General features: G+C 43.2%; 5 protein-coding genes across 8 annotated transcripts; 3 read left to right on the top strand and 2 right to left on the bottom strand.

The window, feature by feature from the left end:
* Window positions 1–26,242: 26,242 nt before the first annotated feature.
* On the top strand, window positions 26,243–41,592 carry Cdc23 (cell division cycle 23). Of its 2 annotated transcripts, XM_051202416.1 has the most exons (17): window positions 26,243–26,425; window positions 26,510–26,582; window positions 30,265–30,402; window positions 32,967–33,009; window positions 33,450–33,555; window positions 33,663–33,795; window positions 35,809–35,986; window positions 36,065–36,162; window positions 36,289–36,370; window positions 37,492–37,645; window positions 37,767–37,886; window positions 38,324–38,399; window positions 38,747–38,808; window positions 39,711–39,789; window positions 39,866–39,985; window positions 40,213–40,294; window positions 40,495–41,592. In XM_051202416.1, exons 1-17 carry the CDS (start codon window positions 26,265–26,267, stop codon window positions 40,650–40,652), a joined length of 1,863 nt encoding a protein of 620 aa, XP_051058373.1. In that variant the 5' UTR covers window positions 26,243–26,264; the 3' UTR covers window positions 40,653–41,592. The 2 variants fall into 2 exon arrangements, with proteins under 2 accessions (XP_051058373.1, XP_051058374.1); XM_051202417.1 differs by having other exon boundaries at window positions 40,213–40,637.
* Window positions 41,593–41,618: 26 nt separating this feature from the next.
* Window positions 41,619–52,009, bottom strand: Kif20a (kinesin family member 20A). The gene is made up of 19 exons (XM_051202415.1): window positions 51,707–52,009; window positions 51,111–51,292; window positions 48,882–48,971; window positions 48,671–48,790; window positions 47,843–47,981; window positions 47,557–47,744; window positions 47,346–47,472; window positions 46,941–47,135; window positions 46,736–46,847; window positions 46,565–46,633; window positions 46,237–46,380; window positions 45,769–45,934; window positions 45,495–45,659; window positions 45,043–45,182; window positions 43,865–43,967; window positions 43,223–43,418; window positions 42,932–43,023; window positions 42,503–42,640; window positions 41,619–42,077 (listed from the first exon to the last, which is right to left on the bottom strand). The coding sequence occupies exons 2-19, from the start codon at window positions 51,270–51,272 to the stop codon at window positions 41,763–41,765; spliced, it is 2,661 nt and encodes an 886-aa protein (XP_051058372.1). The 5' UTR covers window positions 51,273–51,292; window positions 51,707–52,009; the 3' UTR covers window positions 41,619–41,762.
* A 102-nt stretch (window positions 52,010–52,111) lies between these two features.
* On the top strand, window positions 52,112–99,989 carry Brd8 (bromodomain containing 8). Of its 2 annotated transcripts, XM_051202425.1 has the most exons (26): window positions 52,112–52,236; window positions 53,230–53,326; window positions 58,446–58,515; window positions 59,618–59,667; window positions 59,851–59,973; window positions 61,348–61,428; window positions 61,524–61,600; window positions 63,315–63,451; window positions 63,913–64,131; window positions 64,520–64,664; window positions 65,936–66,145; window positions 66,530–66,810; window positions 67,120–67,572; window positions 67,841–67,934; window positions 68,132–68,178; window positions 68,942–69,156; window positions 69,539–69,631; window positions 69,794–69,862; window positions 70,247–70,424; window positions 71,436–71,540; window positions 71,967–72,011; window positions 77,579–77,866; window positions 81,664–81,821; window positions 89,996–90,064; window positions 99,108–99,285; window positions 99,760–99,989. In XM_051202425.1, the coding sequence occupies exons 1-26, from the start codon at window positions 52,218–52,220 to the stop codon at window positions 99,808–99,810; spliced, it is 3,552 nt and encodes a 1,183-aa protein (XP_051058382.1). In that variant the 5' UTR covers window positions 52,112–52,217; the 3' UTR covers window positions 99,811–99,989. The 2 variants fall into 2 exon arrangements, with proteins under 2 accessions (XP_051058382.1, XP_051058381.1); XM_051202424.1 differs by lacking the exons at window positions 77,579–77,866; window positions 81,664–81,821; window positions 89,996–90,064; window positions 99,108–99,285; window positions 99,760–99,989 and adding an exon at window positions 74,076–74,457 and having other exon boundaries at window positions 52,133–52,236; window positions 61,536–61,600.
* A 1,206-nt stretch (window positions 99,990–101,195) lies between these two features.
* Nme5 (NME/NM23 family member 5) lies at window positions 101,196–123,632 on the top strand. Of its 2 annotated transcripts, none has more exons than XM_051202367.1 (6): window positions 101,196–101,668; window positions 107,020–107,225; window positions 108,803–108,903; window positions 110,621–110,739; window positions 114,184–114,287; window positions 123,613–123,632. In XM_051202367.1, the coding sequence occupies exons 1-5, from the start codon at window positions 101,540–101,542 to the stop codon at window positions 114,265–114,267; spliced, it is 639 nt and encodes a 212-aa protein (XP_051058324.1). In that variant the 5' UTR covers window positions 101,196–101,539; the 3' UTR covers window positions 114,268–114,287; window positions 123,613–123,632. The 2 variants fall into 2 exon arrangements, with proteins under 2 accessions (XP_051058324.1, XP_051058325.1); XM_051202368.1 differs by lacking the exon at window positions 123,613–123,632 and adding an exon at window positions 116,719–116,764.
* A 9,844-nt stretch (window positions 123,633–133,476) lies between these two features.
* Window positions 133,477–138,717, bottom strand: Wnt8a (Wnt family member 8A). The gene is made up of 6 exons (XM_051202321.1): window positions 138,638–138,717; window positions 138,517–138,550; window positions 138,074–138,212; window positions 136,247–136,372; window positions 135,524–135,666; window positions 133,477–134,040 (listed from the first exon to the last, which is right to left on the bottom strand). The coding sequence occupies exons 1-6, from the start codon at window positions 138,715–138,717 to the stop codon at window positions 133,477–133,479; spliced, it is 1,086 nt and encodes a 361-aa protein (XP_051058278.1).
* Window positions 138,718–139,499: the final 782 nt, after the last annotated feature.

Raw genomic sequence — 139,499 nt, 5'->3', positions numbered from 1 at the left:
CATATGCATGTCTGGTGCCCACTGAGGTTGAAGAGAGCATCAGATTCTCTGGAACTAGAGTTTCAAGAAGTTGTAAGCTACTATGTGAAGGAACCAAACCCCAGTCCTCGAAGAGCAGATGGTCCAGTGGATAAAGGCACTTCCCAGCAAGGCTGATGACCTGAATTTGATCCCTGGGACCCACATGGTAGAATTTGAGAACCAGCTCCTGTAAGTTATCCTTTGATTTGAATGGACATGGGTTCCTACACACACACACACACACACACACCACTGCCAGAGTAGTGGGTGGAAAGGCAAGCCTCTCCCTGCATATTCTTGTATCCTCATAGCCTGCCCAGCCCAGGAAATGCTCAGCCAGGCTGCTTCCCTGCAAACTCCAGTGGGGCCCAGGGTCTACCCACCTTCTTTCTTTTTCTCCTCCCAGGGAGACTTCTGAGCAGTCAAGGCCTCTCCATTGCTCTGGCTCCATTATCCTGGGCCTGAGGGTGTGAATGGTACAGTCATTCCTTGCTAAGTGCTTGAATTAGACTAATAGGTCATCTGTGCTTTTCTCTGAAGAAGGTCCAAATTCCTGGTAAACAACCAGATACTCTCCCAGCCCACAGCCCCGAGCCCAGATCAGGTGGAGGCACAGTGGCTAGGCTCTTAATGGTGTCATGGCTAGCTGGGTGGTTAATGGCATTAGACTTGTTTCTGTGAAGCCTAATGTGAAGGGCTTCTGGTAGCAGTGAAAAATGCTGAATGACAATCTTGCGACAGCAGACTTTTGTGCTTATTTATTTGTTTGTTTTGTTTTGAGACAGGGTCTCACTATGTAGCTCTGGCTGGTCTTGAACTTAAAGAGATCCTCGGCCTCTGGAGTGCCAGGTTAAAGGTATATGCCATCATTCCAGGCTTCCATCTTATTTTTTGAGATAGGACCTAGAGCTCACTGATTCACCAAGACTACCTAGGCAGCAAGTTTCAGGGATCCTCCTGTCTCCAATCACCGATGGCTAGAAGGTGCCGTGCCTAACGTTTTTAATGCGAACACTGGAAATCTGAACCTAGGTCCTTATCTTGTGCAGTGAGTACTGCACCAGTCCATCCATCTCCCCAGCACCCCAACTTGGCTGTTTTAAAGGTTGGAAATTATTATAATACCTTACATAGTGCTTCATACAGGATGAGCGCTGGGTAAATGCCAGCCATTGTGACTGTTGCTTCTGAGAGAGACCTCTGTGGACACCATGGCTTCTGTTCTAGGCCCTGGAACTGTACTAAGATGCTGCTGTTGACCCTTCCACTCATTTTGTCTAGATTCTATGCAGAACTGACTTAGGACATCTTTTCAAGAGCTGAGAGCTCCAGGATGGAAACCAGAATGCTAAGTCTGCAGCTCAGATCCCAAGTAACAGGAATGTTTGAATTACTTAGTACAAAGGGGTGTAACCATTATGTAGTGCAGTCCCAGAAAGTTCAAAGAGGGCTTAGGGAGGCCGGACAGTGAGTCAGGAGCCAGGGGCATCCTCCACTGTTTACCGCTTTCTGCATACTAATCTCTTCAGGAGGAAATCTGGGTTCATGGTCAAGATTGTTTTTTTTCTACACAAGGGTACTACTAGGCACAGGAAACAGAGATTACTGCCAGCAAGCTTGCTAGATTTCTGGTGTTGGATGTTGAAGAGTAGGGCAGAGTGAATGAATGTATTCCTACAAATTGGCAGCTTAAGTTGTGGTGAGATCCTGTCTCAAACAAGAATAAAAGCAAACACAAACCCTGTGTTTGTTAGTTTGATTTGTAAGCCTCCAGATACTTTCTTTGCCTGAGGAGCCCTTGGTTTTCTTCTCCCTATCACACTTGATAGGTAGTCCTACCGTTCAGTCCTTAGTCCATGTTCTCAACATAGCTGTTTCTCCCTGGAGGAAGGTTTTCACATCTGGAGTCTAAGGGATTAGTTACAATAAAATTCTGCCTTCAGATGCTGAAACGGTCAAGGCCTTATCTGAATCCTGTGGATGGGGATGGGAGTGGAAGAAAAACAGAAACAAGGATAATGGCTAACATTTATTGTGAGTTTAATGTTCATAAGGCACCATGCTAATGGCCTAATGAGCATTATCTCATTTAATTTTCATAATTATCCTATTTTATTTTCTCAATTTTACAAGAGGTTCAGTGCAGCCAAACAACTTACCCCAGGCTCCTGACCTGACAAGTGACTGATCTAGCAATCAAGGCTCAGCCGGCTTGACTCCTCACTGATGTCCAGCATCGGGCTGAGACCCACAGCCTAAATTACAAGAAATGATAGGATCTGGACAGCGGGTCAGACAGAGGGGGCTTTTCTGCAGGCTGCGGGGACGGCTTCCTGGAAGGACCAGGCTTGAACAATGAGCAGGATTTGTTTTGCAGCAACGAGGAAAGAGCAGCCCAGAGATCAGAGGGACGAATGCAGGGACTGGAAAGGTCAAAGTGTTGAGAGGATGATGAATGGTTGGCTGTGACTGGGGTTCTGAGAGCAAGCTCTTCCTGTTACTTCTCTCCCCGAGGAAAGACACTGCATGGCAAGGCGGCTAGTACACAAGCTAGGCCTTGTGGAGGGGGCAGGGGTCTTGGAGAGCTGGAATGCAGAAGTCAGGTCCGGCATGCTTGGCATCACTGGTCATGCGGAGAGCCATGACCCTTCACTCTTTCAGTGACATCCTACAGCATGTCCTTGGCATGTCGGCGTGAAAGGATGAAATGAGCCTGTGTTTGGTCTAGGTCAGTGCCGACAATGAGGAGCACAGCCCCCTTGGAAGGATGTCTATAAACAAACTGGAGCCTCCGCTGACCCAAAGTGAGAGGTTTTCCCCAAGACCCTGGGCTGCCTATACTTTTGTTGGGTTTGTATCTTCTTCTGCTAAGTACCTGCTATGGGCTGGGTAAGGCAGCAGTAGGATGGCCAAGAGATAAGGCAAGTTTTAGGGTGGAGACAGACAGACAAAGAGTAGTGAGAGGCATTATTCTTTGTGAGTGCAGTAAGTGTCAAACACTGCACTAGCTTTACCTGTGTGGCCTTTTAAAACCGAGCTGCCTCGTGGCTTGTTTCTTCTTAGTATCCATCTCATATCCCTATCAATTTTGAAAGGAAATTTTAATATTAATTGCATACTCTTTGAACTATAGGGGCAGAAAAACTTAAATTCTGGGACTGGAGAGATTGGCTCAGGAGTTAAGAGCACTTGCTGTTCGAGTGGAGGACCTGGATTTGGTGCCTAGAAACCACATGTTGGCTCACAATCAACCACCCTGTAACTCCAATGGTCTCTTTTGGCCTCTAGGAGCACCAGACATATGCTGTACATACATACATTCATACCATATATACATGCAGGCAAAACACAAATACACATACAGTAAAATAGATGTTTATTTATTTAGGGCAGGTACTATTGTCTTGTTTTATTTTATTTTTGTTTTTTTCAAGGCAGGGTTTACAGACCAGGGAGCCCTTGAACTCAGAGATTCCTCTGCCTCTGTCTGCCAAGTGCATGCACCACTATGTCCAGCTTATGATTCCATTTCAAATCCATCACCATCTCTTATGCTTTTTTCTTGAAGAGGTTAGAGGGGTACATCAGTTCTGCTCTGTCACTGTCCACCTTATTCCTTTGAGACAGGATCTCTTGCTGCCTGGAGCTAGGCAGGCAGGCAGCAAATCCCCCCAATACTACTTTCTCTGCCTCCACAGTGCTAGGTTATAGATACAAACAACTGCGCTGGGCTTCAACAGATTATGTTACATTTATTTTTTTCATTTATATGATGTTTATGCATGTATGAAGGAGGCCAGGGGACAACTTGCAGGGGTTGGTACTTTCATTACAATTTTTGGGTCCTGGGAATAGAACTCAGCCTTGGTGGCAACGGCCTTCCACTGGTTTTATTTGTGTTGTTGTTGTGTTGTGTTGTTGGTGCTGGGATCCAAACTCAGGTCCTCAGGCTTGTGCCCCTCCCTGCTGGGCCAGTTCTCCAGCCTCCTTTATCCCATTTTACAGGGAAGAGAAACAGGTATCTGGAGGTTAACTCATGCCTGAGCCACAGCACTAACCCCTGGTAAGTAGATTGGAAACATGCTCTTTGCTTATTGGGAAAGTTCCTGTGCTGAAGACTCTCAGGCATGAGGAGGGTCAGGAATTCAACATGGTTCAATCATTGAGGCTTCACGAAGGAGGAAATCTGAAGGGCGCAGTGGCCTGAATGGAGGACTCAGTATTCCTCAGGAAGGGAGGCCTTAGGGACAGCATATCAATAGGCTATGAAGGGAGTAATTTCACCCCTCTCCCTCAAGGAGGGTGAGCCTGGCACTTAGGAGACTTATCTGTTTCCCAACTTTGCCCCAGGCAGGTTCTGTCTGTACCCTCTTAATACAAAAGGCCCCTTGTAAACCCCCCCCAAGAGGCCATCTGACTCAAGCTGGCTCCCCACTGTGGGGAGGAGAGCGAGATCTGTGGTGAAGGGGCTTGGAAACAATTCCCAAATGAAGTACTCAGTTGCTGAGAAATGACGCATTGACTGTCAGGGAGCACAGGCCTTCAGGCTTAAAGAACTCATAGTGGGAAGGGCACAGTGGAAAGTAGATCCCGCTTGATTTGGTTTTGAGACTCAGCAGCACTACTCAGCTGAGGGGATTCAGGCAAGTGGCTTAACCTGCTGCTCTTAAGTCTCCATCCAAAGAACAGTGGGCTTTTGCCAGGCAGTGACGGCTCACACCTTTAATCCCAGCACTCAGGAGGCAGGGGCAGGCAGATCTCTGTGAGTTTGAGGCCAGCATGGTCTACAAGAGCTAGTTCCAAGGCAGGCTCCAAAGCCACACAGAGAAAGCCTGTCTCAAAAAACAAAAACAAACAAAACCCAAAAATGGTGGGTCCTTTTGTGTGGTAGACGTATCAAAAAGGGATGTGTATACAGGCTGGTAGATATAGCAATTCTGACATTTACTTCAGGGTGGATGTTAAAGACTTGTCATATCCAGGTCTTTCCCTCAGGAAAGATTTCTAGACAGTGGAGGGAAGAGACAGACGGCAGATGAGCACGGAGGGTTTCTGGTCTTGCTGTCTCTTCACCATGCTACAGCAAATTCCACAAAACTCTTTATACCTGTGTCTCTACCGTCACGTGCCTTTTCAGCTAAGGGATACACTGGAAAGCTATTTCATCTTTTATTTTAAAGACGGATTCTTTTAGATTTGTTTTAAATCATGTGAACAACTGTTTTGCCTATTTGTATGTATGTGCACCACCTGTATGCCTACTGCCTGAGGTCAGAGCAGCATCAGATCCCCTGGAACTAGAGTTACAGATGGTTGTAAGCCACCAGTGGGTGCTGGGAACCCAACTCGATCCTCTGTAAGAGCAGCCAGTGCCCTGCACTATTGAGCCATTCCTCAAGCCCCAGAGAGTATTTTTAAAGTTTGAATTTTAGGACTGAAATGTCAGTACTTGGGAGGTTGAGGCAGGAAGATCAGAAGTTCAAGGCTAGCCCAGGCTACCTGGTACTACCTAAACACACACACACACACACACACACACACACACACACACACACACACGGGCTGACAGACAGGGAAATGGAAACAAAAATATCGATCATAAGGGATATAATATTTGGGACCCTTGTATTTGTGTTTGGCTAGAGAAGAAAATTTCCTGTGTTTTCTCTGCCACCCAAGGAATTCCAGAACATGACCATTCTGGATGTGCTGGCACAGGTCTGTGTTCCCAGCACTCCAGAGGCCGAGGCAGGGAATACAAAGGCCACCATGACAGACATATCTAGACGTCAACTATACAGGGTTTAGTTGAGACCTTGACTCAAAATAAAAAACCAGGGCCAGCCTGAGGGCAAACCGGGTAAAGGCACCTTCTGCCAAGGCTGATGCCTTTATCCTGGGAAACGCATGAGGTGGAAGGCAAGAACCGGCTCCTGCAAGTTATTCTCACTCCTCCGCACAGGCACAAAAACTAAATGATAAAAATTTATAATAAGGGCTGGCAAGATGGCTAAGCAGGTAAAGGCACTTACTGCTAAACTGAGCAACTGAGTTCAATTCCGGGGACCCACATTGGAAGGAGACAGCCTGTTCCAGCAAGTTGTCCTCTGACTTCCACACATGCTGTGGCACACCCACAGCCCATTCCCAATACAAAATAAATTGAAATTAAATAATTAAAAACAAAGGAAAGACTTGATTACATCAGAGAAATGAACACCCAGGAAAGGAAAAAACAAAACAAAACAAAAACCACGAGCTGGAGTTTCAACATTCACAGCATTGAGTGCTCAATCATCTGTCTGCTGTTCTGCCAAGCATGGAGTCTATAAAACCCTTACCATGGTGTTGAGGATTACCTAGGGGTACTGTACAAACTTGCTAGTCCAACCAGTTGGTGAAGGGGGCTGGGAGCCCAGCCTTCACAGTGGCTTGCTCCACATCCGTGGTTCCTGCGTTTTCCCTCCTCCTACCAGCCCCAATTTCCACTATGTGTCTCTAGAGTCATTATAATGAATCATAAGCTAAAGTATGTTAAGTGCTCTGCCCAGTGTTGGAACACAGTAAACAACAACACGAATAACCGCGATTGAGCTGCCACAAGGGTGGCCAAATCTTCAAACAATATCCCGTGTCCATCCATCCCGGGATGGAACCCGGGTCCAATTAGCGCAGCAACTACTCTAGGTCCCTTAACGAATCGCACTGCAGCGGCTTGCGGGAGGTGGGGGCGGAGGGGGGGGAGCGTGAGCTGCGGGCTACGAGCAGGAGGCCGCTAATGCAGTCGTCAGTTAATTAGAGGAGAAGGTTATGTCATTAACGGCGGGATCGATGCAAAGGGAATTAGGCTCTGGCAGCGCCACCGCTGCACACTCTGCGCGGGCCAATTCAACGAAAATTCGATATGCATTAGCGCGCAGGATCAGCCGCGGCCCAGGGCGAGGAACGCAGGCCTGGGACCTGTGGCTTGGACCTGACCCTGTGACCTGGTCCGACTCTGGGTCTTTCGGAGGCATGGTCCCTGCCAGCAGCACCTTTGCTGATCAGTGGTAAATCTTCCAGCATCCCTTGTGCTGCTCGCCAGCGCGCTCTGCTGGGATCCTCCCCAGGTCACAGGGAAGATGTTCTGACCTCCCTAGAGTAGACCAGGCCTGCCTCAACCTCCCTCACAGCACTTGGTTTTTTGTGGCAAGTATCAATGCCACACTCCATGATCACCTGTGTAACCTGTATGGCTTTCTTCACACCAGACTGTTAGCACAAGGAGAGCGAGGACTGCGTCTGTCTTGTTTTCCCACACAGTGCCTGGAATGCAGCAGGTAAATATTTGCAGAAAGAGTGAATTTCCTTAGCAATCAAAGAATTGAAAGGAAAATTAAGGCTGAAAGAAACGCATTGACTTTGTCAAGATTACCCTGCTCTCCCAGATGCCCAGCCTCTTTGCTGGAACAAATCTATTAATCTATCTGAATCTTGCCTTTCCCAACTAAGGAAAAAAAAATGAGCTATAGCTGCCTCTATGTCAGGTGCCAGGGATTATGCTAATGTTTTCTGTATATTTGTCAATGAATTAAAGTCGTTTTATAAGGCAGGAACTTGACACTAGTTTGTCCTCACGTCTGCTGCTCTCCTTTGGTCACCACCCAATCCTCTAAACCTGTCCCACTCCTGGCCAGGCTGCATTTGCCAGGCTCCCTTGCCAGTTAGCATCTCGCTGAGGTTGGCCATTGGGAGCAGCTGGCACAGGATGAGGATGTTAAAGTTTGGATCTGAACTGTCCCTCACAGGTCCACATTTTCTTTCTTGTGGCCCTGTTCCCTCCCTCTTTCCTTCCCCCCTTTCCTCCCTCCCTGCCTTCCTTCCGTCTTCTTTCTCATTTGTTAATTTGTTTTAATTTTATGTGTATGAATGTTTAATCTGCATATAGGTATGTTCACTGTGTGCATGACTGTTGAATCTCCTGGATCTGAACTGGTGGATGCTTGTGAGCCGCCAAGCGGGTTCTGGGAATAGAACCAGGTCCTCTCCAAGAACAGCAAGTGCTTTTGACCGCGGAGACATCTCTCCGGCCCTCAGACTCACATCATGAGTGTTAGGTCCCCAGCTGGTGGCCTATTTCAGGAGGCTCAGACCCTTTAGGAGATGAAACCAAGCTGGTCATAGTAGGCCTCTAGGAGTGGGGCTTCTGCTCCCGTCCAACTCTGTTCTCTGGTCTCCTCTCTCTGCTTCCTGGGCCTCCGTTTTGTGAACAGCTTTGCCACATGCTCTTGCTGCTGCTAAGTGAGATGCTCTGCCACGCCTTCCCCTCCATGACGCACTGCCACCCTCTGCCATGCCTTCCTCCCTTTAAGCTGATTCTGTCAGCTACTGTGGTCACCGCGATATCGGTGAACTGAAATAGAGGACAGAATACCCCCACCACTGCTGTTTCTGACCCTGCTTTTGATGTCTGCTTTGCTTTGCTTTCCCCATCCCATCAGCGATGACTTCTCCATCACCTAAGCTGCCACAGTGTTTGTTTGTTTGGTTGGTTGGTTTTGATTTTTCCCAGACAGGGCTTCTCTGAATTGCTTTTTGAGTCTGTACTGGAACTCGATCTGTGGACCAGGCTGGCCTCGAACTCACAGAGATCTGCCTGCTTCTGCCTCCAGAGTGCGAGGACTCAAGGCCGGTGCCACCAAAGCCCAGCAAGCTTCCACGGTGTTAATTCCCTTGTATTAAATACTCTGCTTGAAATATTTATTTAAAGTGAGGTCAGTTTCATGATTACTATTAGAGCCATTATTTGAATCCAGATCTTTCTAATCACAAACCCCACTTACTTAAAATGTCTCATAAAAGATGACAATGGGCAGAATAAAAGAAAGATAACTGCTTAACCATTCTACCCAGAGAGTTCATCCCAATAATCTCTGAGAGAAACCAGCTGTTGTTGAGACAAGGTTTGGTTATATAGACCTTACTGGCCTGGAACTCACTTTGTATAGACAAGGCTGGCCAGAGATCCATCTGCCTCTGCCTCCTGAATACTATAACTACAGTTGTGAGCCACCATGCCCAGCATAAGAGAGAAACTAGTTTTGAAGATAATGATGCACCCAGAGCACCTACTCAAAAGTGCTTACTGTGTTTTAAAAACTCTACTTTTGCCAGGCATTGGTGGCGCACACCTTTAATCCCAGCACTCTGGAGGCAGAGGCAGGTGGATCTCTGTGAGTTTGAGGCCAGCCTGGTCTACAGAGCTAGTTCCAGGACAGGCTCCAAAGCTACACAGAGAAACCCTGTCTCGAAAAACAAACAAAACAAACAAACAAAAAACCAACCCAACAAACAAAACTCTATTTTCATCTGGACGGTGGTGGCCCATGCCTTTAGTCCCAGCACTTGGAAGAAGGAGGCAGGCAGATCTCTGAATTTGAGGCCAGTCTGGTCTACAAAACAAGTTTTAGGATGGCCAAGGATACACAGAGAAACCCTGTCTTGAAAAACCAAAAAGAAACCCTGTCTCAAAAAAAATCAAAGCCAACCAAACAAACAAACCCTCTACTCTTTGGAGCTAAATATCATTTACTTTTATAAACACAGGTAATGATGGCATCTACCCTACCTGTTTGTGCTGGGTTTTGTTTGCTTGTTTGTTTGTTTTTGTCAACAACATAGGCTGGGGTTGTATGGGAAGAAAGAATTTCAATGGGGTAGGGCAAATGTCTCTAGCAAATTGTGTGTAGGCAAGTGTCTGGGGCATTTTCTTGATGGATGATTGATGTGGGAGGGGCCAGCGCACTGTGGGCAGTAGCACCTCAGGAGGTGGTCCTGGTTTATAGAAGAAAGGTGTCAGCCTGAGAGTAAGCCAGTGAGCAGCTTTCCTCACAGTTCCTGCCTGTTCCTGCTTGAGTTACTGCCTGACTTCTTCAGTGATGGACAGTGATAGGGAGATGTAAGCCAAATAAATCCTTTCATTCCCCCAACTTGGTTTTGTCCAGTGTTTTATTAGAGCATCAAAGAGCAAACTAGGACACTGTTAGAATTGTGACGAAGATGAATTTGTATATGCCAAGGGCCTACACCTGCCACTTGTTCAATGGGTGTCCTGTCCATCCTGCAGAGGGAAGACATCAACTATGTCTTTCATTCTCCAGTATTCTACTTATCACATGGTGGATTCATCTTGCCCACTGGAACTTGTAATCAGATGGCTGGCCTGGCAGCTACAATACACAGAAAATGTGTGCAGCGAACATTAGGTCTGACTGAATGCTCACAGATCAATTGGACCACCCCCTGAGACTTGGCTGGCAACCAACGAACGAGAGTGTGAGGTACTTTTGACACATGTATTCAGGGCCTGATTTGAGCTAAGATGTCTGTTCAGTGGTCCCGAGGGCAATTTTCTCCTGATTGAATTGCAACTTTCGATCTTAATGGAAAAGAAGCCAAGTGTAAACAGCAGTTTTCCTTAGAACCAGAAATCCTTGTTATGATTTTCGGTCTGAACTTGAGGAGTAACAACCCCTGTCATCTGTAAAGGGGCTTCAAGGATGGTAGTTTTCTGGGGATAGGGATGCAGGTTGAAGTGGAAATAAGGGAGAGAATCTTTCTTTCTTTTTTGTTTGTTGTTTTTTTTTTTTTTTTTGAGACTGAGTCGTACTGTGTAGCCTTGAACTTATTATGTAGACCATGCTGGCCTGGAGATCCACCTGCCTCTGCCTCTCAAGAGCTGAGATTGAAGGCATGTGCCCTCATCCCCAACTCCTTTTTAAAATTTCTATTTGTATTAAATGCAGGGTTTCACTATGTAGTCCTGGCTTGCCTGGAGCTCACAAAGATCTACCTGCCTCTGCCTCCCCAGTACTGAGATTTGTGCCACATGGCCAGAGAGAGAAACTTTCTAACTACTGAGCCTCCCAAAGCTTCCAGAGACCTGGGGTCCTGGGTAGTCTGTGAGGGTCAAGAACCTGTGTGGTATGGTGGGCAGCTACAGAGTACAGACCAGGCCTTCAGCCCCCACAGCCTAGAGCTCAATGAGGATCACGCAGTGTCTCCAGACCAGCCACTTAATCTGTGCCAGCCCTTACTACCTCACAGGTTGTGTGGGCTCCTATGAAACACCGACACAGATATATCCTGAGGAAGTAGGCACACTTTACAGATGTGTCTGAGGTTATGGTCTAAAGCCAATTTGGTAGCTGAAAACTGCTTTGTACCACAATGGCGTAAGCCTCCCGTCTCTAGAGTTCAAGAGCACAGATTTGCAGCAAACAGGCCAAGCTCCTGCGGCTTTCATTCTCGTTTTAGCCTGAAATTCCTCATTTGTAAGACAAGAATAATAGTGAAGGGGCTGGAGAGGTGGCTCACTGGTTAAAAGCACTGGCTGTTCTTTCAGAGGACCTGAATTGGGTGCCCAGCACCCGCAACTGCCAGTAACACCAGTTCCAGGGGATTTGACACCATCTTCTGACTTCCTTGGACACACACAGGGTACATACACTGATACACACTAAAAGTAAAAATCAAGCCAGGCGTTGGTGGTGCACACCTTCAGTCCCAGCATTCGGGAGACAGAGGCAGGCAGATCTCTGTGAATTCAAGTCCAGCCTGGTCTACAGAGCTAGTTCAGGACAGGCTCCAAAGCAATACAGAACAATACAGAGAAATCCTGTCTCAAAAAAAAAAAAAAAAAAAAAAAAAAAAAAAAAAAAAAAAAAAAGAAACCAAATTAATATTAGGCCTAGTGACATATATCTTTAATCCCATCTTCAGGAGGTAGAGGCAGTTGGATCTCAGAGTCCAAATTCAGCCAGGCTCTAAGACCTTGTCTTAGAGAAGATTATAATATGTACCTAGGAGGTTCTGTGGAGACTGCCAGATGCCAGGATGAGAGCTTAGGAAATTATTCGCTATTATTAAAACTGTTCGGAGTGGCCTGTCCCTGGATGGGTGCTATGTGCCTGTTGCCTCTTGGCATGAATGTAGTAGCCTTGAACCAGGGCAGTAGGGATCATCTGCAGAGACCCTCTCTAGATCAAGCTTATTGACATTCCTTTGGAATCCTGGTGCCAGTGCTTGGGAGACAGCAATAGAAGGTCAGAAACTCAAGGCTGTCCATATATAGCAAGTTCAAGGCCAGCTTGGGCTACATGAGACCCTGTCTGGAAAACTAACAAACTTCCCTTGAATGGACAGGAAGCTTGAGGGACTTCAGGAGAGCCTCACGAGTGTCACTCCTTCCCAGTTATGTGAGAGGTAAACAACTGACTAGGTTGGGTCTCTTTGGTGGTGTGGTTGTCCGTGGGTTTCCAAGGAAATCTGTGATGCAGCTTTTCATAGGCCGTCTATGGTGATGGTAGTGCTCGGCAGTGGTGTGGCTGCCCAGCAGACCCTCCTACCTTCCTTGTTGTATATCCACCTGTGAGTCATTCCTGCTCTTAGAAATGATTCCACCATGCTGGGGTGTGATAGGCTTGTTTCTTTATTTGCAAGTACTCTCTCAACTTGGAGTGAATAGATCTGTGCTTGTCTCCCCAGGAAAAGTCATCCAACAAGGAGGTAAGAATGGTCCTTTAAAAACGCATCACCAGCCAAGCGAGTGTTGGTGGTGCATGTCTTTAGTCCCAGCACTTGAGAGGCAGAGGCAGGTGGATCTCTGTGAGTTTGAAGCCAGCTTGGTCTACAGAGTGAGTTCTAGGACAGCTTCCAAAGCTACAGAGAAACCCTGTCTCAAAAAACAAAAACAAAAACTCATCACCAGAGCTGGTAGCAAACGCCTTTAATCCCAGCAAAAGGATGTCTGTGAGTCTGAGGCCAGCCTGGGCTACCCAGTGAGTTTTAAGCAGGCCTGGGTTTCAGAATGGGACCCTGCCTCAACAGTGGACAGTGGTGATCCAGATGCCCCATCAGGGTGGAGCACTCAGCAGCCACCTTTTCTCACACTCTGACCTGTTATATATAAGTCTCTGCATTAACTGCTGCCCACTGAGGACAGAAGTTTGTCTAGCCAGGGTTGTGTGCAGCTATCTAGTCTATGGGTATACACACTAATATTTAGCAGGAAGTCTGACAAGATGACAATCTAGCAAGACAACAGTAGTGAACACATCTTGCCCTCAAGACCTTTGACACTTCAACCATGGTCTTTGGAAATGGTTACAATCAGGACTAAATTCCCCTTCCTGCGGAACAGATCCCAAATCCAGTAAGAGAGTGGTTAGTTTCCCCATAAGCTTCTATTGTAGCAGCGGGCATATCTTGCCTGGCAGGTCAGTACTGGAGTAGTCAGGGTTCGCCACTAGATAATTAATACCACTGATGACCTTTTACCTTCAGTAGCTGCATCAAATCTCCCAATGCTGTGAAAGCAAGCCAGCATGGGAGACTGTCAGGTCAGTTCCTGTTTGATCTCTCTATGTTCCACTACCGAAGTGTGAGCTATCTTCAGCAAGCAATTCTGGGCAACCAAGAATAATGGTGATAGCCTGAGAATTTAATATTTGCTTCTTACAGGGAAAACTGATATTCAGAGAATTAGTTTATCTGTCGGTGCACAGTAGATGGCGATGGAACTGGCCCCAGGCTTCTCCAAACAAGCCTGGAGTCTGTATTCTTTGTTAACATGCCATTTTGCCTCCTGTTAGGGTTCAAGCCTAACACAAAGTTCATGAAATACTAGCTCCCTCCTCTTGACTGACTTGGTCTCTTGTGATAGACGTAAAAAGCCTTTGTTCATTCTGCTTGCATTTTCCAGCTCAAGATGAAAGACGACTAACTGGCTCAGTAAGTGTTAGCTATTATTAATATTGTATTATACGGGTTCTTTCTGGCAGCCAGGGAGGTGATTCCCCAGGCCATTGCTAACAATGAGTACTTAGAAGTGTTCTTAAACGAAGGAGGCCAATGGGTTGGGAGTCTGGAAAGTAAAGTTGACCTAGGAAAAACGGAAAAGGCAGAGTAGGGAGGCTGTGGAGGGACCAGTGGGGCAGAGAGCAGTTGGCAGGATGCCAGATTCCACTTTGCCTTTGGTGTGGCCACTCCTGGGGGTTGGGAGGTGGAGGGGGGTGCAGCCCCTCTACTCCTGATTGGTCAGATCACCTTGCTTTAGGCTTAATTTCTTCCCTTTCAGGGCAATGGGGAGATGGAAGCTCGTGGTTACATAGAGCCTCCTGGAATACTTCCAGAGGAGGGGGAAGCGCGAAAGCCCGAAAGCCAGGATTCAAGTCCTCAGTGACTGGCTGAGCACTATGCTTAGTTGGAGAGCTTCCAAATTAGCCAGCTGTAGGTCTACACCTCAGCACCCTCACGCTTGTAGCTGTGTGACTTTGGGCAGGTAATGCATGTGTCCTTTTCTGAATTCCTGTTTATTAGGATGGTAAGTAGAACCTCTTGTCCAGGTGTTTTTGTGAAGGTTTTGTAGGCTAATGTATTTAAAGGCTTATCATGGTGCCTAATAAATAGCCTTATTATTGTTCTTGTTATTATTAAGTGCTGTTAGAATTTGATGTCCTGTCTGCCTGAACGGATGAAGTCTCCAACCTCTTTCTTTCCCTCCTGACTCTCCAGGAGAATATGGCTCCAATACACTGAACAGCCCTACATACCTGGACTTCCCAGTGAGTTGGCCCTTCTGGTACCTCGGGGCAGACCCAGGACAATAACAACTGTCGCTTCATGATTCCAGAATGACCTGTTTGTCCCACATCCCAGCAAAGACTGATAAAGCTTTATCTGAGTCACATTCCATTATGGGATTAAATCAGACTTACTCTAGTTGCTACCGTAGGCTGGATTCCCAGCAGCAGTTATTGCCTTTGGCCCAATCTGAGGTCATCACACTTCTTTGTACCCAAGGGACCTGCTCAGCCTCAGGTGGTGGAGGAGAGGTCCTGGCAGCTACAGAGATTTCAATTAGCAAGCACTGCTTAAGCGTGGATACCTACAGACAGGCACATACTGGGCTTACTAGGAGACAAGAAAGGCACTAACCAGCTCTGGTCTGGCAAATGGCAGTTTGTATGGGGTGATCAGCAGAGTGGTAATGGGGCAAAGGAATAATTGTGGTTGACTGCAGGATAGTGGTTAAGTTTCTCCAAGATTCTATTTCTTAGACATTACAAGTTACTAAAAGGAGTTAATTCATATGTGATAATACTGATTTAAAGAGTGTTTGTTTGTTTTGTTTTTTTCTTGAAACAGGTTCTTAGGCAGCCCAGGCTGGCTTTAAACTTGTTACAATGACCTTAAATTTTGGATTCTCATACTTCCCAAGTGCTAGACTTACACACATGGTTTTTCTTGTTTGTTTGCTTGTTTTTGTTTTTTCGAGACAGGATCTCTCTGCAGCTTTGGAGACTGTCCTGGAACTCTCCTTGTAGACCAGATTGGCCTCGAACTCACAGAGATCTGCCTGCCTCTGCCTCCTGAGTACTGGGAGCCACCACCACCCAGTTTTTCCTGACTTTTAGTACTTTAATTGGCTGAGAAGAGAAACTTGATCAAGACCTCTAGATGTAACAAAAGCATTTGCCTTCAAGCCTGATGACCTGAGTTAATTCCCTGAAGTCCTACACATTGTCCTCTGACCTCTGTTGCATAGAAAGTATGTGGAGTTGTGAAAATGTAATAAAACAGTTTTCTTGCAGCTGGAGAGATGGCTCAGTGGTTAAAGGCACTTGCTGCTCTTACAGAGGACCTGGGTTTGATTCTTAGCATTTCCATGATGGCAAACAACTGCCTTAACTCCAGTTCCAGAAGCTATAACTTCCTCTTCTGGTCTCTGGGAGTAATACACACTCACGGTGCACAAACACACACACATGAGCAAAACACCCATACACATAATATACAAGTAAAAACAAAAAGTGAAAAACCTCCTTTGCTAAAAGTTACTTACTCCTCACTTAGGGCCACAAGGTAACTAAAAGTGGCCTGACATCTCTGCTGTTATTTTGTGTCTTTCTCTTTTACTTTGGATCCTCATTCTTGCTTAATGTACATAGGGAAGTTAACCACTCAGGGGGTGTCTGTCTACCTAACCAAGCTCATCCTCTTCTATGTTGAAGGTACAGAAATATGTCATTGTCCTACGCCTGAATTCCCTTAGATTCTATGAAGCCTGGAGGTATTGGGAAGCAAAAATTCCCTAGCTAAGGGTACCCTCCATGATATTCATTCTTCACCTCACAGCGGAAATAGTTTCCTCAGCAGCCATCTTGCCTCCTCAAGCTTTATAGCTTCTTCTGACTACCTTGCCAAGGTGGGACAAAGGTGAGGGAAGGTACACCTTGGCTAAGATTGTGTAATTATGCACCTACCACCCACCCTCCCCACACTCCCCCCTGGTTTTCTTTTATTTAAACCTAAAGCTCCTGTCAATATGCTGAAGGCAAATTTGGGGTCATAGGGTCCAGTTAAATTCCACTTTTCTGCTTTTGACCTGGTAGCCCCCTGGTCCAGATGAAGATGCTCCTGGCCATTCATGGACCAGCTGAAGATGATTGGACTTGAATGACTTTTCTCTCTGACTCCAGACAAAGAGCATTGTTTGGGTCTGAGCGCCTGACAGACTTGTACACTTGGAAATGTGAGGGCTCTGCTGCCTTATCAGGGAGCCCCACACCCACTAAGGCCATTATGTCTTTCAGCGACTGCTCGAAGTGTCCTTTGCTGTCTTCCTCAGGGAGCAGAAATCACTCAGTAGGAAACTGAAGTTCCCAGGGAAAAAAAAATGGCTTTTCCTGTGTTAAACACCCTGCAGGGCCGATTGAATGATTAGAACTTCTGTGATTGTGGCGACCTGGGATGTTATAGGTCCAGAGCCAATTTATCTTGGGCTATCTTTAACTTCCTTAATGGCCATTATTGTCCACTTGTGTGTGTGATCTTACATCCTTGTTACCAAGAGGTAAATCCTTTTGGAATGTACTAACAGACCACTAGTTTCCACCAACTCAAAGGCTAAGAATGTCATCAGATATCCCTTGAGGCTTATAGCAGATGTTTCTGCTTTGCTGTGATGGGAACACTCCCTGTTTCCCCCAGTATATGTATGTGTGTGTGTATTTAAAGTACCTTGATTTATGATTCTTTTCATTCTGCTACTATAAAAATGTCACAAACCAGACTGGGTGTAGTATAGGAGCACATACTTTTAATCCCAGCATTTCAGAAGGTAGAAGCAGGCAGATTTCTCTGAGTTTGTGGCTATCTCAGTCCACATACTGAATTCCTGGCCAACCAAGGCAACATGGTGAGACCTTGTCTTAAATAACAAAATAAAACAAAACAAACTCCCCAAACAACAAAGTCTTTATTAAACTGTCACCACACTGGCTCACAATATTGGGGGTAACCTAAATCTGTTTCCTAGCTATGGTCACTCATACATGGCTACTGAATAAACTGTGTCTTACTTCCTTTGAGAGCTGTTTTTGTGTGTGCAGCACAGAGGCTGTGGAGGCCGTGTGCTCCATCAGTATGCTCTGATGGCATGACTACTCCGTTGTATGGTTAAAGGGAAGGTTTTTATTGTAGCTATGAGAACAACCAGAGGCATCTGTAAGAGTGCAGAGTACAGAGAGAAAGAAATAGACTGGACATGCCTGTGAGAGGAGCAGGAACAGAACATGGGGTGGGGGGGGGAGGCAGAGAAAGATGGCAGGTAGGTGGAGGCAGGGAAGTATAGCCAAATTAGCAGGGTTGCAAGGAGAATGAGTGGCTGGGGAGAGAAGCTGTGAGCTGAGCAAGTTTAGGGAAGGCGAGGGGGTGAGAAGAGCTAGCATAGTCCTAACAAAGTACCGAGGGAGCCTGGAGGCCAGAGTGAGAGCTGATATGCTAATAGACACCACAGAGACACATTGTCCTTTATGCCGTGTGGAATTTTGGTAAATAGAGTTTCCTTTGGACCTGACACCGTTCAAGTTTTAAAGAGAAGCCTGAATGCCCTTGAAAATTCAAGCAAAATAAAACGAAATAGGGGCGGCCACAGGTTACTTGGAGTGGGTCCAAATAGGTGCTACAGCACTGACTAGGCCTTGAAGTCTGGTGGGTCTGGTTCAGGGCCTTTTAGGCTACACAGTGAGAAGTTCTCTGGGGGAAAGAAAAGCATGGCTGGAAATCTAGCTCTCTGGTAGAATGCATATCCAAGTATCTGAGTTTGAGCCTCATCTCAACAAAAATTATTTTTTTAAAAAACAGAATAAAACATAGAAACAATATACCATAAAGGTCTATCACACAAATGAATTAATAAAAACATTATGACCATCTCCTCATTTTGTTTAATTCTGTTCATTGAACTTGGGGTCTTGTACATGGTACACAGGAATTCTAGCTCTGTACTGTATTCCCTGTCCCTCTAATTTTGTAGTGCTTGTGATAGTTGTCAGTCTTTTGATGAACCATAGTTGTTGGGTTATTTTTTTTCTTTTTGAGATAGTCTCATATAGCCTACTCTCATCGTGACATATTTAAAAATGGCCTTAAAATTCTGATCCTCCTGACTCCAAATTATGGTTTCTTCCTTTCTTTGTTTGTTTCTTTCTTTCTTTTTTTTTCTGAGACAGAGTTTCTCTGTGTAACCCTGGCCATCCTGGAACTCTGTAGACAAGGCTGGCCTCTAACTTACAGATATGCTTGCCTCTGCCTCCTGAGTGCTGGGATTAAAGGCATGTGCCACCACCACCCAGACAAATTATAGTTTCTTATGACTGATTTCATTTTTTGAGACAGGGTCTCACTATGTAGCCCTGGCTATCCTGGAATTTGCTATATAGACTAGGCTGGTCTCGAACTCACAGAGTTCTGGGATCAAAGGCGTGTGCCACTATACCCGACCATCTATTTTATTATTGCAGATGTTTCCTTTTTTACTTAAAATAATACAAATGCTCCATTCTGTGGTAGGGGCTAGCAGTAGCAAGATAAACACGAATGTAAAACACCTAAAGGGAAAGGGTCTGGTTCATTCCTCCTTTGCTTTCTTTTAAAAATGAATTTCAAAACAATATTTCATGTGTATGTGTGCATGTGCTTGAATGTATATATGTGTACCACAAGCATGCCTGGTTTCTGAGGAGGCCAGAGGAGGTTTGGGAGTCTCTGAAATGAGAGTTACAGACGATTGGGAGTTGCCACATGGTTGCTGGGACCAGAACTCTGTTCTTCTGCAGAATGGACATTGCCTTTAACTACAGAGCTTTACTGGCTGCCTGGCCTGTCTGGCAGGAAGCTTGCTATGATTAAGCTCAGCTGGTTGCTTCTGCAAGGGAGTTCCTCCTGGATCATCTTCCTTAGACAGAGGAAAGAGCTGAGCCACAAGTGATGTCAGCTCAATCAATGCTCCCTCTTAAAGTTCTTAACAGTGACCTGGGAGGTGAGGCATCCTTAAGGGGAACCTTATTAATAGGAATGAGAGACACTGGGAAGTAGGGAAGGTACACAGGCTGGGAGCCCCATGAGCAGAACTGACAAGGAGGCATCCTATTACATGCTGGGGTTATTACCTTGGGGAGATGGAATTGGACAAGCCTGCCTTTCCATTATGCAAAGAAAGGGCTTTTCAAGGAAATTTCCATTTAAGTATGAGTTTAGACCAGTGAAGATGGGGCCATAATAGCTTTGATGGTCACCACAGCTATTAAAAATACATTTTTCCTGTGCTCAGGCTGCCTTGTCATCTTCTTATCATTTATCCCCAGAAGACAGTGACTTAACCCTGCATCTGGGAAGCAGGTTAATGTTGATCTCTATTTTCAACTTTTAAATTCTTCAACACACACAGTAGATAAAATTCATATGGTTGACACAGCTTATTGATGTCCCAGAATGTGATAAAACCTAAAGGTTGGGTTGGGGAAGGAGGTACATGGTGGTTAGAAAGTCAAGCCCTCTGTTCATAGTCATTGTTGGGCTCATATCTCTCCTCACACCATCTTGTGTTGCACAATCTCCATTTGAGTCCTTAGACATACAATCAGGATTTTTAGCTCAAGGCACTCAAGCTATTGGTTCTGCTGCCTGGATGCCCCCCATGCAACTAGGCTGACTACCTATTCTTCAGGTTTCTGTTGAACCCGATTTCAAGGAAGCCTTCTTGATATACTTCCCAGACCAAGCTAGGGCCTCAAGACTGTAATATATTGCTGCATAACAATCTGCTCCAACTGTGTCCTTGGAATTCTTCACTTTTAGACTGACACGGCCTTGCCTAGAGTCACTTTTGTGTTCCAGTCGGCTGTCCTGCTGCTTGCAGGCTGGTGGGCCTTGCAGAGCCTCAGCCAGAATGGCAGCGGAAGCAAGGACAGATAGATGTCTGGCCAAGCTAAGAAGCTAACCTGGTGCTTGCTTGTATCTGTGGGGCAGCAAGAGGGCAAAGGTCAGAGTTGAATGGTCTCTTATGGCCAAGGCTCACAAGTGACATCACTCCCTGCCAGTGTAGCCTTTTGGTTAGAGCAAGTCATAGAGTTAGAGGGGATTCAAAAGCACTGATACCAGGATTACAATTACATGTCACCACATCTGGCTTGTGCTGTTATTCAGGCATCTGTACTAACCTGTCCTTGAGGTTCTGACTGCCTATGTCCTCAGCTGCAGCCACTAAAAGCACCACCTGTTCACATTCACTACGTTCCCTTTTAAAAGAGACCCTGCCCACCTTCCATCTTCCTCTCTCTCCTTCTCTCTCTTCTCTTCTGCTGCTCCTGTCCCCAGAGGCCAGTCTCCCCTCTCCCTTTTCCCCATTCACTTCCCCCCAACAAACTCCTGCACCCAAGCTCTGTCGAATGGCACCTTTCTCTGGCACCCTGCTTTTTAAAATTACAACAGCTTGGTTTTGTTATTTTTGAGACAGGGTCTCACTCTGTATCCCAGGCTCATCTGGAACTCACTGTAGAACCCAGGCTAGCCCCCCAGTTCACATCCTGCTTCAGCTCCCCAAATCTTGGAAGTGTAGACAAGAGCCATCATACACAGCCTGTAACTATTATTACTACAGAGTTCTTTGTATAATTGTTTTTTTATTGACTTTCTCCCTCATGATACAAAAATGTCCAAAAATGTGGATTCATCTTGCTTTTTGATTTTTCCCAAGAGCTTGAGTAGGTAAGTAGCTATTGAATTTAATAGACCACACACACACACACACACACACACACACACACACACACCAAAGAATTAAGCAGTCCAAATGTCACAGATGGTGTCATTAAGAACTGACTTAGTGACACGGGAACTGACTGTCCTTTCTTCCTTTATGGAGTTTAGACTTAGTGAGATCTTTCCAGTAGCCAGCTCAGATGCCTTGGCCCACATGATTTACCTGCTAAAGCAGTTATAACCCAGCAGACTGAAGAGTAGGCGTGATGAAGGGAAGAGCTCCACCTGCCGGTCAGAGCCAGGACCACAGCAGGAGACAGCACTGGAGTTGTGCCCAGGATCTCAGAGGCCATCAACCTTGCGAATATGACACCAGAGGCAAACAGCTGAGGAATGTTTAGTGAAGCAATACGTGACTTGAAAAAGTCGGAACACCATGTGAAAAGCTTGGGAAGGACCTGGAGTGAGCTGCCATGTGGGTGCTGGGAACCAAACCTAGGTCCTTTAATGCAAGGACAAGTACTCCTAACTACTGACCATTTTCCAGGTCCAGTGTCTGTCTCCCCACCACTCTAGTCCCATTGCCTTTTTTTTCCTTTCTTTTCCTTCATTTGTTGTTTCTTCCACTTTGTTCCCTCTAAAGAGTTGGGTTTTTTGTTTGTTTGTTTGTTTTTTTTTTTTTTTTTTTTTACTAGCCGGAGTGTTGGTGGCACACACCTTTAGTCCCAGCACTTGGGAGGCAGAGGCAGGTTGATCTCTGTGAGTTTGAGGCCAGCCAGGTCTACAAAGCTAGTTCCAGGACATCCTCCAAAGCCACAGAGAGAACCAGAGAATACAGTTTTTTTTTTTTACTGTATTCTGTCATTTTATAGGCATAAGTTTAGAAAACATTTTTAATTCTTCATTTTCTTCATTTCCTTTCCCTTCCTCTTTTTTCTTTTTCTTTCTTTCTTTCTTTCTTTCTTTTTTTTTTTTTTTATTTAAGACAGGTTCTCCTTTTGAATTCCTGACTGACCTTGAACTCTGGTGGTACTACAGACTGGCCTCAACTCAGAGATCCACTGGCCTTTGCCTGTTGAGTCTGGGATTAAAGGTGTGCACCTCCAGCTGCTCAGTTCATCCAGAAGGAGAGACCAGTTACTACTGCCTTTAGTGTTCAGCACAGTCATTCACCATGCTACAAAAATAACCAGCTTCTATAATACCTTAATTTCTAAACCCTTTTTGTTTTGAGGCAGGGTTTCATGTAGCTCAGGCTGGCCTATAACTTTCTTTCTTTCCTTATTTCTTGCTTGCTTGCTTTTTTTTTTTTTTTTTTCAAAACAGGATTTCTCTGTGTAACAGTCCTCGCTGTCCTGGAACTCATGTTGTAGACCAGAATGGCCTCAAACTCACCAAGATCTATCCTCCTCTGCCTCTGAAGTGCTGGGTGGGACTAAAGGTGTGTGCCACCACCTCCTGGCTACAACTCGCTTTGTAATGAAGGATAACTTTGAACTCCTGGCCCTTCTGCCTCTACTTCCAATTCTGGAATGACAGGCATATGATAGCATTAATTTACTGTTAATAAACCAAAAAGAGGAAGGAAGTCATTGCTCAGTCCCTCTCCCACCCCATTTTCAGAGGCAAACTGGGCTCCAGTTTGCAATTGGGGCTTAACAGAGATGGAAGGAATCTTGAAGTCACCTTGGTTATCTCTGTCCCTGTACAACAGAGAGACTGAGGCCCTGGGAGGAGAGATATTTTTTTGACGACTAATTTCAGTTCCTCTGGATCCCTATCTCAGGCTGCTTAAGTGCTAGCTATATGAAGAGAGGCTTGAACATCCAGTTCTGGTTGTTTCTTTACTCCAAAATGTCTGGATGGCCCCCAAATCATGCCATCCTGTTTGTAAGGATTTAGGCATTATCTGAATGCATTCTTCCAGGTGACAGCATAATGCCTGAAGCCTTACACTGTTTCCTTACAGAAATACCAGGAGCTCCTAAGTATATACCTTTCTCATGGTCATGATGAATCTATAAAACGGGCTTTCTAGCATGTTGAAGAGTACAAGGTCTACTTCAGAGGACCCAATAACATTTGGAAAAAAATTGTAAATGGCATCATATAAATAAGAAGAAATAGTATTGGCCAGCAAGTTGGCTCAGTGAATACAGGTGCTTTTCAAAAGAACCAGATGACCTGAGTTCAGTCCCCAAGACCCACATGGTGGAAGGAGAGAACTGACTCCCAAAGGTGTTCTCTGACCTCCACAGGTGTGCCACAGCATGCACATACCCAGGTACCCTAAAACACACACAATTAACTAAAAATGTAATAAAACTGTAAAAATAATAGTAATGCTAACTTAATGTAATAGAAATATAGTGGAAGAATATGGGCATTAGGTGTCTAGGCCTTGAGGTCACCTCTCCTAAATTGTCATGAGTTTGTTCTCTACTGGGTGATATGGAGATAATGATACTTGTTTTGTAGGAGGCCAAGAGGGTTAGTGATCACATAAATCAAGACCTTCTGCAATGATCCCTGAGCCTTAGGTGCAGGAGTCGTATTGTAGATGTATTAGCTGGCACTGGGTACCACAAGTGCTCTTGTTCTTTGCCTTTGATTGGTTGACACTTTCTTTAATAATCTCTAAGTATTACAAAGAGAAATTTCTTGAAAATTATTTCAAAGGCAGGCACAGAGCCAGTGGAGATGGTTCAATGAGTTAAGGTACTTGCTGCTAAGCCTGACAAACTGAGTTCAACACACACACACACACACACACACACACACACACACACACACACACACACACGAAACAAGACTTTTAAGCTAGGAGTAATGGCATATATCTATAAAAATTGAAGCACTTGGGAGGTAGAGACAGGAAGATTAGGAGTTCAAAGTTATTCTTGGCTACATTGGGAGGAGTTCAAAACTAGACCATGCAACATGAGACTTTTGATTTAAAAAAATCTAGAAAATGATTTTAGGTAAAGTATATTAGTGTACAATTTAAATTTTATCATTAAAAGTTATTTTTTCATCCCTTATCAAAGAAGCTTCTGTGAGTTCCAGGCCAGCCTGGTCTAATAGAGAATTCTAGGACAGCCAGAGCTACATAGAGACACTCTTATCTCAAAAAAGACCCCAAACAAGAAAAGAGTCCAAAGAATAATAAACTAATTCAAAAATTTCCCATGGTGTCTTAGTCACTTTCCTATTGCATGGAAGAGACACCATAATCAAGGCAACTTACAGACAAAAACATTTATTTGAAGCTCACAGTGTCAGAGGGTTAGAATCCACAGCCATGATGGCAGAGAATGGCAACAGACAGGCAGGCAGGATGCTGGAGAAGTACTTGAGAGCTCACACCTTGATCCACAAGCAGGAAGCACAGACAGAGAACTAACTGGGAATGGAATGGGCTTTTGAAACCTCAAAGCCCACCCACCTCTCCCAGTGACACACCTCCTTACCCTTGCAAACAGTCCCACCAGCTTGGGACCAGCTCTTCAAACATAAGAAAGAGCCTATGGGGTTATTCTCATTCAGACCACCACAGAAGGGAATTAGTGACCTGTGGAGCACAAATAACCCAGAGACAGATATTGGGGTTCAAGCTGAAGATTAGAGAAGCAAAGCCATCAAAGAGCTCTTATCTCTATCAACGCTCAAACCGAAGGGGCGATCCACCGAAACCTCAGATTGCATCTCCATACTGCACTGCTCCTCACCAAACCTTAGACTGCTAGACTGCTCTCTGAAACTGCAATGGGTTCTTTATATACTCTCTAGTGCTGGGATTAAAGGTGTGAGCTTTGTTTCTTTTAGACTAATTCACTCTTGTGTAGCCCTGGGCGGCCTTGAACGCACAGAGATCCAACCACCTCTGTCTCCTGAGTTCTGGGATAAAGTTGTGTGCCACGACTGCTCAGCTTCTATGGTTGTGGCTAGCTTTGCATTCTGATCCTCCAGGCAATCTTTGTTAAATCTTAAATAATATATCGCCACATTACTATGTACATTTTAAATAAATTCCACTAGTTCCCCAGGCTAGTCTAGAACTTCTTGGCTCATGCAATCCTTCTTTCTCAAGTTTCAGAAGAACAGAACTACAGGCATGTGCCAACACATCTGGTTATATGAAAGACTCTTGGGGCAGAAAAAAAACAAAAGGTAATGGCTAACAGTACACATTTGTAATTTCAGCACATAGTAGGTGGAGGCAGGAAGATTAGGAGTTCAAGGCCAGCCTGAGCTCCATGAGACCCTACCCCACAAATCAAACAACAAACAAATGTAAAATATCTTCATGTAATTTTGGGGGTGGATGGAAGGGATTGAACCCAGGGCAAACCTCCAGCACTCTGCATGTTTAAGAGCACTGGGCTTTAGAGTCACATCTAGTTTATAATTTAAACTTTTTCTTCAGCCTGAGATTGTTTTCTTATCCACAAAACTGTGGTGATAAAATGATAGGAATACCATAGCTCTGATTTTGGAATTCAATCAGATTACATTTGTAAAAGTACACAACACTTCACCAGGTAACCTCTCAATCAATATTGGCTGTTTTCCCCTTGTTGGGGCAAAACGGAGGGTGATACAGAGGAATCTTAATATACTTCAAGGAAAAATGCCAGAGGCATCTGCGAATTCTTTGTGTGTGTGTGTGGGGGGGGCATTGGGGGAAGGAAAAGGGGGGGGAGGAAAAAGGAGCGGAGGGGAAGGCCCGCCTGTCTCTTCATAGGAACAGTGGGAAGAGCGAATCTGCGAATTCTTTCCAGACTACACCCATCATTGACATCCTGTAGCAAAGAATCTTCCCCATAAACCATCTTTCGTTCAACATACCACCACTAAGATCCATGGCTTTCTGTCTTCTCCATCTTTTCTTGCTAGGATACCTCAGTCCCCCCCACCCATCAAGTCCTTTATTCACCTCCCTCCCCTTCACTTCGCGTTCTAATTTACCTCCCTTAGTATCTCTCGCCAATCAGGGTGTAATTGTCCCCCGTTCCCCCCATCGCCTCTTCGGTTCATTACGAAGACGGTTTGTGATTGGCTGTTCCGGAGCAAGGTTAGACCAATGAGAGGCAGACTTTTTTGGTTCGGCCGAGTAAGTATTGTCGCCGCTGATTGGCTGGGTCGGCTGAGGGAGGAAAATGGCTGCGAGTTCCTCGGTAGTCTCGGTGGCAGCGGCTGCCGCCGCGGTTCCGGGCGTGTCCACTAGCGCGGATTTCTCAGACTTGCGGGACATTAAGAAGCAGCTGCTGCTCATCGCGGGCCTCACTCGGGAGCGGGGCCTGCTTCACAGCAGCAAATGGTGAGAGGTCGGGGTCGGACGGGGCGGCGCTGGATCTCGGCCTCGGGGGCTCGCGTGGCTGATGCGGTTTGTGTGGTGTTCCAGGTCCGCGGAGCTGGCCTTCTCTCTGCCCGCCTTGCCTTTGTCCGAGCTGCAGCCGCCGCCGCCTCTTACAGAGGTAAGGGCGTCGTTACAGTGACGTTCCCTAGCCGCAGAGGGATGTGGCAAGAGGTCCTCAGCGTCCTGTCACTGCAGGAGAACCAGATGCTCAGCGGGAATGATGTAGCTAGCGGAAACGCCAGCGTTGAACTGGGCCTTCCTTACAAGCGAGCTCGTGTGTGTGGGTTGCTTGTGCCTTGGAATGCAGTCTCTGCTGTCACTTAAACTGGAGAGAATTGGTGAACAATTATTTCTTGAGATTTCAGCCCTGATGGGGTTAAAGGGATGGCTCAGTGGTTAAGAACCCCAGTTCGATTTCCAGCACCCCAAGCAAGCGTCTTAAAATCACTTGTGAACTTCAGCTTCAGGAGATCCAATACCGTCTGTTCTTCTGGGGTACACACACATATGTAGTATACAGATACGCATCCATATACATAAAGGAAAATCTTTTTAAAAATTCATCCTTGGGCTAGAGGATGGCTCATCAATTAGCAGCACTTACTGCTCTTCTAGAAGAACTGGGTTTGATCTCTAGTAGTCACAGAGGCAGCTAACGGTTGCCTGGACCGAAGTTCCAGGGGCATCCGATGCCATCTTCTGGCCTTGGAGGGCACCAGATACCCATGTGGTTGGTGCACAGACATATTCAGGCATACCACTCATACGCAGAAAACAAAAACCAAACTCTGAAGCCTTTTAGGTTTTGGAGCCAACCTGAACAATGCTAATGAGAAAAATGAAATGAAATTTTGGCAACAGAATGAAATCTATCTTCTACATCATTGCTCTTTGTTGCAAATTGATTTAAGAGTATGGATTTGGACCGGGCTGTGTCACACACTTTTAATCCCATTCAGGAGGCAGAGGAAGTCGGATCTCTGAGTTTGAGGCCAGCCTAGTGTACAGAACAAGTTCCAGGACAGCCAGAGCTACACAGAATCCTTGTCTCAACATCCACTCCTCCACCCCCCACTCCACTCCCCCACCCCCCACCCACACCCCCGCCCCCCCAAAAAAGTGTACCAGGCTCGTAGAATTCAGTAAAATTAACCATTCTCATTAACAGCAGGAGACAGAGTACATGTGACTTGCAAGTAGATTTTCATTTGTATTTCAGGCATGTTCTCTACTAATACATCAATGCTGGCGGGTGAATAGAAGTGACAAGCTTAGCTGGGTGTTGGTGGTTCACACCTTTAGTCCCGGCACTCGGGATGCAGAGGCAGGTGGATCTCTGTGAGTTCCAGGACAGCCAAAGCTGTTATTGGAGAAACCCATTGTAGTGTATGGATGTTTGCCTTTGTGTGTAGCAGCACTTTAATGCCTGGGGCTTTGGAAGCCAGCGCATGTGTCAGGTTCCCTTTTAAGTTGCCTTGTGGGTGCTGGGAACCAGATTCCGGTCCTCTGCAAGAGTAGCCAGTCTTCTTCTTAACTGTTGAGCCATCACTTTAGCCCCACTCTTCGTTCTGGGGTCTCGCTAAGCGGCCCAGGCAGGGCTTAAATTTGCCATCTTCCTGCTTCAGCTTTCGGAGTAACTCAAAGGCTTATGCCAGTAGGCTGGATGAAACTTTCATTTTAAAACCGACTACTAGGTGACAGCTTTATAGCTCAGGGTTTAGAGCACTGGCCTTGTAAAACCAAATACCTCTGAATTACACTGTCTCTGACTTTGAGCAGAACATTCTTGGTGTTTCCTGAAGCAAAAATGAAAGTAAATATTTGTTTTTACTTATTTAGTTTTTGAGACAGGGTCTCACTATGTAACCTTGTGTGCTGGATAGTTTTGTGTCAACTTGACACAAGCTAGAGTTATCTGAAAGGGAACTTTAAGTGAGAAAATGCCTCCCTAAGATCCATCTCTATGGCATCCCCCCCTTTTCTCTCTCTCTCTCTTTCTTTTTATTTTTCCCTGAGACAGGATCTCTCTGTCTAGCCCTGGCCACCCTGGAACTTGCTCTGTAGACCAAGTTTGACCATGAAGTCAGAGAGATCTGCCTGCCTCTGCCTCTGTCTCCCATGTACTGGGATTAAAGGCTTGTGCCACCACCTCCAGGCCTCCTTCTTGGCTTGTAATGCATTTTCTTAATTAGTGATTGATGTTGGAGGGCCCAGTCCATTGTGGGTGATGCCATCTCTGGCCTGGTGGTCCTGGGTTCTATAAGGAAGTACAGTGAGCAAGCCATGAGGAACAAGATAGTGAGCAACACCCCTCCATGGCCTCTGCATCAGCTCCTGCCTCCAGGTTCCTGCCCTGCTTGAGTTCCTGCCCTCACTGCCTTTGATGATGAACTATTATATGGAACTGTGAGTGAAATAAACCCTTTCCTTCCCAAGTTGCTTTGGTTGTGTATCATCACAACAACAGTAACCCTAAGACATTTTTGCTGGCCTGAACTTACTCTGTAGACCAGGCTGGTCTTAAGCCACAGAGATCTGCCTGCCTCTGCCACTTGAGTGCTGGGATTAAAGATGTGCACTACCATGCCATGTAGTGATCAGAAGATGATTTTTGGGATTTGGTTCTCTCCTTCTACCATGTGGGTCCTGGGTATCAAATTAATTTTTTCAGGCTTGGTGGCAGGCTCCTTTATCCATAGAGTCATCTTGTTGATTCCAAAATACAAATTTAAAGTGGTATGGTCCAAGTAAAACTTTCTGAGTTAGTTCTTTTGTGTTTTTGAGGCAGGGTTTCTCTGTATTGCTTTAGAACCTGTCCTGAAACTCGCTCTGTAGACCAGGCTGGCCTTGAACTCACAGAGATCCACTTGCCTCTACCTGCTGGGACTAAGGGGTGCGCCACCAATGCCTGGCTAGGAATATTATTTTATGTGTGTATGTTTATATAGTTTTGCATAACTTTTTGTTACTGGTCTGAGACTTAATATGTATACCAGATTGGCTTTGGGCTTTCAATGATTCTCTTTCCTCTGCCTACTGAGTGCTGAGATTATAGGCATTATACCTAGCCTGGGTGAATTTCATCATAATTCACATAAAATTTTATTTATTTACTGTATATGTATGTGTTTGCATGCATGCATGGCACATATGTTGAGGTTAGAAGATGGCCTGTAGGGATTGGTTTTCCTTTTACTATGTGGGTCCTGGGAATTGACGAAGATTTTCAGACTTGATCACAAGTGATTTTAACCTTCTGAGTCATCTTGCTGGCCCCAACAATCCCAGACTTGTGTGTGACAGTTAGGGATACTCACCACTATAGTAATGAGGATGACTCCCCCACCCCACCCCCACCACACACAAGATACCATTTTCTCCTCTTCCATTTTCTTTTTTCTCCTTTTGACTGTCCTTATTATGTAGCACTGGCTGTCCTGAAACTCACTCTGTAGATCAGGTTTGGTTTGAACTCACAGAGATCTATCTGCCTGTCTTTGCCTACCAACTGCTGGAATCAAAGGTGTGTACCACCATGCCAGTCCTCACTTTTTTTTAGTATATGTGCTGCCAAAGCGAGCACCCCACTTTTTATTTTGAAAAAAATACTTTGGAAAAAAGTTCTTCACAGGTGATACATTATTTTAAAATTACTGTATAAATTGAAGTATCTGCCCACTTTGGGGGAAGATAAATAATTATTCTTTTCTTATATCTTGAAATTAATGACTTTGCTTTTTATAGGTACACTTTGTCTGTCTGTCTTGGTTTAACCACTCATATAACCTTATTTCTTCTAGGAAGATGCCCAGGACGTGGATGCTTACACCCTGGCCAAGGCCTACTTTGATGTTAAAGAATATGATCGGGCAGCACATTTCCTGCAAGGCTGCAATAGCAAGAAAGCCTATTTCCTGTACATGTATTCCAGATACCTGGTGAGGTCCACTTTAAGATGTTATTCCATCTTCAGTGAAACATCTGTATTTAGAATCAAGAGGAAATTTTTTTAACTTTATTTTTATTTTATGCATTAATGTTTTGACTACATGTATGTGTGAGGATGCCAGGTCCCCTGGAACTGGAGTTACAGACAATTTTGAGCTGCCATGTGGGTGCTGGGAATTGAACCCAGGTCCTCTGGAAGAGCAGTCAGTGCTCTTAACCACTAAGCCATCTCTCCAGCCCCCCAGGGAGAGCAGTCTTAATTAATAATAAATTCTATGTATGTATGTATTTAATTTTTAAATATCTAGGTAGTGGGTCATCAAGCAAATGTACTTAATAACTATTGCAGCAGTGATAATAAAAAACATTGATGCCAGGCCTGGAAGTGTACACCTTTAATTCTAGCACTTGGGAGGCAGAGGCAGGTGGATCTCAGTGAGTTTGAGGCCAGTCCAGTCTACAGAGTGAGTTTCAAGACAGCCAGGACTGTTACACAGAGAAACCTGTCTCAAAAAAACCCTCCAAAAAAGACAGAGAAAAGAGGAGAGTAACCAATTTTAAAGAAATGGCAACATAAAAAAACGTAGGTAGTATGATTAACAACAGGATGACTCTTCTTTGGGTTATGTTTAGGAATTGACAAGGTGTGGTGGTGTCTATTATCTCCATATTCTAGATGCAGAGAGTTAAGGATCCCATCAAGTTTGAGACTGTCTTGGTCTGCACAGTGTCATAGTCAGTTCAAAGGCCAGGTAGGGGTGGAGACCCTAACTTAAAAGGCCTGAAAGCAGGACATGATGATATACACTTAGAATCCTAGTACTTGAGATGCCAAGGCAGAAGATATAAGAGTGTGAGACCAGTTTGGGCTGCATAGTATAATCCTATCTTAGTAAATAAATGAATTGTTACAAGGAGTTTTCCCGCAAGCCTGGACCCAGAGCTGCGTCAGCCCCAAATAACACACAGAGACCCTGTATTAGATATTAAGCTGTTGGCCTGTTATTAACATTTCTTATTGGCTAGCTGTCTTAAATTTTATTAACCCATTTCTATTAATCTAAGTAGTCTTATCTTACTGGAGAGAGGGTCAGAACTTTTTCTCTCAAGTCTCTACATCTTGCATCTCCTTACTACATCTCCCAGAACCCTCCTTGTCTCCTAGTCCCGCCTATCTTGCTTTCCTATTGGCCAACAGGGCTTTATTCATTAACCAATAAGAGAAACATATTTACAGAATGACATCTCCCATTAATGAATCAATCAATAAATAAAATAAAGGAGTCACCCCAAAATAGAATTGAGTTAAAAAGTCTTGTTTTATGAACTCACTTATTATTTATTTATAGTTTATATATTACTTTATTTCATGGTTATTAAAAACATTAATATAAAGGTCAATGCAGCCTTTTATGGCAGCATACACACGTAATCCTAGTACTCAAAAGGCAGAGGCAGAAGGATTTCTTCAAAGCCTGCCTGGTCTATATTGAAATTCTAGGTCAGCTGTGGCTAAAGTAGTGAGAAATGGTCTCAAAAAACCTAAATAAATAAATGCGTGAGTAAACAGCAATGTAAGTGCAATTGTTTTGGATACCATCTTACTATGTCACATAGCCAAGGCTACCCCTGGAACCATTATCTTCTTGCCTGTAGGTCTGCAGAGTGCAGAGTGCCAGCCAGGTTTACAGGCATGCACTTCCATATGGGGCCTTCCTTCCTTCCTTCCTTCCTTCCTTCCTTCCTTCTTTTTTTTTTTTTTTTTTTTTTCCCCCAAGACTAGATTTCTCTGTGTAACTGGCTATCTTGGAACTTACTCTGTAGACCAGGCTGGCCTTGAACTCACAGAGATCCACCTGTTTTGTTTCCTTAGTGTTGGGATCAAAGGCGTGTGCCACCCGGCTAGGCAGACAGTCTTAACTGAGTTATACTTCAGCCCTAATATCTATTGCTGACTTTTGCCTAAAACTGACTTTTTCCTCCCCCAAAGCACCTTTATCTGATATTTCAAAAAAAATTTTTTTTTTAGTATCTTTCCACACTTAATCAACATGAGGCTTTTATGCTTTTAGTAAGATCCACCATCCCCTCCCACATTTTTCTACTTAGTATCAACATGAACTCATGGATCCCCTCTTTCTCTCTCTTTTTTATTTTTTATTTTTTATTTTTTTGGTTTTCCAAAACAGGGTTTCTCTGTAGCTTTGGAGCTTGTCCTAGAACTCACTCAGTAGACCAGGCTGGCCTTGAACTCATAGAGATCTGCCTGCTTCTGCCTCCTGAGTGCCGTGTTAAAGGTGTGCGCCACTACAGCCCGGCTAGATTCTCATATTTTTAAGTGACTATAATACATTACTATATTTAAGTCTTTGGTGCTCAGTGTACTCTATATTTAGCTAGTGGGAACACCTGAATGAATGTTGTTTATAAGGTGGGTGTTATTTTGCTTAGACTTTTGTCAGCCCTGTAGATAGAATCAGACTGCTGATTTTAGAAAGCATTTTAGAATAAGCTGGAAAAATGTATTTGTTTATTTTCCCCTCTTCTCTTACAGTCTGGAGAGAAAAAGAAGGACGATGAAACAGTTGATAGCCTAGGTATGTTTTTTGCCCCATCTAACCTTTTGTCCTAAAAAGCAGATCTGCACACTTAGATGCCATATAGGTCATGAAGGTACCATAAGTAGACTATGTGGCCCACGTAGAATAGAATGGAGAGTTCATGGACCTATATCAGCTACCTACTTGTCATCCAACTCCACCTCAGGGCTGCTGTGGGAATCCTCTTGGTGCCTTGTTTGCTTCCCTTAACCCATGCTTGTTTTCTGCAACCTAAGGTGAAAAGTTCAGTATTAACTGAAGCTTCTGATTTGTAAACATTGATAACCTAGGACTGCACACCAGCCATTACATAGAGGAAATGGATTGTGTGAGGGGTTGCAGGCACAATTTTGGTTGATGGTAACAGGAATGTATATGTGTGTCTGAGAATGAAAACAAGCATCCTTTCCTCAAATGAAAGACTCTTTCTCTCCCAGGACCCCTAGAGAAAGGTCAGGTGAAAAATGAGGCTCTCAGAGAACTAAGAGTGGAGCTCAGCAGGAAGCACCAGGCCAGGGGACTCGATGGATTTGGCCTTTACCTGTGAGTGTTGCCAGGGCTTTGGGCTTTCAACAGCACATTTGCCCCCTTGAATAGAGGAGATGTTCTCAGGCATTAACTTTCCTGGTGGCTGTGACTTTCTTTCTCAGGTACGGGGTGGTGCTTCGGAAACTGGACTTGGTAAAAGAGGCCATTGATGTGTTTGTGGAGGCTACTCATGTTTTGCCTTTGCACTGGGGAGCCTGGTTGGAGCTGTGTAACCTGATCACAGACAAAGAGATGGTAAATTAACATAAGCTTCGAAGGGAAACTATAATCTGTGATAGTGTTTGGGGAGGAGTGCTCCCAGGGTAGATTTTGTTGGTAGCTAGCTCTTTGCTGTGTTTCCAGCCCCTTTCACTATTTTGTTTGTTTGAACTTGCTACGGTAGCCTAGGGTTTCTTTAACCTGCTGGTTCTTTTGCTTCTACCTGCCTGCCTCCCTGGGAGTATAAATGTGTATTCTCATGCCTGACTTTTTGTTTGTTTGAGATGGGGCTCTCACTGGGCGGTGGTGTCGCACACCTTAAATCTTGGCACTTGGGAGGCAGAGGCAGGTGATTCTCTGTGAGTTCAAGGCCAGCCTGGTCTACTGAGTGAGTTCTTAGACAGCCTCCAAAGCTACACAGAGAAACCCTGTCTCAAAACACACACACACACACACACACACACACACACACACACACACACACACACCACCAACAAAAAACAAAAAGAAAACAAAAAACAAACCCCAAAACAAACAAACAAACAAAAAAAACAAAACCCAAAAACTAAAGGTGGGTTGATTCTTCTGTTCCTTCAACAATGGTTTGTGTGGCTAAGTCAGTGTCTGAAAAATGTATCTTTATTTGTACTCACCTCTGCTAGGCTTTCTTTATATCTAAAATAGGCAAAAACAATTTTTACATCTTGCATATCAAATCTCTCTTCTTTTGCCTATCAGATTTTTTCTTCCTTCCAGCTTGATCATTACTGTCACTACTCAAGATATCCTGAGTTGGGTGGGAGTGGCTACTGTTGGTGCTGGACATAGTAGGCCTTAAATCTAGCCCTTTCCCTGGACTGAGAAAGTTCTCTACCACTGATATCCCGTCTCAACACCTCCAAGTCTGTTGCCTCCTTTTCTCTCGTCTCTCTTTCCCAAGGTTGAAACAGTGCCGTGGTTTTTTTTCTATAGGACTCTTTCTCTTGCTTGTCACCTGTTAGCATCTCAGATCTGGATTACTTAATTAAATAATAGATACTTTCTCTCTAGCTTCTGGTTTACACTCTTCCATTTCCAGCTCATCCAGCACACAGTTTCCAAAATTCCAAAAAAATTTTAAGTATAAAAAATAAAAGACTCACATAGTTTTATTTTATGTATACAAGTGTTTGCCTGCATGAATTTATGTGCACCATATGTGTGCACGATGCTCAAGGAAGTCAGAAGTCATCAGAATCTCTGGAATTACAGGCAGTTTTGAGCCATCCTGTGGGTGCTGGGGAATTGAATCCAGGTCTACTGTAAGAGCACCCCCTCTCCCCCAGTGATGTCTTTATGTATCCCTGTCTGACCTGGACCTCTATGTAGACCACGATATCACAGAGATCCTCTTACCTTATTTCCCAAGGAGGAGACAGGGTTTCTCTGTGTAGGTCTGGAACTTGCTGTGTCGTCCAGGCTGATCCTCCTGCCTCTGCCTCCCAAGTGCTGGGATTAAAAATGTGCACTAACATGCGTAGCTCCTTTTTCTTTTTTTTCAAAGATGGCTTTCTCTATGAAGACCATGCTGATATCAAATTCGTGGCCATCTTTCTGTCTCAGCCTCCTGAGTGCTGGGGTTATAAGAAAGAGCCATCTTAAAACACTTTGGTGGGCAGGAGTTTGCAGTAGTTTCTTACTGTATCTTGTTTCCTGGTTTGTGATGGGATCCACGTTTTTTACACAAACCTTCCTTAAACAAAGCTAGTTTTATTGTTTTAATCACTGTACTCTTATTGTTGCCCTTGTCTAGAATGCTGTCTTTTCTCTCTTCTCTGTGTTATATTTAGATTATTCTTATTCTCAAGTTTGGTGGGTTTGTTTGTTTTGTGTTTTGTTTTTTGAAAGTATGTTTGTAATTCAAATTCAGTGAGATTACTCTGTATTCATTTGTAGGTGTTCTAATAAAATTTTAGTGATGAATCCTTTTAGGAAGTAATGATCTTTCTTTGGTGTTGTTTTGGGAGAAAGACCAGATTATACTAAGTGTGTCTTTCTCTCTGGCGCTAGCTCAAGTTCCTGTCTTTGCCTGACACCTGGATGAAAGAATTCTTCCTGGCTCATATATACACAGAATTGCAGCTGATAGAGGAGGCCCTGCAGAAGTATCAACATCTCATTGATGTGGGCTTTTCCAAGAGCTCATACATTGTTTCTCAGATCGCAGTTGCCTATCACAATATCAGAGGTGAGTGAATAAGGGCACTGAATGATGACAGACTCTGAGTACAGTTGGTTGGTTTTGAACTCTGCCTTCTTTTTGCAGATATTGATAAAGCTCTTTCTATTTTTAATGAACTGAGGAAACAAGACCCTTACAGGATTGAAAATATGGACACATTCTCCAATCTTCTTTATGTCAGGGTAATTTGTTCCTCTTGGTTGCACTTGACGAAGCTCCTAGATTAGATTATCATGTTTATCTAAAAAACAAACAAACAGCTTCAGGTGCTTTGTCATGTTCATGAAGTCTTCCTCTTTTTTTTCCAGAGCATGAAATCTGAATTGAGTTATTTGGCACATAACCTCTGTGAAATTGATAAATACCGAGTAGAAACGTGCTGTGTAATTGGTGAGTTAGCTATGCTTATTTCTTTTAAGACCTTTCTCTCTCTCTCTCTTTCTCTCAACACACATCTTTCCCATGCCTTATACCACTAGCTTTCTAGCTTATAATTTTGCTTCTTATAGGCATTTTATGTTAATGGATAATATTGCTTAATATTAATAACAATCTTATTGTCTAACTTCTTTTAGTTAGCATCTTTCATTTTCCTTTTCTGACTGCCTAGAGTATACCAGAGTGCCCTCAAACTCACAAAACTCTGCCTGCTTTTCCCTCCTAAATGCTAGGATTTAAGGTATTTGTGACCCTTTAAACCATCATGCTTTTAAGATTTAGGAATGTTGTAACATCTAAAGTAATTCTTTTTCTTCCTGGATTGGGTCCCATTGTTTGGATCTACTATATTTTGCTTACCCATTCATGACTCATGGTAAGAAAGGTAACTTTTAGACTCATAAATTTGTCTTTTCACACACAGTTGTAAAAGAGTGCTGTGGTTCTGGGGTAAGAAGCTAAGAGCTCTAACTTTTTAATTCTTTTAAGAAATCCCTTTGAAGTCTAGGTTTAAAATGATGTAGTCTAGAACCACTAATCTAAATGAACAAAAAAAAAAAAAAAATCAAAGCAGGTGTGGTGGCATATATCTTTAATCCTAGCACTGGGGAGGACAAGGCAGGTTGATCTCTGAGTTCAAGGCCAGCCTGGTCTACAGAGAGTGTTCCAGGACAGCCAAGGCTACAAGAGAAATACCATCTCTCAAAAAAACAAAAAAATCATCAATCTAAAGCATGCTATAGAAAAATTCTCATATAACAAAAATATATATAAATGCTATGTGTACATGAGATAAATGAGGGAACAGTTTTTAATTTTTTATGTTTATTTTAAGGGTTTATTTATATTTATTAATATATATATATGTGTGTGTATGTATATGTATGTATGTATGTGTCTGGTACAAAAGGAGGCTAGATCCCCTGACCCTGGAGTTACAGTTGTGAGCTGCCATGTGGGTGCTAGAAATTGAACCCCAGTCCTCCGGAAGAGCAGCTGGTGTTCTTAATCCACTGAGCCATCTCTCCTGGGTATATGTGTTTACTGGAATCATTTTTTTTTTTTTTAATCAGGCAATTATTATAGCTTACGCTCCCAGCATGAGAAAGCAGCCTTGTATTTCCAGAGAGCTCTGAAGTTGAATCCTAGGTATCTTGGGGCCTGGACATTGATGGGGCATGAGTACATGGAAATGAAGAACACATCTGCTGCTATCCAAGCTTACCGGTGAGCATTTAGTTGGGTTAGGGAGGGGTAAGTAGAACAAAATCCTGTGTTATCAGGAGCCTATGTGTTGCTAACCTTAATTCTTTTACCATATTTCTGGTTTGATTTGTCTATTTCTTAGACATGCCATTGAGGTCAATAAGAGAGACTACAGAGCTTGGTATGGCCTTGGGCAGACCTATGAAATCCTTAAGATGCCATTTTATTGCCTTTATTATTATAGACGGGCCCACCAGCTTCGGTAAGTTGGTTTCTTGACAATGTGGGAAGAAGGGTTAATCAGTGTCATCTCTCTCTCAGGCAAAAAAAGGTGTGGTCTAGTAATTTTTTTTTTTTTTTTTTTTTGAGACAGGGTTTCTCTGTGGCTTTGGAGGCTGTTCTGGAACTAGCTCTTGTAGACCAGGCTGGTCTTAGAACTCACAGAGATCTGACTGCCTCTGTCTCCTGAGTGCTGGGATCAAAGGTGTAAGCCACCACTGCCCAGCAGTAATTTTTATTTAGTGGCTCTACTAGTAGATTTATAGGATAATTATGAACACAAAGTAATGTAATTAAATGAAACATTGATTTAAAAACAGTCCTTACCTATTGGGAATACCATGGAAATAGTAGAGACTAACCTTTCAATTGAGGTCTTGGTAAAGTCTTTGCTCTAACTATTTGTTACCTCTTTCATAGTCCCAATGATTCTCGTATGCTGGTTGCCTTAGGAGAATGTTATGAGAAGCTCAATCAACTAGTGGAAGCCAAAAAGGTACCTCAAATTTTGGGCTGAAGAATTTGAGCAGAAATCTGTTTAGAAGGAGGTTGGGTTGTATATTCTGTCTGCCCCCACTACTGTCTGCCCCACCCTTATACCCCCCTCCCTGTATTTTGATGTATGTGTATAGCAAAGTCTGAATAGGTGCATAGGATAAAAAGAAATTAGGCTGAGCTTATCATCATGGATGTGTACATGTAGCCTGGATCTATAATAGTTAGGAAAAATGCTCCATATTGTGTAAGCCTGCATTTCTAGAAGGCTTGCATGGCCTTAGTATTTATGTGATTAGTTGTTCCACATGGGCAGTAGTCAGAAGTGACTGGTTTATTCTTTGACAGTGTTATTGGAGAGCATATGCTGTGGGAGATGTGGAGAAAATGGCTCTCGTGAAGCTTGCAAAGTGAGTGAATGTTTCTGATACTTGTGTTGATTTTCCTGAGGTCATGTCATATATGAATTTGGTTATGGAGCAGGGTGTGGAAATGCTCGTTTTACAATTGAGCACCACTTTTTATCCGTGTTGTGGATGAACCCGGAACCTCATACATGCTAGGCATGAAGTTATATTCTGGCCCTAGCCTTTTGACTCTACAGAGTGCCACTTAATGTTGAATTTGGCAAGAGATGAAAAATGAATTGAGAAAGACATCAATGTACTAGAGGTGTAGTCAGTGGTTGAGGATTTGCCTAGCATGTATCAAGGCCTGTGTGCATGGGAGAATTGCTCAGAAGTAGTTAGTTGTTTGATATAGTTTTTATTCTTACCAGGATTAACAGGAAAGTTTTGCAAGAGTATATTATCCAATTGTGAGTTTAAGTTAACTACTCTTTTTTTTCAAACGCTTTTTAAGTTTTATGTATATGTGTATGGGTACGTGCATATGGAGGTCAGGGGACATCTTTATCAGGCTTTGCTTCAAGTGCCTTGAAAGTCATCTCATCCAGCCCTTAAATAACTTTTTGAGACAAGGTCTTACTATGTTGTCCTGGGAGACATCCTGCTTGTTTTGTTTGTTTAGATTTTGGTTTTTTAAGACGGTCTCTGTGTAGCCCTGGCTATCCTGGAACTGCCTTGTAGACCAGTCCAGATCCACCTGCCTCTGCCTCCTGAGTGCTGGGATTGAAGGCATGTGCCACAGTAACTATCTGGTAGGCACTAATAGTCTTCAAGGTCTCAACATGTCGCATATGTCAAAATTTACTTGTTTATATGTCATTTCTGGTTTTAATTATGTCTTCACTTTTTAATCTTTGACTTGCTTTGTGGTGTGACTTTTATTTAAAGCCCAATTTCTTTTGTAGGCTTCATGAACAGTTGACTGAGTCAGAGCAGGCTGCCCAGTGTTACATCAAATACATCCAAGATATCTATTCCTGTGGGGTATGTGTCAGAACATGAGAGCTGTGTCATTGACGGCTTCTTGTTACCTCAGTCATGCCTGCTTTCCTTATCCTAGGAAGTAGTGGAGCACTTGGAGGAGAGCACAGCCTTCCGCTATCTGGCTCAGTACTATTTTAAGTGCAAGCTGTGGGATGAAGCTTCAACTTGTGCCCAGAAGTGTTGTGCATTCAACGATGTGAGTATTGGCTTTTAAAAGGTTTGGATTTTAGGTCAAAAGATATGGTCTTTACATGATGTGTAGGGAAGCCTACTTTGTTCTGTCATCCACTGAGTAGTCTTTTTTTTTTAAGGTGGGGCAGGACTCTTTTAAAATTTGTAAGGAATGTTCTGAACAGTATTTTAATAACCAGCTTTTGAGAATAACATTGAGCATATTTTGAAACAGTTGTGACTTTGTTTCAGACCCGGGAAGAGGGTAAGGCCTTGCTCCGTCAGATCCTACAGTTGCGGAACCAAGGGGAGACTCCCAGCACTGACACGCCTGGTACCTTTTTCCTCCCTGCCTCACTGTCTGCAAACAACACTCCAACACGCAGAGTTTCTCCACTCAACCTGTCTTCAGTCACACCATAGTTGACAACTCAAGTCAGCACATTGCTAGACCAGTATTAAGCCTTACCTCCAGTAAAGAACAGCCACATCTGTTCTCCCAAGGACCTAAGTAAGCTCTTCTCATTTTTACAGATAGAAACAGCCTTGGGGACAGCCTATGGAATCACCTTCAGAGGCAGACAGAACTATGGCAGGGGACAGGTACTGTCTTCTCCCAGCAAGCACTTCTTGGCCTTCCCATAGTCTCCCCACCTCCAAAAATCCCTTTCACAGCACTTTACCATAAGTGATGCTACAGAAACAAGGTTTTAATGCTGCTGGGAGTGGATAGGCAAGGAAGGGGGTAAAAATTATCCTGCTTGTCTGCTGCCAGTAGGGAGGTCAGGTATTGAATAGTAATGACCTCTCTGTGTAGCCTAGGCTGGGATCTTCCTGTTTCAGCTTCCCTAATGATGGGATTACAGGCATATGCCATGAGGCCAGGTTAGAATGACCTTTATTTTGCCGAGTGTGGCTTCTATTATGATGTCAGAGATTTGGTTTAAATGGAGTGTAGCTAGCTATCCATGATCTTTGGGAGACAGTTTTCAAAGAGAGTCTTCTAAAACCTTTCAAGTGGAAGTCTCAATGAGCATGAACTATATAGATGGCTGGCTAGAGCATTAACTATACCCTGATAACTTCGTTTTGGATATTTGAAACTTTTATTTCAGATATTAAAATTCATGCTGGTATCTTTTAGTAAATACCTTGTTTTCAACCTTATGTATAAGGTTGAGGGACTCATCCTATGTTCTTGATGTTTATACTATGTGATACTATAGATCATTCTGTGTTTAAGGTGTCGACTACTTCTCTCGTGCTCAGAACATTTTTATTACCCTCTTACTTTTGAGACCATTTATAAAGAAACATTAGCTGGACATTGTGGAGCATGTCTTTAATCCTAGCATTTTGGAGACAGAGGCAGGTGGACTTTTTGAGACCAGCTGTGTACACAGCAAGTTCCATGCCAGTCAGAGCTACATATATAGTAAAACCAAACAAAAAAACAAACCTTCTAAATATATATTGCCATTTGACTCATTTCATAGTATGTCTTAGGCTGGTTCCCATTGCTGTTCCTGTCCAAGGGTCCATTGGGCCAGATGGTATTTATATCAGTTTCTGTCCCCTTTTTTATATTTTTCTAAGTTTGGAATCCAAATAAAAGCATAAACAATGTCTTTATTCAGTATATTTGTGCACAGAAAAAAAGATTATATAGGTGGTTATAATACAGTAATTCTGGATACAGTTCAAGATATATATGTATATATATATATATATATATTCTGAAGCTTAAGAGACTTATAAGCTGAGCAGCTGACCAATCTCAAGCATGCATCTTCTCCACAACTTTAGTATTTTTTGCCAAAAGGAGATCTGAGCAAAGGAGAGTGTCGTGAGCGCAAGATCCGTGTATAAGGGCTGCTGTCTGTCGAGCTTTGGCAGGTGGGTGTTCGGGGAAGTAAGTTTCGAAGGAATGGTTTCTTTCCCGGGGGTTGATGATTTGGTTGCTGGTTTTCCTGGTTTGTTCCCAGCCGCTTTTTAGCAGAAGCCTGGTTTTGGAGCTTTAGCACAGTGTGATACTGCTCAGCAATGCAGGTTGCCTTTTTCTGAAGGTCCAGTTTCACTAGCATCATGTTATTCTGTAGCTCAGCCAGGGTCTGATTCTAAGAAACATAAAAAGTTAGAGGAGAGAAAAAAAAAAAAAAAAAAATGCCATCTATTACTAATTTCTTCAAAGGTTGAATCTTTCTAAGTTCTAGGCCAGCCAGGTCTAAATAGTGAGACCCCATCATTTTCTGGAAACAAAGACCAGAACTTTCAGCCTGTCCCTAGGTATCAAGTATCATGCTCAGTCTAAAAAGTGTACACTTTTATTTAGCATTTTAAGATCTCTGGCATCGGGACAAATCAACAAGAAATGCCATAGAGTGATAGAGTATCTGTTTAGCATATAGGACCCCCTGGGCCCCACCCCTATCATGACATTTTTTTCACTTAAGTACATTTTTTAATCTTCTGTTCTCAGTTCCCTTCTCACATATACACTGGAGTGGGCTGGAAAGGGGAGGAATACCTAGGCTGCCCTCACCTGTTTGATTAAGATGTCATCACAGTTGGTTAAGGCTTGCCGAAGTTTCCCTGCCCCGGTGCTGTGGCAGCAGGCCCTTTCTGCCGACTGGAGAGACTGTTCTAGTTTCTGAAGCTCTGTCCGTAGCAATCTTATATTCTGAAAGAGTAAGAATCACATTGTAGCCAAAATCAACCATGGCAGCCATTTGAAGACAGGCTTAAGGAAACGGGGGTGGGGTGGGGGGGTGGGTGGGTGTTGGTGAGGGCACTTGCCCCCAAGCAGTCCTGAGTTAAATCCCAGGAACCCATGTGGCCTCCACATTACCACACACAAACAAATGTAAAGCAAACGCAAAGGCTGGTTTTATAAATAAATAAAACAAATAAGCCTCCTCATTCTTACATAAGTTTCAGGTAAAGGGCTTTGGTATCAAAGAAAGGTTAATACCTTCTGGCCCTCCTCTAACTTCTTATCTACATCAATGGTGAAGGGCTTGGCTGTAGGTGGCGGTTCTAACATTTGCCGATACTTCTGCAGCTCTGAGGGGGAAAATAATACATTCAATACAGGGGGTTTTCAGCTTTTGGCTTACCTCTTTAACAGTAGCAAGTAGACAAAGTGAGGCAATGTGCATTCGCGGGTAGATATAGCTTGGAGCTGGAGTCAGAAGGACTTCTTAGAACACCAGCTCTTCCCTCACCCACTACCACTGTAGGGCTTTCTGCCTTCCTTCCTCACCTTCAGTTGTAGAGTTTAGCTCTGCTTTGCATTGCTCTAGTTTAGCTGTAACTTCCTGCAGCTGCTGAGTGGAGGCAGAAGCTGCCAACCTTTGTGACCGCCGTAGGGACAGTTCAGACCCTGACTGTTGAGCCACAGGCTGCTGTTTGGCTTCCTGCAATAGAGTTTCTAACTCTTCAATTTTTTCATCCCGCTCCTAAGAGGGAAGCAGAAAGCACAGTTCTGTCCAGGGTCAGACAAATACCAAAGGACCAGATTAAACGAACATAAATCTTGACTCTGAACCTAAGACTCAATAATTACAAGGCACTAAGGGAAATGAAGAAAAATGAGGTATATATTCCTGTTCTTACTAGAGTTTATAAAACTAAGCTGGGTGTGGTGGTGCATACCTGTAATCCCAGCCTCAGGAGGCAGAGAGACAGGCAGATCTCCAAGTTTGGAGTTGAGGCCATTCTAGTCTACAGAGAGTTCCAGGATAGCCAGGACTCTTATAGAGAGAAACTCTGTCTCGAAAACCAAATTGACTAATAGATAAACAAGTAAAAGTAAAAAGTTGTTTTTTTTTTTTTTTTTTTCAATCTTAGACAACCAAGTGATGGAAGTCTAAATGGAGTTGGGATTGGTTGGGGGCAAACTCACCTGAATCTCTTCTTGGTAGAAACTTGTCAGTGATTCCTTCAGGATCTTTAGCTTCTCTTCATACAGTTCCTCCAACAGTTCCTTTTGGTTGTCCAAATGCTCACTGACAGAAAAGTGTAGGTAGTAAGGATAGTAAGGAGTGAAATTAAGGCACAAACCCACTCTTCTGCCCCCATCATAGGTGATTCTGAAGGGCCCAGAAATAGAGGGAACAGGAATATAAAAATATGAAACTATGAGCCCAAACACATTTTGGAAAAAAAAAAAAATACACAAAGCCGCCAGCCACTCTTAATCTTTAACAGCCACTTTCTGCCTTAAGAGCAGACAACCTTGCCAGGCAATGGTGGTACACACCTTTAATCCCAGCATCTGGGAGGCAGTGACAGTTGGATCTCTGTGTTGAGACCAGCCTGGTCTACTGAACGAGATACAGGGCAGGTTCCAAAGCTACAGAGACCTTGTCTTGAAAAACAAGGACAACAAAAAACCAGACATCCTGGCAGCCACTATGTACAGGTGAACTTTTAACAATTGTCTCCCAGCTAGGCAGGTACAGCAGACAAAGGTTAATATCTAACTACTGCAGGAGGAGTTGGTTGTATTCCCTTAATTCTTGACTGTCCTACGTGACTCTGCTCTCTGCCTTGTATTCTTTCAGGGACAGCGAAAACCTGATGTATCAACCACAGGCTTTTGCAAACATCCCAAGTTAACATCCTAACATTCTATAACAAAAAGTTGTTAAAACTTAAAAATGTAATGTGATTTAAGCCTGACTTAAAGGTTGTAAAAGCTCTTTGACCCACAACAAGTCCTCAGTGCCACAGTTTTAGAAACCAGATCTCTAGCTGTGGTCCCAGTTAACTGGTAAGCTTTTTATTCCCCAAGGTGTTTTTTAAAGTTATTTATTATGTATATAGCATTCTGCCTCCATGAATGCCCCACACCAGAAGAGGGCACCAGATCTCGTTATAGATGGCTGTGAGCCACCATGTGGTTGCTGGGACTTGAACTCACAATCTCTGGAAGAGCAGTTAGAAGAGCCATCCCTCCAAAAAATAAAAGAACTATTTTTGGAATAAAGTTTGCTTCTGTTTCAGACTTTTGTGTTCTGTTCCCCCACTTTTTGCGCCCTTGCACCCAACAGCTCAGTAGAAGGTATCATTAGGCGGCACCTGCTCCATTGCTCCCGCTGTCGCATCTGTTCCATCATCTCATTGCAAATTTCCTCCCGCAGCTGCACCTCCAGCTGCAGCTTTTCTTGTCGTTCTTTTAAAAGCAGTGCTTTCATGGCCTCCACCACTTGTAGTAGCTCCTAGAAAGAACACATCTGTAAGAGTTAAGATCCTAGCCAGGTGTTGGTGGCCCACGCCTTTGATCCCAGCACTCGGGAGGCAGAGGCAGGCAGATCTGAGTGTGAGGGAAGCCTGGTCTACAGAGTGAGTTCCAGGACAGCCTCTAAAGCTGTAGAGAAACCCTGCCTCGAAAAACCAAAAAAGAAAAAAGAAAGAGAGAGAGAGAGAGATCTTAATATTCCTCCAGCAGTAAAATGCCCAAACCCATTTGGAATACACTATGGAAAATGTATAGCCATCAAGCTGCTATCTAGAGCTTTCTTGTATCTCACCTCCTTGCCATACATGGAGATGTCAGCTTCGTTTTCAGGATGGTCATCAAGGCCTGAGTCAGTGTTGTCCCCTTTCTTTAAGCCAGGGGATACCTGAAGACTGTGTTCCTTGATGAATGAATGAAGCGATGGGATTCCCAAATGTATAGGTGGGGAATGCACAAGCTAGAGGAAAAAAAGAATCTTAATTGACTCTTTAACTAGTTCCTAAGAGCTATCTTAAGGTTATCAGTCTAAAGTAAATACGATCATCGTCATGCCTATAGCTTCACACCTGGCTGGCAAGGGCTGAGAACTTGGCCACATGAAGAGTCTCATCATAGGTAGATGCACAGGGATTCACATTGACAATCATACACGAACGGCCTCGACCTGTGAAGAAGCCTTGGAACACACGAGTCAACTTGCTGTCCCGGAAAGGAATCAGGTTCTGCTTTGACCTTGCACAGAATCAGATAAAATAGCATTAACAAAACTTCATCTGGGTGTTGGTGGTGCACTCCTTTAATACCGGCACTTGGGAGGTAGTAGAGGCAGGTGGATCTCTGTGAGTTCAAGGCCAGCCTGGTTTATGGAGTTCCAGGAAAGCCTCCAAAGCCACAAAGAAACCTTGTCTCAAAAAACCAAAAGAAAAAAATCCCCAAAACTTCAGCCCTGGAGGGCATTTCCAGGCACCATCCTGACTGGTAACCTGCAACTGACCAAATCACCAAGCCCCAGGCCATCCTATCCTCCAGCTTACCGGTTCTGCTGATTTTGTCTCAGGGCAGCAATACATCGACCCAGGGTATGCAGAGAAGTATTAATGTTTCCTGCTTCCTTTAGCCGTTCACCACTTTTTTGATCTTTGCAGCGCTCTGAGCCAGCCAAATCACAGAGTGACAGTCTGGATGGAATAATGTGTAGGATCTGGTATAAGGAACTCATAGCTTATTATATAATTCTGGTAAGGGAAGGGCCTACGAATTTTTGTACCCAAAGAAGGAGAACAATTAATTCCTTTGAGAAGTTCCCTTTGCCCCCACAACTAGGTGGCCAAGATGATGAACTTTCTAAATGGGAAGACTTACTCACTGATCTTGGGCACTATATCCCCTTCTCCCTGAAGGTGTAAGATTCTGATTGAGAAGATGCTGTGACTGAAAAGGAAAAGAGAAAAAAATCACTATAATGTCTTCCAACAATCAGATGGAGGGCTAAAGCTTCCTAGACATAGTGCAGAGTTAATTCTCACAACTTGCCTTCGACTAGAGTTCTGGTTCAGGTGGGTGTTAGCAAAGCTCTGATTCTTACGACCCACTTTCAAGAGTTTCCAGGCTTCCTCCACATCTCGAACATGAATCCAGTTGAGGTCTGGGGTCAAGACAAGAGAAAGTTGGGAAACACTTAGCCCCTTTTCTAGTGGCTTCTCTAGGATTCCTATCAACCTCCTTTACCTTTGCATACCTTTCACATAAGGATTGCCATTTTGATCCTCACACAACCTCAGTGTCTGTCTCTTATGCTGATGGCTAGGTGATTCTAACAGGTCATAAAGCAATTCATTGTAGATCTCAAAGAAGGAGACCCAGACAGAGAAGCGAATGTCTGCTGGGACACTTACTGGGGCAGTGTCTGGCTGTGCCCATGAATGACTTGTTTCTGTGGAAAAAAAAAAAAAAAAAAACCCCAAAGTGTAGGTCATTATCCAAGGAGCATTTCATCTTTCCTTTATCTATAGGAATTTCAAATGATGGACTTCAGGTTGCAGTCGCTGACCTACACCCCTTACAGGTATTGGGTGTAGAGCTGTTGGGGGTAGGGAGTGGGTCCCCACCATTGTCCAGCACATAGCCTGCTCATGGTACATACCATCCAGTTGGCTACTGTTGGTGAACTGACTGGTGGAAGACAGCCCAGCAATGCCACTGTCAAAGCTGGTGCTGGTACCCATCTGACTGTCAATGTGGACACGCTTTTTCAACGAGGTGGACAGCTCCTGAAGGGGCACAGGGAGAAGATAAGCACAAATCTTTCCTGAGGTCTGTACCCTTTATCCTGGCTTCAGGAATACTTCATTCACCTCTTGAAGGCCTCCAGTTAGCAAGGACAGCTTCTTTAGTTCCTCCTGTCGAACCTGCTTGCTGTCTAGCCAGACCACCTCATTGGAGAGCAACGGCTTCAGATCAGGTGTTGTATGAAGTTGGCCTTGGAGGCTATTAAAGATGAGAGCCAATGACCGGGGCAGGATTCCCCCATCCTTAATAGTACCTGGAAGAATATCAGAGATAGGATCTTTCCCTTGGCATGCAAAGGTAAAGACAACCATTTGACACTGGCTGGCAACCCTGCTGAAGCTTACTGCTTACCTTGAACTGTGTAGGTTTTCCCCGAGTTGGTGACTCCGTATGTATATATGAGCCAATTTTGCCCTTTGAGTACATCCTTTACCATCTCCTTCACGGTCAGGCTGAAGAAGGCTGCCTGTCCCACTTCTGGCCCAAATATCTAGAAACAGATCTGTATCAGGGGCTGCACTTCATCTGCCATGTTTTCGGTGTAGGACTAGTAGGTGTATTCCTTCTCTGGGGACCACTCAAAGCAGGTTTTCCTGCTGAACTTCAGCTATTCCTAAATGCTGAAGACTCAACCCCTCTTTTTTTCCAAATTAAATACTTAAGGAATGCTACTTGTGATGCTGTGCATACAAGGGGATAATATAATTGGTTGTAAGCATGGGTTTGGAGATGGATCTAGATCCCTGTCTTCTCTTCCATTTAGTAGTTCTATGGCTTCAGTAAAATTACCTTCACTGTAATATGAGCCAGTATTCTTATCAGGGAAAAGAGGTAACAGTAATTATAACATCAATAGGAGTGAATGTATATAAAGTACCTGACACATTGACTAGCAGCACATAACAAGGTCCCAATGTTAGAGATAGATACACACATATAAATAACTCACACTTAGGTAGAAATCTTTTAAAAAGAAAAAGCTAGGCAGAGGTGGCCCCCGCCTTTAATCCCAGCAGAGACAAGAGGATCTTTGTGAGTTTGAGGCCAGCCTGGTCTACTGATCAAGTTCCAGGACAGCCTCCAAAGCCACAGAGAAACCCTGTCTCCAAAAAAATTTCTTTAAATAAATGAAATTTCCTCTGAGTGTTGCATCTATGTTCTTACACCAGTATTGCATACCTGGGAAAAGGTGAATTTGTGGGTGGCCTGACCAATTCCCCTCTCATTGCTCTTCAAGGCAAAGGAATCTTTGGGTGCTTGTAGCATAAGGGTTTCTACATTCTCAATACGGACACAGCCCTGAGAAGACAGAAAGTAGAGGTTAGCAAAGTAAAGAAGCAATCTAGGAGCCTCTTTTTTTGTACCACACCATTCCATCTTAAATCCTCACCTGATCTTCCTGTCGGTCCAACTCGGAGGTTAAGAAGGGTCTGATTCGAAGATAAACTTTCACCCTCTCTGCGGTGTCCTCAAAGGGACCCTGTAATAGATTCCAGCCAGGACAGAGTTACCCTCTAAGCAAATGGGCAAACAGCCTAGTCCCAGAGAAGCGTGCTACCACTCCTACCTTAATGACCCTATTCTTTGGTTCCACAATCATTCTAGCTCATATGAGCTTTGTTACCCTTTGCTGTCTCATCACTGCCCTGCAAATCTGGCTTGCTATATCAGTGAGTTAGAATTGGTTGATGTTTGAAAAACAGCATGTATGAGCAACAGTGGAAAGGCTACCTTAAATGCCCTTCCTTGATAATGAGATTGATGACTACCTTATATGCCACCATAGAGCCCTCATCTAGTAGCTGATGGAAACGGGCAGTACCCACAAGTAAACCCTGAGCCAAACTCCTGGAATCCAGTTGCAGAGAGGGAGGAGTGATAAGAAAAGGGGTCAAGACCAGGCTACAGAAATCCACAGAGACAGCTGACCTGAACAAGGGAGCTCATGGACCCCCCCCCCCAGACAGATAGCTGGGAAACCAGCATTATACCAACTCAGACCCCCTGAACATGGGGTCTGAGTATACACACACACACACATCATGTACCAGGCATGGTGGTGTATGCTTGTAATCCCAATACCCAGTAGTAAGAAGACATGGGGATCAGAAATTTAAAGCTAGTCTTGACTACAAAGACTATCTCAAAATAATTTTTATTTATTTAACTTGGGTCCTCTGGAAGAACAGGAAGGGCTCTTAACCCTGAGCCATAGCTCCAACTCCAATAAATGAAAATTGGGTTATCAAGACAGCTCAGCTTGCTGAATAATACTACCAACTTGAGTTCAATCATAGGAGTCCATATGAAAATGGATGAGAACTCTATAAAAGTTGTCCTGTGGTTTTCACATGTGTGTCCCCCAACATATTCATACATACAACAACAAGTAAGACCTGTCTGAATCTGAGTTCCAATTTTATCATTTAGTAATTAGGAGACCATGAACAAAGACTGAAATGAAACAGTAATCACTCCAGCATAGGGCAGTCCCCTCCAACAAAGGTTTGGCTCCAAACCTGGATAGTGCCATAACTGAGAATCTTTGGACTTACAAATGAAAGGCTAAAACAATGGCAGCTATGGTTGTTTTTTTTGTTTTTGTTTTTTTCTGAGACAGGGTTTCTCTGTATTGCTTTGGAAGCTGTTCTGGAACTCGCTCTGTAGACCAGGCTGGCTTTGAACTTACAGAGATCCACCTGCTTCTGCCTCCCGAGTGCTGAGTCTAAAGGTGTGCACCATCAACGCCTGGCCTGGCAGCTATGGTTATTATTGAAACAATTCCATTCTACCAAGGTAAGGCCACCATGGTTCTGTGTAAACAATTCTATTCTGTGCTAAGATTTGAACCTAGGACACACCAAACATGCATTTTCACACCCTCCAATTCTTGTACCTATTTAACATAAGTAACCTGTATACTGGAGAAATAAGAATATTCCCCCATTAAGTGAAAGCATGATGCATTTGGGGTATTTTATGAATATAATGCTAATAATATTCTTCCCCCCCCCAAAAAAAAAACCCCACGGTTTCTCTGTGTAACAGTCCTAGCTGCCCTAGAGTCACCATGTGGTTGCTGGAAATTGAACTCAGGACCTCTGGAAGAGCAGTCAGTGCTCTTAACCTCTGAGGTATCCCTCCAGCCCTTGCCCTCTGTTTGGTTTTGGGTTTTTGAGACAGGGTTTCTCTGTGTAGTCCTGGCACTAACTCACTATGTAGAGCAGGCTAGCCTCAGAGATCCACCTCCTGCTGGGATTAAAGGTATCACAAGGTCCAGCTTTGTCCTTGATTTTGATTTTTTAATTAATCTTTCATTTCTTCAGGATCACTGACATTTGATCTCATACTACCTTGTATAAAGAACTATTAAACTGAGGATATCACTTTCTTTTTTTTTTAATTTTCTTTCTTTCTTTTTTTGGTTTCTAGAGACAGGGTTTCTCTATGTAACAGTCCTACCTGTTGTAGACTGTTGTAACTCACTTTGTAGACCAGGTTGGCCTGGAGCTCACTAAGATCCATCTGCCTCTGCCTCAGGAGTGCTGGGATCAAAAGCACGTACCACCGCCCAGCTGCCGATATTACTATCTGCCCCTGGGCCACTAGACTCCTTTACCTGCTTGTCTTCCAGAGAGGCAGAGATGACAGAGCAGTCTGACAACAGGTCTTTTCGGATTACAGACCTCAGATCTGCAGCTGTGGATTCAAACATGGGGGAGACTACAACATCCTCATCGGACAGTAGGCCCACTGGCGGAGAAAGGATCCCGTGATCCATGGCAAGGAGTCAGCCAACGTCTAAAAAGAAACAAGAGTAGATGGGTACAAGAACATTAACGCACAGAAACTGCAAACCTGTAGGTTAAAAAGTCCCCTGCTGAGGGGGATGACCTTGCTCAGAACACTCAGTCGCGACTACATATACCATTATCAGCCAAGGGGAAAAGAATGAGAATAACCCAGCCCGAGGCTGCATTTCTGAATGCGAATGGGCACCGAGAGTATGTTGCTGTAAAAGAAGGCCGCGTGCCCCACATAGGCTATCTACAGGCCCTCAGTGCAGGTGTTTCGGGTACCTACGGTACTTTTCCAACCAACCTCACTCCAAACATCACCGAGACAACTCCGGAATGACGGAAGACGCGGCGGAGTTCGGAGGACTGTGCCACGCAGGCAAGGGCTGAACGGAGGCTCCGGCTCAATTGCACTTACCCGAAGACGGTCTACCTCGCTGCTTCTCCGGTCCAGCTCGCACCCGGCTGCAGAACTCAACCGGAGAGCACAACTCCGCCCACGAGGCGCAGCTTTGTCCCTCATACAATGTTTTAAATTACGCGCTGAGCTCGTCCCGCCAATCAGAACGCGAAGTCTGAAGAAACCAATCAGCGAAGGTGAGAGGGCGGAGCTGACCCTCCGGGAGCCCGTTTGATTCTGGTTGACCTCTTCCAATGTGGGTCCGGGTTACCAACTGTCAGGGGTCCCGAGCTCTTCGTTATTGGATTCGTTTCTCTGAACTCTTTAGCTCTAGATGTAGATGTCCTTTCCTTAGGCTTCAGCTGCTATCCCTTTGTCAGTTAAAACAATAAAAGAAATTTAAGGCAGCCTTCCATTAGGGCAAACTGACCCACCCACATTACCCAGGAAGCACCGCGAGCGGACGCGGGTCCCGTATTTCCCAGAGTTCCACGCGTCTTTCGCAGGCGTTGAAGACGTCGAAGCCAAAATGGCGGCCGGGACGGGCAGTGAGTATCGTAGCTGCTTTACGTTCAAGGCCTTTGTAGGGTCGAGGCTCGGAATGCCATTTTCGTCATGCACAAAGGAAGCTTGAGGAAGGGGTTGTCAGAGAGCGCAGGTTTTTCCGAGCTCTGCCTTCCATGGCGCTCTCAGGGCCGTTGCCTGGGGTTTGACCAGTGTAGGGATGAAACGGAGGGTGGAGAGGAGCAGCGGGGAAGCCTTTGTGCGCTAGGCGCGATCCAGGGTACAGATCTACTGTAAACATAAAGGCAGTGTCGAGTGGCCGGCGGCCCAGCTGTGTGAAGCAGTCGAAGTGGGATCTGTTGACTGTGGGCGTTTCTGCCATCGGGGGAAATACGTTTCGTGTTTTTTTCAGCCATTTTTTTTTTTCTCCCAGTTTCATCGACTAAACTGTCATACCCTACAGCTGAGGGGGGAGGGGCTCGTATGTAAACAACTTTATGCAAAGAAGGAGGTGGGCAGTAGGAGCCGCTGGGAATTTTGGGAAATAATCTTGCGTTCAAACTGGAATAAAGTTAGCTGGGTCTTTAAGGAGACCCTTTTTCTTTTTTTAACGTAATACTGCCATTTTTTGGAAGCAGATCTTAAAGCCATGGCATTTGAACAAATAAAATGTTCTGTAAATGCTTTTTCAGAGAACAGGTATCCTGGCTGGTAGTGATATTTTATTGGGATGGTGAAAATCAAGATTTGACGACCATAAATAATTTGTGGTAGTAGTTCTCATTGCCCGAACAAGATTGAGATTTATTTGTTTTGAGACAGAGTTTTACTGTGTGACGACCCTGGCTGACCTTAAACTCAGAATTAAGACCAGGCAAGCCACACACGTAAAAGAAGTCTGTGCTTGCTTCTGCTTCCTGAGAACCAGGATTAATACTCCACACTCAGCCTGGTGCATTATTTTTATATCAGGCTTTTAGCTGTTCTAGGACTTAGAACTAGCTCAGTGATCATTTCTAAGCCTTCTTTATTCCTAGAGCACAAGCTTCTGAGTACTGGCCCAACAGAGCCATGGTCCATCCGAGAGAAGTTATGTTTGGCATCTTCTGTTATGAGGAGTGGAGATCAGAACTGGTAAGAAATCTAAGACACCTGATTTCTTAGGCTATAGGGCTGAGGTTTTTTGTTTGTTTGTTTTTGTTTTTTGTTTTGTTTTTTTGACACAGGGTCTCTCTGTGGACTCCTGGCTATCTTAGAACTCACACTGTAGACCAGGCTAGCCTGAACACAGAAATTGCCTGCCTCTGCCTCCCCAGTGCTAGAATTAAAGGTGTGTACCATCAAGCTAGCCAGGACTGAGTATTTTCACTTCAGTGTATTTATTATTCCTTTGAGTTAGTCACATTAAGTTTTATGTAGTAGTCAGCTTTACCAAAGTACACTGAAAGTGAAGACTTTGATTTTTCCTATGTTGTGAAGCCGTCCCTGCAATCTAATTTTAGGGTTTTTTTTTGTTTTGTTTGTTTGGTTTTTGTTTTTTTGAGACAGGGTTTCTCTGTGGCTTTAGAACCTGTCCTGGAACTAGCTCTTGTAGACCAAGCTGGTCTCTAACTCAGAGATCCACCTGCCTTTGCCTCCCGAGTGTTGGGACTAAAGGCATGTGCCACTACATCCAGCTGGTTTTTGTTTTGTTTTGTTTTGGTTTTTGTTCTTTTTTAATCTTTAAAATATCTTACATTTCCCTCTCTTCCCTTTCCCAGAGCAGTCTACTTTCTTTCCCTATAGGTTTCCCTAGTCTGGATATTTTCTGTAGGTATAATATGTAGCCTTCTGAGACTAGCAGTTTAGTCAGTTAATATAGCACTGTCAAAGTTTACTCACATGTAACATATATCAATACTTCTCTCAGTATTGGCCAGAAAATAGTATAAATGGAAATTGGTTCCTGGACCCTTGAGGTTATAAAAATGGTTCACTTCCTTTATATAAGATGCCTCATATTTGCATGTCACAAACACATACCCTCTTGAAATCTCCAAATTATTTCTAATACAATAAAATTGCATGTTAATGGTTTAGGGCAGATGTTCTCAACCTGTGGGTCATCACCATTTAGCAAACCTCTATTTCCAGAAATAATTGCATTCTGATTCATAATAGTAGCAAAAACACAGGTATGAAGTAGCAACAAAAATAATTTTGTGGTTGGGAGGTCTTGGCATTAGGAAGATTATGGTGACCCCTCAACCTAGGCTGAATTCACACCAAAAATGCACATCCCCTGACTATGGATAGTCAACTGCATTTGAGTTTCCACCTTGGGGCAGATGTGAACAAGGTCTTTGTGAACTGTGTCTTCAGTTTTCATGATTTCCCACCCAAGTAGTAGGGTCTCTGAGCTATGTGGTAGTTCCAGGCCAAACATTTTTTTACTAACTTCCAAACCATTTTCTTTAATATATTATTTCTTAAATTATGTAGGTTTATGTTTATTGGGGTGCAGGATCCCTTGGGAGCCCGAAGAGGACAGCCCATGGAGAGTTATTGACAGTTGTGAGACATCTGACATGGGTTTGTAGAACAGAATTTGGGTTCCATGTAAGAGCTATGTGTGCCCTTGACCTCCTAGCCATCCCTTTATCCCCCTGGATTTCGGAGAGTAGAGGTGCTGGGGATGGGACTCAGGGCTTTGTGCATGCTAGGTAAAGTGTAAGCCATCTTATCACACCTTCATTCATTCATTCATTCATTCATTCATTCATTCATTTATTTATTTAAGGCAGAGTCTCACTCTGCCAGGCAGGCTTCAAACTCTGAGATCCTCCTGTCTTCTGAGTGCTAGGATTAAAGGTGTGTGCTACCATGCCTATTGAAAAAGTATAACCTGGGGTGTTTGCTGCATAGTCTGCTGGCTTGTTCAAACTTTATTATAATTTTCTTTTTTAAGCTAAGTTAGCTTCAGACTCCTCCCTGTGTAGCCTAGGATGACCCTTAACTCCTGATCCCCCCTCTGCTTCCTGAGTGCTATGATTACAGGAATGTACTGTGAGCCCTGGTTTTTATAGTATGGATCAAACCAAGATTTCATGCTTGCTAAGTCAGCACTCTATCAACTGAGCTGTATCCTCATCAGCTTCAGATTTTTTTTAATCTGCTTTACAATATTTCCTGTCTTTTATTGTAGCCATACTGCTGATGTAAAGTCGATCTCATTACAAATTTTTTAAATATTTGTGTGTTTGTGCATAGAAGTGTGGAGGTCAGAAGACAGCTTGCAGGATTTTTTTTTTTTTTTTTTTTTTCCCACTTTGTGGGTTCTAAGGTTCAAATTCAGATCCAGCTGAGCCAACTCATTGCACATTGTTTTGTTTTATTTTCTGTATGTTTTTGTTTTGTGTGTTTGTTTTTTCCCTCTGTAACAGGCTTGGCTGACTGCCCTGGAGATTTGTAGACCAGGCTGGCCTCAAACTCTCTGGAAAAGCAGCTGTTGCTTTTAATCACTAAGCTATCTCTTTCCAGCTCCCTCTTTTTGTTTCTTTATGCTTTGTTGTTGTTTTTTAAAGACAAGGTCAAGGTGGTAGTCTAGGCTGGCCAAGATAATCCCAGAGATTTCCCCTTTTCATTTTGCTATATAGACATTGTATATTTAATGGAGAAATTTATGCTCAGTTTTTTGTCCATTTTTGTTTAGTTGATTTCTTTCTGTAATTGCATTATAATTCTTTGTATCTAGAAACTAATCCTTTGACACTTTGCAACTATTTCTCCTATTTTGTATATTGTCTTTTTTTTTTTTTTAAAAAAAGAAACAATTTTTAAAACATTTTTTAAGAATTCTTTTTAGTTTATTTATGTGCATTGGTGTTTTGCCTGCACATATATCTGTGTGAGGGTGTCAGATCCCCTGGGCTGGAGTTACAGTTGTGAGCTGCCACATGGGTGCTGGGAATTGAACCTGGGTCCTCTGGTTAAGAACCAGTTCTCTTTACCAAAGAAACAGTTTTTTAAATCATTTGTTTTTCATGTGTATGAGTTTTGCCTGCTTGTATATTATCTAACATGTGTATGCTAGGAGAGGGTGTTACTGGAGTAACAGGTTTTGAGCCAACCAAGTAGATACTGGGGATTGAACCAAGGTTCTCTGGAAGAGCAGCCAGTGATCTTAACTACTATGAGCTCTCTCTCCAGCTGTCTTTACACTGCTTTGATTGGTATTGTTTACAACACAAAAGTTTGGAAAATATTTTTTTCAAGGGGCTCTTTACATAGCTTTACCTATCTGGAACTCACTATATCAACCAGGCTGGCTTTGAACCCAAGAAATCTGTCTGCCTCTGCCTCTCTAGTGATGTGATTAAAGGCATAAGCCACCAGACCCAGCCAGAAAGTTTTTAATTCTATTTTACTGCTTTAGTTTCTTCTGTTGCTTTGCTTGAGAATTATCTTGTTTGTTTATTGGCTTTTACTATTAAATTTTTTATTGCTGTTATTGTTTTTGTGTCAGTGTTTTGCCTGCATGTATGCATGTGTACTATGAGTTTGCCTAGTGCCTTTGGAAGAAGTTTTATTGAAATGTCTTTAGTTAGTATAAAGGGTTTTGGGTTTTTTTTGTTTTTTTTTTTTTTTTTCCCTCCAAATCTCTATGTAGCCCCACATCATCTGATCCTGTCCTCAAGAATTTGTACCTCTTTCTGCTGATTGTTGGGGTTATAGGTATATAGGTATATGCTAACACACACACACATCTAGATAATCTTTTTTTTTTTGTTGTTGTTGTTGTTGTTGAGGTAGGGTTTCTCTGTAATGACTGGCTGTCCTGGAACTCTGTAGACCAGGCTGGCCTCGAATTCACAGAGCTCTGCTGGGATTAAAGGCATGCACCACCACCCCCCAGCTCAGTTAGGTAATATTTTAATTACAGAAAGTTGTGTATAGATTGGTTCTCCTTTTTTAATTCAGTGGCTGTGAATTTGCCTTTGTTCCTATTGTTACTTTGATTACAGGTATGAATGGTCTAGTGTTCATTTTTTCCTGTCAGGAAGGTAGTGAAGAGGTTCAATATAGTTATAGGCCCTGATAGGAAACACTCTTAGGAGATTTGTTTGGTTTATTTTGACATGGGGTTTCACTTTGTAGCCTTGGTTGCCTGCCTGGTCAGCCATGTAGACCAATACCTGACTGCTTTTGGGGAAAGAGTGGGATGGGGGCAATGACAGGGTCTTTTTCTTTAGTTTTGGCTAGTCTAATACTCAAGTAGCTCAGGCTAGCCTCAAACTTATATCTCAGCCTCCTGTTTGTTAGAATTATAAGCATACATGTACAGTAAAATACTTCATAAAATTTAAACAGCTGGTACATACTTTTAATCCCAACATTCCAAATTCTGAAGCAATCTGAATCATAAAATCAATTCTGAATCATAAAAGTAAGATATACCAAATATGGGTACTAGTTTCTCAAGGGAGAATGGCCATAGAGCTAATTTTAAGAATCTAGTTGGGCTGGAGAGTTAGTTGGCTCAGTGATTAAGAGCACCAGCTGCTCTTCAGGGGTTTTGAGTTCAATTCCCAGAGACCACATGTTGCCTCACAACCATCTGTAGTGGAATCTGTGTCATCTTTTGACCTAAAGTCAATAGAGCACTCAATATTCATAAAATAAACCTTAAAAAAGATAATCCTTTAAAAAGAATTAATTCAGGCTGGGTATATAGTTTGGTTATATAGTATTTGCCTACATATGTGAGAATCTGGATACATTTAAAGACTTGTTTTCTAGCATTTAAAGGTTTTTTATTGCATTTTAATTTATTGTGCAAGTATGTATTTATAGGTGTATGAATGCCACCGTGCATGGTGAAGAAGTCAGAGAAAAATTGTAGGAGTTGATATTTCTTCTTTCCTGTGGATTTTGGGGATGGAGTTCAGATCGTCAGGCTCAGAAGCAAGTGCCTTTACCCACTGGGCTATTTCACCAGCCAATTTTACTTTTTACATAGTTGTGCCATTTTCCATTGTTAGATATTCCAGAACTAGAGCTATGACTTTGGTGGAGCACTTACCTAGTATGTATGAGTGAGCCTCTATTCTTCAGTCTCACACTGAAAAGTAAATAGAGTTAATGATAAAGGAAGGATATTCTAAAATACTTCAGGGGCAGTTTTTTTATTCTAATGTGATCTATAAATTCTAAACTTTGAACGCCGCACTTTTATTTTTCCTGTTTGATATAGACTGTTTTTCTCATTTTGTAGGGTATCAGTTAGCAGAGCAATCAAGCCTTTTGCAGAACCTGGACGGCCTCCAGACTGGTTTTCTCAAAAAGTAAGTTGCCAATCAGATGTTCTTTTACATTTATTGGATTATGAAATTGGCTTTTTTTTTTAAAACCAGGCTCTGTCTTGTTGCTTACAAAGTTTTCTGTATTATGGAGGGGGAATAACTTCCATCGCTAGGAGCTGGGTGCAGTGGTACATGCTTGTAATTCTAGCAGCACTAGTTTTTTGAGAAACCCTATTTCAAGTAAGGGTAAGACTGATTAAGGAAGACTCCCAGAGTCCATGTGTATGTGTGCACACCCACACAACTATGAGCATGTGAACATAGACACCCCACACATTAAAATAAAAAGTAATAAAGGGAACTGGACAGAAGATTTAGTGGTCAAGAGCACCTAACGCTCTAACAGAGGACTCGGGTTTGGTTCCCAGCACCTGCATCTGGTAGCTTATAATACCTGTAACTCCAGGTTCTGGGCATCCAATACCTTCTCTGGCCTCTGAGAGCTCATATGGGTATACATACAGAGATATAAATAAAAAATAAATGTTTAAATAAAAATGTTTTAAATTACATATTTAAATATTTTAAAATTTAATAAAAATAAAAATCATTGTGGTGGCACACGCCTTTAATCCCAGCACATGAGAGGATCTCTGAGTTGGAGGCCAGTCTAGTCTACAGAGTGAGTTCCAGGATAGTCATGGATACACAAAGAAACCCTGCCTCAAAAAAAACAAAATAATTTAATACTTAAAAATATTTTTAAAATTAAAAACAAAAGAAAATACCAGTTTTATTTTTTCCACTATTTACTAATCTGTGTGTGTATATGTATAAAAGTATTACAAACTTTTTTCTAATTTTTATTTAGTAGTAGAGTCATAGTGTGTGTCTGTGTCTGTCTCACTATGTATCCCTAGCAGTCCTGGAACTCACTACGTACACCAGGCTAGCCTTGAACTCAGATCCCTTGCCTCTGCCTCTTACCATGACCAACTAAACTCCACAGTCTTCAAAAGCTTTCTTCACTTAGTCTTATTCTAATTGTTGAAACTTGGAAATGTTCTTTCTTTCCAAGCTTACCACATTTTCTTTTTTTTTTTTTTTTTTTTTTTTTTTTTTTTTTTTTTTTTCTTTTTTCTAGCATTGTGCTTCTCAGTATTCTGAGCTCTTAGAGACTACTGAGACTCCAAAGTAAGTATCAACCCAGGTACTCATCTATTTAGTTGGGAAATGCTCACTATGGAAATCTATCTTAATTGGTCAAGCAAAGTATGGAAGGCTTTGAATAGTAGAAAATAGAAAAGGCTCAAAGAATACAAGTAGAGACACAGTCCTTTTACTTGAATTTGCCTTTATTTGCTTGGTTTCCCACAGACGGAAGCGGGGTGAAAAAGGAGAAGTGGTAGAAACTGTTGAAGATGTTATTGTTCGGAGATTGACTGCCGAGAGAGTTGAGGAGCTGAAGAAAGTGATAAAGGAGACACAAGAGAGATACAGGTGGCTATCAAGTGACCTGTGGGGGTGGCTTCAAAGAAATAAAGGCTGACTTATGGTACACCCATGGATTTAGTCCTTTTGGCTGGCATTTGTTGTGTGAACCTTTAATCCCAACATCCAGAGACAGAGGCAGGCAGATCTCTGTGAGTTTGAGGCCAGCCTGGTATACAGAGCAAGGTCCAGGACAGCCAGGGCTGTTTCACAGATAAACCCTGTTTGGAAAAACAGAAAGAATAGTTCTTTTGTGTGTGTGTGTTTTTTTTTTTTTTTTTTTTTTTTTTTTGTTTTGTTTTGTTTGTTTGTTTTTTGAGACAGTCTTAGCAGGCCCAGGGCTCTGTATATAGACCAGGCTGAAAGCCGTCTTCCTCTGCCTCCCATGTACTGTTATTAAAGGTGCAACCAGCCACATAGAAGTTTTTTGTTTTTTTTAATGAACATTGGATTTTGCCTGCTTGTGTGTCTATATGAGGATGCCAGATCCCCTTGAGTTGGAATTACAGACAGTTGTGAACTGTCATGTGAGTGCTGGGAATTTAACCAGGTCCTTTGGAAGATCAGCCAGTGTTCTTTACCGCTAAGTCATCTCTGCAGTTCCCATAAAAGTTTTTAAAATAGCAGATTAATAAGTTTAGTTAAGCTGGAGGGTGGTGGCACACACCTTTGATCCCAGCACTTAGGAGGCAGAGGCAGGCAGACCTCTGAGTTTGAGGCTAGCCTGGTCTACGAAGTGAGTTTCAGGACAGCTAGAGCTACACAGGGAAACCCTGTCTCGGGGAAAAAAGGAAAGAAAAAAAACTTAAGTCTGGGTATGTGGTGTATGTCTACACCAGCTATTTGGGAGTTTGAAATGGAAAGGTCACTTGAGACTACAAGCCCTGGCCAGCCTGTACCACATAGCAAGGTCTTTGCTTAGAAAGCAAGGCAAAATTCATGGAGATTGCTAATCGATAAAAGCACTTACTGTACATGCCTGTCAGTCTGGTTTTGATCACCTCAACTCATGTAGAAAGCTGTGGGTGTGCTCATTTGTGGTGATCAGGCAATCCAGTGGCAGAAATGAAAGGGACTCTGCTTGAGTCAAAGTGGAAGAAGAGAACCAATCCCCCACATTCGTCCTTTGACCTCATGTGCTGTGGAATGTGTCCACGTGGACTTGTACACACACCACACTAATCATTTTTTTAAAAAACAGTATGGCAGCTTATGCTAGTAATGTCAACACTTACTTGGGAGACCAAGGCAGGAAAATTTCTATAAGTTTGAAGCCATTCTGGGTCTACAAAGCGAAACCCTGTCTTAAAAAAAAAAAACCCAAGCCAGAAACTTAACAAAAATCACAAAGAGAACTGCAGTCTGTCTCTTTCTATTATACAGGCGGCTAAAAAGAGCTGCGGAACTAATTGAAGCCGGACACATGGATAGCAGACTGGATGAACTTTGCAGTGACATTGCCATGTATGTTCCGTCTATGCTCTGCCAGTTGGCACAAAACTTTCTGTGAGGGCAGTGTGAACTATGAGGAAGAGCTAAAGCAGGCTAACATAACTCAGTTCCTTCTTTAGGAAAAAGAAATTGGAGGAGGAAGAGGCTGAAGTAAAAAGGAAGGCTACAGATGCTGCATACCAGGGTAAGCCAAGTCTAGTGCCTCTGCTAACACTTGATCATATAGTGCTACATGTTAATGACAGTTGGCTGTTCTCTTAGATGAATGTGGTGACCATTCCGCTATGGAATCTTAGCTGTTGATTATTTTATACTAATTTCTCTACCCTTCCCCTTATATTTCCCCAAAACATTCTTTTTGCTTTCTGTGTTAGGGATTGAACTGAGGACCTTGTACATGGCCTCTAACGTTAGACCTCATGGTGGCATTAAGTAAACAGGCTTTTATCAAGAAGAATTGTACTGTATTGGTAGGCTTTCAAAATTATCAGGACCCTAACCCTATTAAGTTCATTCATCCTTTGTGTTTACCATGACTAGTTTTTGTCTTGTCTTGTGATTCCTAGTTGTAGACTCTGGATCAAGCAAAATGTTTTAGGCTCCTGACTGACCTGCCAAGATGGTAGGGCAGTTAAAACTTTCCCTCCCTAGCCGGTTGGTGGTGGCACATGCCTTCAATCCCAGCACATGGGAAGCAGAGGCAGGCTTGATCTACAGAGTTCCAGGACTGGCACCAAAGCTACCAAAACAAAAGATCCTTTTCCCCCTTTCTCTAAATTTGCAGTATTTTTGAATCTCTGGAGCAAACTGGCAGTAAATAGAATTATGCATATTTATTGTTTGCATGGGCACAGAAACTCATTTTAAAAAGGCATCTGGGTAAAGGATGTAGCCCATAGTAAAATACTGGCCTTGCATGTACGAGGCTTAGTAGCTAGCTCCAACAAACAATTAAAAAGAAAGGAAAGATCCTAGTTATCTTTTTTCTACCTGAATAGATCACCCATTAATGTCTAAGAAAAAATACTTAGGAAATGAGATCTCTTTATACTCTCTAGATCTACAGTTTACTTGTAGGACTCACAAGCTTGATAATGATATACTGTGCATAATTTAAGGTTTTATGTTTTTACTTTTTTTATTGGTTTGTTGGTGAGGGGCACAGGTAAATGCCATAGTGTGTATGTATAAAATCAGAGGACAAGTTGCGAAAGTCCATTCTCTTCTCCCATCAGAAATTGAAGTCAGTCTTGGTTACATGAACCTTTACCCCTTGAACCATCTCACTAGCTTTAAATAAAGTTTTAGAACTGAGATGCCAATTTTAAAAAAAAAAAACATTGACCTGGGTGTGGTGGTGTTCATCTTTAATACAGCATTTGGGAGGCTGGGTCAAGCTGATCTCTTTCAGCCAGTCCAGTTTACAGAGTGGGTTCCAGGTCATCTAGATCTAGTGCTACATTGTGAGACCCTGTCTCCAGGAGAGGAAAAAAAGGAAAGCCAGATATAGTGGTGCACATCTGTAATGCCAGAATTTGGGAAATGTATCCAGGAAGGAGGTAGGATCAAAAATTCATCTCAGTGAGTCTTGGGTCAGGTGGGGGCAGAAACTTAAGTGTTTGCAACTGTAAGATAGACTACACGGTGTGAGCCAATGAGGTCTTTTCCTCTTTTTGAAAGCACACTCTGAAGAAGACATTGAGAAGTATGTAAACCATTTACTACAAGGACCTTTGACATAGTTAAGTAGTTAATTTGTTTAGTGTGTGAATTGCCCTTAGTTTGAAAAATTAAGCTAAAAAAAGTAATAAAACTTCTAATCTAGACTTACAGTGCTTCTTTTGAATATAACAGTGGCTGGTTTCACTCTATTTGGTCTCTATTTGCCTGTGTTCTAGCTCGGCAAGCAGTAAAAACACCTCCACGAAGACTACCGACTGTAATGGTCCGATCACCTATAGATTCTGCCTCTCCAGGAGGTGATTATCCACTAGGAGACTTGACTCCAACCACTATGGAAGAGGCTACCTCTGGGGTAAGTATATATGCATTTATTGAAATTGATTTGCAAAGGGACAATAAGCCAGCAGAGAGCTGAATAATGAGAAACCACTTTTTGCCTAGAAGCAACTTCTCTTGGTCTGTGGACCTAAAAGCATTGAAAATTTTGACTTTTTGGTAGATAGGTAAAAGACTATGTCAATTATTTGTAAATGTATTTAGTCTTACAAAATTTATACTGAAGAAATAGGCCATTTCTTTATAAATAAAATAGCAATAGTGTTTTAAGTAGTTTGAAAATAGCAGGTTGAATGGAATGATTGGGTTGTGGGTCAGAGTGAGTGGAAGAGAAAATACTATGGGAAAGAAGTATAGACAGTTTCTGGGTATTTCCATTCAGAACTAATAAAATAATAGACACACTAACCCATCCGGAATAGTAGGGAACCTTCCATAGTTTGAGAAGTCAGATAAAGGTTCTCTGTTGTCTCTTAGGTAACCCCTGGGACTTTGCCGAGTACCCCAGTCACCTCGTTTCCTGGGATTCCTGACACCCTTCCTCCAGGCTCTGCACCCTTAGAAGCCCCCATGACCCCAGTAACAGATGATTCACCCCAGAAAAAGATGCTTGGACAGAAAGCAACTCCACCCCCCTCCCCTCTGCTGTCAGAGCTCTTGAAGAAGGGCAGCCTCCTGCCTACTAGCCCCAGACTGGTATGGAGACTTCTGTGGGTGTTTGAGAGCTGTGGTGATTTAGTACTTGGAAGGGAATGCCTGGGCCCCAAAATGTGACCTGGGGAAAAAAATAAACAAAACAAAACAAAAAAAAAAATTAAAAAACAGGAATGTCCTAGTTAACTTTAAAAAAAAAAATGCATTAAATTGGCCTTTGGATCCTGAGGTTTCTGAACAATAATTATTTGTGGTTTTCTTCCCCAGAGAACTCTTGTCATTTAAATTCTAAACGTTACAGTTTCCCTTCTATCTATTTTTGTGGATACTAAGTTTTAGTTTGAAGAAGTGTGTTTGACCACTGGAGTGTTTTTTGTTGTTGGCTTTTGTTTGTTTGAGTATAGCCTTCACCTCTGTTCTTCCCTGATAGGTGAATGAGAGTGAGATGTCTGTGGCTTCTGGCCATCTGAACACCGCAGGTGTTCTCCTGGAGGTAGGCGGGGTTCTTCCCATGATACATGGTGGGGAGATACAGCCAACAACCAGTACTGTTGCAGCCTCCCCTGCTGCCTCAGGTAAGGTACTGTTCATGTCTTCATGTTTATTATAAAGGAAATAGTCATATATTTAAGGCCCAATTACAGTTACTAGACTTGGCTTTGGAGTTAGTTTTTCTATTAGACAACATAGTATTTGAGATTATTGATCCATTCCATATGTAAAATATTGATAGCTCTAATTGTTCACAGTATGGGTGTGATAAAAGAAAAAATAAAGTTAATTGTGAAGCCATTTCTCTGTGCCTTGCAAAATGGGAAAATGTACCTGATATCCCTGAGATTATAAAATAGGGGGAAGAAATTTAGAACTAGATATCTGGGCTTGAATCTCGTGTCTTTCATACTATTTTGTGACCTTGAATAAATAACTATTGAGACTTGTTTTCCTATTTTATTAATGGTGGTAACATATTAGTGCTTGCAAAATTGTAGAAAGATAATAGAAACTCTGGAGATTAGAAACTAGAGACCTGGTTTGAATCTCAGACCTACCATACTTTTGGTTTTGTGACCTTTAACTATATTGAGACTTTGTTTTCGGTCTTACTGATGGTGGCATATATACTTAACAGGTTATATATCTTAAGGATTAAATGACATAGAAAATGTGAAACAAAAATAGTAATACCATATAATTGGGCAGGGTGAGGTGGCTCAGGCCTTTAATCCCAGCACTCTAAGAGGCAAAGCAGGTAAATCTCTGTGAGTTTGAGGCCAGCCTGATCTACAGAAACCCTGTCTCAAAAACCCAAAATAAAAACACCCAAAACAAAACACATTGATACTTGAGTAAAGTTGAGGTTGGGTAGTATACAGTGTATTCAACTTCAACAGAAGTGGCAGGGTTTTTTCTCACTTTCTTGTTTGTTTGTTTGTTTTTGTTTTTTGGGTTTTGTTTTGTTTTGTTTTTGAGACAAGGTCTTGAAATTGAGCTCAGGCTTTCACTTTGTAGCTATGGAACTCTCTGTAACACAGCCTCTTGCCTGTCATACTAGTCATTTTATTGTTCGTGACTGTTTATTTTCCTGAGAGGAAAATGACTACCCATGTTTAATATATATATATATATATACAGTATATAATTGGGCACTTGGGTTCATGCCTAGCTTGGAGGAAGATCTTGGGTGAGGTTAAAGAAAGCAGGAGTGTGGTTATGAGTTATTCAATACAGGAATTACTTTCATTCTTTGAAACTATAAAAATCTTCTTGATTGAGTCCTAGAGTGGCTATTGCTTCTTGTTCACGTGCTTTCTTCCCTCATTTTGTGTACCTCTTTGTCTGTCAGGTGCTCCCACTCTTTCCCGGCTTTTAGAAGCTGGTCCTACACAGTTCACCACTCCTCTTCCTTCCTTCACTACTGTTGCCAGTGAGCCTCCAGTTAAACTTGTGCCACCCCCTGTAGAGTCTGTGTCCCAGGCTACCATTGTCATGATGCCTGCGCTGCCAGCACCATCCTCTGCTCCGGCTGTCTCCACTCCTGAAAGTGTAGCTCCAGGTTCGTCCCCGACCCATGCCCTGAGCTGCCACAGGACCAAACTTTAGTTAGAGAAAGGTGACCAAGAGCATTGTCTCCCGTTGAGATACTTCTCTTCTGTTCTCAATAGGCTTGAATCTTTATCCTTAGAAAAACAAGGGTTGGAGTGGGTGGGTAGCTTGTGAGTTGGGTGAGGAAAGTTAAGTGTAGAAACATAAACACGCTTGAGAAAGTATTCTCACCTTACTTTGTAAATAAAATGAAGTAGAAGAAAACATGAGCAGAAGTGAGTTTTTGACCTTAAGTGTGTCTGACCTTAAGTGTCTACAGCTTTGGTGTGATCTCTGGGTGGTCACTTAATAATGGATAAGCTTCTGAGTTGCTTCTTTTCTTCTTGTTAATTAGTGAATCAGCCTGACACCTGTGTTCCCCTGGAAGCTGTTGGGGATCCACATACTGTGACTGTTTCCATGGATAGCAGTGAAATCTCTATGATCATTAATTCTATCAAAGAAGAATGTTTCCGGTCAGGGGTACCAGAGGCTCCTGGTGGATCAAAGGCTCCAAGCATAGATGGGAAGGAAGATTTAGATCTGGCTGAGAAAATGGATATTGCTGTGTCTTACACAGGTGAAGAGTTGGACTTTGAAACAGTTGGAGACATCATTGCCATCATTGAGGACAAGGTAATCATTTAGCAAAATCCTAAAAAAGTCTCCCAGATACTACATAGACTACCCGCTTCTTCCTTTCCTTGATTTTCTTAGCAATAATTATTTAATTGTACTTTTGTCCATTTTTGTGTTTGTAGTCTAACGTACTACTTACCTTTCCTGCCATCCCACTTGTTTGCTCAGCACAAGTGTCTGGTTACTTCCACTAAATGGTGAAGGTAGAGAACACAGCTTTAGATTCAGCGTTTAACGATGTACTGTTAAACTGAGTGATATGGGTTTTCTGTGTTCTGAAGGAACAATTTGTGTATTTCTGGACAGGTTGATGATCACCCTGAAGTGCTGGATGTGGCTGCTGTAGAAGCAGCGCTATCATTCTGTGAAGAAAATGATGATCCACAGTCCCTGCCTGGCCCTTGGGAGCACCCTATCCAGCAGGAGCGGGACAAGCCAGTACCTCTTCCAGCACCAGAGATGACAGTCAAACAGGAGAGGCTAGACTTTGAGGAAACAGAAAGTAAAGGAATCCATGAACTAGTAGACATTAGAGAGTCGGGGGTTGAGGTTAAGGCAGAGCCTGCAGAGCCAGAGTCAGGCATGTCAGGTGCTGAGATAGTGGCTGGGGTTGGTCCAGTCTCAAGTATGGAGCCACCAGAACTCAGAAGTCAAGACTTAGATGAAGAACCTACAAGTTCTGCAGCTGGAGAGATTTGTGATACAGATGGTTCCAGTGGGAAAGGCGATGAGATGCCACTTTCAGCTGTGAAGACAGAGGTATTTATATGACTGGGCTGGGAAGAGGGAAGAAGGGTTGTGACTTAGGCAGCTTAGGCCCTTGAATCCTGAGTCTTGACATACTGCACATACCCAAAGCCACAGGCTGCAATTAGTACTATACTCACCCTATCTAGGGTGATTGTTAAAATATTAAATGAGTAGGACTTAGAATTTCTTCTGTGATCTCATTATCATTGGAAAATAAAATGTGGGAGCTATAAGAATGTATTAGCAATTAGGATACTTACTCTTTTTTGATCTTCAGGCATCCCCTGAAAGCATGTTGTCTCCATCACATGGCTCACACCCTATTGAAGATCCTTTAGAGGCAGAGACTCAACACAAGTTTGAAATATCCGGTAAGTAAAGGATGGGAACTTTGTATGTAACTTGCAATCTTTTCCTTTGGCTTCTCAGGGTCTGTGGGTTGTGGGCAAGTAGAGGAATAGGACAGGACAGCATGGAAAGAAAGGAGAGCTGCAGGGAAGGAGCATGGCCCACAGGAAGGGGAAGGATAAGGTACAAAATCTTCAGGTAGTCTTTCTCTCCTCTGCAGACTCATTGAAAGAAGAATCAGGGACTATTTTTGGAAGCCAGATAAAGGTATTTCAGACTTTTCTTTATTCTTCTTGCCATATGATTAGATTTTCCCACACTACTATCTTATTAAATGAATTTTAGAAAATTCATATCTTCTGGTAAAACTGGTAGAGAGTTTGATGAGGAAATAGTAGTGGATAGTCTGGCCTGATGGGAATACTATAGCTGCATTTGCTTCCCTGTGAGAACTATAAAGATCACATGGTTTCTCTGTATATAGTGCCCAAAACATTTTTAGACATCCAGAATGACTCAAAGTGAAGAGAGGTTCCAGGAAGAACGTATGGGGGGGAATCAGATTACAATTTAGACTATTGAAAGAAAATTATCTGGTTTTATCTTAGAATTACTAAAGTAGTAGTAACAGATTTAAAGTAATGTGAGGTGAGCTTGCTCCATCAGCAAAGACATGAAATAAAACGATTTTTGATAACTTTGTACCCAGGATCAGAGTTCCTCTCAAGAGCAAGGGGAAAGAAGGAACGCCTCTTAGCTTAGTCTTAAGTAAGTAGCTTTTTTTTTTTTTTTTTTTTTTTTCCTTCCTTTAAAAAAGATCCTGGGCTTTATTCTTTGTCCAGGTTCTAAATTACTTTACCTTACTTAGTCAGTTAAGTAGAGGGTAGTGTAAGTGATAAAGGACTCAGCTGCCCCCAAGAAATGTGAGACCACTTCTAGAGCTGTTTTAACCTAAAAACAGATCTCATTTAATAATGCTTTACGAGGTAGCTTTGCTTGCATTTGTTGACTAATGAATACTATGTCGCAGGATGCCCCAGGTGAGGAGGAGGAAGAAGATGGAGTCAGTGAAGTAGCCAGCCTAGAGGAGCCTAAGGAAGAGGACCAAGGAGAAGGCTATTTGTCTGAGATGGATAATGAACCCCCTGTGAGCGAAAGTGATGATGGCTTTAGTATACATAATGCCACACTGCAGTCTCACACGCTGGCAGACTCTATCCCAAGCAGCCCTGCCTCTTCACAGTTGTGAGTATCTGTGATTCCTTCTTTTTAGTTTTTAGACAGGGCCTAATGTGCCTCAGGCTGGTGTTCAATTCGTACTACATAGCTGAGGGTGATCTTGAACTCCTAATCCTCTTGCTTTCGTCTCCCAAGTGCTGGGATTACAGACAGATAATAGGTGTGAACAACTATGCCTGTCTCCTCCCCACTGTGTGTGTGTGTGTGAGAGGGGATATTTTAGGGCATTGAACTTTTGAATGCTAGGCAAGCATTTTACCATAGAGTCACACCCTAGCCTTAATTTTACCTGTTATTTTCCCTTTCTTGGCTTGAAACAAATAGTTAAAGAGAAATAGGACTTCTTTTTTTCTATTTATGCTTAGTAGAGCTTCTGTGTCTATTTCAGCTCTGTGTGCAGTGAAGATCAAGAAGCAATTCAGGCTCAGAAAATATGGAAGAAAGCCATTATGCTTGTATGGAGGGCTGCAGCAAATCATAGGTGAGTAGGCATTACCAGCTCCTCATTGTTGGCTTAGGAAAGTATTTGAGTAAGCTGTGAGACTGCTTATGTTGGTGTTGGTTCTAAGTACCTGCTTCATAGAATAAATTCTCTCCTTTTGCTTCTGGAGAATAAAACAATGATAAACTTACTTTTGGACAGATACGCCAATGTGTTCCTGCAACCTGTTACAGATGACATAGCACCTGGCTACCATAGCATTGTACAGAGGTAAGCCATAGTCCAGCTAACACACCTGAATTAATTGTGTAGACTTAAGTGAATTTTTGCTTTAGGTAGTAAATTTAAAAGCAAGGGTGTTTTGTTTTGAGACAGGGTTTCACTATGCTGAGATTGTTAAATGCTAGGATTAGTGTTAAACTGACTATTGCAGTGGCTAATTACCATTAATAGTCTAAAAGAATGAACACCTCTCATTACTTTTCTTTGATGCCTATTATGCAGATTGTCTTTTGAGGAGAATTGAGTACATGCTTTGGGATAGTGGGTTGGCATTTAGATCTTGGTAGCAGAATATAGTGTACTATATTCAGAAATTAAAGTGACACCTCCTCCCCCCACAGCCAATTAGCCCTGTTTATATTTTTTTTTTAGACCTATGGATTTGTCAACAATTAAGAAAAACATTGAAAATGGACTGATCCGCAGCACAGCCGAGTTTCAACGTGACATTATGCTGATGTTTCAGAATGCTGTTATGTATAATAGCTCAGACCATGATGTGTATCACATGGCTGTAGAGATGCAGAGAGATGTCCTGGAACAGATCCAGGTACATTGAGGCTTATTTTTGTTTCAGTAGGGACCAAGTAAAGGGAAGAATTCATATTGGTGATTTTCGGTTGTGATAGGCATCAGGAACACAGATAAGTAATTTTTTTTTTTTTTTTTTTTTTTTTTTTTGCTTATGAAGTTGTATAGATTTTATCAGTGTGGTGGAAGAATTATGGTAGAAATTCTGTCTTTTGGGGCAAACGAATTTTTGTTTTTTCTGCTGCTGTTTTGCTTTTGTTGCTAGTGATCTAAACTAGTGCTCCACATGAGCTGCCCAAATACCACACCATACAGCTACATCATGTCCCCACCACACCCAATCTGTTCATGTTGGGGATCAAGCCCAGGGAGAGATTCGTGTATGACTAACAGATGCTGTTCCATCTAAACTATATCCCTAGCCCCTTCTGAAGTGGTTTTTTTTGTTTGTTTGTTTGTTTGTTTTTTGTTTTTTGTTTTGTTTTTCCAAATAGGGTTTCTCTGGCTGTCCTGGAACTCATTGTTGACCAGGTGGCCTCAAACTCACAGAGATTTCCCCTGCTTCTGCCTCCTGAGTGCTGGGGTTAAAGGTGTGCGCCACCACGCTCAGCCGCCCTTCTGAAGTTTTAAAATCAATTTTTAAGGGTTTAATGTTATTTTTTTTTTTAATTACCTAAAAAATTCTGGCACTGGCTCATGTACTCAACCAAAAGAGGATATAATCTGTGTAATCCCTATTTATCACAAGTCTACTTTATTATACTTGTATCGCCACACACACACTTTATGATGTTGACCTTGTTAAGTCTGCCAAGTAACTGTAATTGCTAAAAGGTCTTTGGTTTATTTTATTTAAAAGCTACTTTTTGGTTCTAAATTCTTTAGGAATAGCTAGAAATAAGCCTTTTAGTAAACCAAGACCTATTGAATAGGAGAGTACCATATAAGTTGTAGTTACAAAACTATAGTATGTTGGTTCTTTCCTCCTGGATTGGATCTTTGTGGCCAGACTATTTTCTTCTCCCTATAGCAATTCTTGGCCACACAGTTGATTATGCAAACATCTGAGTCTGGAATCAGTGCTAAAAGCCTTCGGGGAAGAGATTCTACCCGAAAACAAGATGCTTCAGAGAAGGTAAGCAGACAAAAATGAAGTCTAAAACATGCAAGGTGCCTTCAGTTATTCTAATAATGCTAACCTGCAAGCCAGTGGCATGCAAATAGATGTTAGAATCGGGGTAGCTTGCTTCTTTCTAACTGTTGAAGAAATCTGCTATGACTGAGAGATCCAGTTAATGGGAGAATGTAAGCTGAGTGTGAATTATTGGTCCTCTAGGAGAGTGCTGGCAGGTGGGGGATAAAGGAGCTCACAGCACTTGGGACTAGCTCCTGTGGAGTCCTATGACGAAGATGTGGCATCTCTCTCCTCTTGTTCTCAAGTTGGATGTTTTTGTCTTTGTGCTGTGCTTGTGTGGTGCTTTTGTCTCTATCCTAAAGTTTGGGGTGCTTGTGACCTAGAGTTTCTGTGGAACCTGATCAGTATTTGTTTGTCCTCTAACAGGACAGTGTCCCCATGGGCTCTCCTGCCTTCCTTCTCTCTCTCTTTGTAAGTATTGAATGGCTGCAAGGAATGATGTTGCCAGAAAAATGCTCTGCTCCTGCTGGGCCTGGGTGGCAGAGGAAAATCCAGTGTCTTGAAATTCTTTTTATCCATTGAATAAGAAATTCTTTTCTTCTGCATTCTGGTTTCTATTCGTGCGCGCGCGCGTGCGTGCGTGTGTGTGTGTGTGTGTGTGTGTGTGTGTGTGGTTGGAGAGGGCTGACTGTAAGATCACTGCACTGAGATATGAAGTGTTCTTGGGGTAAAAGACCTAGGATGTGTCTGCTCCTCACTTCTTGCTTCACCTTTTACCAGTTCTTTACTTTTGAGTGGGATAGCTCAGAGCAGCAGCAGCTGCCTGGCTTTTAACAGTATTGGTAGATATTTAACACACACCTTTCCACTTCCTCCTAACTAAACTGAGAGACTTGACAAACTCTCACTAAAATTAAGCTGGTAAAGGCACTTGCCATGGGAGTGACCTGAATTTGGTCCACAGACCCCAATGAAGGTGGAAGAAGAGTACTAACTCCATAGAGTTGTTCTCTGAATGCCACATTGCACCATGGCATATGTGCTTCTACACATATATCACACACACACACAAAAAAAAAAACTCTTTTAAAAAACTTTTTAAAGATCTCAGTAGCACTGGATTCTATAATAGCTGGTGAGATTATAGATAAACATAATAGATCTAGCCTAAAGGCTTTTATTCTTTTGCTGCATAAATCAAATGACTCTGTTCATGGTAGAGCAGTGAAGGGACAGAACATGCTGAAAACTATATGATCTTGAGATGATTGGCTAATCTTCGAGGGCCTTAGTTTTCTCATCTATGTGATAGAAGTGATAATGAGTTGAAGGCCAGGAGGATTGCCCACAGGACCAGTCGTGCCAAGGCTATGGAGGAAGACCCTGTCCAGAAAAGCAAGAGGGGGTACTAGAGAGATGCACAGATGTTAAGAACACTTGTTGCACTTGGAGAGGATCTGGGTTGGGTTCCAGCAACCACATGGTGATTCACAACTGTCTGTAATTCCAGTTTCAAGGAACCCAAAGCCCTTTTCTGGGCACTGCATGCTTATGGTGCAAGTATACACATGCAGGCAAAACATCTGTACACATTAAATGAAAATAAGTCTTTAAGAAAAAGAAGACAAAAGAAAGAATAAGAGTGAGATACTTGTCCAGCCTACCTCACAGGGATGTTGTGAGGATAAAATAAGTCATGAAACTAACTTGAAAAAAATATTAAAACATTACACAAATGCAAGGTGTTATTTCTATTCTTAACTGTTGGCTATTGGCAACTTATGTTCTAAAAATTTTTTAATCCTTGCATATTAGAAATGCAGAAATGGTCCGGCCCAGCAGAACTGTTCACTAGTTCATCTTGCCTATAGACCTGTACCACAAACAGAACACTGTGATCTCTATTCTTTCTTATTGGCCTGCAACAGTGACTCTGGATCCTCATTCAAGTGGCTGGCTATTGCAAGGCCAGTTAATAGGATCTTTTATCTATGGAAGACAGCAAAGTTTTGCACAAGAGGAAGGAGCTGGGCTACAGGGAGAGAGCAGCAGATGGAAAGAAGCCTGATTGTCCTGATGTCATGGAAAACAACTGTCAGGAGGTGCTAGGGAACTAGTGCCAGGGTCAGTCTGCAGGAAAGGCCTTTCTTATAGGGACCAGCAACTGGACAGGTATGTTAGCCAAGAACTTCCTGCCCTTTCTTTCTCTCCCGCCTTTCATTTTTCTCTACCTGTTCTTTACACACAGTAATGGGCCTGGGTGGGATGACTGGTAGTCATTCTGTGGGATCTCAGATGAATTTCAAAGACCTTTGTATTGGCATGAAAAAAATACTAGTGTCATAGTTCCACTCACAAGATATCAGGTGTTCTTTAAACTACTCTGGGAAAACAAAGTCCCTTCCACTTCATCCCTTTGGTATTCTCTGCAGATTCTTTCCCCAAGAAACCAAATTCCCAGCATTCCTGTTGTATGTTGTCTCTTAATATGTAACCAACTCACTCATGTGTCCTTCCTTCTTTGATGTTGTTTAGGATGGGGGAACCAGGGGACGCCGCTGCGCCATTGAAGCAGACATGAAAATGAAGAAGTGAACCCTCAGAGTTCCCTCTTTGAGCTGAACCTGAAATGGAAATCAACGATAGAGCTTGGGCTTGTGGCCTTCAGGGCCACACTTGATCTTAGTCAAAAGGCTGAGAAGCAGTGTGGGTCCAGAAGAGAAGGTTCCTGGGCCAAATGACATGAGTTGAGAAAAATCTCTTTTCAGAGAATTGGAGTAGCACAGTTGCCCGTTTTAGGGCAAAAATCATGGGCTGTGTTAGTGCCCTAATGTGTAGCTAGCAGATTGTAGCTAATTTGTACTGTCTTGTGAAGTGTACAGACTTTTTTAAAAAATAAATCTGTGAAGTGTGTGTACATAACAAATAGAAGGAAAAATCTGGCCTTTGGTGTGTGTCCTTTGTGTTTGAAATGTGTTTTTTTCACAATATCTAATCATATATGGGGATAAGATTGTTAGTGCTGAGAAGTGGTCTTATAAGCTGCCTGCTGCAACTGAGAACAGGTGAGTAACCAAGACTAAATTCATAATTAGTGTGAATTAAATATGCAAATTGGGCTATTGGGGTTTTCTCGAATGTTTGGCAAACGTTAAGGTTTTTAGAATCTAGTTCATATATAATTCCACAGGGATTAGAGTATGAACAAAGGCCACAGCATATGTCAGGAATGTTTTGTGCCAGGACTGTCTTGCCCATGCTATCAATATTTCTATAGGTAGAACTCTTGTGCAATATTCTTTTGTTTTTTGAGGTGGAGTCTCTGTATTTTGACAAGGCTAGCTTAGAGCTCAGAATCCTCCAACTTCAACTTCCCCAGTAGCTTGGATTACAGGTGTGTGTACCACACTGGGCTAAGAGTGCTTTAAAACAACAACTTATTGTTAAGTTTATTTATGTAAAGGTTAATCTCTGAGAGTTGGGAAGTTTAGGACTGGGAATGTATTTTGGCAGTATAATGTACAGCTCTTAGCTAGTGTCCTTGGCAATCTCCAGTGCTGGGGGAAAGAAATGACTGGAAAACAGCATGGTGGCACATACCAGTAATCCCAGTACTTGGGAAACTGAGGCAAGGGGAAAACTGACTGAGGCCGGCCTAGACTTCAGAGGGAGACCTTGTCTCAATTGGTGGGGCTTGGTGATGTCTCAGTGGGTCCAGGTATCTGCTATGTGCCTGACCACCTGAGTTTGGTCCCTGAGACTCATACGGTGGGAGGAAAGAACTGACTCCCGCAAGTTGTACTGAGTCATCCACACAGTGGCATGTGCATTCTCATTTGTGTATATGTATGTGTGCACACACAAATGCAATTAAAATTTTAAAATTGTTAAGACCATGTGGCCTCAGTTCTATCCATTCCTAAGTTATGTTACTAAACAAAAATATTTAGTAAAGTGAACTAGTATGAACCTTCATAAAAATATAAATAAATAAAAACTAAGGCATGCCTTAGTTCTTCATTCTGTCTTGAGGAAAAAAGATTTAAGAATATGCCTAAAATGAGGTATGGTACTGCACACCTTTAACCCTAGCATTTGAGAGGCAGAGGCAGGTGATTCTCTTGTGAGTTCGAGGCCAGCCTGGTCTACATAGTGAGTTCCAGGCTAGCCAGGGCTACCTAGTTGAGACCCTGTCATTCAAAAAAAAAAAAAAAAAAAAAAAAAAAGGAAGTGCCTAGAAGTCACAGGGTCATATTGCCTAAATTAAGTCTGTATAAGATGTGAGGGTTTGGGATGCAGTTTAGAGTTTATGGAGGAAACCTTAGATTTGCTCTCTAGCCCTTCATATACCATTGTGACAGAAACCTGTAATCCTGGCACTCAACAGGTAAATAAAGGAGCATCAGTTCAAAGTAACAGTTTGGCAAAACAGCAAAGTTTAGACCACCCTGAGATACACAAGTTCAAAATGTTCAAAAATGTAAAATTTGTTAAGGGAGAGTTAGTCTTTGAGATGAAGTAGAATTCAGTCAGTCCAGGAGTTAGAACATGAAGTTAAATCTCAAAGGAGTCCACAAACTGACATGGATCAAGTTGGAAAACAGCTAGGCACTCCATCAGCCAAAGGCTGCATGGTGACACGGCCTCAATAAATAAAAATTTTAAATAAGATTAAAAATTTTTAAAGTTGGAAAAGTTTATGGATAAAGTACATTAAAGAGACATTTTTCTTTGGTGGAAAAGCTGTTGCATGAGTTTTCCAAGGTAGTAACTGTTGGCGGCAAAACAAAAAGAGTCATAATTAGGACTCATACTAATTAGGAGTAAAATACTCCTGTCTTCAGTGGTGGAAGCTCGAAAGCTAGGCATGGTGGTACAACTTTGTAATTCTAGCCAGCACTTGTGAAACTTTAGAATTTTGAGTTTGAGGACAGGAAGGGGAAAAAAGGCGGTGGGATGGAAAGCATGTACTGACCTTCCAGAGAAACTGATTCCAGTTCCCAGCACTCACATTAGGCAGCTCACAAGTGCCAAACTCCAGCCACTGAGGAGCCATCACATCAGGCAGGCTTATAAACATAAATGGTAACTATAAATCTTAAAAACAAAAAGCAACTTGAACAGAGAAAAAGTTGAAACTTTAAAGGAATTAATGATAAAGCAGAAGACCAAGTAAGAATTCAAGAAAAAAAAAGAAGAAGAAGACTATTGAAAGCTGTAGTTAAATGCTGGTGATGTAGCTAGCTTACCTAGCATGCATGAAGCCCTGGATTCCATTCCTAGCACCGAGTAAAACCAGGTCATTCTCAGCTGCCTTATGAATGTGAGGCCAGTCCACATGAGACCTTGTCTTTAAAAGAAAGAAGAAAAGTGAAAAAAACAGTGTAACGAAGAGAAGGTGGTTAAAGCTGTGTTTTGAGCTGGAGAGATGGATCAACAGTGCTTGCTGCTCTTCCAGAGGACCTGAGTTCAATTCCCAGTACCTACATCAGGTGGCTTACCATTACTATAATCCAAGGGATCCAATTCCTCCCTCTTCTGGCCTACGGACACTTCCATGCACATGGAATTTATACACACATGACCACACATATACATACCCCGTGTAAAAATAATAAAACTCCCAAATAAATGAAGAATTTCTGCTTTTATTCTGACAGATACGACCAAGTGTTTTGAAACTTATGATTAATAGGTTAATAATTAACCTATAATTAAAATGTATATACATTGAGGAAAATTTTTATCAAGTTTATTGCCTCATGATTGAGTTCATGATGATTTGTGATAAAGCAAGTCTGTAAGATCCAATTCTCTTCTCCCCCCACCCCTTTTTCTTGGAGTATGAAGACATGAGGTGATAACATGAAGCCATTTTTTTATCCAAAAGATAAAACTTTAATCTCTTCCTTTAGCTTGCTTTTATGCCTCCTAATGAATAGAAGTTTCTGGATCCTTTCTGGGAACTTGGAAGTTGATTTGAATGAATTTGTTTTGATTTGAATTAATTTAATGCATTTTATTCTGTGTGTTTACAGGTGGGGTGTGAGTGGGTTTGGTTGGGTTCTGGACAAGACTGCCCTGAAGACTCTGAGCTGAGCAATGACTACCGGTCCCTCTTCAGCTCCTGGGACTCTAGTCTGGATATTGATGTGGGCAGTTGGAAAGAAACCGAGGATCCAGACACAGGGGCTGAAGAACCAGAGGGAAGCAGCCCAGAGAAAGGATCCAGTGAGTTTGTTGTGGAAGATGTCGTTGAGAGTGAAGAACCTCAGAAGGAGGCAGAGCAAGGCAGCAGCCAGAATCCCCTCAACTTCCTCTCTGAGGTAATGGTGAAGCCATTATTTCCATAGCTGGAAAGATAACACTTCCTCTCTTTTCCTCCCCTCTTCCCTTCCTTCCCCTCCCCCCTCCACTTCTCTCCTCTCCTCTCCCCTCTCCTCCCCTTCCCCTTCCCTCCTTCCCCTCCTCTTCCCTTCCCTTCCCCATCTCTTTCATTTTGAGATGATGGGATCTGGTTACTTAGCCCTGGGAACTCTGCTTCAGCTTCCAGGTGCACCACACAGTCCCACCCAGCTTTTTACCTGAGTGCTTACTCTTACATATTCCTACTACTGTTACTATTGTTTACTGAAACAAAGGCTTAGGGACTAGGAGCACCTACTGTTCTTGCAAAGGACTGGAATTTGGTTCCCAGTACCTACATCAGGGGGCTCACAGAAACTCCAGTTCCAGGGCACCCAGTTCCCTCATCTGGCCTCTAAGGACAGTCACATATGTGGGTCATATACTCAGAAACATACCCATATATGTAAATAAAATGTTTTTTTTTAATTGCAGGTATATTTGTTTGTTTGAGACAGGGTCTCTATGCAGCTTTGGCTGTCCTGGCTGGACCTCATTATGTAGACCAGGTTAGCCTCAAATAGATCTGCCTGCCTCTGTCTCCTGAGTTCTGGGACTAAAAGCATGCACCACTATGCCTAGCAAATAAAAATAAATCTTTAAAAAAACAAAACAAAACAAATCACAAGTTCCGCTGTAGCAGTGGCTGATTGATTGCCGTGCTCCCCCTCCCCCAACACACACACTTGGTGCTGATAGAGAACATGTGCCAATATACAGGTTGCAATGGAATGTCCTGATCCACGGCCTTTCAGCCCCTGGGTTTTAGGAAGTGGAATTTCTATAAGCAGGGCTGCCTTAGGATGAGTACCCTTGCCATTTGTTCGTGTGTCATGCATGACCTTGGATAAGGGCTGAGAACCAATAAATTGAAACAGTGAATTTATATTTATTCTGAAACTGAACATATTCAAGAGAATGTACATCAAGTTCAGCAAATATCTAGTTCAAATATTGCCTTCTCTACAGAAGAAAATGATTTTAAGTTTTCTAGACAGCTACTCCCAATTAATCACAATAGACACCTGGGATTAAAAATTATACCATAATTTGAAAGAGCCAAGAACTATGCCTACATGTTCACCATAATGACTCCAGCAGCTAACCTAGTGCCTTTGATACAATTTAACAATTGAATGACTAAATGGGTTAAATCTATTTCCCATCTTAAACTTAGTCATACTGACAGTGTGAGCATGTGGCATCCCTGGTGTATGGATGCTGGTTTCCACTGTTGGTCCTCTGCCCCTAATAAAGAACTTTGCAGGTAGCTTATTTAATGGAGCCATTGTGCATTAGCAGCAAAGAATCAATGGGGACCTGTTGCCCTTCATCTGGTTGGTACCAGGCAACAGGAGAGAAGGGATATGGAAATTACCAAAGTGAAAGAGAAACCCTGCAGACAGACTGAAAAAATGTAGCCACCGATAGATAGACTTAGTGGCTGAAAAGAAGCTACTGAAAGAATATGGAAAGCCAGAGATAGCTCCAGCCCCCAGATAATTACGCCATAGGGGGGCTACCCAGAGAGAAAGAAGAGGTAGCCAACTTAAGTCACTTGGTCTTCACACTCCTGAGAGTTAGTCAAACTTCTTGGATCCAAAGACTGGCTTCCTGTTTTAGCCATGTGATCTTCAATATGTTACTGGATACTTAGAACCCCTGTTTTCTCTGCTCCAAACAGATTAAATAGTGTTCTACTTTAAAGTTTTTTTTTTTTTTTTTTTTTTTTTTTGGTGAGATTTAAATGCAAGCATTCAGCCAGACATTGTGGCACACTCCTCTAATCCCAGCATTTGGAAGGCAAAGGCAGGAGAATTAGAACTTCAAAGCCATCCTTGGCTACACAATGAATTGCAAGCCAGCGTGGGTTATATAAAACACCCTATCTTATAACACAAAGCAGCTCTGGGGCTGAGATCAGTTGGAAGATTGCTTCCTTAGTGTGCATAAAGCGTTGGATTTGATCCCTAGCTCTAAATAAGCAGGACAAAATGATACATACTTGTAATCCTAGCAGTCAAGAGGTGGCAGCAGGAAGATAAGATTTCTGAGGTTATTAACCCTCAGCCACTCTCAAATCTAGCTTGAGGTTAATAAGACTGGGTTGCAAACAGACAAAGTAGACAATTCAGTGAAGTTTATTGATGCACACCTGTAGTTCTATCTACTCAGGAGGCTGAGGCTCAAGGGTCATTTGACCTTGAGGGTGAGATCTGCCTGGGCAAGACCTGTCTTAAAACCAGTAAGTAGGTGAATAGTTACATAGGAAAATAAGGGCCTGTGAGACAGCTTAGTAGCTAAAGGTGTTTGCTACCAAGTCTGAAGAGCCAAATTCAATCCCCAGAGCCCACATGCTGGAAGGAGAAAACTGAAGTTGTCCTCTGATCTCCACGTATGCTCATGTCTCAAGTGTGTGTGTATATGAATGTGTATGTGTATGCGTGTGTACAAATAAACATAATAAAAACTAAAAATAAATAGGGAAATAAAAAGACAACTCATGTCAGGCACCATGCATGACTCATAATAAGTAATTATTATTGCTAAGTGGTGGTGGCACCAGTAATGGCAGTGGTGGTGGCAGTGGCCGTGGCAGCAGCACATGCCTTTATTCCCAGCACTCAGAGGCAGGTGGGTCTCTGAGTCTCACCAAGTGAGTTCCAGGACAGCCATGGCCACACAGGGAAACCCTATCTTCAACAAACAAAACAAACAGAAGTTGTTTTAGATTATAGATGGGAGTTGCCTCCTCCAGTTTGAGCCTAGCCACAGCTGTGTCTATTCTTATGTTCTCAGAGACCATTTACCCTGCCCCCCAAGCACAGAGAGTCAAGAGCAGAGAGTCAAGGGATTATGTTCAGCAGACAGGAGAGCAACAGCAGGAAATACACCTTTCAGAGTGAAAGTCTGAGCTAAGTGCCACCAGTCAGCTGCCTCTAGTATCTGGCCCTAAGACTTCTAAAAGTCTTCCTGGAATAAGCAAATGGTTTCTTAGAAGATGTCTTTACCCATAATTTAGTTTGTAACAACTAGATGCATTAAATGTGGGACTACACTGACAGGCAGAACTACCTACAGATGGAAAGTTTAGTAGGGAAAGTGTAGTGGTACCCTGCCTATACTCCTCAGGGAGGTGTCCATCCACAGGAGTAACTAGAGCCCACTGAGGCCTGTTTTAATTATTTTATTTTATTTTTTCTGTTGGGGATAAAACCCAGAGCTTCAAGCATGCCTGTCAAACACTACTGAGCTACAGGCTCAGTTAGCTGTGTCACACCCAGTGTTCCTGATGTTGCCACTTTTGTGCTAACATTTATTTTAGTTGTAATGTAATCAGTAAATTTGGAATCTCATTGTTAGCTATCATAGCTAACTTTAAAAGAGTTGGGGGTTTTTTGGGTTTTTTTGTTTTGTTTTGTTTTTTTTTTTTTTTTGTTATTGTGGTTTGGTTTGGTTTAGTTGTTTGTACAGTGGTCAACATCAAATTTAGAATTAAGTACACTTTTTCATTTTGGGACAATTTTTAAATTGTTTAGAAAGTTTATTGATTTGTGTGAGGAAGTGATCTTTTTCTATTTTTTTGTTTTCTTTTGGCAGCTGTTTAGAACTGGCCTCTTGTTATCTTCTTTAGGTCTGCCTTCACTTACTCTGGATAAGTAAGATCATGGTGCAGACAGTAAATCTCTAAAGTCTCCCGTGCTTCTTGATCCCCCAGGGGGAGACTCAGCACAACTCAAAGGAGGAGCATCAGGGAGAAGGGGAGGCTTCAGACACAGAAGACCCGCCCCCTTCAGGTGACTATGATGATGGCATAAATGGTCAGGAAACTCCCCTGGTGGATATCCTTTACAACTGTGCCAGCTCCTCACAACTGTAAGTATAGGGCTGGGGGGTAGCCGAATGGTAGGTAGAGTGTTTGTGTGTCATACTCAATACTGAATGTGGTCCCCAGCACTGCTAGGACCTCTCAGCATAGATCTTCATACAAGATTGTCAGGATTCATACTTTTATTTACTTCTCTTTGTAGTTGAATTTGCTATTCTGAAATGAATTATTTTTATAGGTTTTTAAAGAAGTTACAGGTAGAAAACACTAGGAATAATTTTTTGTACAAGGTGCTCATGTTACTGAGGATAGCCTGACCTCTTGAACGCAGGCAAAAATTTTAACATACTATAAGTAGAAGTTTATATGCTGTTCTTTTATAACAAAATGCCTGTTTTGGAGCTGGAGAGGTGGCTCAGTGGTTAAGAGTTCTTGCTGCTTTTGCAGAGGACCTGAGTTCAATTACTAGCACCAACCTGGTGGCTCACAACTGACACCCATTTCTGGCCCCCTTTGGTACCAGGCACATAGACAGTGTTAATATATACATGCACACAAAACACTTATGCACATAAAATTAAATAAATCTTAAAGACAATTAACAGCCTGTTTTGTTGACATTAAGAGAACCTTCATGGATGAGGATGTATGTAGCTCAGTGGTAAAATGCTTGCATAGTAGATGGAAAGCCCTAGGTTCAATCTACAGCACTGGCACAAAGAGGGCAAAGAGACTCTATCATAAATAACCCTTCTCAATAATTACTCATTTAATTCACTTGGGAAATGGTGCTAAGTGATCTACTATACAGAATATACCTTTTTATCTGGGTGGTGATGGTGAGTGCGTTTAATTCCAGCACTTGGAAGGTAGAGGCAGTGAGTTGGAGGCCAGCCTGGTCTACAGAGTGAGTTCCAGGACATCCAGGACTGTTATACAGAGAAATACTGTCTCAAAAAAACCAAACCAAACCAAACAAACAAAACAGACCTTTTTAAAAAACTACCAAAATAGGGCCAGGAGTACATGCTTGTACTCGTAATTAGGAGGCAGAAGTAAGATTACTGAAAGCCCAAGGCCAACATGGTCTACTTAGTGAGTTCCAGGCCAACCAGAGCTACATAGTAAAACACTGTCTCATAGGTAATTTATTTTGTAGATACATTTAAAAAAAAACAAAACAAAAAACTATGTTTTCCCCCCAAGATAGGTTAGCTGTGTAGTTGAGGATACCTTAACTATTGATCCTCTTATTTCTACCTTCCGAGTGCTAGGGTTATATATCTAAGCTATCATGCCCAAGTTTATGCTCTCCCTTTATCTTGCATATATCTTAGGAAATTGTTTATATAATTGTCTTATTTTTTTATAGGTAATTGAGGGACTAAAGACCATATTTTGTCCTTTTTTTTTTTTTTTAACTTTTTGTTGTTGTTGTTTTGAAATGGGTTTCTCTATGTAGATTTGGAACCTGTCCTGGTACTTGCTTTGTAGACTAGGCTGGACTCAGACTCACCTATATCCTCTTGCCTCTGCCTCCCAAGTGCTGGGATTAAAAGCATGTGCCACCACCTGGCCTTTTTTGTTTGTTTGTTTTGAGATATGGTCTTATTAGGCAGCTCTTGTTGAACTGTGCTTCATGATGCTCCTACCTCTAACTCCTGAGTGCTGGGATTACAAGTATGCTCCAACATGTCCTCCTCAGACTGTTTTTAGAAAGCGAAAACATAGCCATGTATGTTGGGACAGACAGGCTGTAATCTTAGGACTTGGGGAGGCTGATGCTCCTGAACTACATAATGAACCTGATTTTGTGTGACATTATTACTAGGGAAATGTGAACAAACTTGTACTTACCTCAACAGGGAACACCAAAGTCCACCTTGGTAACACCTCATGAGAGCTGAAACCTTGATCTCTCTATACAACTTTAGGCAGCTCAATAGATGGGAAAGTCCCCTTAGAAGTCCTTACTATTTATATACATTTCACAGGGGAGTAACCTGTGAATCTTCTCAGTTTCAGGGACTTCCTGAGACTTGCCAATTGGTTGTTTCCTGATCTTAATGAGCCTCCTAATGAGTTGAAAAGGAAGTCCTTTGTTTTGTCTTGTTTTGAGACAAGGAATCAAACATAGCCCTGGCTGTCTTAGAACACATATAGACCAGGCTGAAACTCAGAGATCCACCTATCTCTGCCTCCCAAGAGCTGGGATTAAAGGCGTGTACCAGCATGCCTGACAACTTCCCGAGTCTTTAAGGAGCTTCATTTAAAAATGGAATGTTTCAACTTGGAGAAAGAAAGAAAGGAAAGAAGGAAAGGAGAGAGAGAGGGAGGGAGGGAAGAGGGGACAGGAAAAAGAAAAGAATAGCAGTCATGATGTCTGCTTGATCAAATATCTTTTTGTTTTTGTTGTTGTTGTTGTTTATTTGGTTTTTGAACCAGGGTCTCATTTAACCCAGGCTGGCATAGAACTCAACATGTATCAACATTATAACCACATCCTAAGTGAGGTTATAAGCTTGGCCAGTTATCTCAAGGGGAGATAGAAAGAAAGCTAAATTCTTATATTAAAGCAGAAGTTTAAAGCTCCTTTACAAAAACAAACAAAAAAAAAAAAAAAAAAAAAAAAAAACCCTATAGTTGGGCTTGGTGCCTCACATCTAGAACTCCAGAGCTCAGGCGTTCCTGGCTGACCTAATAAGTTCCAGTCTCGATACAAAGTGAAACCCTCTGTCAAACAACAATAACAACACAGTCTCTGGAGTGGGAAGATGGAGATAGACCCCAAAGGTAGAGCTCTTGGCTAGTATACTAAAGACCTGTGTTCTAGGCCAGGTGGTGGTAGCGTATGCCTTTGATCCCAGCACTCGGGAGGCAGAGGCAGACAGATCTCTGTGAGTTCTAGACCAGCCTGGTCTACAAGAGCTAGTTCCAGGACAGGCTCCAAAACCACAGAGAAACCTTGTCTCGAAAAAGAAACAAACAAACAAACAAAAAAAGACCTATGTTCTAGCACTGGAAAACAAAAACAGAAAGGTCTGTACTGACAGGGACAAGGGAAATAGAGCCTTTAGGGTCCATTCCTACCACACAGTATTATCTACTCCCTTGCTTTTACTCTCAATTATGTTGCTTGGTATTGTCTACATATAGGTAAAATAAAGGTAAGACAGAGATTCTTACAATATGCATAGTTGGTTAATTATGAGGTTATAAAACCTACCACAGTACATATAGTGGGAACATTAAATACCTACTATGTGGATGAATGAATGATGAATGACGTTCTACAAATTAGTATAAAGGAGCTATTGTTAATCTAGCCTGAATAATCATAAACTTAAGGGTACTATAAACAAACCTCCCATCCACCCTTCAGTAAACAAACCTAACAACACTCATTGGGACGGACACACACACACGACCGGACCGGGAAGTAGAAGTGAGGCTGACTGGGAAAAGGAAGGAGATTAATGGGCATTGAAGGAGGACAAGAGATGGTAAGGGGGTGATGAAGATGATGGAAATATATTAATGTGCATGTATGAAAATGTAATGAAATCCATTATTATGTATAATTAATATATGCTAATAAAAACATTAAATAAAATAGGAATGGCTGGAGAGATGGCTCAGCAGTTAAGAATACTTGCTACTCTTGCAGAAGACCCGAGTCTGTTTCCCAGCACCCATATCCGGAGGCTCACAACCATCTGTAACTCAGCTCCAGGGAATCTGATACCCTCTTCTGGCCTCCTCTGGCACTGCACTCATGTACACAGAAACACACAGAATTACAAACAAAAATAAAATCTTAAAAAAATAAATAAATAAAGTAGGAAAAAAGAAAAGAAATTTGTTTTGTGATTTAAATGTCTTGTTTGAATAGGGTTCTGTAAATAATAGCATTTAAGGATAAGTTGAGTAAACATTATAGTAAAATCATATGATTTGGTGGTATGCGATTTAGAACCAGGTGAGGCCAGGTATGGTAGCAAGGCAGGTGGATCTCTGTGAGTTCAAGGCCAGCCTAGTCTACACAGCAAGTTCTAGACCAGCTAGGGTTACATAGAGAGACCATATTTCAAAATAAATAAGTAAATAAGTGTTTTAAAAGTGCCTGGAGCAATGGACCAGCAGTTATAAATACTTGTAGTATAAATTCTTGTAGAGGACTAGGGTTCAGTTTCCAGCACCCACATGATAACTCAAAACTATCTGTAACTCCAGTTCCAGGGTATCCAATGCCCTCTTCTGACCTCCATGGGTACCAGCTACACATGTAGTACTATACATACATGCACTCAAAACATTTATACACATCAAATGAAAAAACAAATCTTAAAATTGACTCTCGATATAGGTGAAATATTACATAATGAAAATAAATAGTTATGAGGAGTAAATTGAACAGATAGCAGGAATTGTAGCTTCATATGGTTTTATACCATCTGGTATACAATGCAAATGAGAATATAAAATTCTTTTTTCCTAACAGTGTCTCATGTAGCCCAGGTTGGCTTGAATTACTGTGTGGTCAAGGATGATGAACTTCTGATCTTCTAGTTTCTATCTCCCAAGTGCTAGAATTATAGATGTGCCACCATGCCTGATTCAGAGAATGTAGAAATTAAGTGTTAAGACAAACTCTTTCAAAGGAATAATGCAGTGTATAATATATTATTTGACTCTGGAGAAAACAGACAGCTCGCTCTTTCTTTCTTTTTCTTTCTTTTTTTTTTTTTGAGACAGGGTTTCTCTGTGTAGCCATGGTTGTCCTGGAACTTGGCTCTATAAACCTGGCTGGCCTTGAGTTCACAGAGATCTGTCTGCCTCTTCCTTCTGAGCACTAGGGTTAAAGGTATGTACTACTACCACCACCACCACCTGGCTCAACAGAAAATTTTGCAATTGGGAAAATTATAAGGCAAGATAAAATATTGAACTGTTATATCTCAGAAGAAAAGCAAAGTAAGACAATTTAGCCCAGGAAAGGAAGTATCATGAGCAGAAATGAATCCATAGTACGTATTTTTAAAGATTATGATAGCTAAGGATATAGTTTAATGATAGAGTGCTTGCTTGCCCAGTCAACAAGAAAGCTTAGTACCCCCCCAAAAAAATACAAAAAAAAAACAAAACAAAAAATGAAAAATGAGGGTCAGAGAGAGTGCTCAGTGTGTAAGGACACTGCTGCCAGCCTGTTGGCTTGAGTTCAATGTCCAGAACCCACATGGTGGATGAAAAGAACCAACTTCTTCAAGTTGTCCTCTGATCTCCATCTCCATATGTGTATGTGCACCATGGTACACACACTGTAAAAGAAATTAGGGGAAAAAACTAAAACAACTAAGATTACTATGTAAAGGAGGGCTGAGGGGATATTGACTAGCATGCAGGAGGCCTTAGGTTTAATCTCCAAAACAGGAAGAAAGAAAGAAAGCAAAGTTCAGTTAGGAGACACAGTTTGCATCTGGAACCAGTGAAGGGCAGGAGCTATGCCCACTTCAGAAGGTTAGGATGCAAAGCAGAAAGTGGCTGCTATCAAGAGGTTGCTAAGGGGGGGGGGTAACATTTCTACTGTGTAAAGCTGGCTCTTGCAGCCTGATTACAGGTAGAGATTCCCATCTGCCAAAAGTGGGGAGTGTGTGTGTTCGGGTAAGGGTCTTAGGCTGCCAAGTGCTTTCCTAGAAAAGGGGTGGTATATATATAGCCCAAAGAAGTGGACTTCCAGATTGCTAAACTTTCCCGCCTCTAATGAGGCATACAGGGGAGAGTCACAAAGAAACATATCTAGCATTCAAATAAAACATAAGAAATATAATAAATAAACACAAATAAAACATAAGAGGACTCTTTGATATGTGAGGATTAAATTAACAGTATCTACTACATGTCCAAAGGCTATAGGTACTTAGGAAAGAACACTGAACAAAACTTTTTTTTTTTTTTTGAGGTAGAGTCTCCTGTAGCCCAGATTGGCCTTCCTCTCATTATGTAGCCTTGAACCTCTGATCCTCCTACTTGCAAAGTGCTTGGTTCAGGTGTGCACCATCTGTAGAGTCACGGGTACCAACCAGCACAGGTAGGGAAGGCACAGGAGAGGTAGGCAGTCACTGCAATCCCAGTGATTGGGAAGATGGAGGCTTAAGATGGAAGCTAAACATTTTCAGAATAGTCCTTACTACATAGCTGAGCCTGTCTCCAAACAGGGGACCAGGGGGAGGGGGCTGGTGCACAAGGGCCACTTACTCAGCATGGTGGCATCAACCTATAATCCAAGCGTTCTGGAGTATGGAGAAAAGAGGATCAGGCATTCAGGTTCATCTTCAGTTACATAGCTAGTTCAAAGCTAGCTTTGCACATGAAACCCTGTCTCAAAAGAGAAATAGGAAACAGAAGTAACCACTCCATTGGGCAGTAGTGACACAGCTTATTGGTTCAACAGTTAAGAGCCCTTGCTGTTTTCGTAGAAGACCTGGGTTTAGTTCCCAGCACCCATATTAAGCAGCTCATAACCACCTGTAATTCCAGTACCAAAGGCACCCTGTGCCCTCAGCCTCCACAGACACCCATTCACTCTTGATGCACATAAATTCATACAGGCACACACAGAGGCACATAAAAGAAAAAAATGTTAAAAATAGTTTACTATCCCTTATGAAAGTTTTAAGTACATGTTCATACCTATGATATTATATTCCTTCAAATGTTTAATTCGGAGCACTATGCCCTGGGAAAGCCTCATTACCCACCTAGTGAGACACAGTACTACTTATGAAGCGACTGTCTCTTTTCTGTCATGTATCCTGTAGGAATGACCTAAGCCAAGGTGATCCTATTCAGGATCATTTCCTATTTAAGAAGACTCTTTTGCAAGTCTGGAAGATGATTGCCAGTCACAGGTAGGTTTCCAATGTGAGATTATCTCCAGAACCAGACACATACTTGGATATGAACACAGAGGGGATATGTTCATCCTTCATACAAGCCATAGTTAGAGTGGGGTGTGCTGTGACTCAGTGGCTGTTGTGCCTGCCCAGCATGCATGAAGGCCTAGGTGTCATCTGAAGATAGTGAACACTTGCTAGGGTCACATGCCTGTCATCCCAGCTTTAGGGAGATAGAAGCAGAAGGATCACAAGTTGAAGGGCATCATAGTTTGAGACAGGCCTGAGCTACAGGAGACTGTCTCAAAACAAAACAAAGGATCCCTAAACCTAAGGACCAAGCCATGGTTAAGACCTATGACTGTTTTATTTGTCTATAAGGAGTTGTTGCTGTGCTATTTGAATTACCTCTAGGGACTTATTCCTAATACATGACATTTTATACTTCAGATATATATGCCTCCTTCCCATATAGTGGATTTTTCTTTCCATAGTAATAGATCCTCAGAACTATGGATATGGCTCAATTGGTAGGTTGCTTGCCTAGAATCCATGAAGCTCTTAGATTTAATCCCCAGTGTTGCATATACCTGCCAAGTCTGGTGGTGCACACCTGTCAAGGCAAGAGAGTCAGAAATACATGTCCATCCTTAGCTGTATAGCAAATTTGAGGCTAGCCTGAGCTATGTGACACCCTGCCTCAAAACACACAAGTGGCTAGAGAGATAGCTCAGTAGGTAAGAACACTTTCTGCGTTTGCAGAGGACAAGAGTTCAGTTCCCAGCATCCACACAATGGCTCACAAACATCTGTAACTCAAGTTTCAGTGCATCAGGTGCCCTCTCTGGCTTCTGTGGGCACTGTACACATGTGATGCAAATATATACCAGAATCAAAACATTCATACACATAAATGAAAATAAGTACTTTTAGATGGGAAAGAAAAAAAAATAAAACAAAACAGGATCTTGGAAACCTTGAACAAATTTTTGATCCCTTAACTAAAAGAGATTATGATAATAGTTAAAATATTTTACAAGTTAGGTTCCCCTCTCCCTACATTCTTGCTGTTTAGGGAAGTCAACAAGAAGTAATATGCTGTTTGTTTTTGCTCTGTAGCCTAGCTGGCCTAGAACTAGAACTCAATATGTAGTCAAGACAGGCCTCCAACTCTTGGTGCTCCTCTTGTCTCAGCTTCCTTAGTTCTGTGATGAGCCACCATGCCTCTTTATTTTGTAGTTTTTAAGTATTCTTGTTAGTAGACACCCTTCTCCTTTAGAGTGATCTGAAAGGGTTTCTTTATCCTCTTTGGGTTTATTTCTTAACAGGTTCAGCAGTCCATTTCTGAAGCCTGTGTCAGAAAAGCAGGCCCCAGGATACAAGGATGTGGTGAAAAGGTCAGTAGGAAAGGGACCAGGAATGTGGTTGCTTGCTTTCTTATTGTTTTGAGACAGTGTCTCATGTAGCCCAGGCTAACTTTAAACTGTCTAGACAGCTGAGGATGGCCCTGAACTTCTGACCCTCCTGACTTCAACTCCCACGTTGTGGGGTTACTGGCATGAATTGCCATGTCCATTGTTTTTGCAGTGCTGAATATTAGACACAGGGCTTAGTGCATGCTAGGCAAGCACTCCACCAGCGGTGCCACATTTCTAGCCTGGTTCATTGTTTGTTCTGTGGGTTGCATGTAACCCAGACTGGTCTCAAATAGTTGACGCTCACCCTGAATTCCTAATCCTCCTACTTCTACCTATGAAGTGCTGGGGTTACAGACATGAGCCACTACACCAGGCCCTTGGTTGCTTTTATATCTGTCTTTTCACTCTTTATTTCCCATCTAATAGACTATTTGCAGTACTCACAAACTCAAGATATAGTCTATGGTCAATTAAGATTTGGCTTAGAATTTTTTTTATATACTTTCTGCTTCCTGCCCCAACATTATCTACATTGGTTTTGAACTTGTGGGTTCAGGTGATCTTCCCATTTCTGCTTCTCTATTAATTGTGATCACAGGGTTTTGAGACAATCTCATGTACACCAGGATGGTCTCAAGATTAGCTGAAGATTATCTTGAACTCTGCCGCCTCTACCTCTTGAGTACTGGAATTTCAAGTATTGCTATTGTTATTTGTTTTGTTTTAAAAATTTGTTTGCCATTTATCTCAGTTTGGCTGTTAACTGGAAATGTTTCTGCCTCAGGGTAAATAGTGCTACAGTTACATATGTGTACACCAATTCCTGGTCCTTCCACATTTGACAATATTTCATGAAGAAAATTTTAGGAGGAACCCTGTGTTCATTCAGGCAGTTTTAGATATGCTAAGATAAAGATGTTAAATGGAATCTAACACTGGTTAATTGGTTGTGTGCAGTATTTTGGATGTTAGTATAGGTAATCTAAAATGTTGCCATAGTGGAGATGGCACTCAATTGCTCTTGCAGAGGACTCAGACTCAGTTCTCAGTACCCACATGATGGCTCACAGCCATCTGTAACTTGGGAATTATAATTTCAGGGGTTCTGCCATCTTCTGGCCTCCACCACCATGAGGCATGCATATGGTGTGTACAGTGTACATTCTATGTAAGCAAAACACATACACATAAAATTAAATACATACAAATCTTTTTTAAATGCTACCATAAAACAATAGAATATAAAAGGTTATGAGAGGGTGGTGAGATGGCTCAGTCTGTAAATATCGACCTTGCAGGTGTGAGGACTTGGGTGTGGATCCCCAGCACCTGTGAAAAGCACATACCTATTATCCCAGTGCAGGGGAAGTGGAAACAGGGGGGTCCCCAGGGTCCTGGCCAGCCAGGCTAGTGAATCAAGGAACCACAGGTTCAGTGAGAGACCCTGTCTCAAACACTAATGCAGAGAGCAATTGAAGCAGAGACTTGACATCAACCTCTGGTCTTCATGTGGACAGATAGGCACACACACTCACATGTGTACACACACACACACACACACACACACACACACACACACACACTGCTATAATAAAATGCCACAAACTGAATAATTTATGAACAATGGAAACTTATTTCCCATGGGCTTGGAAAGTCTAAGCTCAAAGTGCCTGCAGACTTGGTGTTGGAAGGGCTAGTCTCTTCCTCATTTTTTACAGTATGTTTTAAACTCATATTAATTTTCTCCAAGGGGAGGATACATGTCACTGTGTGTGTAGGTCAGAGGACAACTTGTGTTGTGTTATGTATTTGTGCAGTACATGTGTGCCTGGTCCCTGCAGGGGGCCAGAAGAGGCTGTTGGACTCTTTGAAGAGCAGCCAGTGCTCTTAATGGCTTTGCTAATCCCCCAGTCACAGAGTGGATCCAGGGATTGAACTCAGGTCATCAGGCTTGGCAGCAAGTGTCTTTATTTGCTGAGCTACCTCCCCAGCCCCAGTCTCTGCTTCTAAGGTGGCCCTTGTTGCTGTGCCCCTCCAAAAGGAGAGCGAGTGCTTCTACAGACATGTATGGAGAAAGAACAAGAAGTATCTTCCCATTTTAAACTCAAGCACACTAATTCTAATTCACACAAACAGAGCCCTTTACTCAAATCACCCTCCTAAAGGCCACACTTCTCAATAATGTTCAGTTGGGGGTTGTGTCAACATTAGTTTTATTATTTTTATTGCCAGGCTGAGGATAATTTGAAATGTTCAAGTCCATTAGAGTCTTTGATAGGTTTACAGGAACATCCATCATTACTGTCTTTGGGGAGAGGGTATTTTTCCTTTTGGTCTCAAAGGATTAGTTAGAAATTGACGAACTCAGGGTCTGATTTAAATACCTTGGTAGCTGTTGAAGAGGCTGGAAACACTGTGTGAGGTCCCTCTAAGACAGCTTCTAAAGTCCTAGAGTATGATCAGATGTTTTGTCCTCAGAGAAACTATAACAAAACCCCTGCATATATCACTGGAAATTGGAGAGTTCTGCCACAGTTACCACGTGTTACCGGGGAAGTAGGGTTCCCCTCCTGGGGTTTTTAGTCTCCTTAATAAGGGAATTTAAGAAAGGACTCAAGCAGAAACTTGATAATTTTATTAGAATTTAAAAGAAAAATCCTAGTTGGGCAGTGGTGGTGCACACCTTTAATCCCAGCACTCAGGAGGCAGAGGGTGGTGGATCTCTGAGAGGAGTTCAAGGCCAGCCAGATATACGGAGTGAATTCCAGGACAGCCTCCAAAGCTACACAGAGAAACTCTGTCTTGAAAAACCAAAAAGAGGAAAGGAAGGAAGGAAGGAGGGAAGGAAGGAAGGAAGCAAATCCTGGGACAAGCAAGCTGCAAATCTTGGCACCTTGCCAGAGGAGAATGGAGAGAAGAAAGAAGAGAGCCATGTATTTTAAGTTAAGCCAGTGTGGAGGTCAGCTACACGGCAGACAAGCAGCCATGTGGTGGGGAGTAAAGCTCTAGAGAAGGAGGGAAGCCCAAGTTCCAGAAAGGTGGGCTTACAAAAGAGACCAAGGTGGCTCAGCACTTTTGCAGCAGTGCGTGTGTGTCCTCTGCAGAGTCCAATTGGAGCCACCGAGATGGCTCAGTGGGTAAAGACACTTGCTACAAAGCCTGGTGACTTGAGTGGCAGGAAATAACTGGCTCTCTCAAGTTTCCTCTGAACCTCACAAAGTCACTGTGGCATACACACCAATGCACATGCCTGTGTGCATACAGTATATAAATAAATGGATAGGCTGTCCTGAGTTAGAATCTACACCATGTGATTTTGAACAAGTACTTAATCTTTTCCTTTCTTGTTTGTCAGCAGTCATTGTTCATTAATTGACCAGATTACAAAAATACTGTTGTAGATAACTTAGTTTATCCTTCTGATAGACCTGCCGATCTTGTCTTTCCCTTTACTGTACCTCATGGAAAAGACCATTTGAAGGACCACAGAAACTTACGGCCTTGAAGCATTTTCAAAAAGGATGTATTTCATGAATCAGATCATCCAAGCATATGATACCAAACTCACCAATAGATGGAACAATCATTTATCTATAAAGGCAATTTGCTTCTTATTGATTTTGTTATAATGATGCTTGTAGGTTAATTCATTTATTGACTTCAGGTTTTGGTACCCACCATAAAATATATGAATCAATCTCCATCATGTTAACTGAATCCTTGATAAGCTTCACGAAGGTGTGCTTAAGTACTCCTAAGAGTGCTTGCTGCTTTCATAGAAGACCGTGTCCCTAGCACCCAGATGGTGGCTCACAGCCATCCCTAACTCCAGTTCTGAGAATCTGATGCACTCTTCTGAGGCACACATATGGTGCAATGACACACATGCAGGCAAAACACCCACACAGAATATACAAAGAAGTAAGTCGTTTTTTAAAAAAAAATCTAGCTGGGTTAGTGGCACAAGTCTTTAATCCCAGCACTAGGGAGGCAGATGCAGGTGGATCTCTGTGAGTTTGAGGCCAGCCTGGTCTACACAGTGAGGTTCATGACAGCCAGGGCTACATTGTAAGATCCTGTCTCAAAAAACAAAAACAAACAAACAAAAAAAATCTGATGATGGCAAAGAGGCTGCAATACCTTACAGAACATTGGATTTATATCATTTGTCATAGTTACATTTATTTATTTAGATTGTATATGTGTGAGCATGTATGTATATGTGTGGGCATGTACCCTGTCTGAGGCATGCATGTTTTAGCAGAGAACAGCTTTTGGGTGTTAGTTCTCTCCTTCTCTAATGTGGATCCTGGGTATTGAACTCTGGTAATCAGGTTTGATGCAAACCCTTCCACACACAAAGCCATTTTAGTTACTTTCCCATTGCTGTGATAGAATACCCTGAAGAAAGCAACTTAAGAGATAAAGGGCTTGTTTTTACGTTCAGTTTCAGATGTTTATAGTCTTTTGTGAAATGGAAGACAGGCAAGGAAGGCATGATTGTAGGAACAAAAAGCTGGCTCTTCACATTGTATCTACACTTAACAAGCAGAGAAAGAACAGGAAGTAAAGCCCAACCCCAGTGACCTATTTCCTCCATGGGGTTCACTGTTGTAAAAGCTCCACAATTTTTAGAATAATGGTGGTGCATGCCTTTCATCCTAGCACTCGGGAGGCAGAGGCAAGTGGATGTCTGTGAGTTCGAGACTAGCCTGATCTACACACAGAGAGAATTTCAGGACAGCCAGGGCTGTTACACAGAGAAACCCTGTCTGAAAAAAAAAAAAAAAGTTGCATAATTTTCCCAAGTAGTGCCACCAGCTGCATACCAAGTACTCAAATACCTGAGTCTATGGGGGACATTTAAAACACTATTAAGTCCTGTTCCTGTAAGTTCATGGGGATGATTTAGTTTACCCTTCTAATATGAATTCAGTCAAACATCAAAAACCTCCATAGTCCTTAACAGTCCCAACACTTCAAAAGTTCAAAATCTCCATCTGAAAGATCTAAAACTCAGGGCCATCTCTCTTCTGATTAATTTCTTCGTTTGAGACTGGGTTTTACTATGTGGCTCTAACTGGTCTGGAACTTGCTATGTAGACCAGGCTGGCCTTGAACTCCAGAGATCTAATTGCTTCTGCCTCCTGAGTGCTAGGATTAAAGGTGTATGCGACCATACCTGGCTTTTTAATTTTTAAATGTTATTATTATTATCCACTATCTTACGTGTATTGGGAGCATGTGTACACACACATGCTTATATTCATGTCTGTTGCAGGAGGTCAGTAGACAACTTTCAGCAGTCAGTTTTCTCCCTCTGCCATGGGTTCTAGGAAATGAACTCAGGTTGTCAGGCTTGTACAGAAAGTGTGCATTTACCTGCTGAGCTATCTGGCCAGCCCATCTCCTAATTGTGACCCCTGTAAATAAAAAGTGAATTATATACTTAACAATATGTAATGGCACAGTACATTCCTACTTTAAAAGGGAAGAACAGGGCATAGCAAGGAAAATTTGAACCAAAGCAAGCCTGAAATCCAATAGGGCAAACGCCAAATCCTATAGCTCTTTGCTCAGCATCTCATGCTATAATGTTCATCTGGGCTCCAAAAGTTCTGCTGTCCATTCCATGCCTATATCTGTCTTCAGTAATGATGTCATGGTCCTAGGATCTCAATAACCTAGAGTTTGTATTAGAACTTAGATTCATCTTCATAGCTTCACACAAGGGCAGCTCAGTCACTGCTGCAGATCCCAGGCTGCACCCTACTGTCTGGGTGCAGAGGAAGAGGCTTCTCTTTAACAATTAAAGGCATATTATTGTCTGCACTCTAATCTTGCTGTGCATGCTCCCTTGCCAAACTTCACAGCTTTTATTTCTTTTGCTGCACTTGTTGCTTTTTCATTATGACGTAAATGAAATCAGTGAGCAATAAATAGCCTCACGTTTTCCTGCCTTGAAATTTCCTCTCTCCCGAATAAATTAGTCCAGGACGTTTTAATTGAGCTTCCCTGAAGTACCTAGACATTGGCAGAGTATAGCCGAATTCTTTGCTAGAATAAAACTTGAATGGCCTCCAGCCCCTGAATCCTCATGAGCCAGGCCTCTACAGTCTGCACTTTTCTCTGCTCCCTTGCCTTTCAGACTCCTACCACAGGAGCCATAAAGTTCTTGTTATATTTAAGGGCTTTTCTAGACCAAATCCCCAAGCTCTTTCACTTCCTTCTCCCAAATTAGTTTCAAAGACCTAAGAATTCTACAGTAAGGCTTATCATAGCAACTGCTCCACCACTGGTACCAGTTTCTGTCTTAGTTACTTTCTGTTACTGTGATAAAAATACTCTGGAAAGGGGTTGTGGAGATGACTCAGTGGTTAAAAGCCCTGGCTATTCTTCCAGAGGACCCAGGTTCAATCCCCAGCCCCACATGACAGTTCACAACTGTCTGTAACTCCAGTTCTAGGGACTCTGACACCTTCATACAGGCATACATGCAGGCAAAAACACCAATGCACATGAAATAAAAATAAATTTTAAAAAATACTCTGGAAAAATCAACTTAGCCAGGCAGTGGTGGCACATGCCTTTAACCCCAGCACTTGGGAGGCAGAGGCAGGCAGATTTCTGTGAGTTTGAGGCCAGTCTGGTCTAGGAGTGAGTTCCAGGATAGCCAGGGCTACACTGAAAAACCATGTCTCAAAAAGCTAAACCAAACAGAGAAAAAAATATCAACTTAGACCTGGGTGTGATGGTACACTCTGAGGAGCAAAAGTAAGTGCATCTCTGTGAATTCTGGCCAGCCTGGTCTACATATTGTTCCAGGACAGCCAGGGCTACTTTGAGAGATCCTGTCTAAAAAACAGAAACAAAACAAAACAAAAACCAACCAACCAAACAAACAAAAAACCAACCAACAAAAAAGGAACTTAAGAGGTAAAGGTTTATTTTGGCTTACAGTTCCGAGGCATATAGTCAGGGAAAGTACGATGGCGGAAACAAGACTGGCTGGTCCACAGGAAACAGGGAAAGAGCAGGAAGTATGTGCTCCTTCACGACATACTTCTTCTGAGGGCTCCACAAACTTCTCAAGCAACTCCATCAGCTGTGGTCCAGTTGTTCACATGCATGGACTCTAGGGAATAGCTCACTTTCAAACCACAACATTGACAAATGCCAGTTTGTTTTCTCCAAAGTGCATAGAGTTGGCAGCCTTTCTTGCCATCTGACCTTTGCAGTCTGTGTGTGTTCCTTGTGATTGCATGGTTTTTCACAGTAAGCTTCCTGTGTGTCTTCTGGGCCATCTTTTGGGAACATTTCTTTTCAAGAGCTTTTCCCTCCAACCCTGAAATTTCTTCTTTTTCTGTTTAGGGTTTCTGGCACAGCAGGAACTTCCTTTTTCTTCTCTTTGGCACCTCCATGGTTATAGCCAGAAAAAAGCAGCATGTAATCTCCCCAGACCTCATTTTCTGCATCTGTCAAATGGAAAACATAATGGTACCTATTCTTACTCCTGAAAATGAGGCAGGAGTATCATGAGTTGAAGGCCAGCATAAGCAATGGCAAGACAGATAGTCCTTCTGCTTCTGCCTCTCAAGTGTTAGGATGAAAGGGTATGCCACCTTGCCCAATAAAACCCTGTCTCAAAATCAGTAGGAACAGTGGGCCTTGTGTCAGCCAGCCTGAGAGCCTAACTCCCTACGACAATGCAGAAGGACAGTGAGTTCAAGGCCTGCCTAGCAATCTCATAAGATCTTGTCTCTAAAATCAAGAGCTTGGATAAAGGCTTAATGGAAGGTGCTTGTCTAGGATGTGTAAGGTCAGTGGTTCTCAACTTTCCTAACTCTGTGACCATTTAATACAGTTCCTCATGTTGTGGTGATCCCAACCATAAAAATTATTATTTGTTGCTCCTTCATAGTATAATTTGGCTACTGTTATGAATCATAATGTAAATGTCTAATATGCAGGATATCTGATATTCAACCCCTGTGAAAGGGTTGTTTGACTCCCAAAGGGGTCTTGACCCACAGGTTGAAAACCACTACCCTGGGAGGGAGGGAGGGAAGAGGGAACTGGGATAGATATGTAAGATAAGAAAAAGAAAAAGAAAACTTAAAAAAAAAAAACCCAGTTTAATATCCAGTGCCTTCATAATGATAATGATGATGATGATGATAAGTAATGCCTACATTGTATGTTTATTGAGAGGATTAATTTACCATATAATGAACTCGACATAGTGCTTGACCTTTATAAAGGATTGGTATCTGCAGCTGCTATTTTATTATTTTATGAAAATTGATGTCTTTGCCACTCTTGTAGTTTTCTTTCCATTGCTGTGATAAATTCCATGAACAAACTCAAATTGCTGAAGAAAAAGGTTTATCCTATCTTACAAGTTTATTCCATCATCCAGGGAAATCAGGGTGGGAACTCAAGTCAGGAACCTGGAGGCAGGAGCTAGTGCAGAGGCCATGGAAGGGTGCTGCTTACTGGCTTGCTCCTCGTGGCTTGCTCAACTTCCTTCCTTCCTTCCTTCCTTCCTTCCTTCCTTCCTTCCTTTCTTTAAACTCACAGAGATCCACCTGCCTCTGCCTCCCAAGTGTTGGGATTAAAAGCATGTGCCACCACAGCCACAGCCCAGCTAACCTACAGTGGGCTGGGGCCTCCCACATCCATCATTAATGATAATAAATAAAAATGCTCTAGACATGCCCACAGAACAGTCTAATAGAGACATTTTCTCAGTTGAGGTTCCCTCCTCCCAGATGACCCTAACTTGTGCCAAGTTGACAAAACAAAAAATAAAACAAAATGAACCAGTGCGGCTGCTGTTTTCACTAAGAACAAGTACTCAAAGAGCTTGCTAAAGACACCACAGTTTTGGTCTGTCTTTTGTTTTGAGACAGTCTTACTCATGCTGGCTTATAACTCAGTGTAGCTCAAGCTGTCCTCAGACTCATGGTTCCAGTTCATTAGATCTTTCATACTATGATGTGATGCCCTCTTGCTCCTGCAGACCCATGGACTTAACAACCCTGAAGAGGAATGTGTCTAAGGGTCGCATTCACACCATGGCTGAGTTCCAGCGGGATCTGATGCTGATGTTCCAGAATGCTGTGATGTACAATGACTCTGACCATCACGTCTACCATATGGCTGTGGAGATGCAGCGTGAGGTCCTGGACCAGATCCAGGTACTGTGCCACAAGTGCTATAAGAACAGGGAGTGTGGGCTTGGAGTCTGATGTGTGAGGTCTTCATCAGAGCTGACCGAAGGACCTGAAGCAGTGGTGTGCCCTCAGGATTGGCATATTTAATACACGGTGGCATGAGGATCTGGGAAGGCCAGCAGCAAGATGGCCGGGAACCAGCAAATAACGGGAACTTCTGCTTTCAGAGGCCAAGCTGTAAAGCTAAAAGCAAGTCAGGTGCTGGATCCAATGTTCATGACTTTATTGCTACAGCTGTTAATACTAATGTACATGTATAGTTCCCATCTTTGGGGGATAAGACATTGTAAGTTGAAGGAGACATGTAAGGATTTCTCTTTAGGGAAGCATCACACTTTAACGTGTAGTTGTATCTGTTTGCCAATATAATAGATGAAATTGCACATTCTCCTATGTGGCTCTAAGGTTCTTGGTTTGTGTCTGGCCTTGCTCCTGTAGGTGCTGAGTACTTGGTTAGACAAAAGGAAGGACTTGAGTAGTCTGGAGTGAGTACCAGCTAATCCAGTGGATGAAGGAAGCCTGTTTTGTTAGCCAGGAACAACAAGTCTGATTCTTTCTCAAGTTTATAGCTCTTCTGAAGACTGGCCAGAGAAGATCTGAAGACTTATCCTCCTCCATTATTTTTCCTAATAAGGATAATAAACCTTACTTCCCTACTGAGAAGTCAATGATGCGTGCAGATATATACTTTTATGGGGTGGGGTGCTGAGATCTGGATTTATGATGTAAATATTGCCCACATTTTTGTTGCAACGCCTCAGAAGTGATTTTATTGAGTGATTCTCTATAAATAAATATTTCACAAACCAAAGTTTTTGTTTGTTTTCTGAGGCAGGGTCTCAAAACATTAAAACCCAGGGTTTCCTGGAAATCTACCTCCAAAGGAGTTCTGGGATTAGAGGTATGTGCCACTGTACCACCAGATCTTGCAAAGACAGTTTTAAATGATTAAAGAAGCTGGAACTAGAGGGGACAGAATCAGGTGGTAAAACAAAGAAGGTATATACTGGGATGTTGCTCAGTGACTGTGTGCTTGTCTAGCATGGTCCCTGAGTTTGAACCCCAGCACTAATACCACCACCATGAAGAAAAAAAAAAAAAGAAAGAAAGAAAGGAAGGAAGGAAGGAAAGAAGGAAGGAAGGAAGGAAGGAAGGAAGGAAGGAAGGAAGAAAAAAGGAAGGAGCCAGGCAGTGACTGTGCACACCTTTAATCCCAGCACTTGGGAGGCAAAGGCAGGAGTTCAAGGCCAACCTGGTCTACAGAGTGAGTGCCAGAACAGGATCCAAAACTATACAGGGAAACTTTGTCTCAAAACAAACAAAAACCAAAACCCAAAACAAAAACAAAAAGGAAGGAAAGAGTATGTCAAAGATAAACTTGACATTTATCTTTCATATAGTGTCTGGGAGGGAATGGAGAGAGGTGTTTGATTTATCTCATTTACTAAGTGTGGATAATTCAAGCATTCTTCGAGTACGTAGGAGGATGCAGGAGATCAATTAGAGAAGGGCTGGCACTCTATTACTCAGTGGGTAAAGAGGCTTACAGGCAAGCCAGACCACATGGCATTCATCCCTGAAAACCACAGACACGGAAGCACTTGACCAACGAAGTTGTTTTCTTACCTCCACATCAATCACATCTCATCACCTCACACAAATATGCACGTGCGCACGCACAAATTCTAAAATTCTCATGGCTAATTGTTGCCCAAGATCAAATCAAACTATATTGAAAAATGCTGCTGGGATTGGCCCTCTGCAGCCACCGTTGGAAAACCAGCTTCAGGTTTCTTAGCAACGGGTTTTGACAACACTTGAACGGAGGTGAGAGCTGGGAGGGTTCAGCCTGGAGATTTAGGTTCCTAAGGACTCGGGGATCCTGCCTTGCAGTCACACCTAGGCCTGTATAAAGTGGTCCCCGAGGGGTGGGGGCCCTTCGCTAGGGCAGCGGGCTAGGGCCTTCCCCCACCCCTGGAGAGCGGCACGGATGCTGTCCATCGTCCTGCCGCACCGAGGCGGCCAGGGCTCAGCTTGGGCTCTGTACAAGTCATATTCTTGCAGGACTGCTGGTCGGGAAACGTGGCAGTTTCCACTTTCACAAATTAATCAAACCTAGCACCAAATATTGCCACAGGTTGAATTTGGTACGAGGACGAGTGTCATTGCAGTGGATACCTGGTCAGGAGATTAGTAAATTATCCCGGGAAACGCCAGAATGGAAGTGTCAATGCCCCTGCCTCAGATATATGTAGAAAAAACCCTAGCCCTTATCAAGCCAGATATTGTTGACAAAGAGGAGGAGATACGCGACATTATTCTCAGATCTGGATTCACCATCATTCAGGTAACTTCTGGCTTCTCTTTTATTAGTTTGCACTATACTTATATAAATGTACCCACCCATTTAGATCCGTGGTAACATTGAGTTTACATTTCTAAATATAAAGGTTGTATTGTAAGACCCCAGTTCCGGGGTCCTTTTGGGCCGATGGGAGAGCCCTGCGACACAAACACCAAAACCAGGAGATGCAACAAGCAAGAGGTATTTATTGAATGAGTGCATTCCCCCAGGTGTCAGCAATCTCGGGCAAAGCTGCACACCCCTCAAAGGGTTCAGGCTCCTTTTTATAGAGACAAACTGCAGATCAGCATACATGCATGGGGCACAAGGTGATTGATTACAAAGTATTATCTCATGTTTGAGAGATCACCCAGGTGTGACCTGTTCTTCTTTAAAGGAAAACCCATAGAATGTACCTTAGAGAGTCCCCAGACTGTCCGTTGGCCATGTGTGACCCAGACAGGGCTGTTTACCTCGGACCATTTGTTCCAGGGTTGGGGGCCTATTTCCTTGTGGGCCAAGACCTGTGAGAAACTTCTTTCATACTCTGGCTTTCTCTTGGCTGTAACTAGCCCTATTTAACAAGATCAGCCTGGCATATAACCACTAGCCCCATCGCCATAGTAACCTTTCTTGTTCTCATAATTCCTGATCTTTCCACCCATGTCCACGTCCATTCTTTGTGATTTTCTATATTCTGCTTGCAAGAACTATTCTTCCCCTTTCCTATATCCTTGCTCTGCAAACTAAAGTCTTTCAGTATGTAAGCTGGGCATGTAGGCTCATGCCTGTAATCTCGGTACCAGGGAGGTGGAGGCAGGAGGATCAGGAGTTCAGCTATTCGGTAACTTCAGAGTTGACAGGTCAGCCTTAGCTCTGTGAGACATGTCTCAAAAACAAACAAGTTACCTGTAATAGGTAAGTTTTTCACACTTCCAAAAGATACAGAATAAGACCCAAAAGAAGCCAAATTGCCCTTTCTTTCTCTTAACTTCTCCTTACTACATTGTCCTTTCCCAGGGTTTCTCTGTGTTTGAAAGCTTTTCCCCATAAGATGAAGTGATCCTCTCTAACTTCCTCATGGAGTCTCTTTGGTAAAGTTCTGGGTCAATAAATCAGAATCTACTTATCCCTTCTAAGTTATGTGCAATAATCCTGTGCATAGTTAAGTTCTCTAGTGTTCTTAGGGTTTTCGTTTGTTGGTTTTTAAACAGGGTCTCTCTGTGTAGCCCTGACTGTCCTGGAACTCACTCTGTAGACCAGGCTGGCCTCCACTGCCCAGCAAACATTTAATTTTTTTAAAAATATATTTACTTATTTTTATTACATATACAGTGTTCTGTCTGCATATTTGCCTGCATGCCAGAAGGGGGCACCAGATCTCATGATAGATGGTGGTGAGCCACCATGTGGTTGCTGGAAATTGAACTCGACCTCTGGAAGAGCAGTCAGTACTCTTAACTTCTGAGCCATCTCTCCAGCCCAAACATTTAATGTTTTAAGATGAATATTTGTTCTGCAGTTGACAAACATGGTCATGGAGCCAGGCCTTCCAGAGGACATTAAGCAGTCAGCTTGTATTACACAGGGAGTCCTAGGCCAGCCTGGGGTACAGAGGACCCAGGCTCTGGAGGTGGTGCTGTAAGCCTGTGATCTCAGCCATAGGTAGGGTAAGACTAGAGTTTCCCACCATCTTGGCCTTCACAGAGTTCAAAACTGTCCTCTAGTATGACAAGGTCTCCAACTGAAGACAAAATGTATGAATATATCAAATAGAACTTAACATTTTAAATATTTTGTTAAATTTTACTTGTACTAGTTTTTTATTCTCTTAAATGTATATAGGTTAGTGTGGTGCTTTTACTCCAAGCACTGCTGAGACAGAATCAGGTGTATGTCTGTGAGTTCAAGGCCAGCCTGGTCTACAGAGTAAGTTTCTGGTCAGCCAGGGCTACACAGTGAGACCCTATCTTAAATGTTTTTTTTTTTTATATAGGACCAGCTGTAATGGCCCATGCCTTTAATCATCACAGCACTCAGCAGGCAGAGGTAGGCTGATCTCTGTGAGTTTGAAGCCAGCCTGGTCTACAGAGTTCCAGGACAGCCAGAGCTACACAGAGAGACCCAGTCTCAAAACAGCAACAACAAAAATTATATAGTATCAGATTATCATCATTATCTATTTTGTCAGTGTTTTAAGATAAAGAAAACTGCGCTGGAGAGGGGTTTGTGTCATAGTGTTTGCTGAGCAAGCACAGGGATCTGAGTTTGAATCCCCAGCAACTGTGTAGTGGGAGGCAGGGCAGGAGGACCTCTGGAGCCCTTGAGCCCACTAGTCTTGCCAAATTGGTGATTCAGGTTCAGTTGGGAGATCTGAGATGATGAGAAACTGAGACTAGTCCCCAATGTGGATATCTGGTTCCACATATATGCGCCTGCATCCCCATATACATGTGTGTATACACATGAACACAGACATGCATATCACACACATACACACACACACAGTTGAGATGGCACAAGAAATATTCAGATGAACACAAAGTCTTTAATAAATGTTGTGAAGAAAATTGAGTATTTTTATTCTGGGATAACTCTAAATGGATCCAAATATTAAAAAAAATTAAACTTATAGGTGGGGCTAGGGTGTGGCTTAGAGGTAGAACACAGGCTTAACAAGCATGAGGCTGTGGGTTCAATCCCTACCATTCTCCCCTAACCAAAAAAATATTAAATCATGTTTGTCACTTCTTCAAGAAGGAAAAAAATGCCTAAGCAAACAATTGGGGAACAATGATACTTAAAAGCCCATGTTCTCAGGCTGAGACTGCCCCTCAGCTGGGGGAATGCCTGCAAGTATAAAACCATGACTTCCATTGCCAGCACCTGCATACGGCCTGGAGCCCAGTATTCAGGGCATTGAAAGGGAGGACCCCAACTTTAATGAGGTCATCCCCAGCTACATAGTGAGCTTGAGGCTAGCCTGGGCTACATGAGCCCCTGAGAAGGGGGGAGTCTTGCTGTTTAGTTATTTAGCTCCGGATATCCCCCAGCACACACTGATTCTCCACCTCTCCTTTCACTTGAGTTGGGACTAAGGTGCTCATCACCTGTTGTATTTTGTTGTCTGAGAGGATTTCACTATGTAGCCCTCGTGGCTTCAAATCCTGCTACTGCAGGCTCCTGAATATTGGGATTGCACACACTGTGCCATTACGCCTGGCTTAATTTTAAATTTCGTAGGTTTTTCATTTTTATTTTGTTTTAGTTTTTCAAAGAAGGAACTTTTACAGTGGTGAGAGAGAGCCCTGGCTTCTGTACCCTATATATTTAAGATGTTTAAAGTATGCCAGACTATGGCGGCACATACTTTTAATCCATGTCCTAGAACTAGCTCTTGTAGACCAGGCTGGCCTCGAACTTAACTCCTTTTTAAAAAAAAAAAAAAAGAGACTTTATCTTTGTGTGGTATGTGTTTATGTGTAACTCAGGTCCGGCCCTCACCTTGCCTGAAATAGGCTTTCTTGTTTGCTATTATGTAATTGAGGCTAACTGGGCCATGACCTTCTTGAGGGGCCTTCTGTGCCCAGCTGCCCTCTCCCACTGGTGTGTAGGGATTACAAACCCACACTATGAAGCCGGGCATTAGGGCAATTCTGGGGATCCAAACCCACATCCTTACATTTGAGCAGCAAAAGACTTACTCACTGAGCAAGTTCTCTAATACTTAAGTCCATATTTGAAAAAATGATAGGCTTAGTAACCAAGTGGCTTTTATTTATTATAAAATTCAAGGGCTGGACATGGTGGTACACACATTTAATCCAAGCACTCTGAAGACAAAGGGAAGTGAATCTCTGTGAGTTGCAGAGCTACACAGAGAGACCCTGTCTCAAAACAAAAAGTCAGTGGAAACGTCTGTCAGCAGTGGACATTACACCAGGGAGGCTATGGCTCATGTAAACTGCCGCCACTACTGTTAACTCTGTCAACTACTGCGGTGTCTTCAACTTTCCTTTGCTTTGTTTTTCGAGATTTATATTACATCGATTGTACCATTTAACTATTTTTAGGGTACAGTGCTGTGATATTAGGTACATTTTGTGACCCTCACCACTATTCATCTGTGATTTTTCAACCTGAAGCTATGAACTTACTTTTAAGGGGGGTCGAGGAGTGTTTCCATCTCTTCCAGCCCCTGGTAACCACCAGCCTATTTTCTGTTCCAAGGAATTTGACTCTTGCAGCTTGAGGGTATGTTTGTAAGCGCTGAAAACGTCTCTCTCTCCAGCAGGTGGCAGCCTTTCCTCCATCATAAATTGAGTTCTGTTCCACATACTGGGTATCAATCACTGTTTCTCAAACAAAAGAGTTTTCACCGGATTTCATTTTAAAGCAACCCATAGGATCGTTAATTTTTGTATCAACTTAAGAGATGGACTCTAAATTTTTAAAATTATTCGACAGGAGCTAAGAAACCCGCAGCATGGCTGCAGGGCATACTTGTGTCTAGGGAGAGTGAGGCTGCAGAGTACACAGGCAGACAAACAGGACTACACAGTCTTACGTGTAGTAAGAGTTCACCTCAAAACGAATGAACAGCTTGTATACTGGTGAGGGGGAGGGCGGTGGAGTACTGATGAGCAAGGGGTCATGTGAGAGTTAGAGTTCCTGGGAGTCCGCTGCAGAGTTTATCAGAATATTCCTATAATACCTGCAGTTAAACTAATATTCCAGTTTTTTGTTTTTAGAGACAATGGCTTACTCTGCAGCCTTAGCTGACCTCACTGTGCAGACCAAGCTTTGCCTTGATCTCTGGGTGACTGTGTGTATGTGTGCCTATACGTGTGTGCATGGATGCCAGATGAGGACTTCAAACCCCTTGTAGGTGGAGCTACAGGCGATTGGTGGATGGCCTCTTGTAATGGAGGTGCCAGGATCCAAACTCTGTTCCTCATGATTGCTCAGCAAACACTCTCTTTAAAATGTGTGTATATTTACGTGTGTGCACGCACGCATACGTGCACATGTGCAGTATATGTGTTTCAGTCTAAAAACTTGGGGAATCAATTCTCTCTTCTCTTCCCAACATGTAATTCTGGGGATTGAATCTAGAACTTCAGTCTTGGCAACAAGCACCTTTCCCCATGGAGCCATCTCATCAGCCCAGGGAGTTTTTCTTTTTTTTTTTTAAGTGAGATAAATATTTCCTCTGAAATACTTAACTTAAATATTATTTCTGTGTAATAATGAAAAGATAATTATAGGCATGAGCCACCATGCCTGGCATGTTGTAGATGACTGAATGAGCTTTTATCGAGGGGTCACTTTCGTTGACTTTGTTTTGTTTACAGAGACGAAAACTACATCTGAGCCCTGAGCACTGTAGTAACTTTTATGTGGAACAGTACGGGAAAATGTTTTTCCCAAACTTGACAGCTTACATGAGTTCTGGACCTCTTGTTGCTATGATATTAGCTAGACATAATGCCATCTCTTACTGGAAAGAACTTCTGGGACCAGCTAATAGCTTAGTAGCCAAGGAGACACACCCGGACAGGTAATTCCCCTGGAGTGGTTTAAGGGATTGAAGTCTTTCTAAAGTACAAAACAAAAGAAGCAAACAAAAAGCTTCACCAAACCCCATCTCTCTTGAAGTGAGGTTTTCCCTCATGTGGAAGTTCTCTTAAAGGAACTTCCCTCTAGTGTAAGGCAGTGATTGGACAGTCTCTCCATTTCTGTGCTATCTTCATTTTTTAGATGTGTTTATTTATTGTGTATAGTCTTCTGTCTGCAGTATCCCTGCAAGCCAGAAGAGGGCATCAGATCTCATTACAGATGCTCTGAGTTATGTGGTTGTTGGGAATTGAACTCAGAGCCTCTGAAAGACCAGTCAATGCTCTTAACCACTGAGCATCTCTCCATCCCTCCCTCCTCAGTGCTATCTTAGTACCAAATGCTATAGAAAGCATCAAAGAGTCTCACTGATGGCTCTTTAGCCTTGCATTACACTGCCTCTCTACAGTAGGATTTATTAATTTTTTTTTTCTGAGACAGGGTTTCACTGTATTGCTTTAGCTGTCCTGAAACTCGCTCTATAGACTAGGATGACCTTGAACTCACAGAGATCTGCCTGCCTCTGACTCGTATCACCCTTTTTTTTTTTTTTTTTTTTTTTTTTTTTTGGTCTTATTCTGTAGCCTATGTGGGCCTGTAATTCACTATGTAGCCCAGGCTAGCTTTGAATTTGTGATGGCCCTCCTATCTCAGCACCTCCCCCATGCTGGGAGTACAGGCGTGAGCCATGACACATGGCTATGAAGTGGGATTTTTGACATTACACTCTATTTATTTAATGTGTGGGCTTGTGTGCCTTGCACATGTGTGGAGGTCAGAGGACAATTAGTGGGAGTCAGCTCTCTCCTTCCACCATGTGGGCCCAGGGTTAGACTCAGGTCATCAGGCTTGGTGGCAAGTGTGTCTAGCAGCTGAGCCCCTCACTGATCCTGAGGTAGGATTTTTAATGGGAAAATTAGAGAGATTTTTAGATTTATTATCTGGATATGATGGTGCATACCTTGAGAAACAGAGGCAGGCAAATTCCTGAGAGTTTAATCTGGTCTACATAGCAAATTCCAGGCTAGCCAAGGATATACAGTGAGACCTTGTCTCAATAAATAAATAAATAAAATCCAAAATTTCAGCATCCAAAATTTCAGCATGATCACTAGTCTAGAAATGAAACAGTTATTTCTTTTTTATTTTATATCTCCTTTTCACGTCTCACAAAACACCCTTCTTCACAGTGTATTCACCAGCATTCATAAATGTATTAATTTGACTGTCTCTAAGTAAAATGCAAAGCTTAAAATTAGATTAGTGATGCCCTGTCTAAAAGCAAACAAATAGAAAAAGGCTAGCAAATGGGCTCAGCAAGTAAAGTGCTTGCTGCAAGTGGGCTGACTCAGATTTGAACTCAGGACCCATGAGCTGGAAGGACAAAACCACTCCGAAGTAGTCTTCTGATCTCCGCATGTGGCTCCCCCTTCTCCAGATAATGTAGAGGGAAAGAATGCTTTCCTGTAAAGTAAGGCAAGGTTGTCAGAGCGGAAGAAGAACATCCTTCCTTTGCTTTAGTCTAAGGGCGATCTACGGTACAGATGAGCTTCGGAACGCCCTTCACGGGAGCAACGACTTCGCTGCCTCGGAAAGAGAGATTCGGTTCATGTTTCCAGAAGGTGAGTTTCTCACAACTGCTTTCTTGACACACCTCCAAATTGTTCACCTCTTAAAGTTTGTTTTTATCAGCCCGGCGTTGGTGGGACACGCCTTTAGTCCCAGCACTCGGGAGTCAGAGCCAGGTGGATCTCTGTGAGTTCCAGGTGTTGGGAGCGGTCTTTGTGCTGCTGTAATCAGAGCCAGGCGAGGGGCCCCAAGTCCGTACCTGGATGGGGGAGTGTGGATGAGGGAAATGATGAGAGAGAGAGGGGGGAGGGGGAGGGGGAGGGAGAGGGAGAGGGGAGAGAGAGAGAGAATAAAGGTCAGCAGGGCAGATCAGTCAATACTGAAATGCCATGAGTTTATTTTTCACCACTCTTATATACCATAACCAAAAAGTGGAACACAGTATCATGTGTATGGAACATACAGACTTTTCTTCCTCACTTATTCTGAGGGTTCAGTAACCACACTTTAGCTCCAACTTCTTGTTCCCTAGCCTTGAGGTCAGTAGTAGCCACACCTCAGATTCAGGTCTGTTGTTATTTAGAGGAAGACAGCCAAAATATCCTTCTGTAGCCACCCACACCTTTGACCTTTAGGTCTCATGACTTGCTGACACCTTTGAACTCTCTGCCCTTGTGCCAAGATGGAGTGCAGCCATCTTTATGGGCACCCATGCAGGGCATGCCTGGTCTACAGAGTGAGTTCCAGGACAGCCAGGGCTACACAGAGAAACCCTGTCTCAAAAAAGCAAGAAAAGAAAAAGCAGTAGCGGAGAAGTGGGCATACTGTCTTTTAAGAACTGGGGGTGAACCTAGAACTTCAAAACAAGCAAATTTTGCCTGTAAGCTGCTAAGTCCTCAGCCCTTTATTTAACTATTTATTTTCAAGATTTATTTTATTTTTGTTTGTGTCTGAGTGAGTGTGTGCCACATGTGTGCAGATGTCATTAGAGGCCAGAAGAAGGCACTGGATGCCCTGGAGTTAGAATCACAGACAGCTGTGAGCCCCTGATGTAGGTGCTGAGATTTGAATTTGGGTTCTCTGGAAGAAAAATTGACCTGAACCATTGAGCCATTCCTTCAGCCCAGAATTTATTTTGAGACAGGCCTGTGTGTCTCATGCTAGCCTTGAACTCCTGATCGTCCTGCCTCCACCCTCTGAGTTCAGGGACTTCAGGTATGTACTGCAGCCTGGCTTTCTGGTCCAAGGCGAGGTCTCAGTAAATTGTCCACAGGTAAGCCTTGCTTTGATCCATCACTCTCAGCACCCTGAGTGGTCATGAGGGTTGGGTTGGTTTTGCTGTAGTTCTTTTGTGTATGGTAGTTATTGTTATTTTGTTATTTCTTATTAAAATTATATTTATTTCTTGGTGTGATCACAAATTCAGCAAGTACTGTGTGTAAATAATGCTTCAGTATAGGTAGAGTGTAGTGGCTCACACCTGTAACCACAGGTGGCCAAGCAGGAAGATCACCTTGGGTTTGATGCCAGCCTAGGCTACCTACTAAGTTCAGGTCAGCCTGGACTATGGTGAGACTCTATGAGAAAGTCAATAATAATAACAATTATAACACTTTAGTTAATATAAAGAAATAAAAATCAAATTTAAAATTCATGATGACATGAGTGTCTCACAACAGTTCAAAACTCCTGAAGGCATCCTTTTAAGTAGCTACATAATGTTTAATCATGGATATTTGCTTTTTAGTGAAAACTTATTTGTACTTGCAGTGATTATCGAACCCATTCCAATTGGACAAGCTGCTAAGGACTATTTAAACTTGTATGTAACGCCAACCCTACTTCAAGGACTCACAGAGCTTTGTAAGCAGAAACCGGCAGACCCTTTTGTAAGATACTGTTTTATTAACATTAGAGAATATTGTTTATTGTTTTCTTGTGTAAAACTGTATTTGTATTTGCTTGTTTTTGAGACAGGGTCTCATTATGTAGTCTTGGCTGTCCTAAACCAAGCTGGCTTTAAACTCACAAAGATCTCCTTGCCCTCCTGAGTGCCAGGATTAGAGATGGCACCACCATGTTCAGCTAATACTTATTCTTTTAGTCTGAAGACTCAACAAGGTCTGAGGCTTTCTTGGTCTATGTATTGACTCTGTGGCCACCAAGCAGGACAATTTAGTGAGACTTTGTCTCAAAATAAAAAATTTCAAAAGTGATCTAATCATAGTGACACATGCCTTTACTCTTAGTACTTGGGAGGTAGAAGCAGGCAGAGCTCTGTGAATTCAAGGCTGGTCTGGTCTATGTAGTGGTTCCACTCCAGCCAGGGTTATAGAGTGAGACACTATCTCAAAAACAAAAACAAAAATCCAAAACCCCAAAATAGACACAGACACAGATACACACATACAGAGATACATATACACACACACACACAGACACAAACACACCACCCAGAGACACATACACACACACACAGAGATGTACACACACATACTCACACACAGACACAAACACACCACCCAGAGACACATACACACACACACAGACATACACACACACTCACATACACAAAGACATACACTCACACTCACCCCCACACACACAGACACACACCCAGAGACACATACACACACACACACAGAGACACAAACACACACACATAGACATATACTCACACACACACACACACAGACATACACTCACACATACACACACATACACACAAACACATACCCAGAGACACAAACACACACCTAGAGACACAAACACACACACACACACACACACACACACACACACACAAAATAAAGACGGGGGAGGGAGCTGGGTGGTTGGTGACAGATTGGTAAAGCACTTACTATGCAAGCCTCATGAGCTGAGTTCCATCCTGGGACCCCACTTTGTTATTCCTTTATTGTTTTTATTAGCATATAATAATTATACATAATAAGTTCCATATGCATTTTCATAAATGTACATAATACTGGGTGATTTTCTTTTTTACTTATTGGTTTTGTTGGAGGGTTTTTTTGTTTGTTTGTTTGTTGGGGTGGGGGACAGAGTCTCACTATGAAGCCCAGGCTGCCCTAGAACTTATTATGTAGATCAGGCTGGCCTTGAATGTTGTTTTTTTAGACAAGGCCCCTCTGTCTAGCCCTTGCTGACTTGTAACTTACTAGCAGATGATGTGTTTTGGTGGCACATGTGTACACCTGCTTTACCTGCCATTAATTACCCCTGTCTCTTCTTGCTACCCCCACTTCCTCTTCCCAATCAGCCCCTTTACTGCTTCCATGCCTTTCTGTTTCTTTGGCCTGAGCTCCTTTAGGGTCATTTACAGGGACACTGGTGAGGATATGTGCCCAGGCACCTCACAGGCGGCTGCATTGCTGAAGAAAATGTCAGCTCTCCAGCAGCTGTTAACTTCCTAGGATTCCCTAGGGAGGATCAGCCCCGAGAACCTTTCACCTTGCATTAAAGTGCTGTGACAATTACACTTACTATTTATTACTTTCTTGTATGTGTGCTATAGCACGAGCATGGAGGTCAGAGAGGTCCCTCTCCTTCTGCCATGGGCCTCCTCAGTCTCACTCAGGCCTCCAGGCTTGGTGGGGTGTACCTTTACCTGCCAAGCCATTTCCCCTTCCCTGGCTCTCCATTTACTATGATTGTCATTGTTTATTTTGTTTGTATTGTGAGAGAAGATTCCCCGTGGCCTGAGCTGGTCTCAGACTATCTGTGTAGCCAAGGATGACTTTAAACTCCAGATCTTCCTGCTTCTACCTCCTGAGCACCAGGATTACAGATATGTGCCACCTCTCCCAGCTTATCAGGTGCTGGGGACCAAACAGCAAATAGGCAATCGCCTACACCAATCCCCAGATCTTGAATTTGTTTGTTTTGTTTTGTTTTGTTTGAGACTGGGATTTTCTGTCTAGCTCTAGCTCTGTCCTGGAACTAGCTCTGTAAACCAGGCTAGCCTCAAACTCATAAGGATCTGCCTACCTCTGCCTCCCTTGAGCTTCAATTAAAAGCCTGAACCACCACCCAGCTCTTAAATATTTAATTACATTTCTTTGTTATTTAAATGTATTGTTTTTGTGTGTCTGGAGGACCTTTATTTTTATTCTTTTTCTTTTTGTTTTGTTTGGAGACAGTGTTTCTCTGGGTACTCCTGGCTCTCCGGGAACTCACTCTGTAAACCATGCTGGCCCAAAACTTACACCATATTCAGCTATTATTTTTATTCTTAAAGTGGTTTTAAAAGCTGTATAGCAGCCAGGCAGTGTAGACCAGTAGACCAGGCTAGCTTAAAACTCACAAAAATTCACCTTCTCTGTCTCCTGAGTGCTGGAATTAAAGGCATGTGACACAGCCCAGCTGAAGCCTACACTCTTACTCATTTTTGCAATCAAGAGAAGAATGATTTTTTTATGTTGCAAAAATATCAGTTTCATATGTTTCTTTGTGGGGTGTTGGTTTTTTGAGACAGGGTTTATCTGTGTAGTTTTGGAATCTGTCCTGGAACTTGCTTTGTAGACTAGGCTGGACTCAAACTCACAGAGATTCCCCCTGTTTCTGCTTCCCAGGTGCTGGGATTAAAGGCGTGTGCCACCACCACCTGGCTGCATATGTCTTTTTTATTAGTATTATCCAGGTTGGCCACAAAACTTAAAAGCTTGAGTTTTCTGTTATGATTACTACAGTCTCTGGGTCCGAATGCAATGACACTCCTTCCTGTTGCCCTTGCTCTGCTTTCTCCTCTTTTAGTTCAGCATCTACCCTGGGTTCACACTCTTCAACCCCCCTGAAGGTGGGCTAGTAATGTGGTCTGAACCCCGCCTCCACTAAACTCCAATAACACCATTGCCACTGGAGGCTATCATCTCTTTATATGTAGTATCTTGTCAACTTTCAGGATAGTAAAGATCCCCCTAAACTGGGGCAGGGCAGTGGTGGCATACACCTTTAATTGTAGGCAGATCTTTCAGTTCGAGCCCAGCCTGGTCTACAGAGTGAGTTCTAAGATAGCCAGGGCTACACAGAGAAATCCTGTCTTAAAAAAACAAAAAACAAAACAAACAAATAAGCTGTTTAGCCAGATGTGATGGTACACACCTTTAATCTCAGCATTCAGGCAGCAGAGGCAGTTGGGGATCTTTAGGAGCTCTAGGCCAGCCTGGTCTACAGAGTAAATTCCAGACAGCCTAGGCTGTGAGATCCTGTATCAAAAATCTTTTCTAGAAAGATAACTTAATTATCTAGTTGATAAGTTCATTATACACAGAAAATAGTTAAATGTTTATTAATTTTAGTTTTCTTTTCCATAGAGTTGGCTAGCTGATTGGCTGCTGAAAAATAATCCCAACAAACCTAAACTTTGTCATTTTCCAATAGCAGAAGAGGAGTCTTAGTGTACTCTGTAAGACAAGTGGTGAGTTCTCTCACTGTAAAAAGCTGTGCATCTACTTCTCAAAACATGCCTCTTTCCTAATGGTTTAAGTAACTGCATGTGTAATAAACTATCTTTTCTTTACATTAAAAACATTTATGTGTCTCTTTGTGGGTAATATGTCTGCCTGTGAGTGCAGAAACCTAAGGAGGCCAGAGGCATTGAATCCTGTGGAGCTGGAGTTACAGGTAGCTATTAAGTCATCTGACATGAATGTTGGGTCTTCTGCAAGAGCATATTCATTCTTCAACACTAAGCCATCTCTTCAGCCCTAAAATATTTTTAAAACACTTTGCTACTTATTTGTTCCTAGTGTGAATATTTGCCTGTGTGTGTAGTTGTATACCATGTGAGTACAGTGCCTGTGAAGGCCAGAAGAGGTATCAGATTCCCTAAAACCAGAGCTACAGTTGTAAACCTGGGTCCTCTGAAAGAACAGCAAGTGCTCTTAACTGCAGAGTCATCTCTCCAGTCCATATATATACATGTATACACACATATGTGTACACACACACACACACACACACGTAGGAGAAAACGACAACAACATAACAGATGCAGGAGCCTGGCATATTGTCTCACACCTATGAAAACAGGACATTGGATTTCTCCAGTAGGACCCAAGTTTTAGGTCCATTGGGGCTGCACAGTGAGACTCTGTCTTTAAAAAACAAAAAAAAGTGGAAGATATGACTCAGTAGCTAAAGATCCTGCTGTGTGAGCCTGGCAACCCGAGTTCTATCATAAAGTGATGTAAAGTTAGAAGAGTCCACAAATTTGTCCTCTGACCCCACACATGTGCCATGGCACCCATGTGCATCCCTCACGGTAGAGCAGACCTGTAGTCCCAGCTCCTTGGGATGCTGAGGTGGAAATATCAAAAGATCAAGGTCAGGGCTGGGCATGTGGTTCAGTTGGTAGAATTGCCTAGCATTTATGAAGTACTGGGCTCCATTCCCAGCACCATGTAATACAAGGCAAGGTGGTGCATGTCTGTAATCCCAGGATCTGGGAGGTAGATATAAGAGGATTTGGGGTTAAAGGTCATTTTCAGCCTCAAAAAACAAAACTGAGACTGGAGAGATGGCTCCCTGGTTAAGAACACTTGTTGCGGGCTGGAGAGATGGCTCAGAGGTTAAGAGCACTGGTTACTCTTCCAAAGGTCTTGAGTTCAATTCCCAGCAACCACATGGTGGCTCACAGCTATCTGTAATTGGGTCTAGTGCCCTCTTCTGGTGTTGAAGCAGACATGTAAGCAGAGCATTGTAAACACAATAAATAAATCTAAAAAAAAAAAAAAAAAAAAAGAACACTTGTTGCTCTTGCAGAGGACCCAAATCTAAAAGCACCCACATGGTAGTTAGTTTATAACCATCTGTAACTCCAGTTCCAGAGGATCTAATGCCCACTTCTAACTAACTACCATGGGTACCAGGAATGCACATGGAACACATACATACATGCAGACAGCACACACATAAAATAAAATGAATAATTAAAAATTTAAAGAATAAAAACAAAAAGAACTTTAAGTAAGTTAAGGCCAGCCTGGGCAATTCACTGAAATTCTGTCTCAAAAATAAGTAAAAAAGGCCAGGCGGTAGTGGTGTATGCCTTTAATCCCAGCACTCAGGAGGCAGAGGCAGGCAGATCTCTGAGTTCGAGGCCAGATTGTTTTACAAAGATACACAGAGAAAGCCTGTCTCAAGGGAAAAAAAAAAAAAAAAAAAGGATGGTTCAGCAGATGTGGGGTTTGCCTCCAAGAGTGATGATGTCGGTCAATCCCTCTTAAAACTGCATTATATGCAAAAATATGGTGTTCTCCTGTGGGCTTATTTTTACCCTAACAATTTTCAGTTATTACCCAAGATCATCCAAGAACAGCACATAGTAGTAATACTTAGTTATAGCTGAAGGAAGTATTTTTAAAGTATATTCTTATTAGGACCATTTTGTGGACCCTGCTCTCTCCTTCCAAGGGTCTTAGGGTTTGAACTGAACTTTTCAGGTTTGTGTGGCAAGTGCTTTTTTCAAACCCTGATGCGCCATCTAGCTAGTCCCTATCCAAACAAATCTTAGACCTTAATCATCTTCCAAAAAGGTTTTTGTTTTGTTTTGTTTTGGTTTTTGTGAGACTGGGTCTTACTATGTAGCCCGGACTAGCTTCCAATCCTTTAGTATGCACCAGAGATTTTTTTCTTTTTCTATATTATTGTTATTTTATTTATTACATTTTTCTTTCTTTGTTCGTTTTGCTTTTTTGTTTGTTTCGAGACAGGGTTTCTTTATGTAGCCCTGGCTGTCTGGAACTAGGCTGGCTGTGAAACCACAGAGATCCATCCACTTGCCTCTGCCTCCTGAGTGTTAGGATTAACCACCACTTAATCTGTAATTTTGTTTTGTTCTTTGACAGGACTAGGGATTGAACCCAGGGTCTCATGTGCCACAGCCAGCATCTACCATGGAGCTAAATAACAAAGCTGCTTTTCACTTACTATTTTTCAACATTTTCATTTATTCTGAGTATGTGTGTGGTGTGCATGTGGGTCAGAGGGCAGCTCTGTGGAGTTGCTTCTCTCCTACCACCGTTACATAGGTTCTAGGGATTGAATTAAGTCACCAGGCTTGTGTGACAAGCACTTTTATTCCCTCCCACCCCTTACCTATTTTTTAAAGTAGAATCTTGATAGCTCAGCCTGGGATAATTTGCAGTGATCTCCTGTCTCCGTCTTTTGTGTGCTGGGGTTGCAGCATGACACTATGGATCCTACTCTATGGGATTTGGGGTCCACGAGATGGTCTGGGGTAAGGAAGAGTGTTGCCACCAACTCTGACAACTTCGCTTTGATCCCTGAGAGCCACACCTTGGAAGGAAAGAGCCAACTCCTGCAGATTGTCCTCTTGCATATACTCCTCCCCCTCCAAAATACATGATAAATAAGTAAATGTTAAAAGAAAAAGAAAAAGAAAAAAGCCAGCAGGTTGTGGTGCACGCCTTTAATCCCAGCACTTGGGAGGCAGAGGCAGGTGGATTGCTGTGAGTTTGAGGTCAGCTTGGTTTACAAAGCAAGTTCCATGGCAGGCAGCCAGGGCTATGTGGAGAAACCCTGTTTCGAAATCCTCCCCGCCCCCATTATAAATTAAGTGGTGGCGGGGGAGCAGAATGCTTCAGCTTGTGTCTGTACCCCTGGTACTTTGGAGGAGGAGGGAGGATTGTGAACTACATAGCAGCTGCTGTCGGTTAATGCCTACTTCAGGAGGGGAAACTATTTTTCTTCAAGGTACAAGTACAAATAAGTTGCCCATGAACCCAGCTGAGTGATGGGAAGAAAGGTGTGTAATACCACATCTGGCCTTTTCTTCATTTTTCAATTTCTTTTCCTCCTTTCCTTCTTTGTGTTATTATTATTAATTATTATTTTGCAGCTCTGGTCACGGGACCTAGGGCTTGGCCCTTGCTACCCTAATGCTCTTGCTATCCATGACCTAGAGCCTAGTTCTTCTTTTGTTTTTTTTAGACAGGGTCTCGCTAAGCTGTTCAGACCAGCCTTGAACTAATGATCCTCCTACCACAGCTTGGAACATACATACCATAGAGCAACTTGACTGAAATTGTCAAGTACGATTTAGGAAGTTTACTGACCCTACTCTTGCGCACTCAGCTCTTTGTTGGAATATTTAGACTGAGCTTTGGCTTGGACATGACCCAGGTCCCTGCTCCATGTCTGGGACCTCAGCTCTTCTCTTGGGTCTCTTCCTGTTGGTCCCTTCACTGCCATGAACATCCGGGCTTACTTTGTGCCTTTGGAGAATAGCACGTCCAGGGACTTTCAGGCCCACAGAAAAGCTGTCTTCTAGAAGTGGTTCCGTGGCAATAGTAGATACAGACACGAGCGACTTCATCAACACAGGCCTGCAGACCTCTGCACAGGCAGGATCCTTTCCTATTAACTGGCCGGTTAATCCGTTTGAAAAGGGAGATGACCTGAAGGAAGCTGGGGCTGCCTTCCCCCTTCTCATCCAAATCAAAGGCTGCAGGCACTGCCTTGATTGATGCCTTTTGTTCCCAGACAAAACTGTTTTTCATAGTCCACCCCCTGCCACTGCCATCCACTCCAGGGGGAGTCCCGTCCCCAGGTTCCCTGGGCCACACCTGCCGCATGGTGGGGAACACGGAGGAGGAGAAAGCAGTTTGCAGACAAATGGGCAGCTAATCCCACCCACAGCCCCAGCGCGAGCCTACACAACGCCACTCCACCCCCCCCACCCCCGCCTCATCTGCATTTCAGGGTTGAGGTGGGTACGGCTTTCTTAGGTTCAAATCCTCACTTCCCCTTTGCTGTCTCAAACCCACTATGCCAATCAGCCTAAGCGATGTCGGGATTAAGGACAGCTTCATGACAACAAACTGGGAAGATGATGAACAGAACTCCTGGAAAACAGAATTGGCCAATGACAGGTCATTAAGTTTTCTTCCAGTCACTGTCAAGGCTCACTTTTCCATTTTGAGGCAGCTTCACTTGGATTACTTAATTAGTGTTCTCCTAGCTGTGTTCAGGGCTGACTGCGTTTCAGATAATCATGGAATGCAGGGAGCTAAATTGTTTTATATGAATAAGCACCTCAGGGCTGACAATACGGCTCCGAGGGCAAAGGCACTTGGGACCCACACTGTGGGAGGAGAAAACCAACTCTCTCAAGCTGTACACATACACACACACTTTAAAAAGAAAAAAGAGTAAACACTTTTTGTATTGGGGAGGAGCACTTAGTAAATCTTGTCTTAATAAAGATTGTAAAAACCCTAATCCTTCCTGGTAGCCTTTATGATGAGGCGACGACCTCAATGGACTTTAGTGTATCTGGCCCTTGCCAGTATAAGACCATTTCAAGGGGTCTTTAACATATCTATGTGGTTAGTCGCTCCTGCCTGGTACCATAAAAGAAATGGTTAGACAAGGACCAGCAGTGTACACTGAGGGGGAAGCTTCAGAAACAAGCTTTTTCTCCTTGGTGGTTCTGGCTTTTGTAAGGTGACAGTCACACCCCTCCCCCAACCAAAGGCTGGAAGCACCCTAAGCCAGCTGCACATCTGTAGACTTCTGAAACCTTATAATGCTCCAGAGAAACACAGCATATGTCCTAAATGAAGCCCATCAGTGAGCTCACATCCAGTGTCCAACTTTCAAGACAGACCCATAGATTGTGGCCATTCCTGGCTCTTTGGCTCTTTTTTTTTTTTTTTTTTCCTTTTCTTCTTCTTATCATGTATAATGTATTCTACCTGCATGTGTATAATGTATTCTACCTGCATGTGTGCCTGCAGGCCAGAAGAGGGCACCAGACCTCATTACGGACGGCTGTGAGCCACCATGTGTTTGCTGGGAATTGAACTCAGGACCTCTGGAAGAGCAGCCAGTGCTCTTAACCACTGAACCATCCCTCCAGCCCTGCTCTGGCTCTTTTGCTAGAGTCCAAGCCTTTGTGTTTTCTCTGCCCACTGTTCTTGAGACAGCATCTCAGGTACCCTGGCTCTGGTCCTTCTGCCTTAGCTGTCTGGGTACTGCAGTGGTGGGCTGAGCCTCCACACCCAGCTACAGCCTTTTCTTTCCTTTAACATTTGTTTAGTGTGTGTGTGTGTGCGCGCGCGCGCGTGTGCATGCGTGTGAATGCTACAGTGCTATCTATAGGAGTCAGAGTGGTTTTGGGAATTCTCTCCTATCACATGGATTCTGGGGATCCTCCAGCCATCAGGCTAGGTAGCAAGAACCCTTACCCACTGAGCCATCTCACCAGCTCCATTTTCATTCCTTATTTATTTATTTCACTTTTTTCTTTATTCTTTCCTTTTCTCCCTTCTCCTTTCATTTTAAAATTTTTTAGGTTTTGGTTTTTTGAGACATGGTTTCTTTGTGAAGCTCTGGCTCCTGTACTCACTCTGTAGACCATGCTGGCCTCGAACTCAGAGATGTGCCTACCTTTTCTCCTCGTGTGCTTTGATTAAAGGCACGCGCCACCATTGCCTGGCACCTTTTTCTTTCTTTTGAGACAGATCTCACAAATCCCCGGCCAGCTCCAGACTCACTGTGTAACAGAAGATAACCGTGAGCTCCTGATCCTCCCCGTCCTAGATGCTAGGACTATACGGCATACACCAGGTGCACCAAAGCAACATCACAGTCCGGCACTTCCCTCCTCTTCGTAGCTCTGCGTCCTCACCTTTTCTCTTCATCTCTGTAGGTGCACTGGGAATACACTTGACCTCTGCATCACTGCTGCAAGACCCTGAAATATGAAGCGTGTCACAGGGTAGAAGAAATACAGCGTTCAGGGGCTAGGGATGCAGCTCAGTTGGTAGAGTTCTTCTAGCGAGCATAAAGCCCTGGGTTCAATACAGAACCACGGAGGTGGAGTTTTCCTGAGCCAGCAGTCCCTCCCAAATAACCACTTAGAAACTTAATATTGATGTAAATGCTCCGCCAACAGCTGAGCTTGTTACTAGCTAAGTCTTACATTTAAATTAACCCATATTTCTTATCTTACCACGTGACTTGGTACCTTGCTCATCTTGCTTCTCCCTGTGCCTGCTGGCGACTCCCAACTCTGCCTCTCTTCCTGCCAGCGTTCTCAGTTTGCTGGGCTGTCCCACCTAACCTTATCCTGTTCAGCTACGGGCTGGTCAGCTTGTTTATTAAGCCAGTCATAGCGACGTACATCCACACAGTGTAAAGGAATGTTCCACAGTGTCATGTGACTGGGCACAGTCTCATACTTGGGAAGGAAAGGTGAAAAGAACGGCACTTCAAGATCATTATCTTCTTAGTTACGTGTTCAGTTCAAGGCCAACCTAGGATTTATAAGACACTGTCTTAAAAGAATAAAATAAAAACAGTGTCCTGGTATGTTTCCTAGGGGACTCAGATTGAATAGTATCCTACTTGGGGTTACTATTGCTGTGATGGGACACCAACACCAAACTCAGGAGGCAAGAGTTTATCTCTTCTTACTTTCAGATCATAGATCCATCATTGAGGGAAGTCTAGGCAGAAACTCAAACAAAGCAAGAACCTGGAGGCAGAAGCTGATGTGGAGGCCACTGAGGACTGCTGCTTACTGGCTTGCTCCTCATGGCTTGCTCAGCTTGCTTTCTTTTTTGTTTTTGCTTGTTGTTGTTTTGAGACAAGGTCTTACTATGTATCCCTGGTTGTCCTAGAACTCACTCTGTAGACCAGATGGCCTTCAATTCACAGAGATCTACCTGCCTCTGCCTCCCAAGTTCTGGGATTAAAGATGTGCATTACAATGCCAGAGTAGCTTGTTTTGTATAGAACCCAGGACCACCAGCTCAGGGATGGCAGCATCCACAATGGGCTGGGCACTCCCATGTCAATATAATCACTAATTAAGAAAATGCCTTATAGCTGGATCTTATGGAAGCATTTTTTCAATTGAGGTTCTCTCCTTTCAGATAACTCCAGCTTGTGTCAAATCAAGTTGACATAAAACTAGCTGGCACAAATAGTTACTGTCTATGTCAAGAACCTGGAGACTAGGGGCTGAGGAGAGGGCTCAGCAGTTAAGAGTATGGCTGCTCTTACAGAGAACCCATGATGGGAGATGTCATTCTGTAAATATGTTCCTTGTATTGGTTAATGAATAAAACAGTGTTGGGCAATAAGAAAGCAAGATAGGCGGGACTAGGAGACTAGGAGGAGAAAGGAAGAAGTAGGGAGGAGAGTCAACATGTAGGACCGAGAGAGCAGAACTCTGGGCCCACTCTCTGGTAAGATGAGACCACATGGAAACACTTAGATTAATAGAAATGGGTTAATATTTAAGACAGAGCTAGCCAATAAGAAACGCTTGTAACAGGCCAACAGCATTATATCTAATACAGTGTCTCTGTGTGTTATTTGGGGTTTGCGCGGCTGTAAGACCAGGCCGTCAGGAAAACATGCTCATAACAAACACATGTTTGATCCCCAGCACCATCTGACAGCTCACTACTCTCTGTAACTCTAGTCCCAAGGGATCCACTGCCCTCTTCTTGTCTCAGTAGGCACCAGGCACCTATGTGATGCACACACATATATGCGGGCAAAACAATTATACACGTAAAATTTTGAAATGAAAAGAAAACAGACAAACAATAAACAAACAGCAGTCCTAATGAGAGTGCTCAGCAGATAAAGTGCATCTGCTCAAGTGTTAGGGTTAGTCTGGACCCTCAGACCCCAAGCCACATAAAAGCCATGCAGGCCTTTGTGTGAAGCTCTGAAAGTGAAGCTTGGGTTACAGTGAAGACCCCATCCAGAGAAGAGTTAACGCCTAAGGCCTTCATCATAATTTCCTTTGACAGATGGATATAATATAATTCCTTTGGTTCTTTTAAATTTGTTCATGTTTATGCTGATTTTTTTTTTCAGGTTTTATCTTAGCTACTACTCGAACATGTGAGTCTTCTCAAGATGTTTAACTGCTTTACCATGAGGGTCCCAAAACAAAACAGTGGACTCACTTATGTGCATAAAACTTTTATCTCTGATTGCCAACTTTGGGGAATTAATGTTGCTCATGTCCTCTGATTCTATATGTACGTGTGTATGTATACATATACATGTATATGCAATCACATATTACAAGAACATTATTAATTAAATGAGCCCATTTGTTTCTCAAAAACAAAACAAAATAAAAGCCCCAAATGCATAAAACAAAAAGTGGAGTAAGGGATTAACTTCACAGGAACAAATTTCTAAAAGCAACTTAAATTTTAAAAGGGTTCCTCTCGGGGCTGGAGAGGTGGCTCATTGGTTAAGAGCACTGATTGCTCTCCCAGAAGTCCTGAGTTCAATTCCCAGCAACCACATGGTGGCTCACTGCCATCTATAGTGAGATCTGGTGCCCTCTTCTGGCCTGCATAAATATATGCAGGTAGAAAGCTGTAGCTGTATACATAACAAATAAATACATCTTTAAAAAATTTTTTCTTCTCAATTTCCCTCTCTAACACCTGTAGGGGAACATTAAATAAACAAGTTTTACTAACACTCATGGTTTTATATACACACCCTTAAGAGCCTTAAGAGCCAAACCAATGGGTGGATACTGCTTGACTCATTATGAGGGATTTAACCTGGGAGACATCAAACACTTGTCCTCCGGAACACTGGCTCTTGGGGGGAAAGGAAAAAGAAAAAAAAAAAAACAACAACAACTAAAAACCTCTTGTCTTGACTGCTATGGTCTCTCTTCTCTGGGTGCTAATGAAGTAATGCCCCTCCCCATTCTCCTTGCTTTGCTCTAGTTCAACATCTACCCTGGGCTTACATTCTTCAATCCCCCTTAAGGAATCTCAGCCTCCACTAATCTCCACTGGAGGATGTCCTCTCTCTACATGTGATCCCTTATCAACCTCCAGTTTTACAAAGAAATCATGTATTCCTCTAAAGGAGCTCCATGGACTCCATTGGAGAAGTCTTGAGAACTTTCTCTATAGATGCCTCTGTGTCTGTCTACTATATCGAGTTCATTTTGCCCACATGTACAAGTGAATATATTCCTTTTTAGGAGACATTTAGCAACTTTTTTTTCTTCTCTCCTATGGAATTGACTAAAACCCAAGTGATTGGATACACTTGTGGAGGATTTTTCTTAATTCAGTCATTTGAAGTGGGAAGATCCACCTAAAATTTGGGCCACACCTTCTGATGGAGGGCAATGTAAAGAACATGGAAGAAGGAAGTGCTCGCTTGCTCTCTTGCTCTGTATTCACTGGCATTGCATTGCAGCCTACTTCTTCAGGGTTCTGATGTATATTGAAGACCAAGACATCCAGCCTTGTGGACTGAACAACTCCTGGATTCTCAGACTTGCCACTGGGAGACAGTCACTGTTGGACTAGCTGGATCACAGCCTGGAAGCCACTCTAAATAATTCCGTGTATATCATTCTGTCAGTTCTGTTCCTCTAGAGAACCCTGATTCTGGATTCTGGTCAGGTTTCCCTTACTATACCACTCCCCAGCCTTGATGTAAGAATTGATTACATGATGGGGAAACACATTCTTGGCCTCCACCCAGCCCTGTCCTTCATCCTCTAGATCGTATAGAGTCAAGCTGAGGATACAGGTGCGAGAGGGTTGCTCTGGGAAGGATGAGGACATGGAGGGTTCCAGGGACCTAAAAGACACCATGAAGCTCCCTGCCTTGTTGGCCTTGGATTAACCCATTGTTTCCCAGGAAGAGCTTTCTCAGCGGTCTGGCTCTCCAGGAGCCTCTTGTGACAATCTATGGGACAAACAACTGAGTTTGACCATGACTGGCTTTGTTTTGCAAAACCAAATTGGTACAGGGGGCCTCATGCTGACTGACTGAATGGTGTCATCAATACACAATTCAAGGGATGCCACCAAAGGAAGGAAATGAAGCTTCAATTTCCTTCTCTGCTAAATGACAGCTTGCCTGCTGATTATGACCTTTATGTTCAGGGCAAAGGCTTTTTTTTTTTTTATTGCTTTGTGTGTGTGTGTGTGTGTGTGTGTGTGTGTGTGTGTGTGTGTGTGTGTAGAGAGGGAGAGAGAGCAGCAGCAGCAGCAGCAGCAATAAACTACTCTTTCACACTTTTCCCTCTAATGCCCATAATGCCCACTCCAGCCTCACACCTGATTGACCAAGGCTCATTGAGAAGGGCTATTCTCTATTGTCAGCAGAGAAACAACCTTCTTTCTACCCCCACAAACCTATCATGACTTTACCAAGATGCCACTACACCTTTCCACTAGGAAGCATGACTTTGTTAAAAATGAGGCCATGGATAAACAGAAGGAAGCAAGTACCTTTTTAATTTGGGAGCTGACTTGCAGTGAGCTGCCCCTCTTACTGCTTGAGTGAGCACTGCTTTTACCAGGCAGAAAGATGTTTGCTGCTCTTGTCCCCCCTCCCCCTCAGGGTGACTATCCTGTCCACTCACCCATTAGAAGAGTTCTCTCATTGCTATGGGTGTAATTATGCTTGCTTTTAAACATTTGTTGAGAGTGTATAAATACATAGCAATACGTACTTATAATTATTTTTTGTGTGTGCATGATTAGGGATGGGAGCATGCCACAACTTGCATAGAGGTCAAAGGGTAGCATGTTGTGGCTGCTCTTCCGAAGGACCTGGGTTCAATTCCCAAAAGCCACATGGCAGCTCACAACTGTCTATGACTTCAGTTCCAAGGAATCTGGCACCCTCACACAGACATACATGCAGGCAAAACACCAATGCACATGAAAGAAAGAAAGCAAAAAAAAGAAAGAAAGGAAGAATAGCTATGCTTGGAAAGGGTGATAGACTAGCAAAGACAGTGGGTGAAAGGGATTGTACACAAACATATGTATATGTGCTCATGCGCATAATTTATTACAAGTCAGCTATGGTACCCACATCTGTAATCCCAGTCCTTATGAGGCCGAGGCAGAAGAATTACCATAAATTCAAGGCCAACATGGGATAAAAAGCAAGTTCCAGGCTTCACTGGGCCCTAAGCTACAGAATGAGACCCTAACAAGTTGAAAACCAAAATCAAAACAAAACAAAAATAAACAACAGTTACTGGGTTAGTGTAAAATTCAGACACAGGGTATAACCGAGTTGAGGCAAAGATGACAAAGAGCAAGACATAGTTGGAGGATAAACTGAGGAAAGGCAGCTGTGGGAACAGCTGAGCAGAGGGTGGAGTCATGGATGTCTCCCAAGAGCACGCTCAGCCACTTAATTTCACTAGTCCATACATTTTATTAGTTACTTTTCTGTTGCTGTGACAAAACACCATGATCACAGCAACTTACAGAAGAATTGATTTTAGTTTATGGTTCCAGATGTACGAGTCCATTACTGTGGGGAAACATGGCCGTAAGTGACATGCATGACACCAGGAATTGGATGCTGCAAGTTCATATCTTTTATGGCAAGCAGAAGTAGAGAGAGTGCATGGGAAGAGATGGAGGATTTTAATCTCAAAGCCTACCTACAGCAACACACCTCCCACACAGTACCACCAACTTGGGACTAAATGTTCAAATACCCAATACTTGGGGGGTGCCCAGCTATGACTCACAGAATAGAGGGCCCCATCCCACAGTAAGGTCCCAGCACACAAGGACCTCAGTCCTTGGGTTTGATCTGCTGGGTCAACCCCAGTCGATAACAGCTGGCACTTAAACTCTTTGTTCCGGATGGAGAGAAGTACTTCAGTTGTGGAGAAATCCAAGTAGGGCAATCAATGCTCTGTGATAATTCAGAAAAAGATTCTTCAGCTGTACCAGGGCAGGGGATGGTGACTGATGCTGGACAATGGGATCTGGCTCATGTCCCATCTGACCTAGCAGCTGGCACATCTGTAGACAACCTATCAGAGCTAATTAGTAAAGAACTAGACCATCTGAGGATATTTCTCCTGGAACTAGGAGTAGTTGAAGTCTTGAGCTCATAACATAAGGCCTTGGAAGACAGGTTTAACACTGGACAGATGAGTACTTGCTCTGCCTCCTGAGTGCTAGGATTAAAGGTGTGAACCACCATGCTTGTATGCTTGCTTTCTTTTCTTTCTTCCTTTCTTTCTTTTCTATGCTTTGACTTTTTTCTCTCTTTTTCTTAATGTATTGTTTATATTCCAATCCCCCTCCCTCCTCTCCTCCTGCTTCCCCTACTTTCCCCCCACCCTACTTCCCATCTGCTCCTCAGAGAGGGTAAGGCCTCCCGTAGGAAGTCTACTAAGTCTGTCCAATCATCTCATCATCTCATTGAGGCAGGACCAAAGCGCCTCCACCCCCCACACCCGTGTCTAGGCTGAGCAAGGTATCTCTCCGTATAGAATGGGCTCCACTAAGTTGGTGCATTAGTTAAATCTTGGACCCACTGCCAGTGGTCTTGTATATTGTCCCAGCCACACCATTGTCACCTATATTAAGGGGATCTAGTTTGGTTTTATACAGGTTCCCCAGTTCCCAAACCTGAGTCAGTGATCTCTCACTAGCTCAGGTCTGCTAATTCTGTGGGTTTCCCCATCATGGTCTTGACTCCTTTGTTCACATTATCGCTCCTCCCTCACTTCGATTGGTTAGTTGTGAATTTCTGCATCTGCTTCCATCTGTTTCTGAAACAGGGGTCTAGCTTCTCTGGGATTGTGGATTGTAGGCTGGATATCTTATGCTTTATGTCTGGTATCCACTTATGAGTACATATTATATTTGTCTTTCTGGGTCTGGGTTACCTCACTCAGGATTTTTTTTTTTTCTAGTTCTGTCCATTTGCCTGAGAATTTTAGGATGTCTTTGTCTCTTACCACTGAGTAGTACTCCTTTTTTTTTTTTTTTTTTTTTTTTTTTTTTAATCCATTCTTTGGTTGAGGGACATCTAAGTTGTTTCCAAGTTCTGGCTATTACAAATAATGTTTCTGTTAACATAGTTGAGCAAATATCCTTGTGGTGTGAATGTGCCTCCTTCAACTTCTATGCTCAACAGGGGCATTGCAGGGTCTTGAGGAAAGCTGATCCCTATTTTCTAAGAAATTGCCATACAGATTTTCACAGTGGCTGTACAAGTTTGCACTCCCACCAGCAATGGAGGAATGCTCCCCTTTTTCCATACCCTCTCCAGCATAAGCTGTCATTGGTGTTTCTGATCTTCGCCATTCTGATCGGTGTAAGATGGAATCTCAGAATGGTTTTGATTTGCATTTCCCTGATGATTAAGGATGTTGAGCATTTCTGTAAGTGTATTTCTGCTATTTGAGATTGTTCTGTTGAGAATTCTTTGTTTAGGTCTGTACCCCACTTTTTAATTGGATTATTTGGTAGTTTGATGTCTAGTCTCTTTGTTTTTGAGAATCTAATGCAGCTTAGGTCAGCCTTGAACTATGAAATTGAGAATGACCAAGAATTTCTGATCGTCTTGCCTCTACCTCCTAAGTGCTAGGATTACAGGTATGTGACACCACACCCAGCTGGGAATGGGTGCTGCGGCATCATTATTTACTGAGTGTTTTAACATCAGAGTCAGGTAACTATGGCTTTTTGTTTTAAATTTCTTTGCGCTCTAGGGAAATAATCGTTCCCTTTGGCTGTTTTTTTTTTTTTTTTTTTTTTCCCAACATAATTCTGCCCTTAGGTACTTCTTAGACACCTGGTGCACTAACCACAAGGCCTTTCTGCACCCCACCTACTTCTTGTTCACACCCCTAATCCCCTATCTGTCTCAGCCCTCATTGACCCATGACCTAACTCTCTCTCTGCTTCCCTCGGGATATTACACATTCCTTTTCTGTTGCTCCATCCGGGTTTGCATGACCAGCACACCAGCCATGGAGGTTGCTCAGGGGTAGGGCCTATTCTTCTCTCCTCTGCTGTACAGGATTCTTTCTTCCTGTGGTGGGGAGAGAGGGGGCTGGGGGGGTCTCCGTATATTTCAACCCTTTGAAGTGGAGCCTGCTTTCATGTCTTTTTTTCTGAGCCTTGGGTCATCTGTCACCCTTGGGAATTACAGGCAGTTTGTGCCGTGAGGCTAGAGCGTCCCTATTTTCCTTGGGAGCTTCTTTTTCCCCTTAGTCTATCTTCTGAAATAAACACCCTCCCTCGACACCCTCTCTTGAAATGTTGACCTCTAATGAGGTCCCTAATAATCAGTGTTTTTTTTCCCCCCTTGGAGAACTAGAATTTTGTTCTCCCAAGGCAGCAGGTGCCAGGCCATCTGCTTTGTCATTCCAAGGAAGGCTTTTGCAAATCAAAAGTTAAGGCCTTCATTCAGGAGAAAGGCTGAGAAATATAACGCTCTCACTTGCAGAGAGGGAGGAAGAAGGCACCTCTCACTGCATCTGAATGGCCCTCACTCTACAAAACTGTCACTGCATTTACAGTGTTGCTGGAGATTTTGGCCCCCCCACAGGGGAAATGGTTGTAAAGGGAAGAATTTGAATTTACGAGGGGACGGGTTTGAATTCAAATCCTCCTCCCTGCTGTTTTTCTTAGGTTGGGGTGCTTGCCCTCTCTTGAACCACTGTAGGAGAGAAATGATTGTAACTCTTAAACTTTGGGGTGCCTTAGAGGGGGTTTTGGGGATTGAACCCAGGGCCTTGAGTATGCGAAGCTATACCCACCCCGAGTTCCCAGTAGTTTTAACTATTTAATTAGATGTTCTGAAGATGGAAGGAGAGGGTGTCTGCTAAGCCCTTGTCACTTGTTCCTTCCCATCTGGTTCCGTACCCTGAATGTGCACAAACTACTAGCTGAGGTTGCGTTAGCGGCAGACCATGGCAGGCTCTGGGGAATGGCTTCAGGATCTTCTTTAGCAGTCCGTAATTCCCACATCGGAGTTCAGATGGGGGGGGGGAGGACAGTTGGGAAAGAGCCTCGTGGGGGCCCGTGGCTAGCATAAGCGTGTTTTCTAGTCTGGACAGAAAATATAGGTGTCTGCTTTCCAGGTAGAGTGATGCAGTGCCTAGACTTGTGAAACACTGGCTCAGGGATAAGTTTCCCTTCTCATCAGGTTCTCAAGATCCATGGAACTGTGTGTGAGTCCACCTGCTGTCTCCATCCCTGAATCTACTGAACATGTTTTTATCTTCTGTCACATTAGTGATAGCCAGCTTGTTAAGGATAAACCTAGAGGCAAGGGGTGTAGGTTTGAAACTGAGGAATTGAATGAGGCTGGAATGGGTCCCTGACAGGAAGGTGATGGATGTGAAGAAATCTAAATTCCTTTAGTTTCTGGCCTCGGTCCACCTTGGTTGGTGTGATGATTGATGGCTCTGGAGGTAAGATGGATGAGGGTGGGCGGGCTCAAAAGGAAGCACCAGCAGACTGAGCTTTGGAGGCAGTGGTTCACCAAACTCGCCACAGAGTTCTTTTCTTTCTTTCTTTCTTTCTTTTTTTTTTTTCTTTGTGTTTTCTTAGTTAAAACTCCTCTATAAACCCACAGGGGCCACAAGGCATGTTCTCCTGGGGTGATCACTTATACAAAGCAGCGAGGATAGTTTTGTTGCGGAACACCCTCCACGCCGAGGTTATTTGGGTATATCAATACAGAGCAAGGGTCAGGAGGTGGGAGAGCAATGTGAAGGCATCAGGATGGAAACTCTTGTTAGGGATGCAGAGGGAAAATTGGAGTTCTTTCATTTCCCTAACAGTATCACAACCCAAGTCAGGTGTCAGGCTGGGTACTTTGAAATTCATCTTTATTGCCGGTCCATACTCAGGATCATGCAATTTTGTGCCTTAGTTTTTACTTCCCAGGAAAATAGTCTTTGCTTTGGTTGCCTACTCAAAGCGTTTGCCCTCTTAGGCAGTCTCTCCTCTTTCCCTGTTACCACACCTGTCCATACCGTTGTGTGTTTTTAGCACCTTGCTTTGAACTGGGTCATGGAAAGACACATTTCTATGGATTGACCATTGTGTCTTATCTCTGACGCTTGGTGGTGGTGGTGGTGGGGGGGGCTCAAACTAGAAGTGATAGAGGTCAGGCTGGACCAGACTTTAGGGAAACCTGCTTGTGGTTTCCCTTTGATGCCTACTTCCTTAGTGAACATCTCACCTTGATCACTATGACCTGAGACTGAAGACGGTTTTTACCTTAACTATTTGAGTGCTCAGCAGTTAAGAATCTGCATTCTTCCAGCAGAGGCAGAGCACCTAAGTTCAGTGCCCAGCACCTACAGCGGCGGCTTAACAACCTGTAACTCCAGTTCCAAAGGAATCGGAATCCTCAGGGCCTCTGCGGACACTCGCCTGTATGTGCACAAAGCAAAAAAATATTTGTTGTAGGCAAGTAAGAAAGAAACACAAATATCCTGTTCTTAAAACAAAAGCCTTGCCTTTCAGCACTCGGGATGCAAAAGCAGGTGGACCTCTGTGAGTTGGAAGCCAGCCTGGTCTACAGAGCAAGTTCCAGGACAGCCAGGGTTACAGAGAAACCCTGTCGGGGTGCGGGGGACGGGTGGGAGCGGGTTAGGGGCGGGGGCGGGGAACCTGGGAGTGCTGCCTGCTCTAGATAACCCTCCCCGCAGGGATCCGGGCCAGTGGCACCAAGTTTCCCAAGGCTGTGAAATTGTGAAATTCAGAGTTAGGAAATGCATTTAGCGGCTTGGGGAAGAGGCCACAGTTTTTGTGGAATTTACCCCTCCTCCAGAAGCGACCTTGGGAAGATGTAAAAGATGAAATGAGGAAAGCAGAATCCACAGCTGCCAAAGGCCTGGCCTGGTACTCCTGTTAGAGCTGAACTCCTGGGCCTCTTGCCTCTCTAGTGTTGGGACACAATACGCATGCACAGCCACACCCGCTTTTGACTTCTTGTGGAATACTGAAATCAGTTGTTTAGTTTTCTCCAGAGCCTGGGGATCCTCTGCTTTCTAAACCGAGTAAGAGAAGGTCCCAGTTGAGGATCAAGAGTGAGTCTCAACTGGCAGAGAGCTTGCCTAGCATCCTACGGGAGAAGTTCTATATTTGGTCCCAACACCACATACACCAGGTTTGGTAATTCCAGCACTCAGAAAGTGGAGGCTGGAGGTCAAGAGTTCAAGGTCATCCTGGATTTTGAGTGAGACCAGTTTGGATTAGAGAGACCCTGTCTAAAGAAGAAAAAGAGAAGTCCTGGGTCTGGAGAGGGCTCAGTGGTTCACAGAGGGAGACGGGTTGGTGCACACCTTTAATCCCAGCACTCAGGAGGCAGAGCCAGGCAGATCTCTGTGATTTCGAGGCCAGCCTGGTCACAGAGTGAGTTCCAGGACAGACAAGGCCATACACACACACACACACACACACACACACACACACACACATACACACACACCCTGTCTGGTAACAAAGAAACAAACAAAAGAAGAGCACTGACCGTTCTTGCAGAGGACATGAGTTCACTTCCTAGCGCCCACAACCACCTATAATTCTAGCTCTTATGACTTCCACCAGTGCACGGTACACAGACAGACACACATGCAGGTAAAACAGTTATACACATAAAATAAAATAAATAAATCTTAAAAAAGAAAGAAAGAAAGCCCTATCTAGATAAATGCTAGAAACATTTATTGCAAAGGAAATTGAGTTTCCAGTTTGGGAAAATAATAAAGTCAAGATGTTCTATAGCTCTCCAGGGAAATAACTCTTCTAGGATAGTGTTTGGTAAGTCCTGGTCACTTGTCCACTTATTGCCATTTTGGCTCCAGAGATGGTTCCTTGGCCATTCTAGGTCCCAGGTTCCCGAAGGCTTAGCTGGGGGAACTGTTTCAAAGTTCAGAAGCCGGGAAGCTGGTCCCAGCCCCACACCCCCTCAACCCCACACCCTTCCCGTGTGCTTTCGGTTGGTCAGATGTGGGGACAGGTGTCCCTTCACAGGTCTGAACAGGACTTTCTTCTTCTTCTTCTTCTTCTTTTTTTTTTTTTTTAAAGATTTATTTATTGTGTTTACAATGCTCTGCTTACATGTCTGCTTCAACACCAGAAGAGGGCACCAGACCCAATTACAGATGGCTGTGAGCCACCATGTGGTTGCTGGGAATTGAACTCAGGACCTTTGGAAGAGTAACCAGTACTCTTAACCTCTGAGCCATCTCTCCAGCCCGGACTTTCTTCTTTTTAAGTTTAATTTTTACTTTATTATTTTATATGCATAGGTATTTTGCCTGCATGTATGTCTGTGCACATTTGTGCCTGTTGTCCAGCAAAACGGGAAACAGACACTAAGTCCCTTGGAACTGGAAGTACAGATGGCTCACAGCCACCATGTGGTGCCTGGAAGTGACTCGGGTCCTCTGGAAGGCCATCCAATGAGTGCTCTTAACCTCTGAGCCATCTTTCCAACAGTTTACTTCTCTCCCCTCTAACTCCAGCAGCACAGGGACGGGGGTTGCGGTGGGTCTGAAACGTAATGGAACAAATTCTTTAAGGGTCCTTTGGATGTGCATCCCAAGTCAAACTCCTCCTTTATGAAGCTGCATAAGTTCAAGAGTAACCGCGCTGGAAACGCAGGATGTACACGTCAGGAGAACCAGGTTTAGATTTCAGCTCTGAGAAAATGCTGCCATTATAAGGTCTACAGGCCACTCTGTGATGTCCCAATTGTTTGCCAGTCTGTGACTTCTAGGCCAGAAACTGACCCACCTCCAATGTAGTGCAAGTGAATTTGTGGCGGTGATATCAAGCACTGCCCTTGCCCCTGCCCCGAGGCGGAGGCCGAGGCCGGACACTACCGTCTGGGCGTGTGCAGTAGTACCTGTTCACCACGCGCTTGCACTGGCCACACTTCACCGTGCAGCACCACTTAAAGTTGCAGTTACAGCTGCTCATGGTCTCTGTTCTCCTCTCTTCCACCTGCAGGCCACACTCGGTGCATAAGCGCCCACAGCTGCGCCGCTCCCTCCTGGAAGCACCACGCGCATTCTGCAGGCACTCACGTCCCTCTGTGCCTAGGATGCCCAGGCTGGCGTTGTGGGTGCAGTAGTCAGGTGAGTCCTCCAAGAAGATCAGCTCAGCCTCTGCGCTGGGAAGAAAAGCCTCTGTGGGAGCCCAGTGGCCCTCTGCTCTGTTGCCAGCACTTAGTTGGCGTTTATCTAGCTCAATTTTCTGTGCGCGGTCATACTTGGCCTTTAGGTAGTCTCCCATCTCCCGGAAGTCAGCCAGTTGCAGCCAGCACGTCTGGATGCTACAGCTGCCTGAGATGCCATGACATTTGCAAGTCCTTTTCATGGAGGCCCTCACTGCCTTCAGGGGGGTGGGGCAGGGAGGGAGGGAGGGAGAGGGGGGACAGGGAGATAGGGAGGGAGAGAGAAAGAAGAAAGAAGGGAGGGAGAAGGGGGCACAGGGAGGGAGGGAGGAAGGTGGAGAGAGAGAGAACACAAAGAATAACTTTTGGTGGAGAAGGCCAGTGATAAGCAGCCAAATGGAATATTCTAGAGCTGGAGCTGTGCTTTCTCGCTTTGGAAACCTGTGAGGATTATTGGGAAGCTCCTAAATTCTTGCTCATATCTATCCAAGGAGGACATTCAGGGGTTAAGGACCTATGCTGAGAAGCCTACTGCAGCCAGGAACCTGGCCCAACTCCATCATTTCTTCAGTGTGTCTCTTGGTCAGTTGAAACAAATATTGGATAAGATAGGGGCTGATGGTACAGCTCAAGGGACTTTGACAAGCATGTGTGAGGCCCACAATTTAGTCACCAGCATCTCAAAAAGTAAAAATATAATAACCATCAAAGAAACAATTTGTAAATGATGAAGAAATTACTACCTCCACAGTGTCTGCTATGAAGCCTGGAGCTAGACTGTTTTTGTCTGCGCCCTGTCAGCCTCCCTTTGGCCCCCCACACCCTCTCAGAAAGAAGGGATCTGAACCCATGTACCCTCAAGGCAGTGGAAGCTCACAGGAAAGTTTCAATGATTTTTGTTCTAAGTTCCACTTGCTTTCAGATATGAGTATTACTCCATCAGAGAAAACTTGTTGAAGAACAGATTCTACAGTCCCAACCTCTCGAATTCCAGACAGACTTTAGGACAATAATAATAGGCCTATGTTAATGTCTTAGTATGTCATTTAAGTGGTTGAAATCTTTTGTGGCCCTGTGGCCATACCTGTAATCCTCGCACTTGGCAGGCTGAGATAGAAAGGATTGCCATGAGTTCAAGGACTACACAGTGAAGTACCAGGCAAGCCGGGGCTACTTTAAAAAACCCCATTTTGATTTTGGAGAAAATACACACACACACACACACACACACACACACACACACACACGTGTGCATGCACCCATGTGAGAAACAGCACACCAAAAAAAAGGTATTAAAATGTAATATATGGGGGGCTGGAGAGATGGCTCAGTGATTAAGAGCACAGACTGCTCTTCCAGAGGACCTGGGTTCAATTCCCAGCACCCACATGGCAGCTCACAGCTGTCTATAACTCCAGTTCCAGGGGATCTGGCACCTTCATACAGATATACATGCAAGAAAAACACCAATGCACATGAAATAAAAATAAAGAAATTGTTGTTTTCAAAAAAATGTAATGCTTGGGTGTGAGGTCTGAGGCTTATCAACTGTATTGTCTGAGACAAGCCACTGTCTGAGACTTAACTGACTTTGTCATCCAAAAAACAGAGACAACTGCCTCCATTCTGCCCGAATGACATCAGGGATGGAACATGGGTGTGAGACGGCTCTGGATGACTGTGAGGAACTGTTGTACCCACCAGCCTACCGGCCCTGCTGTTGTGAAGATTCATCAGGGCCCTGGCATCCTTCCCTTTCTCCAGGCTGTCCACGAAGAGTCTGGAGATCTTTTCCCCAAATTCCACATTGTCGCTGCAGCCTCCCCAGATCCAGCCATGGCCACCTACAGGGATGGAAAAAAGAGTTCCGCATACAATGCTCAGCCAGAGCCCAGGGAAAGAGCCATGCTCTGTTATTCGACAGCTAAACCATCCCCAAGAGCCCAGATATGCTAAAGCTGTGTGTGTGAAGGTGAGAAAGAGAAGTGGAGGTATTTGGGGAGGGTGTTGGGGTCCTATACCCAAAGCCCTCTCTGGGCATTTCTCAACTCTAGGTGGCAAGCCCTCTGTGCCCACAGGAAGCATGGATACACGTGATGCCCTAGATGGCCTCTGAGGTTCTTTGTAGCTTAAACATTCTGGACTTCTGTACCTGTACAATAGTGTCTGAGCCCCCTCTACCCTCATTGGTAACAGGGGTCTGTAAATAGTTGGGGAGCTCTGGTTGAGGACATGCGATTCTTGTACCAGGATTGGTGTTCAGCTTTCTCATTCCTGGTCTCAGGGATCAAACTCAACCCTTGGCAGGCCATGAACTCTCCTGACTGCTAGGGATTCAAGAGAACTTGATTTGATAAGAAAACTCAGTCTGCACACAGTTCTGTAGCTCCTGCCTCTTCCAACCTCCATTAAAGCCCACGTTACCTGTTTTTCCATTTTTTGACCCATCACAGCCACAGTTGTCAAAGTCACCCATGCTGCAGTTCTTAGTGATGATGTACACGATTCCAGCAGAGCGGATAGCATGAATGAAGGATGACTCCCTTGTAGCTTTGGAGGGAAAGAGGGGGCCTGACTAGAAATGTGCATCGTCTTGGCCCAAAGCAAAGGCCTTGGGAAAACAATGCTGTTTGGTTGTTCTTGCCTCACCCCCTCAGGGTTTAAGGCCTGCCTTTCCCTCAGAGCTCATCATGCCTTTCACCCTCCTCATTTCATTCATCCAGGCAGGAATGGGCATCTCTGCACTCTGGTTTATAGACCCAGCTACAAGGCTGGTGTAGGCAATCCCGAGAAAGACTTCTATTTCTGAACACAGAGTATGGAGGCCACACATATATAGTGTGTGTACACATGTACATATGGATGCAGGTCACTGTTGGTCAGTAAGGCCCTGGGATCCTCCTGGCTCTGTTTCTGAGAGACAGGGTTACAGATGTGTGACACTACACCCAGGTCCAGCCCAGGGCCTTATCATTGTGCAGCCATGGCCCAGACCCCTGAGGTCTTATCTTACAAACACCCCTAGTCCCTAGTCTGCCTGCATGTTGGGGGCAGGGAGCTCTCCCTGCCCGTCTCCTTCATCCACCCAACTCTTCTCAGCAGCTCTATTGTTTCTGCTAATTCCTGGACCTAATTGTAAGCATGTGTGCACATGTGTGCAAGTGTGCACTTGCACTCTCATGCACACACAAATATATATACACCCATATGCACACATATACACACACATATATATCACACACATATATACTACACACAGACCCGTGCACACACATACATTACATGCATAAACACACATGTACATATATCACAAACATACATATACATACACATCAAGCATGCACGCACCCCACACAACATACATATATTCACATCACACATACACACAAACACACACATCACACATACACATACATCGTAACATATATACACATGTATATCAATATACATACACAGAAACACATTGCATATGCATGCACATCATACACACATACAAACATACACACACAAAAATAAAACAAACACGCATACACAAGTCACACATACCCACACATGTATCACAATACACCCATATATATATCACATACACACATACACACACACACACACACACACACACACTCAGTCACCTGAGGCAAATTTAGTCTGATCTTGCAAAATTATTGACACTAGGATTTTATGGTCATGGGGCAAATGTAACTCCTTCAATACCTCCATGGATGCCTTTCTCCATGTTTTGTTTCATTTCATGCAAATTGGAACAAGGTGAGTATGAATAAGCACACAAAGACAGAAATGCTTTAAAGCCTACGATAATATTTGTAATAAGACCCCTGTGTTCACGTCATTCAACCCTCAGAACACTCCTAGGACCTGGGAGATGGCTCAGCAGGTCAGGGCATGAGCATCCAAGCCTGATGACCTGAGTTCAATCCCAAACTCATGGTATAAGTAGAGAGCAAACTCCCCCAAGTTGTACACACACACACACACACACACACACACACACACACACACACCAGCAGACCCCCCAGGAAATAAATAAATGATACAGAACTCCTTCTGAGCAGGTCCGAGCCAGCACCCCCCACACTTGTATTGACAGAGGGCAAGTACCCCACTCAGGGTCACACAGCTGGGGAGCCATGTGTCAGGAGCTTGCCAGTTACTGTCACATTCCACTGTGCACACGCATTTCATATTCCCCTGTACTACAAGCCCACCGTATGGCGTGGCCCCATGAAAACTTACCTCCTCTCAGCCTGTTGTGGGTGGAGAACTGGAAAGCCTGCTCAGGGCAGTTCCACCGCTCCCAGGCAAACTGGAACTTACACTCTTCCGTGCCAGTCTGAGCGCCCAAGGCCACACTGGTGGCGTAGGTCATATAGGCCTGTGCCAGGAAAAGGACCGTGAGCTTTCCTGCACACAGGCCGTGTCAGGTCTGGGAGAAGGCAGACTCATAGAATAATTCCTCAGCAAGAAGACATAGTGGGGCCTGGGGACGTTGCTCAGTGGCTGAGCGCTTGCCTAGCATACACAAGGTCCTGGGTTCAGTCCTGGACACCACAAAACAACCCAAACTAAACAATGCTGGATTTCTCAGTGAAAGGTTCTGAACACCGCCCCCCTTTCCCCAGAAGAGTCCATCAGGGGCCCCAGTGGATAAAAACAGGAGAGACTGGAAGATATCCTACCTTGGGACCTGTTACCAGGAAATTGTTCACTGACCTACCAAAAAGAAAACCGGAGGTGAAGGGGGGTGACATGCTGGGCTTCCTCAGTGGGGAGCGAGGGCTGGGACACGACACGACTCACCAGGCAGAGGTACTGAAGGTGGCATAGCACATGCCTGCAGCCACCCACAGCATAAACAAGTGCCCCATGACCCTGCCCATCCCAGGGGACCAAGGCCAGCTCTGGGCCAAGTGCAGAGGAGTGAGGGGAAGGCAGACCCTTCCTCAGTATTTATGCGGGCAAATTCTCAATGGCTAAGAGGGAAAAATCAACAGCTCATCTAATTTGTCCCTCATTGGCCGAGCCGTGGCAGCCAATGACCCAATGGGAAATCAGAGAGGAGGGTCCTCAGCCCAAGGCCTTCGATGAGGCCACGCCCTTCTCTCCCAGACTGAGGGGGGGTCACTGCAGACAAAGTCCGCTTATCTCCTCCTGCTGGAGAAGACCCACTGCTTAGACGTGTAGCCTGGAGTGGTGTAAGTCCCTCCCCTGACCTCCAGTCACCCCTCCCTTGGAGCTGCAGGTCCTCCATGTGTTAATGAGGCTTCTCCCTGCCTCCTGATTCCTGCCACAGGCTCTTAATAATCACAGAGGAGCTTTTGGGGATCCCCCCTCCTAAATGAATGAGCACACTCACAGTCTCTGTCTTCCCTTGGTGACTTGGGGTGTTGCAAAGAGACCATCTTTGCAACAGCCCCCTCTACCACTTTTTGTTCAAGCAAGTTCTGGTATATTTCCTTCGTTTCTATATGTCTTCCCTTCTGTGTCTGCCGGTCAGTCAGATCTCTAGCTCATTATTGCTTACATATTTAATCAATCTTCGTGCCACCCAGGGCTATGTTTGAAAAGACCGCTGCCTTTATTTCTGTTTCCGGTATCTCTGCAGACATGGAGTGCCCGGCCGCTGGCATGCTTAGCACACTGAGTGACACTGTCTGCTGAG

The sequence above is a fragment of the Phodopus roborovskii genome, unplaced genomic scaffold (assembly GCF_943737965.1).
Source record: "Phodopus roborovskii unplaced genomic scaffold, PHOROB, whole genome shotgun sequence".
Lineage (NCBI taxonomy): Eukaryota > Metazoa > Chordata > Mammalia > Rodentia > Cricetidae > Phodopus > Phodopus roborovskii.
Note: the sequence above shows the minus strand (reverse complement) of the source record. Positions and strands in the feature narration are given on the sequence as shown.

Excerpts from the sequence above, each read along its gene's own strand:
- Cdc23 (XM_051202416.1), top strand. The coding sequence starts at position 26,265 with ATGGCTGCGAGTTCCTCGGTAGTCTCGGTGGCAGCGGCTGCCGCCGCG. Across the intron at positions 37,887-38,323 it reads AGACGGGCCCACCAGCTTCG|TCCCAATGATTCTCGTATGC; the intron begins GTAAGTTGGTTT and ends CCTCTTTCATAG. Across the intron at positions 38,809-39,710 it reads GCTCTCGTGAAGCTTGCAAA|GCTTCATGAACAGTTGACTG; the intron begins GTGAGTGAATGT and ends TTTCTTTTGTAG.
- Kif20a (XM_051202415.1), bottom strand. The coding sequence starts at position 51,272 with ATGGATCACGGGATCCTTTCTCCGCCAGTGGGCCTACTGTCCGATGAG. Across the intron at positions 46,634-46,735 it reads AACCAGAACTCTAGTCGAAG|TCACAGCATCTTCTCAATCA; the intron begins GCAAGTTGTGAG and ends TTTCCTTTTCAG. Across the intron at positions 43,024-43,222 it reads GCTAAACTCTACAACTGAAG|AGCTGCAGAAGTATCGGCAA; the intron begins GTGAGGAAGGAA and ends TTTCCCCCTCAG.
- Brd8 (XM_051202425.1), top strand. Across the intron at positions 59,974-61,347 it reads GAGACACAAGAGAGATACAG|GCGGCTAAAAAGAGCTGCGG; the intron begins GTGGCTATCAAG and ends TCTATTATACAG. Across the intron at positions 69,863-70,246 it reads TACCATAGCATTGTACAGAG|ACCTATGGATTTGTCAACAA; the intron begins GTAAGCCATAGT and ends TTTTTTTTTTAG.
- Nme5 (XM_051202367.1), top strand. The coding sequence starts at position 101,540 with ATGGAAGTGTCAATGCCCCTGCCTCAGATATATGTAGAAAAAACCCTA. Across the intron at positions 101,669-107,019 it reads CTGGATTCACCATCATTCAG|AGACGAAAACTACATCTGAG; the intron begins GTAACTTCTGGC and ends TTTTGTTTACAG. Across the intron at positions 107,226-108,802 it reads AAGGAGACACACCCGGACAG|TCTAAGGGCGATCTACGGTA; the intron begins GTAATTCCCCTG and ends CCTTTGCTTTAG.
- Wnt8a (XM_051202321.1), bottom strand. The coding sequence starts at position 138,717 with ATGGGCAGGGTCATGGGGCACTTGTTTATGCTGTGGGTGGCTGCAGGC. Across the intron at positions 138,213-138,516 it reads TCCTGGTAACAGGTCCCAAG|GCCTATATGACCTACGCCAC; the intron begins GTAGGATATCTT and ends TTCCTGGCACAG. Across the intron at positions 134,041-135,523 it reads ACAGCAGGGCCGGTAGGCTG|GCAGTGAGGGCCTCCATGAA; the intron begins GTGGGTACAACA and ends ACCCCCCTGAAG.